This window comes from Hemiscyllium ocellatum, chromosome 19, assembly GCF_020745735.1.
Source record: "Hemiscyllium ocellatum isolate sHemOce1 chromosome 19, sHemOce1.pat.X.cur, whole genome shotgun sequence".
Taxonomy (NCBI): domain Eukaryota; kingdom Metazoa; phylum Chordata; class Chondrichthyes; order Orectolobiformes; family Hemiscylliidae; genus Hemiscyllium; species Hemiscyllium ocellatum.
Genome location: NC_083419.1, coordinates 45254797 through 45398975, shown reverse-complemented (window position 1 = coordinate 45398975; position 144179 = coordinate 45254797). Strand labels below are relative to the sequence as shown.

The 144179-nt window shown below is 39.8% G+C and overlaps 1 protein-coding gene across 4 annotated transcripts; it reads right to left on the bottom strand.

The window, feature by feature from the left end:
* Positions 1 to 27134: 27134 nt before the first annotated feature.
* Positions 27135 to 120216, bottom strand: LOC132824741 (mRNA-decapping enzyme 1B-like). 4 transcript variants are annotated; one of them, XM_060839422.1, is made up of 9 exons: positions 120079 to 120216; positions 93732 to 93772; positions 74956 to 75083; positions 47325 to 47391; positions 42732 to 42849; positions 40531 to 40671; positions 36875 to 37735; positions 28190 to 28453; positions 27135 to 27475 (listed from the first exon to the last, which is right to left on the bottom strand). In XM_060839422.1, the coding sequence occupies exons 1-9, from the start codon at positions 120214 to 120216 to the stop codon at positions 27395 to 27397; spliced, it is 1839 nt and encodes a 612-aa protein (XP_060695405.1). In that variant the 3' UTR covers positions 27135 to 27394. The 4 variants fall into 4 exon arrangements, with proteins under 4 accessions (XP_060695405.1, XP_060695406.1, XP_060695407.1 ...); XM_060839423.1 differs by lacking the exon at positions 93732 to 93772 and having other exon boundaries at positions 120079 to 120165; XM_060839424.1 differs by lacking the exon at positions 74956 to 75083 and having other exon boundaries at positions 120079 to 120162.
* Between the last annotated feature and the right edge of the window lie 23963 nt (positions 120217 to 144179).

Sequence of the window (144179 nt, the reverse complement as noted above, 5' to 3'; positions counted from 1 at the left end):
AAAACAGTGATTTACAAAACATTGGTGATATCCATGTGATTATCAAGATGCTGATCAACAAACCTATGACAAACTGTATCAGAAAGTATTTTGTGTGGTCAATTTTCAGATTCCATCTCCAGTTGGAAACTTGCCTACCTTTAAATATTCCTATACTACTGTGAACTATTTTAAAGTGCTGCAAAGAAAATGTCTTGTATGGTTTAGTTGCTAAATATATCATACAAGATCACAAAGGTTTAATTCACAAATCGATGTTGAAAGCTACAAGTGGCCTTACAGTCTCTTGGTTAGTTCCTGTCCCTAATTGCTTCTGAGTGTCAGCTAGAGAAAATGGTCTCTTGATGCAATGTTGAAAGTACAGATTGGATTACAAGCTGTTGCTGGCTGCCAAATACTTATCAAAATGGCTATTTGGAAATGGTCCCTAGCAAGGAGTTAAAGCCTTTAGGAGAAGATAAAACAAATATGTGGAGGCTGACAAACAGCATTTATTTTTCTGTTTCTCTTTTGTTAGGTCTGATTATAAGGGAGCAGTTGGGCTTGTTTAGGTTGGCTGCAGGATAGAGATGAAGGGCCCCAATTGGTGGAAAGGACTCTGAAGTGTGGGAGAGGGATCAGGTCTGGAATAGGAGAGTGAGGTTGGATATGGCAGCAAGGCATAGGTGTTGGACACAGTGTGGGGAAATGGGATTTGGGTTCAGACTGGGGGAGTCAGCGCCGGGTCATAGAGTGCAGGGGCATTCAGGTCAGGATTAGGAGAAGGGGTGATTGAGTCCAGTGGTGGGCAGGGATTGTCTGGTCTGGTAGCAGGTAGGGATTGTTTGGTTGAGAGCAGGGACGAGAAGGTCCTGTGGGATTTACAGGCCATGGGCATAGAGGAAGAATGCTGGATCTTGGGGTCTGTTTGGGTCTGGAGTGAGAGGGAGTGTTAGGAGATGTAAGACTTCGAATGCAGGAAGTTTTGGAGTGTTTCAGGTAAATTGGAGATGCAATTTTACGGTTACTGAGGGTTACACTAGGTATGTAATAACTTTCCTGAGAAACTATTTACTAATCTTCATCAGAAACGTCTGAATTCTCTAATTTAAATGGAGATATTCAGAGGGTTCCAGGCATAGAGAAACTGCCCAGTAGAATCTTCAATTCCTACAGAGTCTGCTACAACAGGAATTCTGCATGGTTGAGTAACGACTTTGCAGTACTGACTATGAAAGAATCTGGGCCATTCTGCATTGTTAGTTTATTTTAAATTTGTATAGTTGCTAAGTAATCATTTTCACCTTCTATTTTTAAAGTCAAAAGAAATTACAAAAGCACAAATACGTTTTATGGAGAATTTGAAGGAGCAATATTATTAAAATATCAAAATAGATATTATGCAATAAAAATTAATTTTATAAAATAATGTGTACACTTTTGTAGAAGATTATTTTTCTTTTCATAATTGAAAAATGAGTGCACATAAATCGAATATTGCAACCGACCTACTTACACGGTTTACTTACAATTCATTAGCACTCCCTTTACCATTTGCTGTGAGGTACCTTGACCATCTGTTCCAGCTGCTCCTGCTACTCACTTTTTCTACATCATAAAACCCATAAACTCATTTTTCCATTACACCCTGTCAGATCCAAAGAAGTGTCATATTGAGCTTGGAAGATTAACTCTGTATATCCATAGATGCTACCTGTCTGCTGAATTTCTTCAGTGCTTTCTGTTTACATTATAATGGATTCCTTATTTCTTCAGTAAAAAAGGCTAAATTTTAAAAAAAACCTGAACAAACAAAAAAATAAAAAATGAAATAAACCTGTCTCTTATAAATTATATAGTTGTCACTTAGGTTAAAGAGAAGACTTTCAAAAAGCACATTTGCAGATTCAAATATAAATAGTTCTTGTTATGGACAGCACAAAATTTCACTCCCCAGTCATTGGTACCAACAACTCCACTTCTCACAGAACATTTTCATGCAGGCACAGCAGATGCAAACTTACCCCTTGTATAGAATTACAAAACTATTACGTCACAGAAAGAGGCCATTTAGCCTATTCGTCTGCAACAGCTCTCCAAATGATCATTATGACTTGGTGCCATTCTCCTGCTTTTTCTCCATAACCATGCACATTGTTTCTTTTTACATAATCATAAAATGCCCCTTTCTATAACTTAACTGAACCTGCTTCCAGCAAACTTCCAGGCTGTACATTCCAGACCCGAACCATTCTTTGTGTAAAAAAATAACCCTTTTCACATCACTTTTGCTTCTTTTGAAAATCATTTAAAATGTGTGCCCTATCATTCTAAGTCTATTTATGAGTGGAAGTTTCTTCTTCTTTATTCTGCCAAGCGTTCTCTTAAAAACGTCCATCAGATTTCCTTCGAGCCATCTTTCCAAGAAGAAAATATCAATTTCTCCAATCTATTCTCATAACTAACATTTATTATCCCAGGAACTACTTTTGCAAATCTCTTCTGCATTCTCTCCAATGTATTTACAACCTTCTTATGGTGTGGCACTCAGAACAGTATATCGGCTGAGGTCTAGCAATTGTCTTATAGAAGTTCAGCATTATCTCCTCTATCCTAAATTCTTGCCCCTATTAATAAATCCCAGTATAATGTATGCTTTAGTAATTGCCATCATCAATCATGTACGTACATAAACCCTCAGGTCCCTCTGCTCCTGCACCTGCTTTAGGATTGTACGTCTTCTTATATGTTGTTGTTCAACATTCCCAGGCCATTTGGCCCATTGGGTTTGCTCCGCCATTTGATCATAGCTGATAGATTTCTCAACTCCATTCTCTTGCCTTTTCCCCTGAATCTGTGAACCCCTTGAGGATGGGTCGATTGCTTTTGTTTTTATTTTGTGTGGTCTCACTAGTGCAGAGATATGTCCAATTACAGAAGGACATCCTCAGCATCATTTATCAGTGTGAGAAAATTTTACCATTACTTACAAAGGTGGCACATTTCTGCTAACAAATTATTGTCCTTTCACATCAAACTTTGGCTTGTACACTAGGACTTCCCAACGGCAGCCAATTAGCTTCAGAGTGGGCTCTACTCCTCTTGTAGCACTCGCACAATAAAATATAAAATATAAATTACAGGCAATCAGAACAAAACACAAAAGCAAATGCATTGTCCAGGCTATACCTGCCTTCAAGTGCAAGGAAATCTAGTAGTGGCTTGAAGATTCTGATGATAGTGGCACAAATGAGGAATTATTTCAGAAAAGATCCTGTTTCAAGCCAAGTGATGGATGTGATCCGAAAAGGCAGGGTTTTGGATTAGATTCCTTACAGTGTGAAACTTCAGCCCAACAAGTCCACACTAACCCTCTGAAGAATAACCCACTTCGTTCTGACTAATGCACCTAACGCCATGGGTAATTTAGCGTGGCCAATTCACCTGACCTGCACATCTTTGTACTGTGGGAGGAAACTGGAGCAAACCCACGCCGACATGGGGAGAATGTGCAAACTCCACACAGTCACCCGAGGCTGGAATCGAACCCTGGTCCAGTGAGACTGCAGTGCTAACCACTGAGCCACTGTGCCGCCCAATTGGCATGAGCCACCAAGCACCCCTTCATGTCCTGTTGAGGGGAGCTGTCAGTTTAGAGCAGCTGTTTACTATAAGGAATGAGGCTGACCATCATCTGAACATATTAAAGAAGGTATGGAACAGTTGCTTCAGTGCCAGACAGGATGGTGAGGATAAAAAAGCTTGCAAGGGCTATTTTTGGCGGCCAAATTGAGAAAAAGCAACTAATGCCACTCATGTCAAAATTAGAAATGTGCAGCCATTGTTGTCATTAGATGCTGGAAATGACCCAAAATGCCATGGCAACATGCCCACATTTACTTTGCAGGTCCCTTTTGAGGGCCAAATACTGCTGGTGACAGTCGATGCTCATTTTAAGTGGTTGGAGGTGATGGTAATGAAGTTCACCTCTGCAAACTTGACCATCGAGAAACAGAACAAAATATAAACAAGGTTCTGTAATCCTGAGCAGGATTATAGATCTTTGAACAGGAATTCACTGACTACATGGAATGGAATGGAATTGGCACAGTAAGTTGGGCCCTTACTACCCCTCATCTAATGGTCTTGTGAAAATGTTCATGCACTCCTTGAAAACATGAAGTTGGAGGGGTCATTCGTTTGTCAAATCAAAGTTTTCTAGTATGTAATGAAACACACCTCACGCCATTTTCCAGAATATGCCAGCATACAGGGAGAAAGTGAGGACTGCAGATGCTGGAGATCAGAGTTGAAGAGTGTGGTGCTGGAAAAGCACAGCTGGTCAGAAAGCATCTGAGGAGCAGTAGAATCGATGTTTCCGGCATAAGCCCTTCATCACACATACTGTTTAAAAACAAGCTGCAAACAACGTTCAATCTGTTGCTGCCGGAAGAAACATATAAGATTGGTTGGAAGAATCAATTAGTGGGGTGCTGGAAAAACAAAGCAGGTCAGGCAGCATCCGAAGAGCAGGACAATTGGTGTTTTGGACAAAACCTCTTCATCAGGAATGAGGCTTGTGAACTGAGGGGAGTGGGGAGATAAATGAGAGTGGGGTTGGGCTGGGGGGAGGTAGCTGAGAGTGCTATAGGTGGAGGAAGGTGGGGATAGTGGTGATAGGTTGGAGAGGAGTGTGGAGCAGATAGGTGGGAAGGAAGATAAACAGGTAGGACAGGTCATGAGGGCAGTGCAGAGTTGGAAGTTTGGAACTGGGGTAAGGCGGGGGGGGGGGGGGAGGGAAAATGAGGAAATCCACATTGATGCCTTATGGTTGGGGGGGTCCCAAGGCAGATGATGACGCATTCCTCCTCCAGGCATTGGATGGTTAGAGTGTGGCGATGGAAGATGCCCAGCACCTGCATGTCTGTGGCAGAGTGGAAGAGGGAGTTAAGTGTTTGGCCATGGGGCAGTGGGGTTGGTTGGTGCAGGTGTTCCAGAGATGTTCTCGGAGGTGCTCTGCAAACAGGTGTCCTGTCTCCCCAATGTAGAGGAGACTACATCGGAAGCAACAGATACAATAAATGACATGTGTGGAAGTGTAGGTAAAATTCAGATGCATATGGAAGGCTCTTTTGGAGCCTTGGACAGAGGTCAGGGGGAGGTGTGGGCACAGGTTTTGCAATTCCTGCAGTGGCGAGGGAGGTGCCGGGAGGGGAGGCTGGGTTGTTGGGGGGGGGGGGGGGGGGGGGCGGCGTGGACCTGACTAGAGAGTCGCAAAAGGAATGGTCTTTATGGAAGGCGGATAGGGGAAGGGAGGGGAGGGAAATATATATCTGGTGGTGGTGTCCGTTTGTAGGTTGCAGAAATGATGGAAGATGATGCCATGTATATGGGGTTGATGGGGTGGAAGGTGAGGACCAGAGGGGTTCTGTCCTTGATAGAACTGGTTAGTCAGGGGTTCCCAAACTATGAGGTTGGAAACTATGTGTGGGAGATCCCTGAGGTGATGAGGTTGTGTACAGTATGGGAGATGATGGATTGGTGATGGGGGGGTGAGGTCATGGTCAAGGGGACGGTAGGAGGAGGTGTCTTCGGGTTGGCACCTGGCTTCAGCAGTATAGAGGTCGGTGCACCAAACTATCACTGCACCTCCCCCTTACACCCCACCAACCTCCATATTCATCGCATCATCCTTAGCCATTTCCACCACCCAGTTGGAATTGGCCCAGTGGGAATTTGACTCCAAGAGGTGCTCTTTCATCTGAGTGATCAAACGCAGGCTCAGAGCTTGTGACGATACTATGGCTTTAAGACGTTTATTTTGACCTTTTCTTTATAAAGAAAGCTTGAGATGGAGATGCAAAGTAATCTTCTCAAAGTCGATAAACAGCTTGTGAGGTCTTAGGTTTTTTTTAATTTGGAACAAAAGAGGTTGTCTGAATGGGTGGTGTCAAGCTCCCACAGAACCAGGATTTTAGTTTTAGCTTTCAGCACTTGTATAACCTTGAAGTTGGATGTGCAAGGTGTTATACTATTCTCTGTTACAGCTAAAAGCTGGGGTTCTCGTCCTGCGACTCAAATTGCATGCAAAAATAATCTATTTTTCTGAATATGGCTTTGCCAAGGGTGTGTTTATGGGATGTTACCATAATGGAACAGTTAATTAGTTGTAGTTAACATATATTATTTTGTTAAGCATTTTGACAGAGTTAGTTAACTCAATCCTTTTCTTTTTTATTTTATTTGTATTTTAACTGTAGTTTAAAAATTAAAGCGTATTTTGCTTAAGGTTAAGTACTTTGAGCAATTGAATTGAATCTGGAACACAATGCCTTGCTCTTACCTTTAAAATAAACGTTAGGATCAAGGCTATCTTCTTAACATATTTTGGGAGATTTTGTCTGGTCCATAATAAATTGAGTGCTCTTGTCGGCATCAACGTCTCAAATTCCAGGTTGGGTTTAGGATTATTGGACTCAAAGGCAATGAATAGTGTTGGTGTTTCTTTTATTTTAGTTGTTGGATTTGGTTCGTTTAAATGGGGTATGCCTTGTGTAATAATTGCTCTTTCAGTCACTAGGAGGTTGCTGGGGGTGGAAGAAGTCACTTCAAGCGTTTACAGCAAGTGAGGAAAAAGTGAGGAAAAAGTGAGGTCTGCAGATGCTGGAGATCAGAGCTGAAAATGTGTTGCTGGAAAAGCGCAGCAGGTCAGGCAGCATCCAAGGAACAGGAAATTCGACGTTTCGGGCATAAGCCCTTCATCAGGTCATTCCTGATGAAGAGCTTATGCCCAAAACGTCGAATTTCCTGTTCCTTGGATGCTGCCTAACCTGCTGCGCTTTTACAGCAAGTGAGCAAGGCAAAGTTTTTGGCAGACAAGCTGGAGTTAGGGTTGCCTTTGAAATTACAGCAATAGTTCGACATTTACAATTGCTAGAAATGTCACTGGAACCATTGGAAATGGCAAAAATTCAGTCGCAAATGAAGCAACTTGAACATGAAAAGGAAATGAAACAGTTTGAATTATAATCGAAAGCAGAGAATAGCTCCAGCAGAGGAAAAAGTAAAGGAAGGCCCTAGCAGAAGAAAGGAACATGGAACATAGAACATTTCAGCACAGTACAGGCCTTTCTGCCCTTGATGTTGCGCCAACCTGTGGAACCAATCTGAAGCCCATCTAATCTACACTATTTCATTTTCGTCCATCTGCCTTTCCAACGACTACTTAAGTGCCCTTAAAATTGGAGTTTGGATTAGTGGTGCTGGAAGAGCACAGCAGTTCAGGCAGTATCTGAGGAGCAGCAAAATCGACGTTTCGGGCAAAAGCCCTTCATCAGGAATAAAGGCTTTATTCCTGATGAAGGGCTTTTGCCTGAAATGTCGATTTTCCTGATCCTCAGATGCTGCCTGAACTGCTGTGCTCTTCCAGCACCACTAATCCAAAATCTGGTTTCCAGCATCTGCAGTCATTGTTTTTACCTAGTTGATTTTAACCCTACTGCGAATCCTCTTGCAAGGACACCTGCCTTGAAGAAATTTTCCTCCTCTCTCTACAAGAATCTCCGGGAGTCTCTCTCCCACTGCAACTCCCAGGTCATTTCCTCTGCCCTGAAGCTCTTCAACCATGTCCTGAAACAAACTCGCTACTACAGCCACATTTGCATCCTCAGTGCCTGCCTCCGTAACCAACTCATCCCACATGGACTCCGGACCACCTTTAAACCAGCAGAGTTCGGACCCGAACAGGACAAACAGTACAGACTACAGATTCAAAAACATCAGCAACAGTTCTCCTTCAAGATCCTCCGCTCCACACTTGCAGCAATGTGCCGGCACCTAACCTCTCTCCAGTCAGCCCTGCCTCAGCTGAAGGCCACACTCTCTCAGCAAAGGACCCAGCCTGTACTACATCCTCAGGAGAATTCATACTCTCAACAAACAGTATTTCAACTCCATCTCAAACAAAGTTTTATTCCTGATGAAGGGCTTTTGCCCGAAACGTCGATTTTGCTGCTCCTTGGATGCTGCCTGAACTGCTGTGATCTTCCAGCACCACTAATCCAAAATCTGGTTTCCAGCATCTGCAGTCATTGTTTTTACCTTAAAGGTGGAGTGTCTACTACTGTTGCAGGCAAAGCGCCCCACACCCCTGTTACTGTCTGAGTAAAGAAACTACTTCTGATATCTGTCCTATATCTATCACCCCTCAAGTTAAAGCTATGTCCCCTCGTGCTAGCCATCGTCATCTGAGGAAAAAGGCTCTTACTGGCTAAAATGTCTAACCCTCTGATTATCTTACATGTCTCAATTAAGTCACCTCTCAACCTCTTCTAACGAAAACAGCTTCAAGTCCCTCAGCCATTCTACATAAGACCTTCCCTCTATACCAGGCAACGTCCTAGTAAATCTCTTCTGAACCTGTTCCAAAGCTTCCACATTCTTCCTATAATGTGGTGACCAGAATAGAAGAAAGAGAGAGTTTTTGAACTTTGGTGGTTGGAACTGAAAACTCAAAGTTGACTTAAAATGACAGAGGTAGACGTGAAAGTTGGAGTAATGATAAGGACAGTGATGGCGAGCAACCTCATGTCGCCAAAGACTAGGTAGGGATCTGCTTAAATATGTCCAAGCATTTGAGAAAGTGGCCAAACAAATGAAATGGCCAGTGACCATATGGGTATTGTTGATTCAAACAAAATTGGTAGATGGAGCTAGTGAGATATTTGCATTATCAGAGGAGGCACCTGGGGAGTATGATGAGGTGAAAAAAACCATCCTACAAATGAACTAGAACCAGAAGCCTACAGTCGTTATAGGAATTTAAGGAGGGAACCTGGTCAAAAGTACATTGAGTTTGAAAGGATCAAACCAAATAATTTTGATAGGTGTGTAAGGGCAATGAAAATAGATAAAACATATGACACTCTTGGAGAGATAATTATTTTGGAGGAGTTCAAAAGTTCTGAAGTAGTGTGAACTCATGTGGAAGAGCAGAGAGTTAAAATGGCAAAACCAGCACCTGAAATGGCTGATGATTATGAATTGGTTCATAAATCAAAGATTGGCTTCAGAATCAATATCAACCTGTGAGGGATAGAAATTGGGGAAAAGAGAAATAGAATATCCTATATTGTCACGTGTGGTCCATTGTAGAAGTAGAGTGAATAGCTTTGACAATGTCTGTTTCTTATGGCACCAGCTTAGGGTACAAGTATCTAGGTACAAATATTGGATACAAAAGGGGAATAAAAAGTAGTTGCATTATTTTACAGAGTTTAAAAAATAAGTTAGAAATAAGACATCATTAAAGGACTGACATTACAGCCAGGTAAAAAAAAATTCAAATACACATTATATCACAGCAGCTCAGCGCAATGCCTCCACATATAGTCTGATCACCCGTGCCAGACCCCAGTCCAACGGCCATCCCCACTCCACTCCACGCCTCCAGTCTATTCCATGCTGGCTCTCAGCTGCTCTAATGTTAGCTCCAGGACTGTCTCCCCCATGCCAGTCTCTGCCCATGTTGCTCTGGGGATGCTCTCTCATGCACTGCTTCGGGTGCTCGCAGTCTGTGTGCTGCTCCAGAACTTGCTGCTGTGGGGCTGCTTCCTTACATGCTGCTCTCGGGGCTTACTCCCCTCGCATTGCTCCGGGACTCACTGCCCGCTATGCTTCAGGGCTGCTTCATCACACGCTGCCCGCACCTGCTACTGCTCCAGGATTCGCCTCTGGGCTAAGGGGAGAGAAAAAGAAAAAAGAAAAAGAGAAAAAATAAGAAAGAAAGAAAACGAACAGGTAGAGCAGAGGAGATCTCACTGGATTAATAAAGATTGCTTACCACAAGGTAAAAAGGAAATACATAAGGATGAAAGAAAAGTAAAAAACCTCAGGTGTTTTCACTGGAATAAAGTAGGCCACACAAAGTCGCAATGTTAGTGGTTTAGAAAATGCACTATAAAGACGTGGGAAACAGGATAAGTTCTGTTGAAATAGTAAAGGAAAGCGCAGTGGAAGCTAAAATGTTGTAAAATAATTTATAACTTAATCAGGGATTGGATGAGAAAGAAGTGCCAGATCTCTTTTTATTTAGAGTCATAGAGTCTTAGAAATATACAGCACAGAAACAGACTCTTTGGTCCAACTCAGCCATGCCGACCAGATATCCTAAATTAATCTTGTCCGATTTGCCAGCATTTGGCCCATATCCCTTCCTATTCATGTACCCATCCAGATTCCTTTTAAATGATGTAATTGTACCAGCCTCCATAGCTTCCTCTGCAGCTCATTCCATACACTCACAAACCTTTGCCCCTTAGGTCCCTTTTAAATCTTTCCTCTCACCTTAAACCTATGCCGTCTAGTTTTGGACCCCCTCACCCCGGGGAAAAGACCTTGGCTATTCATCCCATCCATGTCCTTCATGATTTTATAAACCTCTATAAGGTCACCCCTCAGCTTCCGATGATCTAGGGAAAATAGCCCTAGCCTATTCAGCCTCTCCCCTCTCCTTACAGCTCAAATCCTCTAACCTGGCAACATGCTTGTAAATCTTTTCTGAATCCTTTCAAATTTCACAATATCCTTGCTATAGCAGGGAGGCCAGAATTGCATCCAATATCCCAAAAGTGGCCCAACCAATGTTCTGCACACCTGCAACATGACCTTCCAACTCCTTTATTCAATGCACTGACCAATAAAGGCAACCACACCAAATGCATTCTTCACTATCCTGTCTACCTGGAACTCTAATTTCAAGTAACTATGAACCTGCACTCTTGCATGGGTAAAGTTTACTCATGTTTGCCAGGAGGAGTAAGTGAAGAAATTAAAATTTTACGAGATACCGGAGCAAATCAGTCTTTGATGGTGAGGGATGAGGAGATATTCTCTTCAGAAGGTGTATGCCAGAAGAAAATGTGGAATTCATGGTGAGAAGAGCAGTATTCCATTAAATAAAGTAAAGTTGGAGAGTCTGGTAAAAGTGGTGAGGTGGTAGGAAGTAACAGAGAAATTCTTGATCCTGGAAAGACAGTTTATCCTTGCTAATGACTTAGCTGGATCGCAAGTGGGAGTGATGACGACTGCAATTGAAAAGCCAGTGGAAAATCAAGCAACTGAGGTGTTACAGGAAGTATATTTTGGGATTTTTCCTGATGGTCTGGTCACAAAGCCACAGGTTGAAGCAAGGAGATAAATCAAGGAATAAAGATAAGGAAGTTGAAGTTCAATTATCAGAGACTATGTTGATCAAATTATTGAGAAAAAAACAAGACATGGAGAAGAAAGTGGATATTTTTAGTTCAGAGAAATGAATTGAATTACAACAGAAAGAGGAAAAAAATAAAGCAGTTGTATCAAAAAGCATACACAGAAGAAGAACCTGAATGGATACCATAATGTCACTACTTTAAATACAAAGTCTTGATGAAGAAATGGAGAACATCACATATTCAAGCAGATAAAAAATGGGCAGAAGTTCATCAAGTTGTGATACTGATGAGTTATGGAAAATAGATGTTGTGGGTAGCACATGAATTACCAATAGGAGGTCATACTGATCCAAGATGGCACCGGATATGGTTGACTCCTTGCAAGGTCCTGCGTGGAGACCTCAGTTTCCAATTTCCTACAATCATTCTACACTCTTTAAACTTTATAGCATACTTTTAAAAATTACTAATAGCTATGTTTTAAGTAAATTCACAGCTTTGAAGCTCCTCCAATCCTCAAAGCCAGATTACTGGATGAAGGCATCAGACCACGTGGTGCCATGACCCATCTGACCACCCCGGAAGAAGGCCAGGCCAGCCGGAGGCCCAGGCTTGGGGCCTGCCAGAAAATGGGAGATGCCTGAGAAACCTACCCCAGGAAGGAGAACCAACAGGAAATGCTCCCAGCTCCATAAGACGCCTGCCTGACATGAAATCTATCAGAACATACCTGGAGAGTAGCCCAAACTCTTCTGCAAAAAAACGTGGCTGGACCTGGAGCAGCAAATTGGCAGCAACTGAAACCAGGAACTTCTCCAATGGGTCCGAAGCAAACTCCCTCCAGTGAAAAAAAACACACAGTAAATTACTTGCTACACTGGGTCCTAAGTAGACCTTCTGTAAAAATACACTAAACTGCAACCTACCTACTCCACAGGGTCCTAGAAAAGATCATTTAACTGGAAGCAGTCATAATCCACTCCACCAGACCACCGACCACTCAAATGTAAAAAATCTGCGAGGCAGTGGGGTAAGCATGCCGGCCTGCTACGCGATTTCAAGACCTCCCTTCCTAGCTTACTCAAAGCAAATGTACAATCTCTGGAGAACAAGATGGATGAACTCAGATGGACGGCTCAGCTTCCAGCATGAACGGCGGGACTGCTGCCCACTCTGCTCCACAAAAACCTGGCTCAACCCATCCATTCCCAACTGCGCATTTCAGGCTGATGGTTTTTCGATCCGTCGTATAGACCTCAGGTAAGACAAAGGGTAGAGGGCCTTGCTTTTTAACCAACAACTTGTAGTGCACAGACATGGCAACCCTGGGCAGCCACTGCTCCCCAAATCTTGAATTCCTCACCATCAAATGCCGCCCCTTCTATCTACCATGGGAATTTACTGCTGCTATACTAACTGCTGTGTACATACTGCCTCAGGCAAAGGTTGAGGAAACTCTGGATGTGCTGTACTCCACCACTAACACCCTGGAGACAGAACACCCCGAGGCCCTGTTTACTGTAAGTGGCAACTTCAATCAAGCCAATCAAAGGCAGGTGTTGCCCAACTACCACCAGAACATGACCTGCCCCACCAGGGGCCCGAACATTCTGGTCTGGTTACATACATTAAATGAAAGACTTCAGATTCACAAAACAATTACGTTATTTGCACAGCTGATCTTTAGATAATGAAATGCTGTTGGGCAGAAAAGAAACTATAAAGATATCCCAGAATTCAACATTTAAACAAAAACATTACCATCAGCAGTTCTTTGCAGATGAGGATGACTCTCTTCCACATCTAGGGTGAATCTGTAGATGGCAGTACAGAATGATGCAGCTTCTGCAGGTTCTGTTACACTTGGGGCAGAAGGTGGTCATGGGAAAGAGTAGGTGGGGTGGCTAGTGTGGCAGCACTCTCCTTACGCTGATTTCCCCAACTTCCGCTTGCCCTGACAGCAAGTCTCGAGGTTCTCGACACCTTGCAACATGTTCCTCCTCCACTTTGGATGGTCTTGGGCTAGTGATTCCCAGGTGTCTGTGGGAATGCTGCACTTCGCCAATTAGGCCTTGAGGTTATCACTGAAGCACTTTTTCTGTCAGCCTCGGGCTTGCCTGCTGTTTCAGAGCTGGAAGTAGAGCATCTGGTGGGGGAGTATTGTGTCAGTCATGCGGTGATGTGCCAGCCAATCACAGTCAAACAAGGGTGGTCAGAGACTTGATGCTGGGAATGTTGGTCTGGTTGAGAATGCTGGAGTGGTGAGCCCTTCTTCCCAGCAGAATTGCAGGATCTTGCGGAGGCAGCATTGGTGATACTGCTCCAGTGTCTTGAGGTGTCTACAATCCACATCTCAGAGCCACATAGGAGAGCTGGAGCCACCACAGATCTATAAATCAGATGCTTGGTCTCAGATCTGATGTTGTTGTTCTTGTACACCATTTTACTCGGGTGACCGAAGGCTGCTCTAACATGCTTGTGACGGAACTGGATCTCTTCAGTATTAACTGCTTTGGCTGACAGGAAATTCCTGAGGTATTGGAAATCTGTAAGGTCTCCCCAAAGACATTGATAATCAGGGGCTCGCTCCACAATGCCAGGCCAGATTGGTGGCGGACCTTCATTTTACAGATGTTCAGGGTGAGACCCGTGCTGTGTAAACTGCTGACAATGGTTTGGAGTACATATTCAAGAGATTGCACATCTGCAAGCATCGTGTGTGTATTGCAGCTCAATGACAGTTTGGGATGACTTTAGTTTTGGCTTGAAGGTAGCAGAGGTTGAACAATTTCATGCTGGTTCTGTAAATTAGTCCCACTCCACAGGGAGCTTGTCAGTGGTGAGGTGAAGCATTGCAATAAGGTAGATCAATAACAGTGTCAGGGTGATGATGCAGTCCCGCTTGACACTTGTCCAAATAGGGAATGGTTTGGTGGTGGAGCCATTTGTTATTACCATGACTACCATGTCGTCATGGGGCAGGTCCTGAAGGATGGTGACAAGCTTCATGGTGCAGCCAAAGCCAAGAAGGATGTTTCCTGATTGATGTAATCAAAGGTCTTTGTAAGATCCAAGAGGGCCACATACAGATGTTGGTTCTTTTCTCTGCATTTTTCCAGCAGTTGTTGCGCAGTGAAAATCATGTCCATTGTGCCTCTCCATGGCTGGAAGCCACACTGTAATTCCAGGAAGAATTCCTTAATCCCAGGGAGGAGGCAGTTGAGGAGGACCTTGGCGATGACTTTTCCCAATGCTGAACAGCAGGGAGATTCCTCTGTAGTTACCACAGTTGATTTATTCTCTTTTTTGAAAATGCTCATGACTGCGGCATCTCCAAGGATGCTCTCCTCCTTCCAGATAAGACAGATGAAGGTGTGTGGCTGCAGCAGGAGCTCTTTGCCTCCCTACCTCAACGCCTCAGCAGGGATACCATCTGCTCTAAAAAGCCTCATTGTTTTTTAGCTGGTGGATGGCCTTCTTTACTTTGTGCAGGCCTGGGATGCTGCTGAGCTCATGGCACAGGGCATGCTGTGGGAACAAAAACAGTTTGGTACTGCCATCAGATAAAGAGATATGCTTTGAATTCTTTTCAATCATTCATAGGATGTGGGCAATGTTAGCTGTGACAAAGTTTGTTGTCTACCCATAATTATCCTTCAGAAGGTGGTGATGATGATCTGCCTTCTTGAACTGTTGCATTTCATTTGGTGTAGGATACACTACAATGCATTAGAGATCAAATTCTAGGTTTTTGACCCAGTAATACTGAAGTAATAGTGACACATTTCCAAGTCAGGGTGGTGAGTGGCAGCGGTGTATCTATTGCCTTTGTCCTATATAATAGTGGTCACATGTTTGGAAGGTACTGTCTGAGGAGCTTTGGTGAATTTCTAGATAGTACATAGTGCTGCTATTGAGCATTGGGTTTGGAGGGAGTGAATGTTCGTGGATGTAGTACCAACCAAGCTGGTTGCTTTGACCTGAATGGTGTCAGGCTTCATGAGTGCATTCACTGAGGCAAATGGGGAGCATTCCATCACACCAGATTGATGGCGGACAGATTTCAGTTAGCCAGGAGGTGAAAATCTTGCTGGATCCCTAACATGAGACCTGCCTTTGTAGTCCAGTATTGATATGGCAGTCCAGTTCAATTTCTGGTCAATGGTAACCCCTAGGATGTTGTTAGTAGGGGATTCAGTGATGATGGAGTTTTGAATGTCAAGGGGAAATGGTTAGATCTTTTCTTGTTAGACATGGTCACTGGTTAGCATTTGCGTTGTCAGCCTAAGCCTGGATATTGTCCAGGTCTTACTGATTTAGGACTGATTCAGCAGTTGAGGAGTTGTGAACATTGTGCAATCATCATTGAACATGCTTCTGATTTTATGATGGAAGGAAAGCTATTGATGAAATGGCAGGGGTTAGGAGACTGCATTGAGGAATCCCAAGGAGGTGTCACCATCCTGACTTGGAAATATATTGTTTTTCCTTCAGAGTCACGGAGTTAAACTTTTCAAAGTCCCTCCCAAAGAGCATGTAGGTCTACCTCCATGATATGGACTACAGTGGGTCAAGAAGGTAGCCCACCATCACATTCTCAAGGACAACTAAGGATTAGCAGGGCCTACATCTTATGAATAAAATGAAAATCTGGAGCTGAGATGACTAACCTCCAACAACTAAACCATCTTCCTTTGTGTTAGGTATGACTCTATACAATGAAGAGCTTTCCCTGGGATTCCCAATGACTAATTTTGCTTTGACTACTTGATTCCCCTTGCAGTCAAATGCAGCCTTCACATCAAGGGCAGTCATTCTCATTTAACCTTGAGAATTCAGGTCTTTTGTGTTGAGGTGGTGAAAAAACCTGACAGAAGTCAAACTGAGCATCAATGAGCAGATTATTGTAAAGTACTGCTTGAGAGAACTATTGATGGCACCTTCCAAACTGCATTGATAATCAAGTTGATTAATAGTGCATAAATTGGCTAGGTTATATTTGTTCTGTTTTAGGTGTACAGGGCATACCTGTGCAAGTTTGTAAACTGTCATGTAGGTGAGTGTTGTATTTATACTGTAATAGCCTGACAGGGGTATTGTACCTTCTGAAGCATCTGACTTCAGTACTGTTGCGAGAATTTTATCAAGTCCCAAAGCCTTTTCAGTATTTTGCAACTCCAATTTTATCTTGGTACCATGTGGAATTCTTCAAATTGTCTGAAAACGAACATCTATGATGTTGGGCACTTCTGGAGGAGGGAAAGAGAGAGAGAGAGAGAGAGAAAGATGGATTGTCCAAGCAGCACTTCTGCCTGAAGATTTCAAAAATGCTCCCACTTTTGCACTGATGGGTAGGGCTTCCCCCAGCATTGAGGATTGAGATATTGTAGAACCACTTCCTACTCCTGTGAATTGTTCAATTGTCCACCAGCATTCATGACTATACATGGCAGGACTGAAGAAATTAGGTCTGATCATTTGGTTTTGAATTTGCATAGCAGTATAGTTTGCTGTTTATGATATTTGATGTGCAATTAGCCTGGTTTTATGGCTTCATGACCATGACACTTCATTTTAAAGTATGTCCTTCTACACTCTGCATTGAACAAGAGTTAATCCTTTTTTTTAAATAATCTTTCACGGAATGAGGGCATTATTGGCTAGGCTAGCATTTACTGCCCATCCCTAATTGAATAAAGTTAAAAAATCACATAACACCAGGTTATAATCCAACAGGTTTAATTAGAGGCACTAGCTTTCAGAGCGTGCTCCTTCATCAGGTGGTTGTGGAGTACACAGTTCTAAGACAGAATTTATAGCAAAAGTTGACAGTATGATAGAACTGAAATTATACATTGAAAAATACTTTGATTGTTTGTTAAGTCTCATCTGTTAGAATAACCATGTTAGTTTCACTTCATATGTCAACCTCAATTTTATTTTATAAGTTACATTCTCAGGTCAACTTTATCTGGGCTGTCACCAATTGTTAATATGCTGAAGGTGTTAGCCCCTGTATGCTGCGGTCTGTGCCATTATGTTTAAACTGATTCTAATTTAAGAAATGAATTAACAGAATCTTACATGGATTCATGCAGTTTTTGAGCTAAGTACAATGTAACTCTGCAAGTACAAATTCACCCCACAAACGTATATGTGTGTGCGCACGCGCCGGTGTGTGGGTGGGGTAGGGGGTTGTGAGTGTCTGTGAGAGAAAGTGTATATGTGTTTGTGGGTGTATGAATGTAGAGGGGTCTGAGTGTGTGAGAAGGTGCGTGTGTGTGTATGTATATATGGGGTCACCTGTCGTGTAAGATGAACCCAAGGTCCTGGTTGAGGCCATCCCTATGTGTACCAAACTTAGCTATCAGCCACTGTTCGGCCACTTTTCGCTGCTGTCTGTCCCGAAGTCCGCCTTGAAGGATGGTCACCTGAAATTCCGAGGTCAAATATTCTGGACTGCTAAAGTGCTCTCCAACGGGGAAGGAACACTCCTGGCTGTTGATCGGTGAAACCAAGCAGAGGCTACAACAACGGATGAATGGGCACCACACAACAATATACCATGCCTTAGGGCATCCTTGCCTGCAGCTTATGAGATAGACAATGTTGGTTCAGTCGCATGAGTACCTGCCCCGTACATGGTGGGAGGTGTCCCCAAATATAATGGTGTTATCCACCTCCGCACTCTGACAAGTCTTGCAGCACCTATTGTGACAGGGTTATATGGAATTGTCTTGCAAGCCAGGCAGTTTGCTACGAACAATGATCTGTTTGAGGTTGGTGGTTGTTTAAAGGCGAGCAGTAGAGGTGTGGGGAAGGTCTTAGCGAGATGCTCATCCTCATTGCTGATGTGTTGCAGGCCGCAAAGAACATGGCGCAGTTTTTCAGCTCCTGGGAAGTACTGGACAACGAAGGGTAGCTTGTCGGTTGCAGCACCTGACAGGGTGTATGTGTGCAGCACACTCACAGACTTAGACCTCCTCTCCCTCACACACTCTCTCTCTCTCTCACACAGACACAACCACCACCGCCACCACCCCCCTGCTTCCCTTACCCCCCACCCCACCACCTGGACACACACACACACATACATTTGTGGGGTGAATTTGTACTTGCAGAGTTACACTGTACTGTGCTCAAAAACTGCACAAATCCATATAAGATTCTGTTAAATAATTTTTTGAAGATTCGAATCAGTCTAAATATTATGGCACAGACAGCAGCACATAGGAGCTAACACCTTTAACACATTAACAATTGGTGTCAGCTCAGATAAAGTTCATCTGAGAATATAACTTTTAAAAAATAGTTTTGCAATTTACATATGTAAAGAAGTGAAACTAACATGGTCATTCTATCAGATGAGAGACTTAACAAACAATCAAGATATTTTTCAATGTATAATTTCAGTTACATCACACTGAAAATTTTTGCTATAAATTCTGTGTCTTACAACTGTGTACTCCACAACCAACTGATGAAGGTGCAGCGCTCTGAAAGCTAATGCCTCCAATAAAACCTGTTGGTCTAGAACCTGATATTGAGAGATTTTTTTGAACTTTGTACACCTCAGTCTAACACTGGCAATTCCAAATCATGACTAACTGAATAAAGAACAAAAAGTCAACTATATTTCTGTGGGTCTGGAGTAGGCCAAACCAATAACTTCAATCAGGCCAACCCCAAGAGTATGCTACCAAGATACCACCAACATGTCTAAGTAAAAACAATGACTGCAGATGCTGGAAACCAGATTCTGGATTAGTGGTGCTGGAAGAGCACAGCAGTTCAGGCAGCATCCAAGGAGCAGTAAAATCAAAGTTTCGGGCAAAAGTCCTTCATCAGGAATAAAGGCAGAGAGCCTGAAGGATGGAGAGATAAGCTAGAGGAGAGTGGGGGTGGGGAGAAAGTAGCATAGAGTACCATAGGTGAGTGGGGGAGGGATGAAGGTGATAGGTCAGGGAGGAGGGTGGAGTGGATAGGTGGAAAAGAAGATAGGCAGGTAGGACAAGTCATGGGGACAGTGCTGAGCTGGAAGTTTGGAACTTGGGTGAGGTGGGGGAAGGGGAAATGAGGAAACTGTTGAAGTCCACATTGATGTCCTGGGGTTGAAGTGTTCCGAGGTGAAAGATGAGGCGTTCTTCCTCCAGGCGTCTGGTGGTGAGGGAGCGACGGTGAAGGACGCCCAGGACCTCCATGTTCTTGGCAGAGTGGGAGGGGGAGTTGAAATGTTGGGCCACAGGGCGCTATGGTTGATTGGTGTGGGTGTCCTGGTGCTCTGCTAGGAGGCGTCCAGTTTCCCCAGAGTAGACGAGACCGCATCAGGAGCAATGGATACAACAAATGATATTAGTGGATGTGCAGGTAAAGCTTTGATGGATGTGGAAGGCTCCTTTAGGCCCTTGGATGGAGGTGAGGGAGGAGGTGTGGGCGCAGGTTTTGCAGTTCCTGCGGTGGTAGGGGAAGGTCCAATATGTCTACTGAGCCACCAGAGGCCAAAATGCCATGGACCATTGCTACACAACCAAAGACACATACCGTTCCATCCCATGCCCGCATTATGCTCCTTGTCGTGGCTTAAAAGCAGGAGGTTCCAGTACAGAAAATTGTACAGTACTGGTCTGAGGTAACTGATGAACATCTACATGACTGCTTCGAATTGGTGGAATGGGCAAAATTCACGAATTCCACTTTCAAACTAAATGAGTATGCCACTACCATAACAGACTTCATTAGTAAGTAAGTATGTAGAGGACACACATGCCAAAGAAACTAATCCCAGTGTTCCCCAATCAGAAGCCATGGATGTACCATAAGATCCACTCCCCATTGAAGGTCAGTGAAATGATACCACCTGCCTTGACAGCCTCGGGTGCACCTGTATCCACAGTCACCACTGCAGATGTCAGATTAGTCTGGATGAGAGCAAACCCATGGAAAGCAACTGGCCCAGATGGAGTCCCAGCTGTGCACTCAGATCCTGCGTGGACCAGCTGATCAGAGTATTTGCAGACATCTTCAAGCTCTCCTTACTCTGATCGGAGGTTCTCACCTGCTTCAAAACGATCACCATCAGAACTGTGCCAAAGAAACAGCAGGCAACATGCCTAAATGACTACCACCTAATGGCTATGACTTGCATCATTATGAAGTGCTTTGAAAGGTCAGTAATAATACACATCTCTGGTCTCCTACATTGCTTTGATCCATTACTGGAGTCCCACAAGACTGTGTACTCTGCACCTTACTATCCTTCTTATATAGCCACGACTGTGTGGCCAAATCCAGCTCTAACTCCATTTATAAACTTGCTGATGACACCACCATAGGGTCAGATCTCAAACAACAGATTATAAGAAAGAGATAGAGAGCTCAGTTGCATGGTGTAAGACAATAATCTCTCCTTCAACATCAGCAAAACTAAGCAGCTGGTCACTGACTTCAGGAAGACAGCCTCCTGTCTGTATCCTTGGTGTTGTGGAAGTGGCGGTTGAGAGCTTCATGTTCCTATGAGTAAATATCACCAATAATCTTTCCTGGTGCATCCATGTCAGCACTACAATCAAAATCTCTACTTCTCAGAAAGCTAAAGGAAATTTGACATACCCACTTTTACAGATGCACAATAGGAAGCCTTCCATTCGGATGCATCACACCTTGGTCTGCCCAAGACTGTAATAATTGTGAACAAAGCCCAATCCATCAGAAAAACCAGCCTTCCTTCCATAGACTTCATTTACATTTCCTGCTGCTTCGAAAAACAGCCAACATAATCAAAGGCACCTCCCACCTTGGTTATACTCTCTTCCATCAGACAGAAGATACAAAGTTTGAAAAGCATTAAGAATTGCTGTTGTCAGACTTATAAATGGAACTCTCATATGTTAGAGTTGATCTTTCTCTGCATCTTCTCTGTAGCTGTAACACTATATTCTGAATTGTGTTCTATTTCCCTGATGTACTTATGTAAGGTACTATTTGTCTGGTTAGCATGCAAAATAATGTTTTTCACTGTATTTAGGTACATGATAATAACAAATCAGTTCAAAAGGCCATACAAGGATGGCAGATTCCTCCATAAAGGAAATTAGTGAACCATGCATTCATTGTCATCACTAGACTTTTAATTCAAGATTTTTGATGTAGTGGTGGAGTGGGGATATACCAGATTATGTAGTTGCAGATTGTAGTTGAGTACATCTCTGCAGCTGGGCATCTGGATGCTCAGTCTTTACTCACTAGATCTGTTCAAAGTCTATCCGTCTTAGCACATGGTAGTGGCACACAGCATGATGTAAGGTATTATCGATATGAAGTGGGACTTTGGCTCCACATGAACTGTGTGATGGTCACGCTTACTCATACTATCCTTGACAGATGCATCTGTGGCAGGCAGACTGGTGACAGTGAGGTTAAGTATGTTTTTCCCTCTTGGACATTCCCAGACTACCTACTGCAAACAGTCCAGCAGCTACACCTGTAGCAATCCATCAAACTGTCATGCTGCTTGGTGAGAGACATTCGTCAACAAGGGATTGACCATCAATTATCATTACCTATTTAATCTGATGCCATGAGACCTCATGGGGTCTGAAGTCAATGCTGAGGGCTTCAAGGGAAATCCCCTCCCAACTGAACACCACTGTGCTGCTGCTTCTGCTGGATCTGTCCTGCCAGAGTTCATATCCACAGATGGTGATTATTTTGTTGGAAAAGTGTATGTATGGAATAATTCTATAAATATGTCACTAGCAGGATTAGCAACATCCTGATTTTGACAGTAAACCCCAGGTATTGACAAAGAGGACTTTGTGGGGTGGACTAAACTGCATTTGCTATTGTTATTTCTAGTGCCTAGGTTGACGCCCAGTGATCCATTCAGTTCTATTCCTTTGATAAGAATTTGATTTCGCAATTTGATACAACAACATGGCTTTTGAGGCCATTTCAGAGAGTAGTTAAGAGTTAACCATGTTGCTACAGGCCAGACCAGGATAGGATGGTAACTTTTTATACTTCAAGAATATTAGTGAAATAAGTAAGCTAAGCAGAAAAACATAGACTGAGGAAAGCAAAAACATGCTTAGGGTTTTCGTGCTCTGTCTCTTTAGAATTGCTATGTGTGACCTAAAAGCTCAGCAAATTTTAAAATGTTTTCTTTTGCTAAGAACCTATTTTAATATGTTATGACACAGACAGCCAAATCAACATCCTCCTTATATCTATTTGCAATACAACAAAATTAAAATACTCATTAACTCTCAAAACTGTCCCAGGAGCTTCAACCCAGCTTTTAAATAACCAATACCAGACTTTGTGAAGAACTAGTACCAGTCACCAAGTTTATAGCATAAAAAGAAATTAACAATTTATTAATAATACAGTAGCTTTAGTAGAGCAAGTTAATTAATAAGGTAATTCAGTTAATGTCTATAATCACAATCTTCTTTGATTCTAGCCCCCACTTTTATGAAGACAGACACAGTTAAGAGATGGATTAAAAGAAAAATGAGAGACATGTAATCAGCCAGTTCACTTATGCAGACTCCGCAATCAGTAATATTTCAGGCACATAGGATCGTATCTTGCTTTGTTTTTGAAGACAGTGGTTAATGCAAACAGCTTCTTCCAGGAGGCTCCAAGGAATAGTCACTTCATTCTTATAACTGAGATTTTACTCTTCAAACATTAAGGTGATAGTAAGAGGCTAATGAGGGTGCAATTAAATTTCTGTTCTGTAGATTTGACAGTCACAATCCTTCTGACAAAAATAGACGGTTCAAAACTGCTGCAAAAATGGCTTTCTCTTCTTTTCCTCCCCAAACATTTCTTTGTTGGACTGATTGAGACCTCACAGGGTGTTACGGTGCTAGTTAACATCCAAGCATCTGCCACCTGTTTTTGTACAATGTATCTATGGATCAAAATTGCTTTGAACAACAAGCAAACTGTAAATTAACCATCAGTCCTGGCCTCAAACAATATCAAATTGCAAATTCTTTTCTCCTAAAAAAAACATTCATAGTCCAGAAGTCACCATTAGCTCTCAGTTCACAGGTCTAAACCAAAAATGATAAAAATAGAAAAAAAAAGGGTTCTAACAATAGTTTGATGGATTTATGGGGATTTCTGCAGAGGTGCAAGCTTCAATATGATCCCATGGCTAATAATGTTACATCATTATGGTTCATTTAAAATGTCACGTTAATTTGGCAGATGCGCAATTTGTTTTTGGTTACTGATGCAATGGTAGGGCTAAAGACTTGAGGGTGGTTTCGAATTCATTTTTGCGTAGGTGTATAAAGACGAATAACTTGTGAGGCCATCAATGACTTGGTGTACAAAATTCTGGCTTTAAAACATGTCTGCTTAATGCTTCTAAGTCACAATTTGGAGTTTGATCTCTCAGAACCTTATGTTTGTTATGCTTAGGGTGAATGATCTGTATCAACATGATTGTTTATGATAAACAACTGCTTTGTCCTTGAGAAACGATTTGGAAACATCACAAGGTTGGCTTCTGACTTATCCAGAATCTTGCTGAATTTGAAGTCCTTTTCAATTTTCTGCTAAATTTATGCCTACAGTGGGAGTTCTGATAATTGGACAGAAAACTTGGGGTCATCCCATCTCAGCCATTTGCCTTGGTTACATTCCACAGTAATCAGGCAAATAATTAATTGCTTTGGGTCTGCTGACCCTTCATCATGCTCAAAAAACATTAATCTATTTTTCCTAATCAACCCATTCAGAGATTAAAAAAATCACAACACCAGGTTGTAGTCCAACAGGTTTAATTGAAAGCACACTAGCTTTCAGAGCACCGCTCCTTCATCAGGTGGTTGAAGAAGCGGCGCTCCGAACGCTAGTGTGTTTCCAATTAAACCTGTTGGACTATAACCTGGTGTTATGTGATTTTTAACTTTGTACACCTGAGTCCAACACTGGCATCTCCAAATCATTCAGAGATATTATTACACACTTTTCAAGCAGCTGGGACATGAACCCAAGGCTCCCAGTCCAGAGGTAGGGACATACTGCCACTAAACCACAAGAGGTCCTCTGCTGTCCCTTGAAAGGATAGTTACTCATTCCCAGAAGCTGCTGGTCAATTAGAGTACTATTAACTTAGCAATTACATCAAGACCACTGGGAATGGGGCCTACTGTTAGGTCTGTACTAGGAAGATGATGCCGCCATTTCAGGATGCTAAACAGGATCTGAGAGATCTGGAATCAACTAGCAGGCCCTGGCAAGGTTGTGCTGGTAGCTAGTGCCTTCAGGCCATACGTGACTTGAAGTGGAGATCTTCCACCTAGAGAGACCACCATTGTTCAACAAGTAGTCTCCCATCTACTAACAACTATTGTGGAAAGAGACATTTAATTGGTCACTTAAGTGACATAATTGGTCTTTGGACAGTAGGACTGCCTCTACACTGACAAAATGGAATGGTGGTGGGAAAACTGAACTCTTCACCTTCCCTCAATTTACATAGTCTATAGAGACAGGGAAACAGAACTAATATTCAGAACACTGAATCAAGGTCCCAATTCTGAAACACTGTTTCACTCCAGTTACTATCACATCTGCTGAGTGTTTCCAGCATTTTCCTTTTCTATATTGGTATATATTATTGTCAAACTCTACAAATCCAATGGTCCTCAGCAGTGACTTTTTCCACCACATATGTGATGCAGAATATTGTATGATGACCAATTTGGAACAGCCAAATTAATGAGATCAGTAACACCTGATTTTGGAAAGACATCTTTTATGTCTCTCTATTTTCTTCTTGGTCACCTGGGATACACAGAACAGCTGCAGGCAAGTCTGGAAGCATGGTACAAAGGCAGCATGTAACAATAACAGGCTTTACCAATATGCGTTTTTAAAAAAAAATTGGTCGTGACCATCACAGACTGTGAATGGGCTTTTCTGTTTTGCAGAGTGCTGGAAGACAATTTGTTTGGATTGTCCTGAGAGCAGAAATAGAAATTGAATGATGGTGAAGGATCAAAAGGCCTACTCCTGCACATATTTTCTAAGTTACAATGGCTGCTGGGTTAAGGTACGGGTCCTTCATCTCAACCTACAAGGACCATTATGCCCCATGCAAAGGTATATCACCCCAAACATCCCCATGGTCTCTCGTGCCACCATGCCAATGAATTTCCCCAAACATTATCACCATCCCTAACAGTGACCTCTTACCAAGAGGTGACATTCTGTGCCAACTCACTCACTATAAACTGTTACATGAATGGTTGTGTTGAACATATTCGCAAAATCTTTTTAAAGGTATTACTTCGTAACTTCATTATTAAAAAAAGTTCTTTCCACTGCAAGGCAATATTTGTCAATTGTCCAATCCCTTTAAATTCTAACATCTGAAACTACAAAGCACTGAAAACAAACATTGTGAAATGGAGCAAACAGTCAAGGCTGTCAAATCAAATGGGGGTACAACTGTTTCAATAATCCAATTGTTGTCTTGACCGTTAGTGATGAATGAAAAATGAGGCTGGACTGAGAGCTGAGACAAATACTCTAGGTGTGAGTATCACACTTCTTCTTTCTTAATAAGTCAAGTTAGACTCCTTCTGAACCTTTCACAACCAACCCACACAAGCCTGCTGACTGGCAGAAAACAGGACAAGTCATGAGAACCTTTACATTCCTCCATTTTATCTTAAAATTGAAGGCAACGTCCCAAAATATAATCTGACAAATTTCATATTTGTAACAGCTAAAGTTATTGTAAACATAACATACAGAACAACGAGTGGGCACATGCAGGAAAGCAGCTTCCTGGCCAACCCACTTCACTAGCTCCTGCTGCCCATTCACCAGAGGCCAGTTGAGTCAGTTACAATAAGATGGATCAACTCAGTCCTACCCCACATTTAGTCGGATTGGTTAGAGAACCAGCATTTGCCTTCAGTCCTGTTCTCTTTTACTACTGATCTGGAGCTGCTGTCAATTAGCCAGGCCCTAATTTTGAGGTGAGTGGCAGGAGCAGCGTGTACAAATCTTGGGAGCAGCCAGAGCCTAATCGGAAACATTAGCGTTCTCCGCTCTCATTATCTGCCGTTTGTCATTCTTTCAACTGCTACAAACACCAAAGTCCCCAGGATACTCCATGCACACATCACAGATCTGGCTGCAGGTAGAATGGTTTCTTAGACATATAGGTTCTAATTGGTTAATATATCTCATCAATTTCAAAGAAATTCGATAGCTTCAACTTTAACAGTAATTTTCTCACAGATGAACATGGAACTATTTACTGAAACTGTTAGTGATTTACTCTCAAATTTATTCCTACAATTATGAAATGAAAATGCAATCCAGCGGCCATTTCAGAAACAGAGTTTCTGTCAATCCCTGTCTGAAAATGGGGAAGTGAGAGAGAGTTAACATTAGGATTTTTAAAAAGACAGACATTTTGCTAGACACTTGGGAGAAAAACTCTCTATCTACCATTCCTATACCTTCCACCATTCCTATACCTTCCCAGCCCTCTCATCAGCCTGATGACATGAGCACAGGTGTAAGCAGACACTTTATGACTATGACTTGTCACACAGCATCCTAGAAGCATTGCGCAGAGTCAATTTGGATAAGCAATCCTATTTGTTACAAAGTTTCCTTCCAGATCAAATCAAGTTAGGCTTCATTTTAAACAAAGTAAGCGATGCCCACATGAAGACCTATACAAAGAATTCATTTGGAACAATCTGAAGTAGTGGGATCGAAAACAAGGTAGTTATGTTTTTTTTGTCAGACAAATAAAAGTGAGTTTTGCTTTACCAATATTCCTTTTTGTACATGGGCAACAAGTTGTTGGTGATTCAAATAACAGACTGGAATTGAGTTTTTATTTTGCTGAATCAATGAAAAAATACAATACTAATATCTCATGAAACAGAAGTGGTCTTTAGATAAAATAATTTTTCAGATATTGCAATTCTTTTTTAAAATGATCATAATTTTAAAACAGCTTAAAAAGTAGCCTGAGCAGCAGTAAAAGTTATCCAGTGTGAAAGGTAGCCCTTTAAGCTGTTCTATTCAAAGCAAACATAATTTTCAAAGCAAAAATACTCTTACAAAATAAGAACAAAATAATTATTTTAGTAGTATGAACCATCGACTATTTTCACTAAATTAGATCTACTTATACATCTTGCATCAAACTTTCAAGTTTTCTTCTCTGCTGAGGTGTTTGATTGGCTTGTGAGATAAGCTTCATAAATGGCATTCACAAAGTTGGGATCATTCTGAAATTTAAAGTAACAAAAATTGAAAATTTAGAGAATATTCAGAAGCGAATGTTTAAACATAAGGAAAAAAAAACAAAATACTTCATTAGGACTACAACACAATCAGAAAATAATACCTAACCAAATAAACATTTTAAAAAAAGATCCTAATTGGTTAATATATCTTGTCAATTCCAAAGAAATTCTATTGCTTCAACTTTAACAGTAAGTTTCTAACAGATGAACTTGGAAATATTTACTGGAACTGTTACTGATTTACTGTCAAATCTATTCTTACAATTATGAAATGGAAACACAGTATTAATCTTCGCTTTTTAGCTTTCATAAGTTAAAATTACCACCAATGAATTTACTTGAAAACTGCACCTGTGACTAAATAATATATTAATACAAAAACACAAAGTTGAATTCTGTTTTCTTAATAAAGTAATTTGAATCTGAACACATAGATATGAATTTGAATTTTTTTTAAAATCCAAGTTACTGGACCAGTGTAGGCTCAGTTGATATTTTAATTACTTTTAGATTTAGAAAGGCTGTTTACTCGATACATTGATATTAAATTTGGACTTAAAAGCAACAGAGAAAAGAATTGTTACAAGCTCTCTGTACGGTGATAAAAGCAATATATATTTTCAACAATGCAATACATGCAGTGACCAGAACAATTCTTCTTATAGAAAGCCAGAAATTGACTGATAAAAATTATACCTGCAAAAGATACAAAAGAGTTTCCTGTAACTGAGTCTTGGTAAGCGTATGTGTTTTTTTAATAGTCAGCTCTGCCACCTGTGCAGATGAATGCAAACCACTGTGTAACTGTTTCGGAGCCATAATGGTATCTGTCTGTGGTAAAAGTATGGCACTTGCTTCTACTCTCGTCATTGGCTTTCCCACTGAAGACTGGGTGAACACTGTGGGCGACATCAACAGAGATGGTATAACTGTAGCTGGAATGCGCTGTGGGGAGATTGCCTGTCAAGAGAGAAAACAAGCGGTTAAGAAATATACCAATATAAAATTTTAAATGAAAACTACAATTTCAATTCAGCTTTTCTAATAATTTACCACTTTGTCTCATATAGTATTTTTTTGAAAATAACTTCATTTGTTGCCTTAAGGACTTCTTTTTATCTCATTGGTTAAAACAACAGAACATGTTTTCAATTTCAGGACTGGGGTACGAGTGAGGTTTGAGAAGATTTGTAGCTCAGGATGAGGTTCTGGTTGTAGGTTTGCTCACTGAGCTCAAAGGTTCATTTTCAGATGTTTCATCACGATACTAGATGACATCTTCAGTGAGCCTCCGGATGAAGCATTGCTGATGATTCCTGCTTTCTATTTATATGTTTGGATTTATTTAGGTTGGTGATGTCATTTCCTATACTTTTCTCAGGAGTGGTAAATGGGGTCCAAGCCAATGTGTTTGTTGATAGACTTCTGGTTGGAATGCCATACATCACCACAGGAAATGACATCACTAACCCAAAAAACCCAAACATATAAATAGAAAGCAGGAATCATCAGCAGTGCTTTGTCCAGAGGCTCACTAAAGAGATTACCTAGTATGGTGACAAAACGTCTGAAAATGAACCTTCCACCTCAGTAAGCAAACCTACATCTATTGGGAGATGAGATTACAAGATTAGGGCAGAAGGGTGATAACTGAAGAATTGCACGCAGTGATATTCAGAATAGAAATAGGGAGATAAAGGTGGTCCAATGCTTAGCTGAAGCTTGCACAGGAGTGAATGGATCAGATTGCCAGGATATCAGGATCAACCTTTTCTAGTTACGTTCACTACCCTTTTCAGTGTCATCAGCAAATTTTATGATTGTGCTCTCTATAACAAAATTCAGATCATCCATATATACAAGTGGCGAAAATTAACTTGTGTTCTTCAGAGAAAAATATCAATGAGAAAATTCAAAAGAAATGAAGATTTGTCTGCAATTAGGTAAGAACTAGGAGCAAGAGGAGGCAATTCAACCCCTTATCCTACTATTTGATACAATCATGGCTGATTTCAGCACCATTTTGCTGCCTGCTTTCTGTAACCTTTCAACCCATTACTAATTGAGTAAATGTAAGGAGGAAGCAAATTTTTAATGTGTCCACATTCACCACTCTTTGATAGTGAATTATGAAGATTCACAAACCTTTGAGAGAATTCATTTATGCTCATGTCGGTTTTAAATCGCTATCCATTATCTTAAAAGCATGACCTTCTGTTCTGGATTGCCCCACAAAACACCTTTCCTATATCTACTTTGTCAATCCCCTTTAAACATCTTACATACCTCAACTTCTCTCATTCTTCTCAACTCCAGAGAATACAGATCGAAACTGCTCAATTATTCTTTGTAAGACAATGCCCTCATTGTTGACATAAATCTAGTGAACCTCCTCTGAACTATCTCTAATGCAATTCCTCAAGGAAGGGGGCTAATACTCCAGACACTGTCTTGTGAATGCCTTGCACACAGGAATTGCATCGACGGTCACATTGGTTAAAGTACACCTTTGGGATCCCTATTGACTGCCTGAAATGAATGAGGAGTGCTAAAAATATTCAAATAGGGGCCTTGGATTTGCATGAAAAATACTTAAGAAACTGCTGCTTATTCCAAACACGCAGGGATCAAACATTTAAGAAATGAGCCTGATCATTATCTGGTTGCAGGTTCTTTCACTCAGAATCTTCACTCCGTCAGTTAGTTAAAGCTTATGCTTGGGGTCTTGCAGGACTTTGATGCATTCCTCATTGATACTGTCAGCCATATTGCACATGTTTTTTGTTGGATTGTGTTATATTATGGCCTCTGGCTATATTTTTGGAACTACATTTCTTGTACAGGCCTTTTTTGCCACATAACTTAGAAAAGGCTTGTAACGCAAGGCAGCTTTGAGACAGGTGTAGCACATACCTCACTTCCCACATGGCTTGCTTACTTTATTGTCCAGCAAACTGCACCAACACAGAACATGCTTATATATGTTGTTGCTGGCTACAATTACTTCATATTGTCTACCATCTTTAAAATGACATGTCAACGTCATGACCCTCCTATTATTTGAAAAGATCTTTCTTGAAAGCTTTGATAGGTGTTGAAGCTATAACCAGCTTCATTATCTGCTCAACATCTGAAAAATCAGTCCTCAGCCTTGTCATGGCACCGACTGATAAACTGATTAAATAGATTCTTGTGATGGTTGCCTATAACACATCATCTCTACAGGATCTCTCCATTTCTCCAAGATGAACCTTAAGTGTCGACTCAGTGCAATCCTTTGTTTTCTAATGGTTATCTTTATTTTCATCACTTCCTTGTCTGGGTCTGAAATGGATAAATCTAAAAAAACATAACTCCATCCTTTGTGTAATCAGCCTGAATTGAGAAGGGACATCTGGTCTTCCAATACATGCTAGTGAATTTGATACTCATCTTTCTGGTGCTCAGTCTTTAATAAATAATTGATTCTAGGATATATACAGTAGTCTTGCTGCTTTACGATTACAATTGTGTGTCGGTCCAGCAATGCAACTGATTTAAAAAACAATTCTACCATGTGCTGTTTTTGGCTGCAGCTTATCTTAACTATCTCAGACTACAAAATGTATTTACAGATAACTATTAATGCAACTTGCTTCTCGCATGCTTATGCTGGAATATACATGGCAGTTAGTCATGTGATTTTATCTGGTCCTTGCCTCATTAGCACATCCAGCTCTTAAAGCAATAATTCAAATCATGACCAGGTTGCCTGTACAGGCAGTTTCCGGTCATGACCATGTTAAATTCCAGAGTCTGTGCACAAGTCAATTTGTATGCGAGTTGGAACACAATGCAGAACAATATGAAGCAGCCATTCCTAAGTATAGAAAATGTTCATCGGTCAGATATTTAAATTACCCCCATGAATGGAACTGCGTACATAAGCATGAGCTTTTTTAAAATCATGATCCAGTGTATTGTTACAGTTGTCCAATGGATAAATATTGACCAAAACATAAAATAACTCATCTTCTCTCCTTTGAGAGAGTGCCTGAGATATTTAAACATCGACCAGTGCAGGAAAGCAGGGCCTTTGTTTAACATCTCATTCAAAAATCTAATGCTCCAACAGTGCAGCACTCCATCAGTGACTACATTACAATGTGTGCCTCAATTTTTCTGTTCAAATCCTAAAGTGGGATGTGAATGTGTAATCTTGTGACTCAGAACCACAGCTAGCACCTGAAGTAATGGCTAGGAAGAAGATGTTTTTATCATTTTCAAAACTGTGATATGTTCAAGCATCATATAAATGCAAGTCTTTCTTCCTTCTTTCATTTTAATGTTTAAATTGCTCCAACTTTTGAAAGTGTGCTAGTTTGCTCAAAATACAATAGCTGTCATGGACTTGTGTGAAAAAAAAATACACCTAATTGGGTTGTTTCAGATTTGGCCCCACTCATAGTATTATGAACAACTTTGATGTATCGTCATTTCTCTACATCAATGTGATCACTTGCACTAACATAAAATTCAGGAATCTACAACAATGCAGCACATTTCAAAGATATCACAGGTATTGCAGATGCACAAAATAAAGAATATAGAATAGTTACAAATTGAAACAGGTCAGAATATTTAGTATTTTCTACCTTTATTTCAGCTTCCTGCATTCACAGGAGTTTGCCCACCCTTTGAATCTTTAAGGCTTGTTAAATGCTATGTTCCAAGTTTAGGCTGTGACGAGGATAGTGATTAATGATTTAAAAATCACAACACCAGGTTATAGTCCAACAGTTTTAATTGGAAGCACACTCGCTTTCGGAGCGACGCTCCTTCATCAGGTGATTGTGGAGGGCTCGATTGTAACAATCGAGCCCTCCACAATCACCTGAAGGAGTGTCGCTCCGAAAGCGAGTGTGCTTCCAATTAAACCTGTTGGACTATAACCTGGTGTTGTGTGATTTTTTAACTCTGTACACCCCAGTCCAACACCGGCATCTCCAAATCATTAATAATTTAGACTGTGATGAGGTTCATGAATAACTGTTATCTTGTGACTTACCTTGTAATGTTATATATTCCACACATCTCTTCATGCCAGAATATAAGTTGTGAGCCACCCTGAACTGACAAGAGCTAGAAGAGATCTATGTATGCATTAAGTGATAGAGGGTGGAATTTAGTAAAATAATGAATATTGTGCTTGAGGGTCAACTGCAGCAGCAAAGTTTCTGAATTACAAAGGCAAATTATTATTAAAGTATATTTTAAACTTTAATGATCAAAGATTAATTTCACTGCACATTATTCAGCATTAGGAAAGCTCAACACGCATAGGTAGAGAGGAACCTACATTAGTGCTTTATTCTAACTGGTAGGCATTTGAGAAAGGAATCTTCAAATGCACATCAGGACCATCAGCTCATACTAAATCCACACTACAATGTTTGATGCAGTCTTTCCATTTGTTTATCTTTGAATCTCGTAATGCCTTTTACATTGGCGAGGTATTGTAGTGCCATCTATAGGTATAGCCCCTTAGCCACCACTAAAATTTATAGTGGCTACAATTAAACTGAAAATCAGGTGAACAGAGTTTGTTGACAGCTTCTCCATTACTTTTTGGATTCTTAAGGATATTTCAGCAAAAAACAAGATGCCTAGGCCTTTGTTTTAACCCTAGCAATTGCTTTGCTTGTGAGTACCATCAAGAGCTTTTATGAACTGTAAACCAGAATATTTTTCCATGGGTTGGACAAGATCACTTTCCACAGCTCCTGTTTAAATTTTTTAAATAAATTGGATTAGTTGTTTTAAATTGTCACTTTTCTGGTCTAAGCTCGATACGAGACTATTCCTAAATGCTTTCTTATGTATCACCAGGGCTGGGAAATTATTTAATAGAGTATTACTGGTACAGCTTTTATCCTAAGAACATGCTCATGAAAATGTGCCTGCAGAGATAAAGAAATGCTGAAGGATGAAAATCAAAAAGGACATGTGAAAGAGAACAGGGCCTCATTTAAACATTGTTGTTGAGGCCTTGAAAACTGCAACTTTAAGTGAAACAACTTGAAGCAAATCTGGTTTTCCCATCAAAATCAATGTAAAAGCTATAGTAAGGTTGTGCAAGGCCTTTCTCATTAGAAAAAAAACTAAAACATTATAGAAGCTGAAATATTTTACATTGTTAAATTCTACTACAGGCAAATGAAATAACTTTCCTAATTAAAATAATTAAGAAACATGGAGGATGTGATATTCATAAGTGATATAGATGAGGATATGATAAGTTTATGGATAACAAAAAGATTGGTTAGGTGGTTGACTGTAAGGAGGAAGGTGTTAGGTTACAGGAAGATATAAGCATTTTGGTCAGATGGGCAAATCAGTGACGGATGAAATTTAACCCTGATAAATGTGAGGTGACACACTTTGGAAGAAAGAACATGACAAGGTAGTACTTAATAAATGGCAAGACAGTAGGAAGCACAGAGGAACAAAGGGATCTTGGAGTTCACAGATCCTAGAAGGTGAAAGGATAAGTTAATAGGATAGTTAAGAATGCATTTGAGATCCTTCATCAGTCATGACTTAGATGATAAGAGCAGGGATTTCATGTTGGAACTGTACTTCGGTTCGGCTACAGCTGGAGTGCTGTGTGGAGTTCTGGTCACCACACTATAGGAAGGATCTCATTGCACTGCAGGGGTACAAAGGAGATTCACCAAGAAGTTGTCTGGGATGGACCATTTCAGCTATTAAGAGTGTTATGACAAGGAGGTGAACCGCTCTCTTAATTAAACTAAAACACCCAGAAAAGCTCACCTCGCCTCGTAATCTATTAAAATAGGAGTGACAGAGAACTCACGAATTTCACTATTTACAGAAAGTAACATCAATTTTTTTAAACTCTAAAAGTGAACATTAAAACAAACTATTCACAATTCTAAGCCACCCTTTCTCTGAACTGCTTATTATCGGCTTCCAACATTTTAACAATATGCTGTACCAATAAGACACTTATTAAAATTACATCAACTTTAATTTCAAAACCACACAGCTGCTGTAGTCTTGTGTGTCCTTCTTTTGGCTGAAGATCTCCCTGGATCGTCTTCTTTCTTTTCACTGAGTATGTTTCATATGAAAAGGTACCTTCGATAGAGAGCGTTTCCTAATTTCTTGGACAGCAAGATGTTAGTTCTCCTATGAGTTTCTGTCTCAATAGTAGCTGCTCTCTCTCCAACTTTCAAAATGTCTACATTTTATACGCCCAACATCAGACTGTTTCATTGAATTTATTGTTTTGCCAACATCGAACCAAACTCTACTGGGATTTTGTATCCTGGGGCATAATTTAAACTGATTGGTTAAATTCGAATTGTTGTCAAAACTGCAACCAAAACTCATGATAATCATTTCACAGCCAAATATTACATATTTTCAATTTTCCAGTACATTCTGGGACTGCCATCTAGTCATATACACAAATGCTTGTTATCTTAGTTCAGAATAGCATTCACTCACTCTTAAAAGGTACACTATATGCTTTCTACTTCATAACAAGAGAGGCTGTATAAGCGCCCTGGGTTTTCTTCTCTGGAGCTTAAAAGGATTGAGGGGACACTGATAATATTATGAGGGGCCTGGGTAGGGTGAAGAGAAAGCAACTGTTCCCTTTAGTCAAAGGATCAATAAAACAGAGGCATAAATTTAAAGTAAAAAGCATGATATTTAGAGGCGATTTGAGGAAAAATGTTTTCACACAGATTGTCATGGGGGTCTGTGAGGTACTGCTTGGGAAGGTAGTTGAGGCGGGAAACCTCAAATACTTTGCAAAGGATGTGAATGAGCATGAAGTGTAATAACATGCAAGGCTATGTGGGCATATTGTGGGAAAGTGGGTTAGCATAGGCGGTGGTATATTTTTGGTAATGTAGACTCAGTGGGCTGAAGGGTCTCTTCGGGACTCCGATTCCATTAGATGTGCTAACTTTTTGCTTACATTCTAATCACTGACAAAACCTGCTTGCAGAACATTCAACTTACAATACCCCACCTCCCTGAACAACACACTCACAGCCAATGCTCCAGCTCATGGTCTTTACTACTGTGACCCTCCCATTCATTGATGACCCTCTGGTTCATGGCCTCTTATTGATCAGCCTCTTTCCTTTGACTGTCCAGTTTGTAGCCTCTGCCACTCTCTAACTCCGTGCTCACTGCCAACTCTCCAGAGTCCCTTCCAATCCCACATCACCTGGTCACTGCAGACCTTTTTTCCTGTTGAACGTCTTGCTCATTGCTTCCTTCTCCAGTCCTCATCAGAGACAGGAAGAACAGCTATAACTTTCAGAATGTAAGGTGAGAGTTGCAGGGCGGCAAGAAAAACCAAAGGGTTACAGAACAGATCACATGAGTTCACATGGTTGAGGCAGCACCAAGGTAATCAGCATGGAGAAGAGCAAGACATTGGACAGATCAGTAGGAGAGTGAACAACAGAGATTTACAGGTTAGGAAACATTTCCCTCCTTCTTGGTTTTTTTCCATTATTCACAGGATTGCTAGATTGCCCATCATGGATTGTTCAGCTTCCAATTTAAGAGTGAACAACATTGCTGTAGATCTGGAGTCACATGTAGGCCAGACCAAGTAAGACAACGATTTATTTCCCTAAAGGCCATTTGTTGGAAAAACCAATCTGTTTCACAATCAACAATAATTACATGGTCATCATTAAATTCTTCATTACAGATTTTTATTGAATTCAAATCCCACCATTTGCAGTCCTCAGTGCTTTACCTGGGTCTCTGGATTGATGGCCAACATTAATACCACTGGACCATTGCCTTCCCTCTTGATTTACAAATCACCATGTAAAAGCATTTCATTTTATATATCTAGCCCTTTGTTAGTCCTTTACTGGATAGGTTTCCTGAGGCCTGGGAAAATCAACTAACATATTAGAAGTCAAAGGCTATTAATGGAGAAGTGCAACCTCCTGAAAGGTATTTCCTCACCCACCTGCTTCCCGAATTCCTAGTTGCCATTCTGACACATTTTAACTTCTGACTTGGTCCTACCAGGATCAAAAATCACTTCCACTATTCTGACAACTTACATTTGGAAAACAGTTTGTACCAATAGCTTTGCTGCAAGGAATTTTGCATAATGGAGCACAATACTTTTGAACATACAAAACCTCAATTTAACATTCCATGCTCGAAAACATAATTGTCCAACTATAAAGCAAACCTGTTACTCATTAATAAAGACTAGCTTAAAAAGCAATCTGGTTATTTAAAAATCATTTATGTACAAAGTTACTCTGGTAAAGGACTTGGTCAATTTTCCATAGCAAAATCTTAAAATTCCTTTCAGTTAGGTTTTCTTACCTGAATAAGTAGGTTTGGTTTTTCTGAACTGATAAATTTTTCAGTTTGAGAATCAAAATGTTTCATTGCAGAATCAGACTGATTGACTAATGGTGGCGGCTGAGCTGAAAACTTAGCTGCAAGAGTCATTTTTCCAGCATGATGTTGCTGATCCTGCTGAACTATCTGCAGCTTCTGAAACAATTCATGAGGGGGTATGATACTGGAGGCTTGTATTTGATTAGTACAACTATTTGAGGCAATAGTGCTCTTGGACTTGTCTATTGTTGGAACATGGTGCATTTCAGGTTGCACTTGTCGGGTGGAGCTAAGATAGGCAGAATGAGACTGTGAAACAGGCTGCATCTGGGAACCATTCGGAGTTCTGCTGAAGAGGTCAGAGTGTATAACAGTCGGACATGATGTGGAAATTGATGCCTGGGTACAATGTAGTTTCTGAAGCAACTTGTGAGTACCTTTAGGGAATAAGGAACTGGATTTATCCAAGCGAGTTTGCTGCAGAGAGATATTTCCTGTTGAGGATTGAGATTGGAACAGTCCTGCTAATGATTCTTCCACACTTCTTTCACTTTGGTTTTCACAAGAATGATTTTCTGGTAACTCAGATACTGGATGCAGGTCAACTCCACGACTCATTAGTTTCTGAATAGCAGGACAAAACTGCTTTTTGACATTTTGGGAAGTTTCAAGCTCGAGCAGTTTTCTGGGTTCCTCATAAGACAGAGAACGTACAACAGCTGGTCGACTGGAAGCTTTACTCTTGAATTCCTGTGTTTCATTTGGCACATTAGTTAAAGTAGATTTTTCTTGTGTTCCAAACAAGACCGCCAAATTCAAATGTTTTGTTCCCAATTCTGTGCTCTACAAAAAAAACTTTTATGAGTAGAATATAAACTTCACAAAACTCAAAGAAGTCAAAGAAACACGAGATTAAAAAAATCAGTAGAAGCGTGGTAAACTTATGAAGCACCAGATCATTTTAACAAACATATATCCAACACTGCAGGATTAAAAAAAGATTTCAACACAAAAAGAAGCTGGACAATTAGTGGGGACAGTGTTGATTAAATTTGCTCCCAAAAAATAAACCATAGGTAGTGCAAATTGTTTGCTCCGGGATGCAGGCACTATGTACGGTGCAAAGGTATAGTCTACAAAATGGTGGATTGTCCACCTGCAGCTGGACTATATTGAGAAAAAGTTAAAAGGTGCTGTAAGAATCAGAACAGGATCCTCTACATGTAACCCATCCATATCTTTGATACATTTAGGCTTGACAATTTCCACAGTCTTAGCCAGTCTTCTAATATGCACTTATGGTCATACAAGTTCTTGCATATATCCTAACTTGCACCAAGTTCCACTCACTAATTACCTCATGTTGCTGTTCTACACTTACCCTATTTTAGAATTCTTGGATTTGTCTATTGTTGGAACATGGTGCATTTCAGGTTGCACTTGTAGGGTGGAGCTAAGATAGGCAGACTGAGACTGTGAAACAGGCTGCATCTGGGAACCATTCGGAGTTCTGCTGAAGAGGAGGTCAGAGTGCATAACAGTAAGACATGATGCGGAAATTGATGCTTGGGTACAATAGTTTCTGAAGCAACTTGTGAGTACCTTTAGGGAATAAGGAACTGGATTTATCCAAGCAAGTTTGCTGCAGAGAGATATTTCCTGTTGAGGATTGAGATTGGAACAGTCCTGCTAACGATTCTTCCACACTTTTTTCACTTTGGTTTTCACATATTACTTGATACACATGCCCATTCTCCATCCACCCCAAAATCCCCCCATGAATGTCAGTAATCCCTTTCAGGCCTGTAACCCTTCAAATATTTGCACACTTAAGTTGGCTAATTACACAACCCTGATTCCAATACTGGAGGCTAAAGCCCCAAAGCTCTGAAATTTTCTCCTTAAATCCCTCCACCTCTCTTTCCTCCTTTAAGACACTCCTTTTTATCTCCCTTTAACCTCAGTATCTTAATAATACTCTGGTGAAGCATCATGGGACAATTTATATAATGGGGCATCTTTAATAATGTAAATTATTGTGGAGGCCTTAAAAGGAACATTGGCCAAATTTAGCTCTCTCTACCAAAGCCTTGCAACGCAACCAGTCAATGTAACAAAGTCTCAGCTTCCCTTTGAGTGCTTCTTATCCACTCCAATCCTCAAAGTTCTCCCAGACCTCTGATTGCAATCACATTTGAGGAAAAGTCTAATTACACTCTCACAAATGGGGAAAAGTGAAAGCAAATAAAGCTAGAGGTCCCTGTGTGACAAAAGAAAAACATGAGATGAAGCAAAATATAAAATGAGTAAATTTTTACAATTGTGAAAGGAGGTAAGAAAGGATATAAGAGGAGCAGTTTGCATACAGGAAAAGACTTGCATCTGGTATTTTAAAAATCCATAATCCACTAGAAAGACATATAAATAGCAAAAAGGTTATAAGAAAATTGGGTGGAAGGGGTGTGGTGGTATTGATGAAGCATCAAAAGTGGATCTAAACATGGAGGCAGAAGGCTGAATTACTAAATGGAGTACTTTGCATCTGGCCTTCTGAAGGAAGAAGTTACTATCAAAGTTATGAATCAGTTGAAATACTAAATTGGCTACAAGTTGGTAAAGGGGAGATTGTAAAATGGTTAACTGTACTTAAAAGTTGCGAGGTAACCAGAACCAGATGGGATACATTCAAGGATTATGAAGAAGTTAAGGGTGGAAAGGTTATGGTGAGAGGGCAGGTGTTATGGTGAGAGCGCGGGTAAGTGGAGCTGAGGCCATGAAAAGATCAGACATGATTTTATTGAATGCGGTGCGGGCTCGAAGAGCCAGATAGCCTACTCCTGCGGCTAGTTCTTATGAAATCAAAAGGACTGCTAGCTATAATTTTCATTACATATAGTGATATTACAACACGAAAGAAACCTTGTTCAAACCTTTGTTTGGAAAAAAAAAGACTTTCAAAATGGAAAATATTTGCATGCCTACTGGGAAAAGGTAAGGGGTAAAACTCACTCAACTGCTCTTCTAGAGTTAGCAGGGACTAAACTGGCAAAACAATCTCTTCCTGTGCTGTAACCATTCTATGATTGTATTTCCTAGGATCTCAATGCTCCAAATACCCAAAGTAGTAGGACCACTTTCATCTATTCACACCCCAGTTCAGGCAAAGTTTTGGCACCTCACCTCTCTGCCTTTGTTAAGTTAATCATTATGTTCATAATCCTTCTCAGATCACCTACATGCATAACTCCTAAGCTCCATTTTAATATTTCCTGCCTTTTATCTTCCCACATTACTCAAGTCTGAAGAAGCAACAGATCGATAATGACCAGAAAAGAAAGAGGAACAACCCACAAAAGGAGGGAGTTGAAGAAGACCAAAGCTAGAACAATGGTACAAAGCTGGATAGCATGATGCAGATAATCACATGGAGTGAAGTATGGCAGAAAAATGAAAAGTCAAAAGACAGGCTGTAGAAATAGAATAATTAAAATTACTGATAGAGATACCTAATATTTGCCCAGTACACGATTGTCATATGAGAACATACACATATTTATGTTGCTATAAAAATGTATCCTCAGACACATTAGAAAGAGAACAGTACAAATACTGTCATCAGTGAACTTTAAACCCAATACCTTGTTCTGTTGCTGTACTTGTTGGTAATGAGTGTCTGTTCCAAACTCAGTCAATTTAATTGGAATTGGCTTGATCAAATTTGAACTATTGCGAATCAGATTGGAACTAGTCATCTGTTTTGGCTCAGAAGACAGCTTAACCTGAAACAAAAAAATAAATACAGAGTAATGAATAATGATCAAGCAAATTCAGAGGCAAGTTTCATTTATTATTTTATCTTACTTGAGGACAATATGGAGAAATGGGAAGTCACCCACTTTGGTAGGAAAAAAAACCTAAATGGGAGCATTTCTTAAATAGATGCTGGGAAGTGCAGAGTTTCAAAAGGGACTTGGGAGCCCTTACCAGGAATCACTGAAAGTTAACATACATGTATTCTGGTCTCCTTACCAGTGGAGAGCTATATTTACCACAGTTGAGGTGCAATGAAGATTCACCAAAATAGTTTCTGTGATGGAAAATTTGTTTTTTGAGGAAAGATTAAATAGGCTGGACCTGTATTGTCTAGAGTTTAGAACAGTGAAAGTGACCTAATTGAAACATACAGAATTCTTATAGATGCAGTTTCCTTTAGACTGTAATATCTAGAGCTAGCAGTTCATTACAGAACAAAGAGCATGGCATTTAAGACAAGAGAAGGAAGATTTTTTTTTCACTCAGGAGGGTTGAGAACTTGTGGAATTCTCCACACCATATAGAGTTGTGGAGACTCACTTGTTGAATATATTCAAGACAAAGATCAACAGATTTCTACATATTAATAACATCAGAATTATGGAGATCGCGCAGGTAAATGGTGTTGAAGTGGAAGATCAGGAAGCTAGACAAGTGATTGCTGGGCCCCTTGCTGAGAAATTTGTATCATTGATAGCCACAGATGAGGCGCCAGACGACTGGAGGTTGACTAATGTGGTGTCACCATTTAAAAAAGGTGGTAAGGAAAAGCTGGTGAACAACAGACTGGTGAACCTGACATCAGTGGTGGGCAAGTTGTTGGGGGCGGGGGGAGAGATCCTGAGAGACAGGATTTACATGTATTTGGAAAGGCAAAGACTGATTAGGGATAGTCAACATGACTCTATGAGCCAATATTTAAATGAATAATGAAGGGCTGACTGGCTTACTCTTGCTCCTATTTCTTACATTTTTATGCCTTTGAGTGAAAAGAGGATGGTAAAGGATTATACCAATAAATTTTCAAACCAGATTATAGAGAACATAACAGTACATGATTAACCTCAAGTCACAGATGCTATATTAATGGATCAGAATTGATTACAGAAATAGTAAAGGATGAGACAGAACATAAGATTAAACTCAAGGCTAAGAATTTTAAATCTGAAGCTTTGTAGTGGCTATTGAGGATTCGAGGCTGTTCATAACAGCACCAAATAGGCAAGTCTGGAATAGATGGCATGAATGAGGACTTTTGAAACAAATGAGTTGGAGCAGGGGTGGGTGGAGATGTAGAGGTGAAAGTCATTACTAAGTACTAGCCTCATTAAATACATACAGTGTGAGAAGACTCCTGCAGGGAAGAGGAGGTGAAGAGTGCAAGTCAAACGATGAGCTTTGAAGGTGAAAAAAATAATTCAAATTTATACAAGAATTATATGACAAACTACAAAATTTTAAGCTAAAAGACATGGGTCAACTTTCACGAGATTTTCCTTTACAACGGGTATACACGGTTCATCACATATTACATAGAAGTTTATGAGCTGGACTTTATGATTGCATTATGTTAAAGTTTGAATTCTTGGAGATGAAATCTGAGAACAGGCAGTACTCCCACTCTTAATAATGACTGGAGAAGATGAACTTGTTTGTTCTTGTGTTATTATTGTAATTTGTTAAGCAGTAGTTGGTTGAGTTTAGCTGTCTGCATTAATCTTATTTTTGACATTTCAACTCCAGTTATACCAGGCCCATTAGATATTTGACCAAGGAAAACGCATGATATACAACCCACTGGAGTGACCTCATATACATTTCTAGAGCTTTCTGACATATTTATATTTTACTCAAAATTGCTCAATATCCCCAATGAAACATTAAATAGAAATTGAACAAGGTTGCAACAAGATTAAACTAGGTTTACAACATATTTTCCACTCTATTTACGTTTAACCATCAGAGACTGTCCAAATATTTCCTTCAATCTTTTGTTTGTATCTTGGTTAGTGTTCACCACACTCACCTTATTATATTCGTGTTCAGCCTTGAACAGCATCTGCACAATGTCCACTGCTTCATTTTGGTTAGAAATTGGTGATCCAACTTCTTGTTGTGCCTTCAACTGCTCCAGCTGAGTTAAACTCAAGAACAGAAAGGAAACAATACTAGAAGTAAAACTTAACAGTGTACAACATAGTTTTACAATTGCACTATATTCTTTTAATATCTGATCCAGGATATGTGCTATGACAGCCAGAAAATATTTTGAATAGTTCCCAGGAGACATCAGATTTCCAAGAATATGCCACATTAAACTAGCATCTCAGAAATGCATGCTGCAAGCATTAATTCAACTATACAATTCCTTTGCTTCTTGCTGGAGAACCTAATCCTGTTTTTAGATTTTAGATTTAGATTTCCGACAGTGTGGAAACTACTCATCCCTCAACATTTCCATTTCTCTTTGAAATTCTACAAATGTCTGTTTAGGTTTCTTTTTCAAACCCTCTTTCAGGTACAGGCTCACAGGTATTGAACTTTGCAACTTCAAGTCCAAGCATCTTTTGGTCACTTCAGGTTCATAACTAGCTTTTCAAATAGGTGAATTATCATTCAACTCTCCTCTGTAAATTCAGATACTAACCAAAGAATTTTAATTAAATTACTCAACAGAATCAAGATCATTCTCTGATCATCTCTCTCCTCTTCTTCCTTTACTCTGATTTCCTGTAGTCAAATCAAGTTTTGAGTTTCCTCTATCATTGCATTTCAAGTGTTTTTTTAAAAAATTCCATTCCCCTTTCCATCACTCATTCTTTATCTTTCTCCTCTATTGCCAATCTAAGATTTCCTTTTTTTCGCTCTTTTCCATCTTTTCATTTCTCCTTTTTCCCTGCAGTTCAAGGTCTTTCATTTTTCTCTTTCCTCAAATTAAACTTTTGTTTTTCTTTTGTAAAAGAATCTTAGCTAATTCTAGGTACGATACATCACTTTCAGGAGTCTCGCCTTCTAACTCTAAATTCTGAGTAACCACTATTATGTTACGCTCATGAGATCTTGTTTTTATTTCTTACTTCATTTTGTCCTCTAACTCTCTCAGGTTAGCCTTCGCAAAATGTTTCAACACTTTCACATTTACATCATCCACCTTGGAAGAGTCAAAATTTACTTATAATTTAAAGGAGTGTAATTTATTTTCTCTTGTTACTATGCAGTTATATCTTTAAGGATTCAGATTCATCTTGAATTCAATGAGCTTTGATCTCTCAAAAGCCCCTACTTTATTATGATATCAGTTAATGTTAATATTGGACAAATCAGTTCCCGAATGAAACCTGGCTTGTTAGATCTTAACTTTGACATGAGTTTTTAAATCATGGAGATCAGTTACTGAACATATTTACAGGGGACTGCCAGTGTATTTTTAAGACAAAGAACAAACCATTTATTAACAAGGAAAAGAAAACTAATTACAATAGATTAAAAGGTTGCAAAGTTTTCATTAATCATCAGAAAAGGACTCAAACTCAGTACTCTTTTATCCCCAGCAATATTCTAACAAACAGAAAAAACTCAGTTAAAAAAGTGTTACCACTGCTTCCACACTAAGGCTTCTTGCTCAGACTGGCACAGCTGCAATGAGCTTCCTTTGAGCAAATTTCTGTGCATTCATTAGATCGATTTTTGTTCCAGCTCATATATTCCTTAAGACACCTAAAGCAAAGTACAGACTACACTCATTGTTGCTTTATTTTAACAGGTCCTAGAACTCAGTTTCCAGTAATATTTCTTAGATTTCTTGGAGTTCAACATTCCTGTTTCCATTTGTCTAACCTAACTAGATAGAGAGTGACTGCTTTATAGACTACTCTGCCTTTCAGTGTGCCATTCTTGTCACTCAACAATAGCTCAGTTTATTTTCCTATACCTTTGGGAAAAACAAATCTGTTAACCGTTTCTCTATTACTGGGTAATAAAAAACCTTATTAAAATTCAGGTTGCTTGCTCACTGAGCTGTAGGTTGTTCTCAGATGTTATGTCTCCATGCTAGGTAACATCATCAGTGAGCCTCCAGCGAAGTGCTGGTGTTCTTGACTGCAACAAATACTACATCGGACAAACAGGAAGGAAACTAGCCATCAGGATACGTGAGCACCAACTAGCTATCAAAAGACATGACCCAGTCACTAATATCCTTACACATAGATGAAAAAGGACACCATTTCGACTGGGACCACATATCCATCCTAGGACAGGCTAAACAAAGACAGGCATGGGAGTTCCTAGAGACCTGACATTCAAACCAGAACTCCATCAGCAAACACATTGATTTGTACCCCATTTACCAACCTCTCAGAAAGAGAACAAGAAATGATATTGCCCACCACAACATACCAAGACATGTAAATAGAAAGCAGGACAGAACACCAGCACTTCACTGGAGGCTCACCTGATGATGTTACCTAGCATGGTGACGAAATGTCTGAGAACAAACCTACCAGCTCAGCGAGCAAACTTACAACCTGAACTACAAATCTTCAAAAAAAATCACAAATCTTATTAAAATGCACCTTGACAAAACCAATCTCCAGACTCCTAGAATGCTGAAGCAATATCTTCCCATTAACACAAAACCAAATTAAAACTATACATGGGTTGTCACAATTTTTATAATGTAGTAAGATCAGGACAACGTTTAAAACTGGGATGGATTAACATTCATATCACGCAAGTAGTAGGTAATGACTATTTGCAAAATGATGATGATCAGTGGTGAGGAATTCTGCCGTGATTATCTCACCAGCTAATTTCCCAAAGTTTGTCCTGCATCTTAATGTACAAGTCCACAATGGAATTCTTTCCACTTTATCAGAGCAGTGCAGCTTGAGCAATACGCATGGATCTTGATTTCATCCAAAATAAAACAGTATCTTTGATTGGCATCTCATTGCGTAGCTACATCACATGGACTGACAGTTCAAGATAGCTCACTACTACCTTCCCAGGGGCAATTTGGGGCAAATAATAAATGCTGATCAAACCAGCAAAGCCCTGATACTGCAAAAAATTTCTTAATGATTGCCAAAACACTTGATTCAAAAATTCAGCGTATCCATTGTTTGGGTCAGCGTCAGGTGCAGGATCAATGTTGAACAGTAAAGACGTGGTTCTGACTTTCATTGAGCTAGTGAGTTGTACAGACTAGAGGAAGGTCATCACTGTGATGTGACTGAAGATCTGACTGTACCTAGCATTGCACAGGACCTCAGATTCATGAGCAATTTAACATCCAGGCCAAAAGTGAGCTCAGAAGTGATACTAATGAGAAATAATTGGCTTGTGATCTTATGTTCAGAGCTTGCATTTATTTAGCATCTTTCGCAAAAAGGGTTCCTAAGGCACTTTAGAACTGATTAAATACTTTTGAGGTATACTCATTAAAGTGGAAAATGCAGAATTCAATTCACACATTGAAAGACTGAAGAAAAAGCATAGCAATGTCCATATGATCCGTTCCTGAATGTTGGTATGGACATTAAAAGTTGATTGCTATTCTAAGCAAAACTATTTTTAAAAATTTATTCTTGGAATTATGAATTGCTGCCTAGGTCAGCATTTATTACCCATCCCTAATGATCCTTGAGAAAGGTGGCAGTGAACTGCCTCTTGAACCATTGCTGTTCATTGTAAATACATCCACTTTGACTTTACAGAAGGGTTTCCAGTATTTTGACCAAGTGACAGAAGGAATGGTGATATCTTTTCAAGTCAGGATGGTAAGTGGCTTGGAGAGAAAATTGCAGGTGGTGGCATCCCCATGTATCTACTGCCTTTGTCCTTCTAGATGGAAGTAGATTTGGTAGGTGCTGTCTGAGGAGCCTTGGTGAATTACTAGAGATGGCACGCATTGCTGCTACTGAGCATTTGTGGCTCTTTTTCAAAATAAGCTCACAAAATCTTTTAAAGCCTCCGACAGCGCCGACAGGACCCCGCTTTAACTTACAAAATTAACTGGCCTAATCTCAGCACTACGGTCAGGACGATCCAAAAACAGTTGTTGGCTGATGTTAATTGAGGTCAATCCCATTTATAGACTGCCTGTTTGGTCACAACCTATATGGAAACTAAAATTGCTCTTCAGTAAAATTCTCAGAAAAGCCTTCAACACATACAGAAACATTAAAGAATAGTATGCATCTAGCAAAATGAAATGCAAGTTTTAGAATGACAGTGCAGACATGTTTATTTTCTCACTTTACTCCAAAACCATGAGTATCACTTTTAAAAAATAGCATCTCAATATTTTTTTATTTTTCAATGTCTCGACATTCAAGTGTTAATCAAGTTCCATAACGAATTATTTAAGTCACAGTTAACTTCACGTATAATTATCAAATTTTATAACAGTTACGAACTGTGAAGTTTAAATCTGCTTGTCATATTTGCTCTGCTCAGTCCTTGAACTGGGTAAATAAGAAAATGTGTAGATGTCAACAGAATTGGGCAAAAGAAACAGAAAGCGTAAATTTGAATGCTGGTCCTACCAATTGAGGATGTGGCAGAGGGCTCTATTTCCATTATATCGACACAGCAAGAGAGAGAAAGAAATACTTACTTCTTCATAAGTTCTGCAATTCTTTGACATTCCACCTCATCATAGAACCAGATGCCATAGATTGACACTGAAATTAATAATATAAAAACAGGTATATGACAGCATGCAAACTAAAATTTTCTCAATTTCAACACTTACATTATAAATGTTAAAAATATATTATCTTGGGCTCATGAAGAGGAGGCACTATCTACAATGAGGAAAAAAAAGGCAGGCATAGTACATGCTAAAAATTGCAACTGCTGCCTAATGAAAAGTAGTAAATAGACTGATAAGAATTTATCATCTTTTCTGGCTAGCAGTATGATATTAGTTTAAAATACATGACTCAAAATTGATACACAATTCAGATTGTAAATAAAATATAAATAGCTGCTCCACCAGTAACAGTACACTGGGTGAATATTTAAAAGCTACACAGGGATTTACTGGAGTAATGTATCAAAAAGCCCACACAAAAAAGTCGCTCCTCGTGCCACAGCCTCTTTGGTTTGTTGCTGAATTTGCTTGACAAAAACCAGCATGCTACCATTAATTTCAAGCAGAAATATTTTAAAGCAATAAAAGGCAAACAGTAAAATAGGACAGACTGTCCTGGATCTGCTCTAGGTTATTCAGTTTTTAACATACTCTAATGTATGTATCTTTGAATTATGGAGTATCCCTCACCAACAAAAGCATTAACAGGTTTACTCCAAAGTGGATTAAGCTACACCATTTGCAAAAATCTAGCTAACAAGGATCTGTCTGCCTTAACAGTGCCTCACAGTACCAGGGACCCAGGTTCAATTCCAGCCTCGGGTGACTGTCTGTGTGGAGTTTGTACGTTCTCCCAGTGTCTGTGTGGGTTTCCTCTGGGTGCTCCAGTTTTCTCCCACCGTCCAAAGATGTGCAGGTCAGGTGAATTGGTCATTCTAAATTGCCCGTAGTGTTAGGTGCATTAGTCAGAGGGAAATGGGTCTGGGTGGGTTACTCTCCGAAGGGTCGGTGTGGACTTGTTGGGCCAAAGGTCTTGTTTCCACACTGTAGGGAATCTAATCTAAAATGTTGCATTGGCGTGTCGAGACAATAACTGAAAGTAGATGCAGACCATTTCTTAATCACTACAGGAATGTAAAGATGGGTATGATATCTATTATCGATTAAATGGTATATTTAATAAAAAGGAGCTAATCCTGAAGAACATTGAACTTTGTAAACTAATTTGCTTGTTTTTAAAAATGGCTGCACAGAATTTAAACTATATTCACAGCTTCATGTGCCTGGCTCCTTATCATCACTAAAATCACTAACTCTAATTTGTACGTCGAAACATTTCCATTTCAAAATGGTTCCTACAAATTGGATTATTAACAGCATAATTGTTGGGAAGTATTGTGCAGCACAACTTGGATTTCAACCAGCAATGTTTTGTCTTTATTTTGAAGACACAGAAGTCACAATAAAGTCCATAATTATGATTTTAAAATTTTAATGTCAGAAGGAACACACCATCAGGTTACAGTCCATCACAGGTTTATTTGAAATCATAAGCTGAGCGCTGCTCCTTCACCAGTGTTTTCACAAGCTTTTGGGGCATTGCTCCTTTATCAGGTGAAGTTCCCTGTTGAAGTAGCAGCACTCAAAGCTTGTGATTTCAAATAATCCTGTTGGACTATAAATCTGGCGTCATGTCACTTCTGACCTTGCCCACCACAGTTCAACACTGGCACCAACACATCATAATTATTAATCAAAGTGATTAAAATTTTATGATTAAATTGTCAATATTACATAGCAATCATGAGCTGCAAAACTATATTTGGATCCTGCACTCCTGTTTCAACCTCACTTTACTATTTTAGGAATACTGCATTAAATTTGAACAAGATACTCAAGATGGAAAAGACTTTCATCCACTAAGCAGTGCATGGTTCACCAATACCACCACTGCACTACGTTTTGGTGCCAGTCACAGTAGTGTCACTTCCACCACGAATAAATGACAATTTTTGACAACTTTAGTCTTTTATGCAGCCCAAATCTCTCCGCAAGTAAAATTAAGTGCAGATTATTAACCGTATTATCTTCACATTCCATGACTGCAATTATAACTTGCAGGTGTTTTGCAACTAGTTTCAGAGAAAACTAAAAATTAACAACACAAATGAAGACTGTGCCTTTTGATTTGCCAAATTCTACTGTATGTTAGAATGCACAAGTATTACTCTAATTTCTATATAATTTACCATACCAAGCTACTGAATCCCAATTGTGTGATATAATCAAAAATTTCTACAAAAGATGGCATGATTAAGTGCAAACAGACTTGTTTGAGTAATACAGGGAGAGATCCAAGCATATTTTGACTGCTAGCCAATGAGCTACACTGGATGCATGAGTTCAAAAAGTTGTATAAACCAGAGGATTTTGAATGGTGGAGGAATGGGGAGAAAAGGTATTTTCAACTGTAGTAAAAATATTTTCTCCTCAGTGCAATTGTTCATAGTAGGCCTACAGAATCAAATTGAAGACTTAGTAAAATAACCTGAGACAAAAATCAACAAAATAATTTTAAAGTGCGGAAAGTATATTTTTAATTGATTCTATTAACAGCCATAAACAAATGGTTGAATTGAATAAGGAGAGCCTGACACCCACAGATGGCACTTCTGCTCGATCGATCTCAAGAGTGCCCTGATAGAATTAAAGCCTTATTTGGGAGAGGGAACAATGCTGCCCGGATATCTAATTACTGTCCTCCTCCAGTAGAGCAGACATTCCACTCCAGAAAACTTTCAACAAAGCAGTAACACACTTGGCCTTTCAGCAAAGTTTATCACTAGAGAACCTTAAAGTGACAGTGATTGCAGGATCAACAGGTTGCCAATTTAAGGGTAGGGAATGGTAGGGGGGTTGGGGTTGGGGGAGGAGGACGTGGAAGTGGGCTTGGATCTGGGAGCTGGGAAAGAGCAGAGGTCAGAGGAAAAAGGGAGGGGATTAACTTCTCGATTCACTGTCCCCAAATCAGGAACAAAATGCCCTTGAAAGACAGCCACCCGACACCCCATCTAAACACGAGCAAATCCAACAATTGGTCACCTGTCTGGCATTGGTGAAATGCAATTCTTTCTCTTAAGGGCCTCAACAGGCATCCAGAAAAGAAGACCGTCCACATGGCTTCTCACCCTGGATTAACACAAGTGAGGCAGAGAGACAGCATGATCACCATCCCACTCAAGGAAGACAAAATGTATTTGTCAACTGTGGTTCAGTTCATAATTACTTGCCCCTCTGAGTTTCAAGATCCCACTTCAGAAAATCGAGCGCACAAAAATTACCAAGGCTGTCACATAAGTGCAGTACTGAGGGAGGTGTACTATTGGAGTTGCCATCTTTGGAATGAAATGCTAAAAATGTAGGGTCCATCTGCTCTGAGGTAAAAGTACAAGATCATATGACACTATTTCAAAGAAGCAGGCAACTTATCCCTGAACAATATTTGTGTGACAATCAACATCAAAAAAATTACCTGCTCACTATCATACTGCAGTTTGTGGCAATTGGCTGTGCACAAATTGGCTGCCATGTTTCCTATATTACAACAGTGACTACATTTCAGAAAGTACTTTCTTTTCCACTTAAATTAAATTGCACATTCTAAGACTGTAGATCTAATTGCAAATACGATGGTAAATACCTAAAAGTTAGGAATGATGCATGAATTATTGACATGTTTCCATGCAGCTGACCGTATCTTCTGTATGAAGGTTGTAGGTTTGGGAGGTAACATAAGAATTTAAGAAACATGATGGAATGATCCATTCAGTCCCTAATGCCTGTCCTGCTCTACAACAAGGTCATGATTGATCTGTCCCAGACCTCAATGCCTGTTAAGGAAGGATCATTGATAAATTGATGCGGAAAATTGTGTAGGTAGTACACATTGCAGTCCTAGCGTTTTAGACATGGTAGAGCAATGGCTGAAGTGTTGGTAAACTGAACAAATGTGTTCTGACAGTTGAACCAATCCAAGCAAGCAAAGTATTCCATCACATTTGTCAGTAGTGGAGGTTGGAGGCATTGGGAAGCAAGCTATTCATCATAGAGCATCTAGCTTCTGATTTCCAGTAATTATAGTGCAGATGGCTGGTCTAAGTCAGTTTCTAATTAAGACGCTGATGCTGGTACTTCAGTGATGGCAATATCATTGCATGTTACTGAATGGGCTGAGATTCTTACTGGTGATTGATTACTATTGATCAGCTAAGACTTTTCAATCATGATCTTGTGATGGATAGCTGAATGTCAAACCCTGAATACCACAACTTTATGACTCAGATGGGAGAGCAATTAATGAGACTAGCTGCCATGACATTTAAAAAATTTTCAATTTCATCTGGCTTTTACAAATAAATGATTTATGGTATTAACACAAATAGAACACAAATAACTCTTCATAGTATTGTGTTATAATTAACACAGTTTAATGATATGGTCCATCAACAATACCAACATTACACACAATACTGACTTGATACCTAATTTCCATGTACTTCCCTTGCAATATGAAAAATACTTTACTGATATTCGTTCTAGGAGACTCCAGAAGAAATATTAATAATTACTTGCTTCAAATAATGTCCATTTTTCCCTCTTTTCTCTCTCCCTACCTCTCCCACACACAGCTGGGTTAAAAATGTAGAGAATGTTTTGAAAGTTCATCACAAGATCGTGACAAATTCTTGGGAGAATTTTATAATCTTAACGGACTTGTATTTCGAGCATGGCTGGAGCTTTTATCTTTGCTTCCTCTTAAAAGAGATGAAGGCCCCATATCAAAATGTCAGCACCGATGCATGCCACAATTTAACTCCTTAGAGTGGAGGACATCAACATATAAAGCCACGTCCTTCTCCACCTCTCACTTTTGGACATGATTCATTAGGAAGAATAAACATTCTAACCCCAGCTATGCCACAATGGATTGATCTTCAAAGAAATAACTTTGAGATTGATTTCAGCAAAAAGTAATAAGAATTTTCAATGAACACAGAATTATTGCCATGGAAGGTAAAAAGCTTCCATCAGTTCTTCATCAGAAAGCCACCATACAGTTGTCCAAACAACCAGCACAAGGAATGGATACCAAATACAAAGGCATTATTGTGACGGAGACACGGCTGAACTGCTTCTACACTTGTCCAGGAGGTAGGATTTTCTCATGTCTTTGCCCATGTCAACAATAACAACTTAAAACAATATTTTTAGAAAGTTGTTTTAAAAGCTGCATTTCAGATTTGGATCCAAAATTGGAAGATGACTTAACTGCATTTCTTTGGCCAATGATCAAATTTATATCACCAACCTTTACAAGTACCTAAATACTGATATTTCCTGGTCTTAAATTTCTGTTATCAATAACAAAAACATATCACAGATTACATTTATTTTTGCAAAAACGATTGTAATGTTTAAAATTATAAAATAAACTACATGCAATACAACTATATTTTCCAAAATATAACTGTGAAATTTACAGTAATCTTGGCAGTATGCATTTTTCCTCAATTAATGGAAAGATATAAATATAACAAATTTATCTTAATTTTCTGATAAAAACAAAGCAAGTCTTTCAAGGTCTAATATATTATTGCAATGCAATGTACAAATTTGTTTAGCAAACTGCTTTTCAACACTTTAATGCAAAACATTCATTTTGTAATGCACTGCAACAGAAATTCATCAGGTTATTTAAAATTTTAGTTCTAAAATTCTTCAGTCTCCTTTGTTTAATACATGTAGATAACATTTGTTGAAGAAATGATTAAACATTTGCAACTATGCATAGTAGCTTCATTTTATGCATGTATTAATTTTAAAGTAATTAGAATCAAAACTAAAACTTAGTACAATTAAAACACACGTTGGCAGCAAAACCTCAATGTTGCAAAACAACTTACACCCAATTTAGTTACCTTTGAAATGTAGTCACTACAATGCAAGAAATATGCAGCCATATAGCATAGAATTAAGTGATTAGGTTATCTGTATTTAGGTTCTCAATTAAATTTAAATACTGACAAAGACGTAAGAACTTTGATGCTCTAATTTGAATGGAACAATGACACATAGGGAGTTGAAGCCTCATTTTACTGTCTCATCCAAACTATAGCACACACAACACTTCCTCAAATTGTATTGAACTGCTAACTTGAATGCTCAAAACTCTATGTAGGACTTGAGCCACAACCTTTAACTCAGAAGCAAGGGAGCTACCACTAAACCACAACCATAAATGGTCATAAAAATTATCAAATTGGAGATCATTATGTAGATTTCCTAGGTAGGCTCTATAGATCAAATCTTTTCATCACCTTGCTCTGCTCTCCTATCTTATCTGGCAATATCCATTCCCTTTGCTAAAATCCAGTTTCAATATCTGTGACCACCCTCTGGAACCTTGTGCCCACCATCTAGACTTTGCCTAGTTGACTACGAATCAAAAATAAACACAAGAGGCATGTGGCAATATTCTAACAGCAGACAATTACAGTTCAGTTCACCTTATCTTTATTCCCATCCGAAAAAGTGTGTATTGCATCACACTCTCCATTACATTCCATCAGCCATTGTATTCTGGATTTCTATGAACAAGTGTGATATTTGCACAATAATGTTCCACGTGAGCATAATGCAGGAATCCAATTCATATACTGCAACACCATTCTCGCTAATGATCATTACTGTGGATGCCATTCACTTTAGTTGTTCTCACATCTTACTTTATACTGTCCAAAAGAACACAAATTGACCCAGTCTTAAAAAAAGACCAATTTTCCTTGATAACAATGCTCATTTAGATCCTGTGAAATTTCAACATAGTCTTTCTCGGTATGGGTTCAGCAACAAAAGGTAATTAAATGAGTGACTGCTGGTCAAAGGTCTGCTTAATTATTGGCTTCTTTATTCTATTACAACATAATGAGGTGTGGAATGAACAATTTGTGACTGCCTCCACCACTGTTATTTGAGTTGGATAAGCTAGACAAATAGGTCTGCACTTTGACAATTAGCAACCTCATCATGTTTACCAGTATCCAGGTTAGTTCAGTTATTAGAATATAAAACTTTTTGTGGGCTATTTGGGCTCAAATTGTTCAATTGCCTTAAAACAAAAAAAGATTCTGCTACAAGGAGAAAAAGAGTTAGAAAACCCAGTTCAATCTGCCACAGAAATATTTTGTAACATGCCCAAGCAAGTCGATTATCCGAATATCTAATCCATGGCATTGGTCCACCTATTCTAATGGGCAGAATCATTGCAGCAGAACCGGCTGGAATTGCACGTTGGGACTTATGTTGCAGGTGCAATTGCCTCTGGAGAAAATGCCATGGACACCTCAAAGATGATGACAGAAATAACAAGCATCTTTATCTGATGTATTTACAATACAGTAAGCTATCTCCATCTCATCCTCAGGGACAAAAAAAGGCAACAAATTGTAGAAGTGGGCTTGAATACAAAGCACCTTTAGTGTACAAACTAATTAAGGTGGTCCTGTATCCATGAAGGGGTCTCAACAGTGATCTTGGGTTCATGTCCCACTACATGTGACCCCCACCACGCTGTTCTGTACCTGTAAAATCTTCCTTACTCTTCTGTTTTGACATCATCACCTTGACAAATTGTTATGACCTCTCTACCTTTATTAGTTTGTACAGTTTTAGATTACTTATTACTTTGGTTAGACCCCCATCAGGTGACTCTTACACCCATCATGTTATTCCAGTCATTTGGTTTGTCTCCAGCACCACCTTAATTTTTTGTAATTATTGCTCTGCCTTATTTAATCAGATCATAGGTCATCCCTTTGCTTGTTACTCAGCTGTTGACACTTTACTCACATTGTCTGGCACTTATGATCACCTGCAGAGGCTTAATATTTGGCCTGTTGACACTGTACTCATACCATTTGTATGATTTTTTAAAAATCTCTCTGCCAGTAAATTCTGTGCCTATGTGCTTTTCTCTCCCTTCATCTGATGAAGGGGCTACACTCCAAAAGCTTGTGCTTTCAAATAAGTCTGTCGGACTATAACCTGGTGGTATTTAACTTCTGCGGTGTCCACCCCAGTCCAACACTGGCACTAATACACAACAAAATAACACATCCTGACTCCCCAAAGCCTACCCCCACGATGAAAAATCTCAATTCAGCAGTATATGGAAGATTCTCTTCATGCCTGAATGAGAGAGACACCAACACTGAAGAAACTCAAAACCATCCTAGAGAATTCAACTTGGTTGATCATTAATCACCTGCAAATATTCGCTGTGCTGCTCTAGCGTATACCATTTACCAGATTCTCTGCAGCAATTTGTCAAGGCTCCTTCAATAGCACCTTCCAAACACATAATATCTACCACCTAGAAAGACAATGGCAGCAGATGCATGGGAAATCCCACTAACAAATTCCCTCCCGAGACACACACATCCTGACTTGGAAACACATCCCTATTCATTCAAGGTTGGTGGGTCAAAATGTCAGAACTCCCTTCAACACACAGTAGGCACAACACTGCTTAGGTATCCTATCTGGACTGCAGTGGTTCACCACCACCTTCTCAAGGACAATTAGGAATGAGAAACAAATTATAGCCTTGTCAGCAATGTTCACATGTCAACAAAATATTAGAAGTATTTCTATTTCTGATGCATCTAGTTCTTAGCCTTGCCTTAGTACACAAATTATACTTCATTTAAAATGTAATGCCTTTCATGACTTCAGGATTTTACAAAGCATGACACAGCCAATTTATTACCTTTTAAAGATGTCGACACTGTTATCAGGTGGTAAATGAATGACCCCACTAAAGCAATCAAATGACAACCATTTGAGGAAGGACAAATGATATAATAAACATGCCAAAATATGGTAAGGGAAGTATATTTTTGATTGCATGATTACTATGATTGCATGATTATTTAGATACTGGACAGGTAATGGCACCCACTGCCATTATCCAAGAACAAAAAGAGCAAGGATCTGGAGACTAATTTTCACATTCTAGGAAGTTAAGCATGTTCAGGCTAAATTTTGAATGCCTTCAGGTCCATGCCTCCTTGTTTTGCAGTATCTTAAGAGTTGGCCCTAAATCTTGACATAGCTTTAAAAAGTTGAGACTACAAATAGCGCTAAGAAAACCCCAAGTCTTCCAACTGTCATTCATTTGAGAGTAGTTCTATTTTGAACTCTCCGTGTGGTATATACTTACCATAGAAATGTCAGGAATTAAAGTAAAATCATAGTATAAAAAGAATTCAGCCTTGTGGTATCTACAATTCACACAGCACAAACAAGGCATTTTGCTTCAATGCAGGCTTTTTCTTTGGCAACTTGATTGATTGCACTGATTGTAGCTATAGGAGGTAAATTTTTTAAACTTTAAATTAAAATTGACTCAACATGTATTTTATAGATTACAAGACAAGGTGAAAAACGCCAGAACAGGTAAGGGGTGATCTGTTTGTGGTTCACTCGGACAGAGGTAGACTGAGAGTAAACTAGAACAGGGAATACTTTATTGGATGCCTGATCGGCTCCACAGGCAGTTCTGGACTGCCCCTCTAACTCCCACCTCTGAGACACCACTCTCAAAGAGGCAACGACACCCAACTACACATATAATGGGGTGTCAGATATTCTGACTTCTTCATAAGTTTAAACTTATTAATTGACTCAATATATTTTACAAATTACTTAAATCAAATAAAAAATAAAGATCAACTTTTAATCCCTAAATTACTAAAATAGTTATGAGGGAGAGATTCTTTTCATTCAATGCGTTTAATCTGATTAAATCAACTACCCTCAAAACTAAATTATACTGTGGGCTTTACCTTACAACATTTTGATCAAATGTCAGTTTCACTGAGTTTCATGGAGTTTTCCTCCATAAAGACTCAGTTTTTTAAAACTACTGTCCAAACACACCTCATTCACTCCGATAAAAGGTTCCTATGGTGCTCCTCTCATCTGATGCTAACCTGAATCTCCCACTCACTATGGGCAGAAATACTGACCACTGCTGGGATATACGATCACCATATCGGAGAGACTGTTGGACACCAGGTCAAGTGTTGGCAATCTGGAGCTGCCCTACATGCTGCAGACATTTGCATGAGAAGGAGAAATTGGTGTTTTATTTTACCAACAAGAACCTGGAAGTTCTGGCAGAGGAGGTTCTGCAGGACAAAGCCACCCTATTTCCCCAGAACTGGCAATGAAGGCCATGACACCAGGCCTTGCCAATCTGGTTCAGAGGTTGCCACGGTTTGGAGGACTGTTCAGCCGTGTCAGAAGAAGAACTTTCTCCACTTGTGAAAAGTAAATACCACCATCTTCACTCTCTCTGCTACTGTACTCACCTTCTACCAAAAGTCATGCACTACCACTCTCACCATTACTTGCAATAGCCTCTCTAATTCACTCTTGCCCATCCCAAACTCATTCCGGACTTCTGACCCTGCACGTCTGTGCCATATTTCCCGACCTGTAGCAGAACTAACGGCTATGTTGCCAATATTCTATATCTCAGTATAGGAGAAAAAGGCCTAAGACAAGATGAAAAGCCAGGACAGGTCATGGGTGATCTGTTTGTGGTTCACTAGAAGCAGAAAAAGAACACAAGGTAGATTGAGAGTAAACTAAAACAGGGAATACTTCATTGGATGTCCTTCTGGCTCCATGGTCGGTTCTGGACTGCCCCTCTAGATCCCACCTCCGACACACCACTCTCTTAAAGGGGCAACAAACACCCAACTACATAATAATGGGGTATCAGATATTCTGACTTCCCATGTCCTATAAGGAGAGGGTCTTGATACTGGCTGGTGAAGACTTTGACATCTCCTGTGGGTTTCCATGTCCTGGAAATCAACTAAGAACCATTATTAATTGTTACGTTACTCCCAAATTATCACCACTGTGCATTTGATGTTAACATGCCACAGCTTCTACACCTTTTTCTAAGCCAGGAAGGCACCAGTGAGATGCCTATGCTATCTGCTGTCACAAGACTATGCATTATCCCCATGGTGTCAGCAATCCAGGACTTCACAAGCTGACACAGGACTGCAGGCAGGTTAATCGGGGGTACTGGACAACATAATACAAAGCCTGTAGGAATGCAATAACAGGGTTAGGACTTGCTGACTCAACCATGCAAGCATTTGGCTGCCTCCATGACAAGTTGATGCCTGCAGTGGACAGCTGGTCCAGCAGTCTCAGTCAACTGGATACGTGCACAGATCTTCACTGCATCGTTCTCGCTATTGCTGCTCAATGCCAACAGTAAGGTGACAGGGGATCAAGAAATACACAGAACAGGAATACAGGAGTACAGTGAAAAGTGTATAAAGTTGCCATGCTCTGGTGCCATCTTAGCCAAAATAAAATAAAACAAAACATTCAGGTCACTCTATGACTTCCTTGCCTCCACCATGAGCCCTTGCCACCAGAAAAACACAGTCTATCCTATACTCTGCAAACACTCAAGTGTCCTGAGTCCCCGCATGCCATTGTAGTTAGGCACCCAGGTCCAGAATGTTCTGGAGGCATGCTCACCAGATGTCTCCTTTCAGGAAACTCCAGAGGTGGCTGGGTATTCTACTACACTAACTGACACTCTCAGCTCTGTGGGAAGTCACACTAAGGAGCAAGCACACATACCATGCCAAGGCCCTCGAGACAAAAATGCACATAGGATCACCTGACCACACCTGCAAGATCAACAGGTTCTAGGACAGGGTCTCTTCACTCCAGCTACCGATCCAAGGAATGCACCGAGATGTAATAGACGGAAAGAAAGAAGACAAGCAGGTAGTATGGGAGACACATTGCTGTAAATTTGTTCTCTTGACACCATCATGTGTGCACAAGTCTCTCTTTAGCTACAACACTATAGATACAGAGCTCTGGGAGGCTGAACATTTCCTACACCATGTGTAGACAATGGGTAAAATGCATGTGACTGTAACTTTAAGAACTATGCTCTACCTTTCCTGAAAAGACAAAATTGCTACTCATTACAATCATTAGTGGAATTAATTTGTAACTTGAATGACGTGGTCAGGAATGTATGGTACAAGAACTTAGATAGCATGCAGTAAGCTCATGCCAAAGGTTCACAAAGCATTTAGTGCTTGTATGTATATTTCAGCTTCAGTGAAGAGATGTCTGCCTATTGCTGTTGAAGGGCCTCACATTGCTTGAACTTGAAGACTACTCATTCACAGAACAAAACACATCCTTCCCACTCCAGGTGTGGTTGCAGTCATTTTAAAATGAGTAATTAGACCCCTCACTGATATATGTACAGCTCCCAGATTGTGACACCTCAGACTGGTTGCCCTTGGGCTCACAGGTCTGACCATTGCTCACTGGACCTGAGAGGTATGAATATGACAGCCTTGACTAACCAACTGACCAAGACCAAGTCCTGCATGGATATTGGAGGCTGCCTGTGACTTACTGAGCTTAAACCCTTGACTGAAGACATCTCCCTGGACTAAGGGGACAAAAGTCTAAGACTTTGAAACATAGAGAGCACATTCTCATGACAGCACGAGACGCAATTGGCAGATACATGGCTGGCAGATGGTGTAGATATAAGACTGAGGTAGCATTGTGCCACTCAGCAACACATCCACCCCCCTGACTGATAACTGCTGACCAGCATGACAAGCAAGCCTGGCTTTGCTTGCACGAAACTGCAAGGCAAGACTGGTGAGTCATTAAGTGTGACTGGGCATCGTAAGCAAGACAAAGCAGGGATCTAATCTTGGATCCAGTCTTGAACATCCAAGTAGGTGCTATATAAATGTAAGCTAAGACACTTAGCATGCAGTCCAGAGATTTAACCTAGTCCAATCCACGAACTGGGTGCCTGTTCCTTCACACAAAGTGAACCTTACAGCACAGTCTCATGGAAGTTGGTGCACTGCAAAGTGCAGTATGGCAGGGCAAAAGCAAGTAGACTGGAGAAATAGCATGACGTGCAGAGGGTGGGCTGCAGGGGATACCACTGCTCATGTATGTGATGTGTATACAGCTGCTGGCAATGAAATGTACCCAAGGTGGGTACTTGACGGAAGAAGTGGTGAGCTGGAGCCGGAGCCATTTTACCTCCTGCTCTGACTTGCACGTTTGGAAATCTCATTGTCTAGTTTTTATCCATTAAGGGATACAATAAGAACATGCATATTGAGAAGGCAATTTAAGTCATAATTAGTGTGATAACAGCAATGACTTACGGTCAATAGGTCTCTTCCTGCTCACTAGCGAGAATGCCACCACAATATCTGGAACTTAATTGGAACATGTGGCTTGTGCTCAACACTGACAAAAGCCTTGCTTGACTTTGACAATTCTTCAAAGTGTCTTATGAGAGCCCATATCATTTGGGGCCCAAGAAAGATTCATCCCATTTATAATTCAGCTTCACAAAATAAAGCCACCTCAATGGTAAGTGAAACTAGATTACTTGAAAAGATACTGAACATTGTAGAATATAGGAGTTGAAAACTAGCTAGATGGGAGGAAAGTATGAAGAAAGTCTCTTTCACCAGAAATATTTTGAATATGTTCAATACATTAAAAAAGTGAATTTAAGTCTTTTGGCTTGCTTGATATTAGAGCTAAATAATAACGGAGTTAGAAAATAAAGATGTTGATAGAGACCTTCAGATTTTGATCCTGGTAAATCAGTAAAGTCCAAAGCTTTCCAGCAACTTGTTTTAATGCATGGAATTGCTTCACATCCACACGGAACTCTATCTTATCTTAAAGTTTGCTAGAACACAGAGTGTTGGCAGACCACTCTTCACAGTCAGTCACAAAGACAGATCTATATGCAACCCAGACACAGCCAAAGCTTCCTTTGACTATAAAAGGCCTGATTAGATAGCAGACAGGAGACACATATCTACTCTCATTCTTAACAGTATTTTTAAAATTCTATTTATAATCTGAAAGGGATGAAACCTCCAATTTGTAATTAGTATCTGCACTAGTCTGTATTATGTATAAGTCCAAAATAGGCTTTAAAAATACAGTTTTACAATCTGACATTTTACAGAAGTAGTCTGTCAATGCAGATAGACAACTTAGGAAATGAAATAAAGAATGACCACTATACAAAACAGCAATGTAATCACAGACAGGAAAAGCTATGTATAAACACATGGCTTTCATTTGGATTACCAGATTTGATCAGTTCCATTCCCAATTTCAATTATTAAGATGCTCATTTAATACAGTTAGCAATTTTAATATAGGGTTAAAACAATTGGTTGAAGGTCCTTGTTATGATAGTGTACTTGATAACAGATAAAGTGAATGATTTAAATGTCTGATTATACAACTAGTCATCACAGGGAGTGACAAAGTCATGTAATGTAGTCACCATCTTAGCCGATAAATTTACACATCAGGAGTGCTAAGAAGACACCTCCATTGAAGATCTGTCTTAAACCTCTAAACCAATCTCCAGTTCATTTACATTAATGTAGAAAAAGCTAAACTAGTAATTCTAAAATTCAGTTGCTTCGTTGCATTGTCAGAATTAGTGTTATTCAGTTTTGTGCTGGCTCTTAGCAGAGAAAATTTAAATCTAAACTGTTTTGGCTATTGTTCATAGTCATATACCTTCGCATGCTTTGATTTATGTAAATGTCCAAGCCCTTAGGTAAATATACTTCCCCTGACACTTCATAACAACTTTAAGTGGAAGTATTCCATCATTTGGAGCACGACAGTATGTTTCAAGCATAAGCTCTTTATTCCTGAAGAACTCATGCTCAAAACATCGACTCTCCTCCTCCTTGGATGCTGCCTGACTGGCTGTGCTTTCCCAGTGCCACACTTTTTGACTCTGATCTCCAGCATCTGCAGTCCTCACTTTCTCCTCTGTAGAGTCAGGAGCAAAGTTATGAGCTGCAAAATTCCCGGCCCTTAAACTGCTATGATAGCCAAAGTAATAATATTGACCAGGTTCTGATCAATGGAAACCCCAAGGATACTGATATTGAGGAGATCAGGTAAAATAATGCCATTTAATGCTGGACACTGATGGTTGGAATTTCTGCTTTTGGAGATGGTTCTTGTCCACTTATCAGCTCAATCCTGAATGTTGTCCATGTCGTGCTGCAGATGCATTTTGACTGTTTCAGTATTTGAACTGCCATGAATGGTACTGAAAACAATTAAAAAGTACTTTTTGCTTAATTACTTGTACATGAACATTCAGAACACACTTCAGCTATTAGATGTCATGGTTATTCAACCTGATCATAAATAACAAGAATTATCTTGGTATCAAGATACAAATAGATAATTATGCACCTGAACTGATAATTCTCAACTGAAATCTGGTCATTTCAGTATTACCATCAATTGTATCGTGAACAGTTTTTTAAAAAAGTGCAATACATGGAGTCAATACATTTGTTCCAATTGTTCTTATAAAAGTTTTGTTTATTTTTACTTTCTAAAATTTACTTGCTTGCCAAATAATTTTGTTGCCTGACAAGAGTTTTGCCACTGGAGGAAAGCATTAACAAAAAAAATTAAGTTTTCTGCTTCTATGAAGACAGCGCTTCTAGATTTATTCTAACCACATTAATATCTTAAAAAATTAGATGACATATGGAAAAATATTTCATGTTGAATGCACTCCCACATTTTTTGAATACTGAACATTTATAACATCAATGTGAAAATAACCTTACTCACCAAAATTTAACTTTGCAGAGAGAAATGCGTAAGGAAAAAAGAAGACTTTTTGCAAAGAGTCAGAAACAGAGCAAAATTGAATTCAGCTGATTGGAATTGGTTCCAGCTCTATTACAGGGAAAGGAGCTCACTGGTTAGAGAGTCTCTGAAGACTGATTAAATCTTGTATATTCTTATATTTTGACATGATAAATAAATTGATAAAATAGCTCCTTATCAATTTGGTCCCCAATTTGCCCTATTTCTTCTTTTACCACCCACTTACTATCTTTGTGCTTATCTAACACTTGTAAATTTCCCTTTATAGCTGCCACTGTTTTAACCCTTTGAAATGATTAGTATGATGTCTAACATACTTCTTCTACCATTTTTTTCATACCCAATCTGAATATTGTTCTTTGTTTTGTTGTAATTAAGTCAACTCCTGCAATACTACACTCTTTTCTCATATTTCTTCTTTGCTTCTCTAAAATGATTTTTCATATCCCTTCTGAACCTTCTGTTTTCTCCTTGGTTATCAAATGTATTTTCTATGACACTGGTCATAAGTACACTTTATATTAATTTCAAACGTTGATTTCTCCATCTCTTGATGCTGACCGGCTTGCTGTGTTCTTCCAGCCTCCTGCTTGTCTACCTTCTCATTCAGGGAGCTTTGGACCGATTTGTCCTACCTTTCCCTTTGAGGGATTATGCCTTGACTTTACCCAAAACATTTTCTCTTTGAAGGTAACTTCTTGCTTAGTTACAGTGTTTCCTACCTTTCATTCTAGTCCACCCAGCCAACTCCATTCTTGTTCTAATGTATTCGGATGTCTAAAAACTAATTTTCTTACTCTGGATTGCCCATTGTCATTCTCCACCATCTTCTTAAACCTAATAATCCAATTATCACAATCCCCTAAATGTTCCCTTGCAGTCACTTAACCACTTGACCCACCTCATTTCCAAGAATTAGGTACAAGTACAATCTTACTCAGAGTTAGTTCCAGTGTCCCATGAAAATCAAACCTTCTCTTCTGCATTACCTTTCTAGGCAAAAGTTCATCTATCTTATTGTTCTCTCTCTGTTCTCACATGCATGTGGCACTACAATGGATCTGGAGACTGGACATAGAAAACAAAGAAAACAGGACGAGGAATAGTTCAGTTCACCCTTTGAGCCGCCTCAGCTGTCCAAAACAAATCATTATTGGTCATCCAACTCAGTACCCTGCTCTAGGTATCATCCCGAAGGCCAGAATCATAGGAAAATAGAATTATACCTCAGCATGGCACAATGAAATAATCATGCTGGTATGAAATAAGCTTAGGAGAGCTACTTCTGCAGAAAGTAGGATGTTTCCTGACAAAAGTAGTAGAAACGCGTGCAATTTGGCCCAGTGCCAAGACAGAGGGAACGGTCAGTAATTCAAAACAACAGTAATTTGCAGCATAGGAGTTAGTCAGGTCAGCATACACACAGGAAGAAACAAAATCAAAAGACCAAACAGTCAGCTATGAGATCAACCTGGCCACTGTGATGTGATCATATCAAATGATTACTTCGAGAAGTCATGAGACCGCAAGAATTCTCTCAAACTAGATCACAATGCGGGCTTAGAACAATGTTGTTTGTTGTAGGGAAATAGTTGTTACTGTCTTTAATTTAAATAAACTATGATGAGATTAATATGGCATGTGGCTACTGTAATGCAAGAATGTATAAATACCGTTATAATGCACATTTCATTAATGCAAATTCACTGTAATGTGATTGACGAATTTGGGACACTTCCTAAAACGCAAATTTTTAAAACGTGTGTCAGTTGTAATAAAATCATAAGATATAGGACTGAAAGCAAGGCCATTCAGCCCATCAAGTCCACTCAGCCATTTAATCATGGCTGATGGGCATTTCAACTCCACTTACCCGCATTCTCCCCATAGTCCTTAATCCCTTGTGAAATCAAGAATTTATCAATCTCTGCCTTGAAAACATTTAATGTCCTGGCTTCCACTGCGCTCTGTGGCAATGAATTCCACCACCATTCTCTGGCTGAAGAAATCTCTCCTCATTTCCATTAAATTGACCCCCTCTAATCCTAGTTTCCTGCCTAACGGAAACAACTTCCCAGCGTCCACCCTTTCTAAGCCATGCATTATCCTAAGTTTCTATTAGATCTCCTCTCAACCTTCTAAACTCTAAATGAATGCAATCTCAGGATCCTTAGCCGATTATCATATGTTAGACCTACCAGGGAAAAACAAGGACTGCAGATGCTGGAAACCAGAGTCTAGATTAGAGTGGCACTGGAAAAGCACAGCAGGTCAGGTAGCATCTGAGGAGCTGGAAAATCGATGTTTCGGGCAAAAGCCCTTCATCAGGAATAAAGAGCCTACCATTCCAAGGATCATCCATCTGAATCTCAGCTGGACACACTCCAGTGTCAGTATGCCCTTCCTGAGGTGTGGGGCTCAAAATTGGACACAGTATTCTAAATATAGCCTAGAGCTTTATAAAGTCTCAGAAGTACATCGTTGCTTTTATATTCCAATCCTCTTGAGATAAATGACATCATTATATTTGCTGTCTTAATCACAGACTCAACCTGCAAATCAACTTTTAGAGAATCCTGGACTAGCACTCCCAGATCCCTTTGTACTTTGGCTTTATGAATTTTCTCACCGTTTAAAAAAATAGTCCATGCCTGTATTCTTTTTTCCAAAGTGCAAGACCTCACACTTGCTCATAGTGAAATCCATCAGCCATTTCCTGGACCACTTTCCTAAACCGTCTAAGTCTTTCTGCAGCCTCCCCAACTCCTCAGTACTACCTGCCTGTCCATCTAAATTCATATCATTGGCGAACTTGGCCAGAATGCCCCGTCCCTTCATTCAGATCATTAACATATAAAGGGAACAGCTGCGGCCACAACACTAAACCCTGTGGGACCCCACTTGTCACCTTCTATCCCAACTGTGTCTTCTGTCAGAAAGCCAATCTCCAATTCATGCAGTAGCTCACCTCAAATGCCATGGGCCCTCACCTTACTCAGCAGCCTCCCATGAGGTACCTTATCAAAGGCCTTTTGGAAGTCTACGTAGATAACATCCACTGGGTTTCCCTGGCCTAACCTACTTGTTACTTCTTCAAAGAATTCCAATAGGGTTGTCAGGCATGACTTCTCCTTACAAAATCTATGCTGACTTGTTCTAATCCGATCCTGCACTTACAAAACTTTAGTGATCTCATTCTTAACGATGGATTCTAGAATTTTACTTACAAGAGAGGTTAGGCTAATCGACCTATAATTTTCCATTTTTTGTCTTGATCCTTTCTTGAACAAGGGGGTTACAACAGTAATTTTCCAATCATCTGGGACTTTCCCTGACTCCAGTGATTTTTGAAAGATCACAGTCAGTACCTCCGCTACTTCCTCAGCCACCTCTCTTAGAACTCTAGGATATAGCCCATCTGGGCAAGGAGATTTAGCAAATTTTAAACCTTTTAACTTTTCTGGTAATTACTCTTTTGTAATGGCTACCATACTCAACTCTGCCCCCTGACTCTCCTTAACTGTTGGGATATTACTCATATCTTCCACTGTGAAGACTGATACAAAGTACTTATTAGGTTCTTCACCTGTTTCCTTATCTCCCAGCACTAGCCTTCCAGCATCAATTTGGAGCGGCCCAATTTCTACTTTTACCTCTTGTTTGTTTCTTAAGTATTGAAAGCAGCTTTTACTATCATTTCTAACATTATTGGCTAGGCCTATCTTCATATTTGATCCTCTCCTTCCTTATTTCTCTCTTTGTTATCCTCTGTTTGTTTTTGTAGTCTTCCCAATCTTCTGATTTCCCAGTGCTCGTGGCCATTTTATAGGCTCTCTGTTTTTCTTTGATACATTTCCCAACTTCCTTCGTCAGCCATTGCTGACTAACCCCTCCCCGGATAATCTTTCTTTTCTTTGGGATGAACCTCTGCACTGTACCCTTGATCAATTCCTCTCTCATGACTCTATAATTAACTGTAACACCATTACATCCAATTTTGCCTACTCACTTTCAAACTGCAGACTGAACTCTATCATATTATGATCACTGCCTCCTAAGTGTTCCCTTACTTTAAGATCTTTTATAAAGTCGACCTCATTACATAGAACTAAGTCCAGAATAGCATGCTCCCTTGTGGGCTCCATCACAAGCTTTCCAAAAAGCCACCCTGTAAGCATTCCGTGAATTCCCTTTCTTTGGATCCACCAGCAACATTATTCACCCAGTCCACCTGCATATTGAAGTCCGCCATGATCACTGTGACCTTGCCTTTCTGACATGCCCTATTTATTTCCTGCTTTGTCTTGCATTTCTGGTCCTGACCACTGCTGGGAGGTCTGTATGTGATTACATCACCAACACTTTCAGCGCTATTTCTGAAGCACGATTTTTCTATAATGTGGGTTGCACAAGAACACGACCATCACATTAGAGAAGAACTACCTGTATACTGAATTTAATTGGGACGGTCAGACTGCCTTAGGGACTACATCCAGAGACTTCTCCCATGTTGCATTGGTAAGAAGCTCCAAACAAAGATCAATTTGTGCTGTTGGACATGGGATTCAAGACTTCTCTTTAAAATCTTTCCCCAATAATACTCTTTCAAAAGATAACTCTCAAGTCCCAAGTTCAGCGACGCAATTCAATCTTTATTTGAGCTATTTACCAATACAACATGAGAGAGACACTCTGGAGGCAGTCTCCAAAATGCTACATTGGTAAAGAGTTAAAATTGTATCAATAAATTCAGGACTTGAAAGGCTTCTTTGAAAGAAACCCTCCTTCAGCCCCATACCCTTTAAATCTCTTTAGCCTGAATAACTATATCAAACACTTCCTGAAAACCTTAAATTGTTTTGACCTTAACAGCTTTCTCCCGCAGAGAATTCCACAGCTCCACCTCTGAGTGAAGATATTTCTCTTCAGCTCAGTCCTACATGACTTATGCCAAAACCTTAAACTCTGACCTCTGGTTCTGAACTCTCCAGTTATACTAAACATTTACATATAAAATGTTTCCTACATTTACCCAGTTTAGTCCTATTAAACATTTATAGGTTTCTATGACATCCACCCTCATTCTTCTAAACTCCAGCGAATATAGTCCTAACAAATTCAGTCTGCTTTCACAAGTCAGTCCTGACGTCACAAGAATCGGTTTGGTAAATCTTTGCTTTACTCCTTCCATAGCCAGAACATTCTTCCTCAGATAAGGAGACCAAAATTGCACACAATACTCGAGGTGTGGTGCCACCAAGGGGCTGTATAATAGTAGTAAAACATCCCTATTCTGGTACTTGAACTCAATCATCATTCAATATAATTTGCCTTCCAGTTTTTGCTACCAAAGTAGATAAACTCACATCTATCTGCATTATAGTTCACTTGTCATGCATTTGCCCAGCCACTCAAACTTGCCCAAATCACAGTGGAGCACCTCTGCATCTAATTCACAATTCACTCTCCCGCTTATTTGCGGTGTCTCATCTGCAAAACAGAACATATTATATTTAGTTCACACAGATGCAGCAGGTAATAAGGCGGCTACTGGAATATTGGTTTTATTTTTCGGAGGTTGGTGATTTAAAAAGAGTAGGGAAGCCTTATTGCAACTGTACAAGATGCTTATGAAACATCTGGAGTACTATGAGCAGTTTTGGTATCCATACTTTAGCAAATATATCATCACATTGTAGGCAGTCCACTACATTGGCTCCTGGTATGGAGGGACTGTCTTATGAGCAAAGGCTATATAGGTTGAGATACTACTCACTGGAGTTTAGAAGAATGAAAGATGATTTCAATGAAACATAAGGGATTCTTAAGGGACTTGACATGGCAAATGCTGAGAGGATGTTTCCCCCCATGAGTGAGTCTAGGACCACAGGGATTAGTCTTAGAAAAATGGGTGCCAATTTAAGACTGAGATGAGGAGGAATTTCTTCTCAGAAGACTGAGTCTTTGGAACTCTTTACCACAGAGAACTGTGAGGGCAGAGTCCTTATGCATATTTAAGGCCGAGATAGATTGATTCTTCTACTGATCAAAAATCTAAGATTATGAGGAAAGGGCAGAAAAGTGGACGTAATGAATTTCAGATCAGCATTGAATTGCAGAGCAGGCTGGGGATACTGAACAGTCTAACCCTATTCCTTACAGTTTTATGGTTCCCTTATCGAAAATCATCAACAGATATTGTAAATAGCTGGGGTCCACTACTGATTCCTGTGGTACCCTATGTATCACTGCCTGCCATGTAGAAAAAAATCCATTTATTCAGACTCTGTTTCCTGTCAGCCAACCAGTGATTTATTCATGTCATTACAAAGCCCTCAATTCCATATGCTTTAGTTTTACATTTTTATCTCTTACGTGGGATCTTAGGAAAGGTGTTTACAAAATCCAAATAAATGATATCCACTGGCTTACTCCTCATCAACCTTACTGGTTACATTTTGGAAACAGTCTAGTCAATTGTCAAGCATGATTTTCCTTTTGTAAATCCATGCTGACTCTGTTGGATTCTTTCACTATTTTCTGAGTTATTAAATCTTTAGAATGGATTCTAGCATTTTCCCTACTACTGATGTCAGGCTAGCTGGTCAGATTTCTCTTTAACCATAAGAACTGTTCCAGATTATACATTGGCAGTCATATTTTAAGATTCTGTATCTTTTATTTCTAGGGCTAATTCTTTCAGTATTTTGGGAGCGATTTCATCAACTCCATTTCCTCAGTAATACGGGTTTCCTTCAGTTCCTTACTCTCATTAGATTATGCTCTCCAACAATTTTTGGGATGTTATTTGTGTCCTTCTTTGTGAAGACAGAACCAAATATATACTTAATGGTCTCTTTGTTCTCATTATAACTTCCTCTGTTTCAGCTGTGGCTATGGTGTAATATTCTAACTAGTTCCCTAAATTCTGATTGCAGAACCACATTTCCCTTCCTACCAGTCATTGGTACTAAAGTGGATCACAATCTCTGGCTGTTCACCTTCTCCCAGAAGAATGCCCTGCAGTTGCTCTATGACATCACTGACCCTCGGGCCAAGTCTACAGCCACAGAAACATTTGTGTGTTTCCTCAGCACATTACTCTTCCTTTCTTTCTCCTCCCTATCACTTGGTCTAACATTCCCTTATTCCGGATGTGTCTTAGTTAAATTCAAGTATCAGTAGTTCTTTAAAAATGAAATGTTCTTCTAATTGACAGCAATTTAAAGATAGTCCCAAATAGCAGTTTCTTACCAATGAATGAACTTATTGAAACAGAAGAAGAAAAAAGTGCCTCCTCATTACTGTTTGCCAAACTCCCACTCCGTAAACTTTCATTCTTGCAGTATACAGTTTTTTGACTCTGCTAGAATTTCCACTTTGAATCAAATTCCCAAACGCACTCACTGCAGTCTCTGTTTCACTCAAGGCAAGTCTATTTCATATTGACCAGAGAGTCAGAGATGTACAGCACGGCAACAGACCCTTCGGTCCAACTCGGCCATGTGACCAGATAACCCAACCTAATCCAGTCCCATTTGCCAGCAATTGGCCGACATCCCTCTAAACCCTTCCTATTCATATACCCATCCAGATGCCTTTTAAATGTTGTAATTGTACTAGCCTCTACTACTTCCTTTGGTGGTTCATTCCATACATACAACACTCTCTGCATGAACAGGTTGCCCCCTAGGCCCCTTTTGTATCTTTTCCCTCTCACCATAAACCTATGCCCTCTAGTTCTGGCCTCCCCTACCCAGAGAAAAGACTTTGTCTATTTATTCTATCCATGCCCTCATTATTTCATAAACCTCTATGAGGTCACCCCTCAGCCTTTGACGCTCCAGGGAAAACAGCCCCAGCCTATTCAGCCTTTCTCTACAGTTCAAATCCTCCAACCCTGGCAACATCCTTGTAAATCTTCTTTGAACCCTTTCAAGTTTCACAACATTCTTCTTCTAGGAAGCAGACCAGAACCGCATGCAATATTCCAAAAGTGGCCTAATTAACATTCTGTACAGCTGCAATATGACCTCCCAACTCCTATACTCAATACTGGCCAATAAAAGAAAGCATACCAAACATCTTCTTCACTATCGTATCTACCTGTGATTCTACTTTCAAGGAGCTATGAACCTGCACTCCAAGGTCTCTTTGTTCAGCAACACTCCTAGGACCTTACCATTAAGTGTATAAGTCCTGCTAAGATTTGCTTTCCCAAAACTCAACACCTCGCATTTATCTAAATTAAACTCCATCTGCCACTCCTCAGTCTATTGGCCCATCTGATCAAGATCCGGTTGTAATTTCCAGTATCCTTCTTCGCTGCCCACTGCACCTCCAACTTTGGTGTCATCTGCAAACTTACTAACTAACTATACCTCCTGTGTTCACGTCCAAATCATTTATATAAATGACGAAAAGTAGTGGACCCAGCACCGATCCTTGTGGCACACCACTACTCACATGCATCCCTTCTGGAAGAAGACTCAAGTTTGGGCCGAGATGAGGAACAGTAGGGAAAATAAAAGTCACTCATGAGTATGGTTTAGGGCCCCTAAAATGTAACCAAAAAGTTGGACGCTGTATCCAAAATGATATATTAGGTGCTTGTGATAAAGCACAGTAATAATCATGGGTGAGTCTAATCCATCTATAAACTGGAAAAAGTAGATTGCCTGCAGTAGCCTGGTTGAGGAAATTATAGAACGTTTGAGACAGTTTCCTTGAACAGCTCATTTTTGGAACCAATCAGACAGTCGGTTCTCAAAGTATAGCCCATCAACACCTGAAAACTGTGTGGCAAGTCAGGAAATCATCAGTTTGTTACAGTATTTAAAGATGCAGCTGCATACTTGAAGGATTGATTCAGATGACCTTTCAAAGCACATAGATAGAGCTTTGATAGAAAAAGTAATAACATTACTCTGAAGTTCTCCATTCAATATACTGAAGAATTACCTAGTTTCTGGTTGTATACTTAGAATGTTTTATTTCCATTTTTTTTCCACATATAGATAGAGCTTTGATAGAAAAAGTAATAACATTACTCTGAAGTTCTCCATTCAATATACTGAAGAATTACCTAGTTTCTGGTTGTATACTTAGAATGTTTTATTTCCATTTTTTTTCCACATATAAAAAGGTGTTCTTGGGAGCAGAAACTACGTAGCTTGTGGAACATTCAAAGGCCATCAGCGACCTTGATCACGACATCACCTAATATCCAATTTAATAATCCTGAAACAAGTGTAAGAAGCTCCCTCTAAAAAACACCCACTCTCATTACAGAACAAACAATTTTGCATTCAGACTAAAAAAGTTTTTTTTAATAACGTAGCTCATTACAACTTTAACCCTAATATCTCAGGGATCAAAAAACATGTTGATTACGATTTAATTAACGAGTAAAAAATGAGGTCTGCAGATGCTGGAGATCACAGCTGCAAATGTGTTGCTGGTCAAAGCACAGCAGGTTAGGCAGCATCTCAGGAATAGAGAATTCAACGTTTCGAGCATAAGCCCTTCCTGATGAAGGGCTTATGCTCGAAACGTTGAATTCTCTATTCCTGAGATGCTGCCTAACCTGCTGTGCTTTGACCAGCAACACATTTGCAGCTACGATTTAATTAAATATAGTAATTAATAAAGAATCTTTAGAGTTTCTCTCTGCCTATACCAGCAGCAATCCCACAGCCAATCTGCAAGGCTAACCAGTGTCCTCCTGATCCACCACAATGCATTTAAGAACAACAAGAATACAGCTCAATTCAAAATAAAAATTGTGGCATTTACCATGAAGACTAATAGGTGTATAGCAACTGGAAAATGTAATGTTTGCAAGAAAATAATTTGAGGTGAAAAAAAGATATCCAGTAAACTAGAAACTAGACAAAAAGACTTAGCAAGTGACATCGTCTGAATATGTATCAATGAGTATCAGCAAAATGGTCATGTTACCTATAGAATTTTCAACTCAAAATCCTTAGTGAAGCGAGAAACCTCGAATTCTGAGTTAGCAAAGTAATGTAGATGCTTCATAAGATTCATGAAGAGGCACACTTTTGTAATTAATCAGAAAAGAAAACATTCACAACATCTTCACAATGTCAATAAACTTTACCATATCAACAAACAACAGCTAACAGGATTCAACAATGTCCACACAACGAGTCACAAGACGTAGATCACAATGTTTTCATCTTGCACAGCAAGATGGCAAAATTAAAGCCAATGATGATAATCAAGTACAAAACTCTCAAGGAGTTTTGGAAAGACATTGTCACTCACATTCATGCAAAGGCTGGATGCATTAAAGCTATTGTGAAAAAAAGAGACTAGAGAAGATTGGAACTTGAAATCATGAGCACTGTACAACGAAAAACATAACCCACTTTGCCAACGAACCAGCTTGTGATGAGATTTACCAACTCCAATTTGATATTTATTCTCACTGGGTCTATTTAATGCGTTCATGAAACTTCACCACTGCACAAATAATCAACCTTTGTACTATTAATGATGATTTCATTTATACTGTGTCAAATTAAATGTATATCATTTGTAATATTGAAAGTTAAATAAATGTTAGAGAATTAATGCAATTTCATTAGTATTATTGGTTTTTATGCATGATAATTCCTGAAGAACATTATCCATTTCAAAGTCAAAGTCAATCTCATGAGTTTGGCTTTAAAATGTCGAACTTTGACTTTCACATGAATCAATCCTGTGATTCCAGTATAGGCAGAGATAAGGACTGAAAGACTTTCTGTCCCAGTTGTCGGGTCTGATGTCAGCCCTTGTCTCAGGGCCCTGAGTATGGACACTACTACTTTGCATTCTACAGAAGCACAAAGTACTCCAAATATTTATATTTTTAATGACTCAACACACTGAATGTCAGTCAGTCCTGTTATTCATCTTTCATTTGTTAACCTCTTCAAAAGTAGTATTCTTTAACCATGGTTATTAGATCACTATATTGATATAGATAAATTAGCAGTAACAAGTATTTAAAAATTAGTAATTAGGACACAAGGTCTAAAATGCTCTGATTCAAATAAAATATTAATTATTTCTGTATTCTAATATGATGGTATATGACCAAGTCAAATTTCAAAATGAAATGTGGCTTAATAGATCATTTCTTTTTGTTTAGTTGGTTAACATGGTGGTTAGTCACTGAGGCATATTCACATGAAACTGCAAATTTCCTTTAATAAACAGAATAGTTTCAAGGCGGCAGCTCAACACCACCACCTTCAAGGACAATTAGGAATGGGCTACAAAATTTGGTCTAGCTCTCATCCCATGAGTGATTAAAAAACAAATTGAGAATGCCATAGATGCCATGATTAAAACTGGTGTGCTTTTACTAATTGTCCAAGACTATGACAAGTGTTATTAATACCATAGCTCTAATTAGTAGACCAGGAGGAAAAGAAATAGCAACAAAAATAAAAGCTGGAGAAATTCAGCAGGTCTGGCAGTAACTCTGAACAGAAAACAGAGTTCGTGTTTCTAGTCCAGTGACCCTTCTTCAGGAAGTACATCTGACCCCCCTTCTCCACAGATGCTACATCACCTGCTGAGTTTCTTCAGCAATTTCCATTTTTGTGCAAGACTTTCAGCATCCAGAGTCTTTTGCTTTATAAAAGAAACAGCTACTTTTGTTCAATTCAAGTCAGTTTTGTTAGTTCAGGAACATGAACAGGCAAGCTAAACTGTATCGAAAAGTTTAAACAGTGTCCGACATATCAAATACAATTTTAACAGATATGCACAATTATAAAAAAAACCCTCTCAATCTTACATTGTGCATTTCTATAGAGTAGAAAAGGGTCTTGTAACTGAAAGTCCAAATCCTTGGTAATTGGTTCAGTCCTGTTCTCCACATTAAGTCTGTTCATGATGGTAAAACCATGCCTTGGAGAAGCAGATCTGGAACCAAAAGCAGAGTCAGAACAGCATTAACAAATAATTGTAAAAATGACCACCTCATACTTAAATTCCACTCCTATTAGTTAATTCAAGTACACAGATTATGAAAAAATATCTACAAATAGAAATATTATATGTGTAGATTGCTTTTTCCCAAACAACCTGTTGTTATGAGACACCTCTGAAGCAGGTGGGACTTGAAACTGAGCGGTACACTTGTTAAAAAACACAATCTGCAGTCATGCTAAAATATGCCTGCTTCTATGCTGTATGACTCGTGTGACTGTCAGTCCAGGGGTACGGACACTATTACTTTGCATTCTACAGAATCACTCCACTGCTTTGTTGATTGTTAAACCAGTTTATGCCTATGCAATCTTGCTTTAACCTTTTTTAGGACTAGTTTTGCCACCACTGGAATGGAAAATTAATAATCTCTAGATGTCAATGTTGTTGAGTTTTAGCAAGTCAGAACATTTAAATCTCGTGATTGTAAAACCTCATTAATTTAGAAGGCACGTAAATTCTGTACTTCAGATTAAGTTTCAAAATTGCATTGAAATCTGACCCTGGTGCAAAAACAAGCAATCCAGAATATTTCAACAAATGGATGACCAAAACACTCTTCTCAATATTATGCCAAATAGTTCTACAACACTGATGATTTTTTTTTAGAAACAAGTGATATTCGACTGCAATCTACAAACCACAGTGGCACAGTGGTTAGCACTGCTGCCTCACAGCGCCAGAGACCCAGGTTCAATTCCCACCTCAGGCGACTGTCTGTGTGGAGTTTGCACATTCTCCCAGTGTCTGCATGGGTTTCCTCCGGGTGCTCCGATTTCTTCCCACAGGCCAAATATGTGCAGGGTTAGGTGAATTGGCCATGCTAAATTGCCCATAGTGTTAGATGAAGGGGTAAATCTAGGGTAATGGGTCTGGGTGGGTGTGGACTTGTTGGGCCAAAGGGCCTGTTTCCACACTGAAATTAATCGAATCTAATCTAATGTTTGAGTTCAAAATGGTCAAGTAAAGGCAAGGAAAAGCTAACAATTTCCATAATTTGTAACAGGACTAGGGAAATAAAACAATTCTCCACTCCATCACAGCATCCAGTAGTTTTGTGGCGTTGGAAGTCTGCCTGTAACCTACAGAAAGAAATCAATGGCATTACTGCTACTTCAACCATAAGACACAAAAGGTTTCTTCAAAAACTGAAGAATGAAAAAACTACTTACGTGAAGTACTAAACCCAAGTACAAAAAAGCCAATATGCTCATACTAAATGTGGCATATCAAGGCAAGTTTGGATGATGTACCATGAAGTTACACAACAAGAATTGCTTACTGTGAAAAACAATTTCTGAAAAAAGAATTGCTGTATTATTCATGCTATACATTGGCCAACAGTCACAATCCATTCAGCAAGGGAGGAAAGTAGAATCCAATGTCAACTGTCTTTGTCATTGTAACTTCATGCTCTTCACAACTGAAATAGACACATTAGGCACGCACACCGTCAACTCTGCAGCAGCAGGTAATTCTGATTACACATTCCCTCAGCTGACAATCCATCGATGGAGTTGATAAAAGGAAGCATGTGAAAATTATTGATGCCTTGTGAAAGGATACTGTTGTTCAGGAAAGTAAGAATGAGGAAGAAGCCTGAGCAACTGGGTCCAAATGAACAAGTGAAGATGACCAACTCCATTATGGGCTCTAATTTTTTTGTGATTTCACAATACAACTGACAATATTGTGATCGCATATGCGGTAAGCAATAAGAAAATCTCATTAATGAGATACTTAATGAAAAATAACAGAATTTGCATTGCATAGCTTGTGTAGTGTTCATGCTTCAAAAAGTCTGACTTGAAACATATTAATATTTGTTTTGCAACAAAACCTTCACGCTGATAGAGTATCTCGCCGTGAGTAAAAGTGAAAATTTTTTTAAAAATCAAGATGTTTGATGGAACTTTAGTAATTTATTCACTTTACAAACTAAGCAAAACATACTCAAGTATAAAAGTGTAAAGTGAAAATGTTTAAAGGTTTATATTTTATTCCTTCATAGCAAGCTCAGATATCAATTCTTTGACAGGGTATTATTCTTTAACATAGATGTTAAATTTCTTTATGTGCCTATTACAAAAGTCAACTGCAGTAAGAATGGATATGACACCTAATCTCTATTAAATCTTTGAATTTCTACATTGAGTATTGGGGGGGAAAACAAACAACAGAGTTGTTGCGTTTCAGTATATATGATGGCGGCATGGTTAGCACTGCTGCCTCACAGAGCCAGGGATCCGGGTTCAATTCCCACCTCGGGCAACTGCCTGTGTGGATTTCCTCCCACAATCCAAAGATGTGCTGGTCAGGTGAATTGGCCACGCTAAATTGCCAAATCAGGAGTAAATATAGGGTAGGGGAATGGGTCTGGGTGGGTTACTCTTTGGAGGGTCAGTGTGGACTTACTGCGCCGAAAGGCACGTTTCCATACTATAAGGAATCTAATCTAATATAAAACGATGTTTCACACTAGAAAAATTTTATCTCTGGGTGATATATATGTAAAAGTCAATTATTGCAGAAACATCTTTGTTCAGTTTACAAATATTATAACTGAGAATTCTAACTTAAAAATCCTGGATACTGTATTGTTATATCCAGATGTGAGATCAAAATATAATTGAGATGACAATTTTAAAGACATATTTATTGTAAAAATCAGTTCTAAGTTGTAGTATGATATTGAATACTGTATTATAAAATCTCTTCAATATTTCAAGTCATTTCTGCGATGAAAGTGCTGTTGGCTGGGCCAGCAATAATCCCTAGTTGCCCTGGGAAGGTGGTGGTGAGCTATTTCCTTGAACTGATGCAGTACATTTGGTGTAGGTGCAGTTGAATCCACAATGCTGTTTGGAAGGGATTCTGGAGCTTTGAACCAACAAGACCGGGCCGGGGGGGGGGGGGGGGGGGGGGGGGGGCGGGGGGAAACCATTATATATGGTGAGTGCTCAGGAGAGAAGCTTGCTGGGAGAGGTGTTCTCATGTACCTTTCCCTTTTGTTCTTCCATATGGTAATTGTAGTGGGTTTGGAAAGTACAGCTTAGGGCAACTTGGTGAATTTCTGCCACGCACCTTTAACTGGGACAATGCTGTTATTGTGCTGTTACATAGTCAGTAGTAGAGAAAGTCAGTGTTTGGGGAAATGGTGCCAGTCAAGCAAGTTGCTATGTCCTCGGTGGTGTCAAACTTCATGACAGTTGCTGGAGTTGCAGCAATCCAGGCAGGTGGAGAGTTTTCTATCACTCTCACTCTCGAGTCGTGCCTTGTGAACAAGCTCTGGGGGAGTCAGAAGGCGAGTAACTTGCTGTAACATTCTTAGCCTCTAACCAACTCTTATGACCACAGTTAGTTCATTTCAAGTTTAAGGTCAATGGTAATGCCAGGGTGTTGATTATGGGGATTCTGTGATGGAAATGGCATTAAATATCTTGGGGCAATGGTTAGATACTTGCTTGTTGGGGGTGGTTATTACCAGGCACCTTGGTGTAACTTTTTCTTTCCATTTTTCAGCCCAATCCTAGATATTGTCCAGGTCCTGTATTTGCAAATTAATCTGACAAGTTTCAGTATCTGATGAGTTACGAATGGTACTGAACACAGCGTAATTATCAATGCACATCCTCACTTCTGGTCTTGAGATGGAGAGAAGGTCATTGATGAAGCTGCTGCAGGTGGTTAGACCTAAGAAACTACCCTGAGCAATTCCTGCAGAGATGTCCTGGAGCTGAGATGACTGATGGTCAACAACCACAATCTAACCAACAGAGTTTTCCCCTTGATTTCCATTGATACTCATTTTGCTAGGCTTCCTTGATGGCACATTGTATCATTGATTTCAAGGCCATTCATTCACATATGCCTCTGGAGTTCACCTGGTTTTATCTTTGTGATTCAAGACGGTCATGAAATCACAAACGAAGTGGCTCTGGTGGAACCCAGACTGAACAGAAGCAATAACCTGCTCACTTAGTAAGTGTTCTTGATAGTGCTGTTGATGACACCTTGTACCACTTCACTGATTTACTGAGAGTATACTGAATGGTAATCAACCTAGTTAGATTTGTTCTACTTTTTGTGTACGTGACATACTTGGGCAATTTCCATTTTGTTGTGTTGATGCTGGTATTATAGCTGCCATAGAATAGCTTTGCAAAGGTGTAATAATTTCTGGAACACAAGTCTAAGTACTTTTGACATAATGTTGTCAGGAGTCAATCCTTTGCAGTATTGGTACCTTTTTATACATTTCTGGATATCATGTGAAGTGAATCAAATTGGTTGAAGACTGGCATCTGTGATTCTAATGCATCAAGCACTTTTGGCTGAAGATTGTTACAAATGCTCAAGCCTTCTCCTTTTTGAACTGTTGTGCTAGGCTCCTCCACCCTTGAGAATGGGGGCATTTATGAAGCCAGTACATTGTTTAGTTGTCTACCCCATTAATAATCTGAATGTGGCAGGGTTTCAGAGCTTAGATTTGATCTGTTGGTTATGGAATCACTTCACCCTATCACTTGTCTGCTTATGCTACTTGGCACACAAGTAACACCTCATTCTTAGGTCAGCCTGGTGCTGTTCCAGGTATGTTGTCCTGCACGCTTAGAGTCATAGAGATATACAGCACAGAAACAGACTCTCGGTCCAACTCGTCCATACCGACCAGCTATCCCAACCCAATCTAGTCCCGCCTGCCAGCAACCGGCCCATATCCCTCCAAACTCTTCCTATTCATGTACCCATCCAGATGCCTTTTAAATGCTGAAACACTTTTGTTTTCCTGAGGGCTCTCAAGATTTGTTTGGATTATTGTGGCTACTATTTCATTGTCACGAACTCCTTTATTTGTGAGATGCAGTCATCGTGTCTGTATGCCTATAGGTCTTTGCAATCATAGCAGCAGAATTAGAAAAATTCATCAAATCAACTCTCCATTAAACTTAATGCCACGTCACGCAAGGGAAGCTTAAAGTTCAAAAGTAACACAGTATTTAAATTGGCCCAAGACAACAGCCCTAACTAAATTGTCATATTTCATTAATATTCAAAACAAAATCCCAGTAAAATCTACTCATGCAGAATTTTGTATTTTGGCTTAAGCATAAGAAAATACAAGAAAACACTTCTTATTTCCTTCTCTGGATGTATCTTTGGGCCCCTAGGTGGCACAAAAAAGAAGCCGCGTCTGCTTTAGCAAATTCACTTTTAGTTAGATTTTTGATCAAATTGGCTCCTTTTAACTAATCAGTTTGGTGAATGAGCACAAACACCCTTGCCAGTTTTAGCCAAATCCAACCAAATCATCTACACTGTTCCATAATCCTTCATCAACTTTATTGATTAATTGTTAAATGTTGCTGGTGCACATTTCATTTCAAGCAGCATTACAAAAAATATTTGGCTTTAGCAGTTAATGGAATTTGCCAATATCTTTAAGTATTCCACATGCGTGACAAATCTTGCTTGCCAACTACTCTTAATTTAACCTTCCAATCATGGAACGAGATATTAATTAGTTCTTGTTATTGTATTGAATTGGCAATTATCCATTCCTTTTGAAACATGCAGTCTCAGCATCATCACAATAGGTGAGCTCAAGCTATTATGTTCAGTAACAATAGTGTCCATCATGAACTTAATCTCTTCCATTGGAGGAGGGTATCCCAATTGAGTCTGACAGGGCATTGTTTTATGGGTAACACGTTAACACCACTTTTAACCAAAAATGATTTTGCTGGTGTAATCACACCAATCAACTTGAGAGTCTTTTATAACTTTTTAAGTCAGTTTCATTGTTTCAGAGGAGATAGCATAATATTCTAAAATTTTAATAAACTTTATTATGAAAGCCGATTACTGGAGGGTTATCGTTTAAATTTTTTATTTGATTCTCTCTTCAACTGTTTTGATACTTTCAGTTCAACTATGCAACTATGAATACATTTCTATCAGACTATCATAGTATCTCTTGAACATATGAAAAAAAAGCTTATTTATCCACCTGTCTAAAGTTTACTACATAATTCACGGAACCACATCCATGCTGGGGTAAAAGTTCTGTTCTGAATTCGTGATTCTTCTGAACTGAAGTCAAATCTGAACTATAGCCCCTAATATACATTTTTCCTGTCATATGGCAATATCTGTAGTATAAAATTCATTCATTTGGATCAAAGTTCTGTGAGGCACTTGACAGGAACACATACAATTTTGGAAATTACTTCTTTAGGTTATTATTCCAAAATGGCTTCCTAGCAAAATAGTTATCTTCTCAGAACTGAAGCCACAAACTGCCTATTTTAAAATTCCAAATTCCCAAAAGCAACATACAAGTCATTCTTCTGTAATGTGATGGTTGTGTTCTTGTGCAACTATACGTTATAGAAAAATCACACCTTAGAAACAACACTGAAAGTGTTGGCAATGTAATTATGTTACAGCCAACACACATTTTAACAGTTCACGCTTTAGAAACAGTGTCCCCAATTAGTCAATCGCATTATAGTGAATTAATTTAACAAAACATTATAGCAGAATGACCTGTACAATACATCTTTTCTCACACAGTATCAGGTTCAAAATTATTTTCCTGGCAATAAACAACATTCTATTTCACTCTTGACTGTGCTTCTGTAGAGATGTATGCATGCATTTGTTTGTACAGGCACAGTGTTTAAAAATTTGCTATCGTATAGATCACAATTTAAATACTGAAAAATATATATTTTTCTAAACTTGCATAAGATGATTTAACAAATTGGCCCATTATGCCTACAGCAGTGTTTCTCACAGCTCTTCAATGCTTTTTTTATCCCTGTATCCTCCAGCTGACAAACGTGTTGCATCATCGTTTGCTGAAAGTGCAAACTAGTAACAGTATAACTGGACATCAAGGATGTCAGTGAAATCAAGATTGCAGCTGTTTGCCAAATAAATCTAAGGAACAAGAAAGAAACAGAATGTGCGAGGAGAATAGAAATATGACATTTATAGAAAAAAAGTCAAATTTTAACTGACATTTTGTAAAATCTTAACCAATCTGCCAACTGAATAAGTGAGATTCTACAGGATTAACTGATTACTTGCCAGCCACAGCTCAGCTGCCACAATATTTATTTTAAGCAATATGATAATTATGTTTTTTCTAATTTATTAGTGGGTCATGGGCGCCACTAGCTGGCCAGCATTTATTGCATTTCCCATGGTGTCCATGAACCGAGTGCCTGACTGGCCATTTCAAAGGATAGTTGTGAGTCAACCACAAGGTGGTGGGTCTGGAATCACATGTAGGCAAGTCCAGATAAGAATGGCAGATTTCCTTCCCTGAAGGGCATTAGTGAGGCAGATTTTTTTTCTGATAATCGGCAATAGTTTCATGGACATTAGCAGATTCTTAATTTTTAAAAAATTAAATTCAAACTCCATCATTTGCCATGGTGGGATTCAAACCTTATCTTCAGGACATGAGCTGAATTTCTAGATTAAATAGTCTACTAATAATACCACGAGGCCATCAACTCCCCTTATTACTAGGCTTAACATTCTATGGCAAATTTAATGTGAAATTTGCAGCAAGTTAAAATTATCATAAAAAATAAAAACAAAAAAGAGGCTAAAACCAGGAAACTAGTTGGCTAAAATGACGAGCAGAGGCTGAAAGGTATGCAATGTATGGCAGATTCTTGAAGATCCACACGTTCAGCCATGCAGCTTGGAGGATACATGTGCAGTAGACAATTTGGTCTATCCAGGCTACTTCTGCAATTGAAAAAGGAAGTGGCCAATCACTTTTCAGTTTTAATTCCTGCCTACCCTCCATAACTTTTGATTTTCTTGTAGTCCAATAGTCTATCTAGTTGTGTTTAAATGTCTCCAGCAGTAGACATTAAGTCACTAGTGATCTGAATTCTTATAAATAGGCTCTGCATGCAACAGTGTTTAAGAGACTGGTGGTGTTCACTTATTAATTGAGCTCTATGAGTAACTATAAAATGGCATAAAAGATTAGTTTCAGTTCTGTCATTTGCTAACTGATCTTTGAGAATGTAAGAAGTTCAGCAAATTGATGGATGATTCTCTACTTCAAATCCTCCTTCCCATGTTATCCAAATATCCCTTAATTTTGTTTTTTCCCTAAAGATCCATTGAACATAATTGAAGATAAAACATCCGCAATTCTCTAGGTAGAAAATTCCAAAAACTTTGTTTCATAATATAGCATTAACATTGGGAAATTATGTTCGAAAGTAGAATAAATGCCTTTTTGGATTTAGTTCTTTGAAGGTGAAAGGTCAGAAACTACTTTGTCAGTATTAGACAAAACAACATTTCTAACAAAATAGGTCACTTGCGTTACAATAAGTGATATCCTAGCTACCCAAATGAGGTTAATGCTGAAGTGTTAATTCAGCTCGGCTTTTATAACCTAGGAAAGAGAAGTTAGACGAATGGATAGTTCAGAAGATCCATACCAGCTATCACTCTGATCTAGTATGAAAAATAGTATGTAAATATGGAAAAACCTTTAAATCAGAACAAAGAATTTAATCTGAAACATTAAATCTGTTTCTCTCTACAGATGCTGCCTGACCTGCTGAGTGTTTTCAGCATTTTCTGTTTCAGTGTTAAATTTCCAGTGTTTGCAGAATTTTCCTTTTGTATGAAGGTCAATTTTTTAAAAAAATGTCATTATAACTTTGTCTGGTATTTTAATGAAGAATTCTGAAATGTCAAACCTGTGCAGAATCAGGAAAATGGAAAGGTTAAAAATGGAAGTGATAATGAGAGGTTGACTACTGAACAACCTGGATCATTTCCCATAGATATGTTTTAAACCTGTTGGAATATAGTGGTGTCCTGATGTCTTAATGAGGTTGAAGATCACAAGACAGCCAATAAACATCTCTGCTCTGCAAGTGAACCAAGGGAAAAAAAATATCCTCTCACTGAGACACTCACCAACCACTGTCAAAAGGAACAAGGACAAAATAAATTGCAATCAACCTGCGAAGCCAAGAATCTCAAAACTGACAGTTCAACCACTAACATCAAACCTACCAGCAATATCCACTGTAACAGCTGTAATGTTCTATCATCTACACTTCACAAACTACTCAGGGATTGATCAATTTTTTTTAACATTTGTACATTTTTCTTGGGCTCACATTTTATTCCTAATCTGCGTGCGCATGTGCTACAACAAAGCATTTGACGGTGTTCACAGCTCTAATATGAAGTTCACATGATGGTAGAACTTGTGTTTCACAAGTTAACCTCAACCTTTATTACAACTTCTAACATTCCTATGCATTCATTAATTATACGCAGAATTTTAATTGTAATTAAAAGTTGACCTGGAATTCTACACAGCCACTGTATCACTTCCGCTTTGATTATTCTACCAATTTATACCTCAATCGCAGATAACAGAGTTTGCTCTCCACTGCCTACCTGTAGTTCCATCAGAGACATAACCATGCTTTTTCTAAAATTTAGAAAAACCTCCCATGGTTCATTTATTATGGTGTTCTTAACATTTTACAGATAAAAATCTGAAATAAGAACCAAAACTGACTGTGATGTAGCACAATGAGATGTCCTGATCCAGGTACTTTGATAAGGTTCAAATTCTGGACCAAGATTTAAACAGCAAAACGTTAATTTGAGCATGAAACTAACTGACATTGCTACTGTAGAGTAAATACACCTCTCATCATAAATTCATGCAAGATTTTCTGGTTGTGAATTTTATGGAATGTTGACAAAGTTAAGGTGCAAGACAGGACTGGCTTGTTTTACCCCCATATCCCTTCACACCCTGAAGAGATAATAATCTCATTTCCTTCTTCAGGTGCTATTGCACATTTTTTTTAAAAAAATACATTTTTCACAACTTCAATAGATACAGAGAAGGCCAGGATTTTGCAGTCAGCATTGGGATAGTGCTCACTGCTGACTTCAAAAGAATGCTTCCTACAAAGACCAAGAAATCTCTGTGCCATGGATTTCACCTTTCTTTGACATTCATTTGAAATCAGTGACACATCCAGGTGGTTTCCAGGCATTCAGCAACAATGATGTTTTGAAGCAGGACAAGCAAGCCAGTCTCGACGTATGGACAGCAAACCTGAAGTAAAACTCACTGATTATTCCTCGTTTAGAAATTTTGATGTACCAAGAAAATGGACAGACATATCTGAAGTTGAAATATTAAAAAAGATTTTTGATATTAGAAATCTTGGAGTTATCTATTTGACATGAGATAAAATAAAATAGAAGCTTCTAAGGTCAGAGAAGTCCTTGAGGATTAGCACATAGTTAAAATTTGCTACTGGACTTGAACCCCAATACCCCACAAAGGACTCTCACCTCTGCCTGCCAGCACGCTTGTGAAACTGTCTCTCAACTGCACTAATTACCATTCAAGGAGTCCATACAACAGAGAGAGAGGGGACCGTTTCTGGCACACAGGGATATCAAGAGGGACCAAGATCTAAAATCTTACCTTGTGGGCCCATCCTTCTCGAGACACCGATGTTCCGAGCGGGTGCTGATATCGTCCAATTGTAACTATCCATTTGGATCCAGCTGACTACACCAAAATTGTCGTCCCGCTCCCCCCAGCTCAGAAACACAGGATAGTTTTACCTCCATCATCTTTATCCCAGGCCCTGGAGGGAGAGAGAGAGAACAATCGCCCATGTGTTCAGGGACACGGGTTCCCAGTCTTCTCTCTCAACAGCAGTTTCTTAATGATTTACATCATCATTTTACAGGAAGGAGCATCCAGATAAGGCAACATACATATTGATTGGGTGACTGTTACATTCAGCGAGTGTCAATAGTGGAGTTTAAGCCAGCTACTGTTTTACAATGCATGTTCTTAAACTTAACTGGCTTCATATATAATGTATACTTTTCACTTTTTTAAACTGACTTTACATACTGAATACTTCCAATGTTGCAAAACCACCCTAGACCTATGCCCTCTGATTCTGTACTCGCCCAACCAGGGAAAAGACAGTGTCTATTTTCCTAGTCCATGCCCCTCATGATTTTATAAATCCCTGTGAAGATCACCTCTCAGCCTCTGATGGTCCAGAGGAAAACAGCCCAGTATATTCTGCCTCTCCCTATAGCTTAAATCCTCCAACCCTGGCAAAATCCTTGTAATTCTTTTCTAAACCCTTTCAAGAATAGGAAGGACGCCAGAATTGCACGCAATATTCCAAAAGTGGCCTAACCAATGTCCTGTACAGATGTAACATAACCTCCCAACTCCTATACTCAATCTCATACCAACAAAGGAAAGCACACCAAACACCTTCTTCACTATCCTATTTACCTGCAGCTCCCACTTTGAAGGAGCTATGAACCTGCACTCCAAGGTCTCTTTGTTCAGCAACACTTGCTGGGACTTTACCATGAAGTGTACAAGTCCTGCCCTGATTTGTCTTTTCAAAATGCAGCACCTCACATTTACCTAAATTAAACTCCCTCTCGCACTCCTCACTCCATTGGCCCATCTGATCAAGATCCTGTTGTACTCTGAGGTAATCTTCTTCGGGGTACACTACACCTCCAATTTGCGTGTCATCTGTAAACTTACTAATGATACCTCCTATGTGCACATCCAAATAATTTATATAAATGACGAAAGGCATCGGTCCTTGTGGCATGCCTCTGTTGACCAGTCTGAAACTCAACCCTCCACCACTACCCTCTGTCCTCTACCTTGGAGTCAATTCTGTACCAAAATGACTAGCTCTCCCTGTATCCAATGTGATTTAACCTTGCTAACCAATTCCCTGTGAGGAATCTTGTCAATCACCATACAGGTCACATCCATCTCTCTGCCCTCAATTGTCTTCATTACTTCTTCAAAAGATTCAAATCAAGTTAGTGAGACATAATTTCTCACACATAAAACCATGCTGACTATTCCGAATCAGTTCTCGCCTATCCAAGAACATGTAAATCCAGTCCCTCAGGATTCCCACCAACAATGTGCTGACCACTGATGTCAGTCTCATTGGTCTATAGCTCCCTGGTTCTTCCTTACCACCTTTCTTAAATAGTGACACCACACTGGCCAACCTCTAGTCTTCCGGGACCTCACCTGTGACTATCGATGATCCAAATATCTCAGCAAGAGGCCCAGCAATCACTTCCCTAACTTCCCACAGAGTCCCGGGGTACACCTGATCAGGTCCTGGGGATTTATCCTACTTGGTCAACATTTCCTGCATTTTCAGCAGCTCTTAATAATATTAGTGTAAATGAGAATGCTTTGACAGTTTGGTTCTTCCTAATTAATTGTAGTCTGTGAGACTTCAGCCACTCAACATATGGAGAAACACTACCACCAAGAGCAACTTCTAGATTTGTACAACTAGTTGTGCAGGTGCAGATGCAGAAAGTCCCATAAATTCAGAGGTATAACAATGGCCAATATTTATGGTTCCTCAGTTGCTACTACTGAAAAGTGTAGGGTACCACTTTGTGAAACTTACTGGTATCACATTACAACCTAACTGAAAGCAATAATTCTTCTCAACAATAAGAATACTGTACAAGAGTATAGATGTATCTTGAATTTAGTTACTTTTATCACAATATTCAATCAAACAAAAATGATTCATTGCATACAATTCATTAAGTTTTAGGGTAAATCTTTGAGAATTGGATAGCATGCTCCAATAGGGAAGTATACTTTTACATCAGAGTTCTGGGTTGAAATCTAACCCAAACAGATATCATTATGGTATAAAGAAAGTCTGAAGTTCTGAAGAAGGGTACCAGACCCAAAACAATAACTCTGCTTTCTCTTTATAGATGCTACCAGACCTGCTGAATTTCTTCAGCAATTTCTGCTTTTGTAGTATGAAGTTCCCGATTCTACAGATGGTTATAGTACAATGTGAAAGAAATTTGAGCGTAATCCACTTGAGAACAAGTCAAAAAATGCAGCACAGAACTGTGCAAAGTCAGCACAAATTTGCAATCTCAAATGCTTTACTTTGCACCTGGGTGTGCAATTTTATCTGTGGACATTGAAATGGGTAGAATTTCATTTGTAGGACCAACATTTTTATTTGTCTTTCTAGGATCATATTTGGTACTCCTAACATAAGCAAAATTATTTCACTTAATCTTGCTATACCATGAATTTGAACATGTCTAACCCTTAGTATTTCAGCTTCTTATCCATTATATAATATACATAATAATCTTAGTTTATGTAAACCATTGTCTTCTCTAAAGCTCTCAAACTCCCATTAGGCAATCAGATTTCAGGACATGTTGCTCATTATGTTGTTCTATATAATTTTTCAGCCACCTTTATAAATGAGTCTTGCTGAATTAAAAAGATAATGCTCTGTAGTGTTTGGTATTTAAATAGCAGCATCTTGTTCAGTATACTGAGATGCAAACAGTATTTTCCACCATTGTTACAATGACTTAGCAAGCTTTTATGTACGTGAAAAACTGATAAGAAAATTAAAACTGTATCATCTCAGATGTACAGAGAATGTTCAAAACATCTTTATTAAGTGTGGTCATATGTTGTTCCAGAAGAGGTTTAATTCATGATGCCAATCCCTAGGTGCCCTTGAGAAAGTGATGGTGAGATATGATCTTGAACAACTGCAGTTTGTGTGCAGTATGTAAACCGACAATGCTGAGAGGGAGGAAATTCTAGAATTTTGACCCAGTTACAGTGAAGAAACAGCAATGTATTTCCAAGTCAAGATGATGAGTGGCTTGGAGGGGAACTTGCAATTATTGGTGCTTCATATATCTGCTGCCTTCAAGACTGAAGCTATCATGGATTTGAAAGATGCTATCTAACAGCCTTTGGTGAATTCTCAAGTGCATCTTGTAGATAGTACACGGTTGCTACTGAGCATCACTGGGGGAAAGAGTGGATGTTTGTGGATGCAGCACCAATCAAGTGGGCTGTTTTGTCTGAATGGTGTCAAACTTCAAACTGTTGTTGGAGTCACACTCATTCAAACAATATTCCATCACATTCCTGACTTATGCTTTGTAGATGGTGGACAGGCATTGAGAAGTCAGGTTATAAGTTACTCACTGCAGGATTCCTAACCTTTGACCTGCTTTAATTGTCACAGTATTTACATGAGTAGTTTTGGCCAATGGCAACATCAAAGATGTTGATGTGGGGATTCTGTTATGGCAACGTCATCCTTCCTGAGATATGGGGTCCAAAACTGCATACAATACTCCAAATGTGGCCTGACCAGAGCTTATTGAGCCTCAGAAGTACATCCCTGCTTTTACATTAAAGTTCTCTCAATAAACACTAATTATTGCATTTGTCTTCCTAAATATTGACTCAACCTATGAATTTACCTTGAGAGAATCCTAGATTAGAAGTCCCAAGTCTCTTTGCACTTCAGAATTCTGAATTTTCTCCCCATTTAGAAAATAGTCCATGTCTCTATTCTTCCTACTAAACTGCATGACCTCACACTTTCTCACATTGTACTCCATCTGCCACTTCTTTGCCCACTCTCCTAGCCTGTCCAAATTCTTTTGCAGCCTGCTCAATGCTACCTGTCCCTCTACCTTGGGTGGCATGGTGGCTCAATGGTTAGCACTACTGCCTCACAGCACCAAGGACCCAGGTTCAATTCCCAATGCTGGCGTCTGTCTGTGTGGAGTTTGCACATTCTCTCAGTGTCTGCGTGGGTTTCCTCCGGGTGCTCAGATTTCCTCCCACAGTCCAAAGATGTGCAGGCCAGGTGAATTGGCCATGCTAAATTTCCAATAGCATTAGGTGCATTATTCAGGGGGAAATGGGTCTGGGTGGGTTACTCTTCGGAGGGTCAGTGTGGACCTGTTGAGCCAAAGGGCCTGTTTCCACGGTATAGGGAATCTAATCTAATCTACCTGCATCATCTGCAAACTTAGCCAGCATGCCCTCAGTTCCTTCATTTTAGATTGTTAATGTATAAAGTGAAAAGTTATGGTCCCAATACTGAGTTTTGCAGAACACCACTTTTCAGTGGCTGCCATCCTGAGAAGGGCCCTTTTACCTCCACTGCCTGCTTTCTGCCAGACAGCCAAGCTTCTATCCATGCTAGTCCCTTGCCTCTGATACCATGAGCCCTTATCTTACTCAGAAGCATCCTGTGTGGCACCTTGTCAAAGTCCAAGTCCAGGTAGCAAACATTCATTGGCTACCCTTGGTCAAACCTGCTCATTACTTCCTCAAAAGAATTCTAGCAGATTTGTCAGGCATGACCTCCCCTCAATGAAACTATTCTGATTTTGCCCTATTTTACCATACATTTCAAGTATTCAGAAATCTCATCTTTCACAAAGGATTCCAAGATCTTAGCCACAACCAAGGTTATGCTAACTCATCTATAATTTTCAATCTTTTGCCTTACTCCCTTTTTAAAGGGAAGTGTCATGTTAGCGATTTTCCAGTCCTCTGGGAACATCCTTGAATCTAGAGATTCTTGAAAGATCACCACTCATGCCTCCACTATATCTTCAGCTGGAGTGTAGTCCACCTAGTCAAGACGATTTATCCACTTTCAGGCTATTCGGTTTTTCTAGCATCTTCTCCTGTGTGATGGCCACCATACTTAGCTCTGTGCTTTCTCTCTCTCTAATTTTTGGGAAATTATGCCAGTCTTCACAGTGGAAGACACAAGTACTTATTCAGTTCCTCAGGCATTTACTTGTTCCCTACACCTATCTCTCCAGCACCATTTTCCAATGGCCCAATATCCATTTTTGCCTCTTTATTTCTGCCCTTTATATCTAAAGAAACCCTCAGGTCTTCCTTTATATTACTGGCTAGCTTGCCCTCATATTTAACATTCTCCCTCCTTATTTCTTTTTCTGTTGCCATCTATTGATCTTTGTAAACTTCTCACTGCCCTTCACCACATTATATGCTTTCTCTTTTGCTTTTTATGCTATCCCTGACCTCCCTGGCCAGCCAATTGAGAGAGAAACTTAGTGAAATTAAGATTAAGAGGGAAGTAATATAAAACAAATTGAAAGAATTGCAGGTTGACCAGTGTCTGGGTCCTAATGAATTTTATTCTAAAGGTCTTAAGAGAATTGGCTCAGGTTGCATCAGCTTTAGATATTAATTTTCCAAAATTCTTCAGATTCAAGAAAGATTGCATTGGTTCAAGCAGTAGCAAATGTAACCCCTCTATTCAAGAAAGGGATTTGTAGAAAACAGGGAACCATAGGCCAGTTAGCTTGACATCTGTTGTGGAGAAAGTATTGAAATAAGTCATTTAAAAAAATTGTAGCTGCACACCTGGAAAGGTTCGAGGTTATCAGGAACAGTCAGCAAAGAATTTACCAAGGAAAATCTTATTTCATTTATTTAAAGGAATTGTTAATAAAAGGGAGTCTATTTAAATGTCTGAAAGACAAAAAAAAAATCGGTGAGATGCCACAAGAAAAACAAAAGTTCACAATGTAGATGATAATATATTAGCATTAACACAGCATTGGTGTGTGACAGAAATGAGAAATATGCACAAATGGAACTTTTGTCAGATTGACATGATATGCTGAGTGAAATCCTGCAGGGATCTATGCTGGTACCACAATTTTCCTTGTACAATTTACATCAATGACAAAGGCTTGGTAGCCAAATTCACAGATGATACTAAGATAGTTGGAAAATATGTTGTGAAGACAACAAAGAAGTTAAAGATAGACAAAGAGAGGTGGAACGAGTAGAAGAAAACCTGGCAGACAAATACAATGTGGGGAAAACGTAAAGTTGTTTTTTATTCTTCAAGCCAAAGTGCACAGAGTATTCTTTAATGGAAAATGACTGCAGAATTCCAAGGTTCAGAGAGAGATTTATGTCTTCTGGTGCATGGGCCACTAAACATTAATACGTAGGTACAGTTTATAATCAAGATGACAAATGGGATGCTATCCTTACTGCAAGAGAAATTGAACAGAAAAGTAAAGATATCAGCAAAGTGTGGTAGATGCTGCCTCAGAGGTAGGTCATTGAATATTTTTTAAGACAAGGTGGATAGGCAGGGAAAAAAAAGTCAAAGATTATTGGGTATAGATTGATGATCACATTGGATAGTAGAGCAGGCTTAAGGGGTTGAATAGTCCACTTCTTGTCCTACTTTGTATATTTGTATGACATTGAAAGGCCAATTCTCTAAAGTGGATACCTAGGTAACATATATTCCAGGGACATCTGGTAAAGAGAGAATTGCAACCTTTGTAGAATATGCATGAATAGCTACTGGTAAGTTGAAATATTGGTTCATAATGATGACCCAAAAATGAGGTCCATGGACTGGCAGAGTGGGTTCATAAGAAAGCACAGTGCAAGTATTGATATTGTGTCTAGATAATACTGTCAGAAAGAGAACATATACCAGAGAAAAAAGGTGCTACAACTGTAAATAGAGTTATCTATTAATAGCTGCCATGACAGACATCAAACAGAGGCCATAACTTAAATGGATTATGCAATGAAATAAAGTTCTCAATAATATCTCACAATATACTCAGACGTCCTTAAGATCTTGGCATTTTGGTAGCCGGAAATAAACTTGAAGATAAACTAATGAAATGTAATTAGATAGTCAGTGATGACTAGAAAAGTTTGTTGTTTCATAGAATTAAAAGGTGTAAAGAAAAATTGTGCCACAGTTTAGCACATTACATTGAAAGTGCATAATTCAAAATCTCCTGATTTTCTACTTTTATACAACCTTGTTTTAAATGTAGTCTAGCCATGAAATTTCCTTCGTGAGCACAGCCAGAAGTATGTAAATGTAACCATTCTGGGTGCCACACAGAGCTCAAATTTATTGCTATTCTGATAAGTATAAAACTAAATATTCAATGGAGACAACAACTGCAAACAATTGGTTTCCACCATCTCTTTGTCATATCATCTGGACGACAAATTTAGGTCGACAATTAAGTGCAATACTTATTGTATACTACATCACAGTCAGGGATAACCACTGTTGACAAAAATGCTAAACCAAAGCTCCATCTGCACTCTCAAGTGGACATCAAAAGGTTCCTGGAAACATTAGTAAAGAGCATAGGAATGATGTCTAGTGACTTAACTAACATTTATCCCTCAAACAATATCAGTTAAAACAACATTCTTGTCATTGTCGCATGTAAGGGCCTTAGAGTATGAAAAGTACCCAGCATGTTTCCTATAGTAAAGCAGTGTCTATAATTCACTATATTTCATTGAATCTAAAAAGTTTAGGACAATGAGATCATTCAAAGCAGTACAGAAATGCAAGTCTCGCAAATTTATTACCAAGGTAGAGTGGCAACTTTCAGACAGGGAAAATATAATCTAATAGATGGCTGAAACACATCAAGAAATTTGGGGATATTGTACTTGCACACAAAATTTTGTAATCTTAAAGCAACTGGTGCATGACCAGATTACACAAGTTTCTTGTCACAAACACAAGGGACATTCAAGGTCAAGTAATTTAGTTATTTAGTGCATTTAACAAAATGAACCATCACAGGTAAATAGAATTATTTCCTAATTGTTCATACCTTGCATAAACAAATAAGGTCCCTTCGACGTCAGTCTTCTCCTGTGATTAAAAGGGAAAATTCATATAGCCTTTAATATTTAAGAAAGTCATGCATCATATGGTACAGGAAATTAGCAGAAACTCAGTGTAAACAAAATTGTGAAAAATCACAATTTAAAACTAAGACGTTGCATAATATTTTGATAAGCCATCTGAAAGCTTCTGTATTAGTGTGCTAAATTTCTCTCACATGAGATACCTGGACCAAAATCAGGCTCTGTAGGGAATAAGCCAAACCAACTGAATTCCAAAAGAAAGCTAAACCCCATTTCATATTGTCAACGTAAGTATTAACAGAGAATTATACAAGTACAAAAGACAGTATGTTTTGAACAAAGTTGACTCAAGGTTTAAGATCAGCAAAGTTAAGGCTTGGGAATAAGTCATCATTCTTTCTTTTTCAATAAATGTGGCTCACTTTATGCTTTGGCTTAAAACTGAAAAAAAGAAGTTTGAAAGCTTGCAACTGAGTTAGGTTTTCAAAAATGGCTTTTATATGTATTTTGAGCATGTGCAATGTCAATTAAATTGCGAAACAAAAGCAGACGTTGCTGGAGAAACTCAGCAGGTCTGGCAGCATCTAAGAAGAGAAAGCAGAATTAACATTGAATCCATGATTGTTCTTTACACAGGTTTTGCCAGCGCTGCTGCATTTCTCCAGCAATTTGTTATTTTAGATCTTCAGCATCTTCAATCTTTGCTTTATTTAAGCCAACTGAATTACCTCTTGCAAAGTGTAGATTATGCTTGAAAATAATACACAAAAGGTTCTCAGTAGTTGTACTATCAGTTCCATTAATGCAGCCATATAAGACATAACAGCAGGTTATAATGAAGATGGCCATTTTATTTTTCATAAGCTTGTGGTTGAATAAGGTGCTATCAAATATGAGCAATTACTGAAGAAACAATAATTTATTAAAAGCTGCAGTTGCAGGAAGTCTGGGAACAATATTTGCGAAGAGAACAGACAAATTGATTTTTCAGGCACGGAACCTTCAGAGTAGTATAAGTGTGCACATCTGGCAAAAAGCAAATTCATTGCCAAAATTCTTCTTAAAATTTTGATGAACTCCACACTAATCCTTTGAGAATGAAACATACTTAATGATCATTAACTGAATCAGATATACTGAATGGGAAGATGACAGTGAGAGGTTATAGTAATTCTTCAACAACTGGAGGTTTATGTATGAGCATACATGCAAGGCAATTAATGTGCAGAAATTTGGAAAATATTCGCTATTGCCAAGATGAAATTGGATGCTTTCTGTTAGCTGGGTAAACCTACAAATTAATAGCAAATAAGAAGTCTACCAAACGGTTATTGCAAAGAATAGAGATCTTGGTCAAGGGATATCATTTTATCCTTTATGCACTGTTCTGCAGTTTTGAAGAATGAAATGCAATTGCCACTAATGATTCTGTTATTGCCAAGTCCAGCCGTTTTTTAAAAAATTCTTTCATGGGCAAGGTCAACATTTGTTGTCTATCGCTAATTGCCTTTGAATTGAGTGACTTGTTTGGCCATTTCAGAAAGCAGTCAAGAGTCAACTCCATTTCTGTAGCTCTGGAGTCACATGTGGACAAGATCAGATACGAATAGGATGACTTCCTTCCCCAAAAGGACATGAGTGAACCAGGGGAGTTTCTACAACAAAAGACAATGGTTTCACGATTGATTATGACTAAGATTAGCTGAATTCCTGTTATTATTGAAATTTTTAACAAATGAATTTAAATTCTAACAGTTGCTATGATGAGATTTAAAGCCACATTGCTTTTGCAAATAGCCAGGACCTCAGGATCATTAGCCCAGTGGCATTACCAACAGATCACCATCTCAGTCATCTCCACTGGATCCATCTTCTGTTTCTTTACTTTACTCATTAGCAAACCTTTTATATTATTCTTCTTTCATCCTCTGTGTTTGATTCAGCAAGTTATGTACACCAAGAAATTAGGACTGAGGGACAATCTACTTGTGTCTAAAAAAATTATTGCTGAAGGTCATGGGCAGCTTGGTGGCACAGTGGTTAGCACTGTTGCCACACAGCACCAGAGACCTGGGTTCAATTCCCGCCTCAGGCGAATGACTGCGTGGAGTTTGCACATTCTCTCTGTGTCTGCGTAGGTTTCCTCTGGGTGTCCGGTTTCCTCCCACAATCCAAAAATGTGCAAGTTAAGTGAATTGGCCATGCTAAATTGCCCGTAGTGTTAGGTGAAGGGGTAAATGTAGGGGAATGGGTCTGGGTGGGTTGCGCTTTGGTGGGTCAGTGTGGACTTGTTGGGCCGAAGGGCCTGTTTCCACACTGTAAGTAATCTAATCATTATTTTTGAAACATAAGTTCTTCAAGCTTAACCAAAAAAAATGAATTTTTAAAAAAAAAAGTTCAGAGATTGGGAGAATATCATTAGCAATATTTAGTAATTAAACAAATACACCTACATTTTCATGAGAACAATACATAAAAGGGACAGTGCAGGCATCTCAGTGAGAGTGGAGCAGAGAATTAAATTACCAAGTAACTGGAGGCTCAGGAGCATGCTCACCAATTAAAAGGTCGAGTCATCTCCCAATTTGCGTTTGGTCAAGGCTACAGAAACAGCACTGCAAGCTGTGAATGCACTATACTAAATTTAATGTACAAATAAATGGCTCTTTCACTTGGACAGAGACTCACAGTTGTGAAAAAGAAAGGAACTAAAAGGGCTGGTGTTGTCTTGTGCAGCGAACAAGTCTTCAGAATGCTCAAAGGAAAGGGATTGTATGCTTGGTTATGGCATTGTGGCTTAAAGTGGCAGAAATAATAAGGATAAATATTCAAGAGGGAAGGCTAATAGGATTCCCCATGTCCTTAACTTTGATACAATTGTTGTTTTAAGTGGGAGGTGAAGTAGTGAGATCAGAAATCTGGGAAATAAGATATGCAAGATTGAGGAGCAATGGAGGAGTATCCACAGAAAGACATATAGGAAGTACTAGTGTGAAAGTTAGGATCATCAGAACAGGTGCAACGGACACCAAAAAACTAAGAATAGAATAAAGACCTTAGGGGTATCAGAGTGGGATGCTCAAGAGCAGATAGGAGGCCAAAGTTAAGAAAAAACTGGTTCAGGCATTTTATGGAGCGGGGAAGCCAGCAGCACAAATAGGTGATGGAGTGAAAAATAGATTTTCTGAATATTGGGAAGACTATAAAGTTCATTTAAATTGAAATCCTCTCTCAAAACTCCTCTCAAACTTTTTCTTTTCCAGTATATCTTGTTATGGGAAGTTCTTATCCCTTTAACCATTTTTTCAACCTTTCCAGTATTTTCTTGAAAGCATTCGCATTCTGCCTGAAGAGTGGTGCTCTGGATTGGACACTTTAGTTGAGGTCAAGCCAATGTTTCAAGAGTTTCATTACAGGAATGTTGTCAGGGCTTAAAAATTATAGCCGTGAGAAAAGATGAATACGCTAGGGTCATTCACCTGAGAACAGAAGAGACTAAGAGGTGAATTAATTGAGGTGGTCAAAATATTATGGAAATTAAACAGAGTGCTGTAACTTTTCCATGGTTCTAACATCTTTGAATTGTTTTGTCCTGTATGCCTCAGTATATATTGCCCCGGATCCCTTATGCCCTTTTAAGCAACTCTTCAATCTGCCATTCCATCTTCAATGGTTCATGCATATGTACCTTCTTCTATGGGGTCTCATGGCATAGTGCTCATAACTCTAAGCCAGAAGATCCAAGTTCAATTTCTACCAGCCTTGGAGAGTTTTGATCTAAATTAGTTTGAAGGAATGTCTGAAACCTAATGGAATGAGGAAACTAATGGAAATATTAATTCAGACTTAAATTAAATGTGAATTAGTGTGCAAATTTGAGGGGCTCGTAATCAGTGGGCGTAAAAGGTCTGAAAGTTGAAATGCTTCCCCGGTTCTAGGTTTAAGGGCAACTCCTTGGGACTGGGAAAATAAAAAAAGTGGAAGAATGAAGCTGTCTTGGTTTATGTACCAATGACATAGACAGGACTTAAAAAAAAGGAAGTTCTGCCAAGGGAGTAGGAGTAGCTAGGAACTAATGTTTGAAATACTATGGCAAGCCAGGAACAAATTAGTACAAAACAAATAAGATGGCTGCATTTATGGGCAACACCATAGCAAGGTGGAGCATTGCGGTGGCAAGTTGTCTAACAATTAATCAGCTTTTGTTGAAATCAGGGACCTGCTGTAAGAATTGAAAAACAACATTTTTTCCCCCCCCTTTACATCTCAAAGATACACTAGATGTGAGATTTTGGCTTTTTCTTCTCTGCCTTCCATAAGGGAGAAGAGATCCCTTCAGTTCATACTTTTTTGAATTTTCACAGGCCCAGAAAACCAAAAATGTGCCTCAGAAGCTTTTGCTTTCAAATAATGTAAGCTTATAAAATCTCAGTTCAGATAAACTGACGGACAAATTTGTAACTCAGACTATGATTGGTTCTTATGTGCTGGCTTGACAAGACACATGCAAATGCACATGGACAGTGATCAGATTTTCGTTAGGAGCAATAAACTCTCCAATCTCATTTCAGAGAGAATGTTCATGAAAGATCAGCATGGGCAAATGGGTTTGATTCGTGGACAATGGCACCAATACGGAGGAAAGAAGATGCTGTGCCACTGGGATTGCCTTCACCTTGAACTGTGCAGGAACCAGTGACTAGCAAAACACATAACATGGCCTCTAGGGAGTGTTTTACATTAACTTATACTAAATAGTGAGGCGGGTGTAGAGGGCAAAGGCCAGTCTAAATTGCGCTGTTGCATGTGTGTAGCCACTATGTGGTTCCATGCATGGACCTCAGAGGCTCGCACAGCAGGAAGAAAAATTGGAGGGACTGCATGTTTTTTCAGAAGGGTGGTTTATATATGAAATAGAAGGAATAGGCCGATTTGTAGGCTCTCATGCTTGCTCCAAATCGCAACTCCTCTTTCATACAAGCTCCTTATATCCCTGAATTCTTTGATATTTCAAAAATCTACCCATCTCCTTTTTAAATATTTTCAGTGATCTAACATCTGCAACTCTCTGGGACAGAATTTCAGACACCTCTACCCTCCAGGAGAAATCATTCTTTTTCATCTCAGTTTTAAATGAGTACCCCCTCATTCTGTAATAATGTCTCCTAATTTGAGATTATCCACATGTAGAAACAAATGTTTCACCATTTACCCTGTCAAGCGCTCTCAGAATCTTGAATATTTCAATAAGATCATCCCCTAACTCTGATATTCTAAACTTTAATTATTAAAGGCCTAACCTGTTTAGTCATTCTTGATAAGCCAACTCATTCACCCCAGGAATCAACCGAGTGAATTTCTTTTGAATAGCCTCCAGTGTCACTGCTTGTTTTTAAAGATAAGGGGACCGAAACTGTACACAGTACTTTAGGTGCAGCCTCACCAACAGCCTGCACAGTTGTAATAGGACTTACCCGTTTTTAAAACTCCAAACCCCGAGCAATAAAGGACAACATTTCATTTGCTGCCCTAATTACTTACAGCACCTGCATGCTACCTTGTTGTGATTTATGCACACTACCACTCAGATTTGTCTGCACTGCACTTTTTTCCAAGTCTCCATTTAAATTTTGATTTTTCTATCAGAGTGCATGACCTCACATTTTCCAGCATTAAAATCCATGCACTCACCCATACCCATATCCCCTTATGTCCTCATCATGACATACCTTCCCACTTATATTTGTGTAATCAGAAAATGTGGATATATTACACTCTGCCCTCCTCCAAGTCATTAATATAGATAATAAATAGCTGAAGCCCGAGAACTGATCCATGTGGCATTCTACTAGTTACATCTTTCCAATCTGAAAAAGAACCATTAATTCTGACTCTGTCTTCTGCATGCTAACCAATACTGTCAGCTCCAACTTGGGTAGTAATCTTATGTGGCATCTTATATAGTGCCATCATAAATACACTGCACCATCAGTTCACGTTTACCAAATGTTTGTTATATCCTCAAAGTAATTCGAGTAATTTTTTCCAACATGATTTCCCCTTCACAAAGCCATGCTGACTCTGCTTCATTGTGTTATGCTTTTCTAAATATTTTTCTATTTCTATTTTATTCCTTAATAATGGACTCAAGCCTTCCCAAAGGTTTGGCTAACTGGTCTATAATTTTCCTACTTTATGTCTCTGTTCCTGATTAGGGGAGTCACATTAGCAATTTTCCAATCTTCTGGAACGCCCCAAGGATACATTGAGTTTTGGAATATTTTGAAGAAGATTGTCTCCACAATCTCTGTTGCCACCCCCAGTAAAATCCTTGGATGACCCTGTAGACTGTTCTGTCTTGAGATCAATTATTTTATCAAATACTTCTTTCCTCATGTTAGAGACTGTTAGAATATAAATTCCCCCCATTAGCATCTTATTTAACTGTTATCATAGAATCCCCAACAGTGTGGAAACAGGCCATTAAGTCCAAGTCTACACCGACCCACTAATGAGTAACCGTCCCAAACCCATTCCCCTATCCTACTAATCCACATGTACTCCTGACTAATGCACTGAACCTACACATCCCTGAACACAATGGACAATTTAGCATGGCCAATTCACCTAACGTTCACATCTTTGGATTGAACGAGGAAACCAGAGCACCCAGAGGAAACCCACGCAGACACGGGGAGAATGTGCAAACTCCACACGGAGAGTTACCAGAGGCTAGAATCAAACCCGGGTCCCTGGCGCTGTGAGGCATTGGGATGTTTATTGCATATTCCACCATGAACAACAATGCAAAATGCTGGCTTCAATTAGTTGTCATTTCCCTGTTCTCTGTCATTAATGCCCCCATTGAATTCTCCAAGGGGCCTATACTTGCTTCAGCTACTCTCTTTTTATATGCTCAGGGGTTCTTGCCATCTGTTTTCACACTTCTTGCCAATTTACTTTTACATCCAATTTTCTCTATTTATATGCTTTTTAGTCATCTGCTGCTGGCTCCCCCCCCCCCCCCAAAAAAAAATCCAATTGTTTGGCCTACCACTACTTTGTGTCACTTTGTATGCCTTTGTTTTTTGATTGAATACTTTTTAAAAATCTGCTATTTTAACTATGGGTAGTTCACCCTTACTGACAGAAATAAACATTTGCTGAGTGTTATGAAACATCTGATTAAGTCTTTACAATGACTCATCCACTGACTTGCCCTTCAGACTATTTTCCCAATCTGTACCTCCTTCTTCATACTTCTCTAACTGCTTGAGTCTATTGGTTTGAACCAGAGCTGTTCTTCAACAAAAAAGATTTTGAAGTTTGACCAAGTTGTGATTGATATCCTTAAACAGGAGATCTCTTCTTAAATCCTACGTCATTATATATAACCAGGTCTAAAATAGCCTATTCTGGGGGTTGCTTCTGCATCTTACTACAGAACACATCACAGAATATATTCAACAAGTTTGCCTTCCATGTTACCCATGTTCATTTGGAAGATTTTGAATGCTCAAGAGAAAGTACAAGCAGTGGTGCAAGGTAGTAATAACCCGTGTGATTGAAAGAGCTAAAAACAAAAAAAAAAATTCAGCAGGTCAGATGAAATGTTATCAGCCCGAAAGGTCAACCTTGCCTCCCTCCACAAATGCTGTTTCACCCTCCTGAGCTTTTCAGTATCATTACTTTTAAGACTTACAGTATTCACAATATTTTACTTTTGTACTGTGACAGGAAGTGACAAAGAAGCATACAAATGCACCAACATATAAAGTCAGAGTAGACAAAAGCCATAAAAAGACAGAAATAAGAGCTTTCTATTTGAATATACAGAGCCATACAATGGAGGAGTCAAATGGAAATAACTAAAATGCTATGACAGCCTCTCTGGAGAAATACTGCAAAATGGCTACAGCTGGACACCTGAATATTAAAAAAGGAAGACAGGAAAATCAAGAGGATGGGTAGCTCTGTTAATCAAGGGTCAATCACCTGGAATGCATGGATGATGGACTATACCCCAGGGTTCTGAAGGAAACAGACGGGAATACATTGGTGGTGATCTTTCAGGAATTACTGGAGTCAAGAAGAATCTGGAAAATGGCTAATTTTAAAGGGTTTAAAGGGGGAAGGAGACAGAAGATGGGAAATTATAGGCCTATTAGTCTAACCTCTGATGCTGACAAGATTTTAGAGTCTATTATTAAGGATGAGTTTGCAGAATACTTGGAAGTTCATGGTAAAATAGGTTGAGTCATCATGGTTTCATCAAGGGGAGGTCATGCCAGAGAAATCTGTAAGAATTCATGGAGGCAATGAGCAAGTTAGACAAGAGAAGAATTAATGGACATGATCGATTTGGATTTCCAGAAGGCCATTGACAAAGTGCCACTCAGTAGGCTGCTAAATAAGAGAGTGTCCATGGTGTTAGAGACAAGGTACTGGCATGATTAAGAGAATTGGTTGACTTGCAGAAGGCAGAGAGTGGGAATAAACGGGTCTTTTTCAGGATGGCATCTGGAAACTAGTGGAGTTCCACAGAGTCTGTTTTGGGACCACAGCCAGTCACCTTCTATATTTAAGATATGGAGTCAAAAAATGTGGTACTGGAAAAGCACAGCCAGTCAGGCAGCATCCGAGGAGGAGAGTTGACGTTTTGAGCTTAAGCTGTTTTCATGTGCTCAAAATGTCGACTCTCCTGCTCCGCAGATGCTGCCTAACCAGCTGTGCTTTTCCAACACTACACTTTTTAACTCTGATCTCCAGCATCTTTCTCCTACATTAAAAGATAAAGATGAAGGAACAGAGGGCATTATTGCTAAGTTTTCAGAGGACAGAGATAGGTGGAGTGACAGGCAGGAGCAGGAAGGCTGAAGGTTTTAGACAGGCTAGGAGAGTGGGCAAAGAAGCGGCAGATGGAATGTAATATGGGAAAGTGAGAGGTTATGTACTTTGGTAGGAAGAATAGAGGTCCAGACTTTTCTAAATGAGGAAAAGGCTTCAGAAATCTGAAACATAAAAAAGGATTTGGGAAACCTATTTCTGATTCTCTTAAGATTAACATGCAGGCTGAAGTGACAATTAGGAAGTTAGCATTCGTTTCAAAAGAGCTGGAATACAAGAGTAGGGATGTACTGCTGAGGCTGTCTTAGGCTCTGGTCTGACTACATTTTGACTACTGTGATCAGTTTTGGCTCCATATCTATGGAAAGATGAGCTGGCCTTGGAGAGGGTCCAGAGAAGGTTTACAAGAATGGCCCTGGGGACGAAGGGTTTGTTATACGAGGGGCGGTTGAGGGCTCTGTCTGTACTGGATGGAGTTTAGAGGGATGAGGGAGATCTCATCGAAACTTACAGAATGGACATGGAGAAGTTGAGTAGGAGAGATTCAGACTCGAGTGCACAAGCTTCAGAGGGAAGTGACAACTCTTTAGAACGGAGATGAGAAAAAATTTCTTCAGTCACAAAGTGGTGAATCTATGGAAGCCGTTGCTGCAGAAGGCTGTGAAGATCATGTCATTGAGTATACCTAAGTCAGAGAAAGATATGTTCTTGAACAGTAAAGGGATGACAGGTGATGGGGAGAAGGCAGGAGAATGGTACACACTTTTTGGACTGGATGGCTTAAATCTGCTACTTTATCTAACCTTGTACTCATATTGTCCTTAGATTATATCAGTGAGAAATGAGAAATCAAAATGAATAATGAGGTTGGATGGTAATACGAAATAGTAACAACAAAGAGAGAAGCTACTGATGTTCAGCTACATCATAAGACAGGGTATAAATAATAAAAATAATCAGTTCTTGTAAGAAAGGGACTGCAATAAAATTGTGGGAAATTTTACTCTTCCAATAAAGTGAATGAATCAAGGACAAAGATAGCCTGACAAATTGAGTTCACAGAAGGTATGTAGGCCAGTTTCTTAAAACTGGAGATTCTGAAACCAGCCAGGGAACAAGCCATTGTTAATTATCAGATTTAAAGGTTGTACATTTGCTTGCTGAACAGGCAGGTTTGTTTTCAGACATTTCATCATCAGTGAGTCTCCAATGAAGTGCTGGTATTCTATCCCGCTTGCTATGGGTGTCTTGGTCTGTTATGGTGGGTGATATCATTTCCGGTTCTTTTTCCTCAGAGGTTGGTAAATGGGGTCCAAATCGATGTGTTTCTTGGTGGAGTCCATTTGGACCCCATTTACCAATCGCTGAGAAAAAGAACCGGAAATGATATCACCCACCTTAACAGACCAAGCCCCATAAATAGAAAGCAGGACAGAACACCAAAGCTTCACTGGATGCTCACTGATGATGTTACCTAGCATGGTGATGAAACTTCTGAAAACAAACCTCCAGCTCAGCAAGCAAACTCACAATCTGAACCTCAACCTGAGCTAAAAATCTTCTCAAAAATTGCAAACACCAGATTAAAAATTAAACAAGATTAATAAGTGAAGGATTATTACCTATAAATGTTTACATATAATAGAACTTTAATTTGAAATTTGGAAACTAGAGTCCCTCACTGGATTCTTAAAAGCAATATAAACAGTATAAAGACAGTGCAAGCTAAAGTGGACTGGGAAACTAAGCTACATAACTTAAAAACATAAAAAAACACAGTGGTAGACATTTAAGGAGACCTTTGATAGCTCTTAAAACCATTTTCCACTGAAAAAGACACAAGAAGAATGGACCATCTGTGGCTAATTAAGTGAAGAATGACATGAATTTGAAAGAAAAGATGTACAATGCTATAAATATTAGTGATCATTAAGTTTTATAACAAAATTCAAACTCTGAATTATACGAAAATAAATCATTCCATATTTTACATGAAACTTTATACAGATATGAATGAAACAAAGCATCTACCATTAACTTAAAAGCGTATTTTGTAAACCCATATTATTTAACACAACTGCAGGAGATGCACTCATCCCATATGCAGTTGCAGTGACTGTGATATCACTGTCTTTTAACATAAGTTTTGCAAATGATCACTCTCAAATATTGCACTGCTAACACTGCAATAGCCATACCCACCATATTCTCAACTTTTTAAAATATATAGGTGTATTGTTTAAAGTGTGGGAATTACTGTGATTAGGTGCAGGAACTGGTGTATATTTTGTATAAAGCAAGGCCAGCAAACAAATCACCAGGGAGGATGGAGAAGCAGGGTAGTGAGAAATGCAATGAAGAAAAATGAATGAAGCACCATGTGGGGCAGCAAGAGGAAAGCTGTGAACAGCATGGAATGTGGACAGAAAATGGGGCAGCAATGAAAAGATAGCAACAACAGGCAAATTACTTTTGGCTCCAATGCAGTGTTAGTGCAGAAATAACGTAAACAGCACTAACTTCCTGTACAGGTGCATTGGCAGGAAATCCACCAACGTTTGAGCTCAGAAGTCCAAACAGACCTTTTATTTGTTCTGAATTTGATCCAACAGCTTTCTATACATTAGAAATCTTGAGGGTTCTCTCAGTTCTTCATGAACCAATTAAGATGTGCCACAGCTCTTAAGAAATCATTTTTACACTTCTCAGTTTCCCAGTTTGGCAAGTTGACTTCCAGAGTATTGTCTCTCTCTGTAAGGAATCCACTACTGATCTCTGACTGACCTATGCAGGCAGATCTGACACTTTTCCTTCCTCATTCAATCAAACTTTTATATTAAGTGTACAGGCTACACTATTAAATCCTACTTAATGACCCAGAACAGGAACATCACCAGTCTTAAAGGATCTTTATGTTCCTTGACATGACTTCTGGCATATACATAATTGTCTTTGCACAGACTTCCAAGCTGACTGTGCTTGTTTCTGTGAAAACAAATACAGATAAGCGCCATAAAAAGGGTAGTTCCCTGCAATCTAATCCATGGCAATATCACAAGTCAAAATCCTGGAACACTCTTCTTAACAGCACAGTGGTCTTGCAGCACTTCCAGAAAGTAGCACTTCACCCTTTTAGGTTCAATAAGGAACGTCCAAATCCTAAAAACAAATTTAGCGATTTAAACAAAAGTATCGTTCACTTTCAAAACAGCTGTTTGGTTCTAGGAACTGCATGAATAATTTTTATTCCTCAAAGGGTTGGAGGGTTTAAACTATGGGAAGAGGCTGATTACGCTGGGGCTATTTTCCCTAGAGCGTCAGAGGCTGAGGGGTGACCTTATGGAGGTTTATAAAATCATGAGGGGCATGGGTATGGTATGTAGACAAGGTTTTTTCCCTGGGGTGGGGGACCCCAAAACTAATGGACATAGGTTTAAGGTAAAAGGGGAAAAATTTTAAGAGGCAATATTTTCACGCAGAGGATGGTGCATATGTAGAATGAGCTGCCAGAGGAAGAAGTGAAGGCTGGTACAATTACATTTAAAAGGCATCTGGACGTGCGTATGAATAGAATGGGTTTAGAGGGATATGGGCCAAATGCTGGCAGTGGGCCACGATTTAGCGCGGATATCTGCTCGACATAGAAAGGTTGGGCTGAAGGGTTTGTTTTCATGCTGTATATCTTTGCCTCGATGACTAAATAAGTCAAGTAAGACAACCATTATTTTCACTGTAAAACCAATGTTTGAAGAGGGAACCAACTATGTAATTGAAATTACACAGGTTTTTAATACAACTTCAACAGCATTTTCTGACAGTCTGAATTTATGAGAAATGCCACTGTTAGATGAAGAAAAATAGATTTAGCCAACATATATGTACAGAAATCCAACGTCTAAATGCTGGACATCTCTGAAAACAAGTGCAAATGTCCAAAAAGCTGCCTTTGAGGCAAATCTCTAAACTAAACTATTGTGCTTGATGCACACAGTGGAAGCTTGCAATTTTGTCACCAACAACTTGGAACTCTGACAGTGGTAGAAAAGGCCAATTCATGTGACTGAGTTATTCAGTAAATAACATTTATATTAGGATAATTGAAGTGCACTGCTGTTACCACTCTATTATTCCTGCACCTCTAACAGCTCAGAAAACTTGCTTCACTATCTTTGCATCTAATTAGTGACCTCTTGAACGCAACAGTGAATGTATTGACAACTTTATTGTTTCTTATCTCTAAATAAATTCTGTATTTGATTCTTTTAGAATATCTTTCTATAACACCGTTGTTTCGTTCAAAGTAAACACAGTGACCAACTCCATTTTTGTCTTTCCCCATCCTTCCTGTGTACCAAGTAACCAAGGCATAATTAGTATGCAGTCCTTCCTCTTTTTCAGCCAGGTCACTATTGTCATCAAAACAACCTCCACTTGTAGCTCATAACCACCTTCATTATACTATGAATTTTCATACAAGGAGAGTCAAGGAGCCAAATGGCCTACTCATGGTGATCATGTAAACCTGAATTAGATTTTATTGCATTTCCTCTTGGCCTGACCCCATGCAATACCTTAATATTTTTACAGTGCAATTTATTTCTCCAACCAATTATGCACCTTGTTTTTCTTTTTGCTACATCCTTGTTCCAATTTCCCAGCAGACACTCTGCAGTACAAACTGTTTCAGGAGAACAATAACTTTAGGACCAAAGTACAGCTCATCTAATCCGCAGTTTCACCTTTCCCTAACTAGTCACAAACTATTTCATTGAATCCCTACAGTGGGGAAACAGGCCCTTTGGCCCAACAAGTCCACACCAAACCTCCAAAGAGTAAGCCACTCAGACCTATTCCCCTACTCTATGATTCTACATTTATCCTTTCCTGATCCTGAGGAAGGGCTTTTGCCCCAAATGTCAATTCTCCTGCACCCTGGATGCTGCCTGACCTGCGGTGCTTTTCCAGCACCATATTCTAGAGTCTGATCTCTGGCATCTGCAGTCCTCACTTTCTCCTACCGCATATTTACCCCCGACTAATGCATCAAACCTACACATTCCTGAACACAGTGAGCAATTTAGCATGGCCAATTCACCTATCCTGCGCATCTTTGGACTGTGGAAGGAAACCAGAGCACCCAGAGAAAACCCACACAGGCACTATGAGAATGTGCAAACTCCACACAGACAGTCACCAGAGGCTGGAACGGAACCAGAGTCTCTGGCTGTATGAGGTAGCAATGCTAACCACTGAGCCACCGTGCCACCCACAGTGCACATCTGCAGTCATAGAGTAATCTGCTTTATGCTCCTATTTCTCTCCTTAGTAGAGATATTAACTGTTTACTAGTCTCCTTCCTGGCTCATGAAGTCTTCCTACTGGGTCTTGATTAGATTTCCTACAGTGTGGAAACAGGCCCTACGTCCCAGCAAGTCCACGCTGACCCTCCGAAGAGTAACCCACCCAGACACATTTCCCTCTGGCTAATGCACCTAACACCACAGGTAATTTAGCATGGCCAATTCACCTAACCTGCATATCTTTGAACTGTGGGAGGAAACCGGAGCACCTGGAGAAAACCCACACAGACATGGGGAGAATGTGCAACCTCCACACAGACAGTTGCCCGAGGCTGGAATTGAACCTGGGGCCCTGGTGCTGAGAGGCAACAGTGTGAACCACTGAGCCACCATGCCACCCCTCTAAATATAAAATTGATTAGCTAGCATACACTTTCCCCTCCTCTACCATTATTCCTCTTTTTACCTATGTTATTGGTACCACTGTCAACCATGGCCACACTTAAACTTAATCACTGCAGACACCAAACAACTTTTTTTTTATTTTAACTGCTTCTTTTTCTTCTCCTTTAACATTTACCCAACCCTTATCCCACTATTCCTATAGGAGGCCTGGTCACCTGTTGCTCAATTTAAACTCAATTCTCTTTGTCCCATCCAAGGTAGTCTCATTGAGACCCATATCTAATGCAACAGAACCTATTCTTACCAACTTTCTGGTCACCAACTAGTCAACTTGTCCAAATGGCAGCTGACATAAATGGTACCCTCCAGTACTTCCAGACTTAGTAATACACTCAGGTTTTATTCATTATCTCACATTCTTCCAACTCCATTTTTTAATTCTAGTTCACTCACTTTGCTCTATTAATTAGCTGATCATAAACAATGCATCTATAGCTATAGTTTCCATGCCAATGCTGATATATCACTTCCAAACGCCAACAAAATTCCATTTATGATAGTTTTCTCTTCATTATTCATATGCTGTTTGGCGAGATTACATGCAGACATTACAATTTAAGGCCAATGACACTAGTTCTACTTGCCATCACCACCTTTAATATCTCAATTACTTTAATTGTCCCTGATTATACAGTAAATGGCAGAACCCACAGACATGAACAGAGGGAGGTGCGGGGGAAAAATAAGCACGACCGCAGTTAGGCGGTAGTGGGAGGGTAATATGAAAACAAAAGAGAAAGATCAGGAGTGTCAGACGTTCTGTTCAGTCGGGGAGCTGCATAAAAAAAGTTAAAAAAAATAAAAAAGATAAAAAGAACAAAGGGATTTAGGCATACAGTTCCCTGAAAATAGTAACAAAAGTGGATAAGATGATCAAGAAGGTATATGACACGCTTGCCTTCATCGGTCAGGGCACAGAATATAAAAATTGACAAGTCATATTGCTGTGGTATAGAACTTTAGTTAGGCCACATTTGCAATATTTTGTTCAGTTCTGGTCGCCAACACTACCAGAGGAGGTAGAGACCTGGCGAGGGTACAGAAAAGACTACCAGGATGTTGCTTGATTGGGAGAGTATTAGCTAGAAGGACAGATTGGACAAATTCAGCTCGTTTTCACTTGAACATCAGAGGTTGCCTGTTAGTAGTTTACAAATTTATGAAAGGCATGGATAGAATGGATAGTCTGAGTCCTTTCACCTAGGTTAGAAATATAATTTCTAGGGGTCATTGTTACGACATGGGGTAAACCCCTCTGCTAATTTAAACCAGCCACACAGGAAAGATTTTTACATGTGCTGTAATCTGTTAAAATTCAAGAGGAAAAGAACTATCTCTCCATCACCTCCGATACATTATCTAAGTGTGAGATCTCAGACTTTGGTCCTGACAATTTCTTTTTAATTAATTTCAAAGGGTCTCTCTCTTCATGCCTGAATATTAACTCGAAGGGAGTGAACTGAGTAAATTTGTCTGGGGCATCTCCCATGGCAAACAAAACGAATGGGATACCTTCATCCCAGTCATTTGGTAATCCTGACAGTATGCTCTTAACATGGTCTTCAAGGTCTGATGACAACTTTCTTAAGCTCCCTGGGATTCAGGATGATATGCACTGGATTTAAAAGTGTTGTATCCATAACCCCCTTAAACAGTCTAGCAGTAAAATTTGAATCTTGGTCTGACTGAGTCTCTCTGGGTAGCCCACATGGTGTGAAAACAGCTACTAACTCCTCTACCACCTTCTACGCCTTGATAACCCGTAATGGAATTACCTCCAGAAATATGGTAAACACATCCATTATGGTTAACAAATACTGGTTCCCACTTTCAGTTCTTGGGAGGGGACCTACATAATCACTTATAACCCACGTAAAAGGTTCTTCAAAATGTGGGAATTGGCAACAAAGATACTGGTTTTATTCGCCGGAGTTGGCATGTATGATATATATGACAAAAGTTAACCACATCCTTGTTCATTCCAGGCCAATAAACATGTTTTTGCACCTTGGGCGAGTCTTTTGTACCCCTAGGTGACCTCCTACAGGTAGTTCATATGCAACCTGTAACACCTCCTGTTTCTATTCTACTGGCAACACAATATGGTGCACTGCAGCCCATTCCTCCTCTGCACTAATCTGCCCTGGTCTCCATTTCCATCTTAGAATTCTAATCTTTCAGATAATAACCCTCAGAAATATATCTGGTACCGTCTTGTCTCTTAGCCTTTCAGGACTAAACACTTCTGTCTGACCCTCTACCTGTTCAGGTTTTTCCTGCATCATTACATCAAACAGGGTGATCATTAACTGAACCTTAACTCCATCTTTCTTTTTAGCTTTTGCTTCGTGCTGGGACTTGTGATAGTGGGATCTGGTTATTACACAGTCTGAGAAAATAGCAGGACATTTCTGTTTTAATTCCTCAGTTTCTTGGTCTTCCTTGGGCTTCTTCACAACAAGGGATGTCACTCCCACCTTGGATCCTGCCAGACCATTCTTAACAACAAACTGTATTCCTGGAACTGACACTCTCAATCATTCTTACTGTAACTTCCCCAGTCTTGAGTTAGCACTCCAACCTGATCTTACATACAGAAATGCTACATTTCTGTCCATCTACCCCACAAATTACCACACTCTCAGGTAACAGATCAGAAATAGTGCAAACTCGTCCAGCTCTAAAATCTGATTGAAGATTTGTAGCTCGGGTATCCATTGTTGTGGTTCTGCTCGCCGAGCTGGAAGTTTTTGCTGCAAACGTTTCGTTCCCTGGCTAGGGAACATCATCAGTGCGGTGGGAGCCTCGTGTGAAGCGCTGCTTTGATGTTTCTTCCGGTATTTATATTGGTTTGTTCTTGCCGCTTCCGGGTGTCAGTTTCAGCTGCAGTGATTTGTATCTGGGGTCCAGGTCGATGTGTCTGTTGATGGATGTTCTTGCCTCATAACAGGCTGTTAGGACTCATAACAGCACACAAGCCAACATCCACGCTCAGACAACAACTCACTAGAACAAAGGACCCAATACCCAGCATGAGCCAAACTAACGTAGTTTACAAAATACCATGCAAGGACTGCACAAAACACTATATAGGACAAACAGGAAGACAGCTAACAATCCGCATCCACGAACATCAGCTAGCCACAAAACGACACGACCAGCTATCTCTAGTAGCCATACACTCAGACAACCAGCAACATGAATTTGACTGGGAAAACACCACTATCATAGGACAAGCCAGACAGAGAACAGCCAGAGAATTCCTAGAAGCATGGCATTCATCCCCAAACTCCATCAATAGACACATTGACCTGGACCCCATATACAAACCACTACAGCTGAAACTGACACCCGGAAACGGCAAGAACATCCATCAACAGACACATCGACCTGGACCCCATATACAAACCACTACAGCTGAAACTGACACCCGGAAACGGCAAGAACATCCATCAACAGACACATCGACCTGGACCCCAGATACAAATCACTGCAGCTGAAACTGACACCCGGAAGCGGCAAGAACAAACCAATATAAATACCGGAAGAAACATCAAAGCAGCGCTTCACACGAGGCTCCCACCGCACTGATGATGTTCCCTAGCCAGGGAACGAAACGTTTGCAGCAAAAACTTCCAGCTCGGCAAGCAGAACCACAACATCGTCCAGCTCTTACTATCAGTGACTAGTTAGATATTGTAGCTCTCAGAATTCTAACTTCTTGCCCTTCTCCCCCTATTCTTCTGAGAAAACTTTACTCAGAGTTGAATTCTTTGTAGAGATCAGGTACTAACTCCATACCCAGTCCCTGCCCAGGCTGTGCACTCTCTTGCAGCTCCTTGGCTCTTCTTGGGGTTTCCTTTCCTACCTTCTCTAATGCCACTGGCTTAGCTTTTTTTTAAAAACCACATCTTCTGCCACAATGCCATTCTTAAAATGACCAGCAATGTGACTTTACGTGTCCCACTTTACCACAGTGGAAACACCCGAGGCCCTTTACCTCTTTCCACCCTCTTGGAATTCTTTTTTATCCTGTGGTAAATTCTTACCAGTGCTCCCCCTCTCCCAACTTCTATCACTCACAGGACAAAATTCTGGCTGGAAGCTTGTCTAATGCACCAACATGTAATCATCTGCTAATTCTGCTGCCCTTCTCACTTGCTGTACTTTCTGTTACTCCACGTGAATTCTTACCACCTCTGGAGGTGAGTTTTCAAAATGACTATGTTTAACTTTTTCGAACTCAACTTAAGTGTGACCTGAATCCTTCTTTATGTTTCAGAACTGCTGTCTGTATGCTTCTGGTAGCAATTCAGAAGCACTTAAAATAGCCTGTTTAACCACTTCATTATCTCTTGACCCCTCATCTGACAGTGCTGCAAATACCTCACTAGCTCTGCCTACCAGTTTAGTCTGAACTAGCATTACCTACAAATCCTCAGGCTACTCCATCTGTCGAGCCAATTTTTCAAATGAAATAAAGAAGGCTTCAACATCTTTCTCATCAAAACATGGCAGAGTTTTGACATATTTTTATACATCACTACCTTCTCTTTTAATCTCCATCCTGCTGTTAACTCAACTTTGCTGACTAAGTTGCAATTTCAAGTTCAAGTTCTCTCTTTTTGTCTCTCTTTCTTCTCTCTCTTTGCTCAAACTTCATCCATGTGGTATTGCAGCTACCATTTGGCTTCTGGATAGGATTAAAAACATTTTTTTAAAGACTTGCCATCCTCCTCCTATTACTTTATTATTAATTTCTTTGTTTGTTTATTTATTTATCTATCATCATCATCATCCTTCTGCCATCCCATTCCACATCAAATCCTAATTAGCTATCAACTTCACATTTACCAATCTGTCTGGCTTCCCAATACACCAACATATCAAATTTAAACTTCTAATCCTTGTCTTCAAATCTCTTGAACCATCTTGCTGTTTCTAACCTTGTCAACATCTTAAATCATAAATATATTTTTTGTTCTTTGATTCCAGCCTCTCTGCAGCTTCCAGCCTTCATTTCAGCCATTCCAGCCAAATCCCATGAAAAAATAAATTAAATTAGATAATGGCTGCACTTAGTTGTCCAGAAATCCCACTAATGAATTTCCTTAAGCTCCCCATCTTTCGTTCACCCTGATACCTCTTTAGCATAGCATTAGTTTATTTAATTACATTTTTTACCACACCTCAGGAAAACAGCTAGAGTGATTTTCTATATTTTAAAAAGATATTATTTAGAGGTAAGTTATGTATCGCTATCATTAAAATCTTCTTTCGGACATCTTCAGTTGTCAAATTAGCACGAGAACAGAAAAACTGAATAAGCTGCCAATTAAATAGGTTATTAATTTCTTAGTCGTGTGATTTAATAATTGAGGAGCATATAATACATTTTGACAGCTCTAACTCATTGTATAGTTAAATCTCCAAACAAATAAAACACTATTGTATTACTAATACTACTCTGTACTTTCATGACTGTGGGACAAGCTAGTAGTTACTTTAATGCATATCAACATGGTAATCTATTTCATATATCTAAATTATGCTTTGTGCAAATGGACTGATGGGCTTGACTACATGATTGTGAAGCACTTTGCAACATCTCATCGCTACACAAATACAAAACCTGTTCTTTCAATGTTGGCACCAATAAATTGTGTCTGAATTGGTCACAAGCTTTAAACTACCATGAATAAATGCGATTTAAAATTATTTCCTTCAAGAAACTACAATATCAATGGTTGATGGACTCAATAGGGAACTGGTTAGATTCAAAGGATGGAATGAAAGATTTTTGACTTTTTGACTACAAGGAGCTGACATAGAAATGCTACAGTAAATTGGATAAGAATGGCTTTTCAGTATAAAATTGCCTTAAACTTCTCAACAATTAATAGCTGGTCTGAGAAATTTTCCAACTCCCAAAGCTGGCACTCCAGGGAGGTTTAACACCATCAATTTAAAATGATGCAGTACAGATGCTGATTTGCATGCTAGATTTGTTTTGTATTACTGTTTGACTTTATGTATAAATCACACATCTAAAGGAATTAAAACTGTGCAGAGTGGCAATCACACCCCAGCATAAATATAGGCTGAAAATAAAAAATCAAAATTGTACTCTAGCCTACACATCAACACAGTAAATAATATGATTACGTTTGGTTTTAGACATTTAGTTCTATCAGTTGCACATGCTGTCAGAACACAATTAACTATCAGAATTTCAGCCCATTGTTTTAAAAACCCTGATTGACTTAAAATGAGCAAAAGCAAACATCCCATGGTTACAACTGACATTCAATGGCATTACCATCATTGAATCTCCCACTATCAATATCTTGGGGTTACCATTAACCAGAAATTGAACTGGTCTATCCATATAAATACTGCGGCTACAACAACAGGTCAGAGGCGAGGAATCCTGCAACTAGTAACTCAACTCCACTCTCCACAAAGTGTGACCACTATCAACACGGCAAAAGTCAGGAGTGCAATAGAATATTTCTCACTTGTTTGGATGAGCGCAGCACAAACAACTCAAGATCTTCTCACCATCCAGAAAAAAGGAGCCACTTGATTGGCACCAGATCTATAAACATTCATGCCCTCCACTATAAAGAAGAGCCTCAATTATCCAAATATCAATTATCTGAAGATGATTTCAAGGCCCTGTAAAAACATTACATCAATGAGGTAAGTGTTTTCGATTTACCTGTACTGAAGATGAGAAAATGCGAGCAAAACTAAACGCAAGCAGCTCAAGCATCAATGACTGGATGTTTTTTCAGTTAAGGGTTGTTACACAGCCCATTGCAAAAGTAAATGTTTAAGTGCATACAAGACAATTTTCTGTTTCAGTATGTGGATGTACCTACTAGAGAAGGTGCAAAACTTGACCTGCTCTTGGAAAATAAGGCAGGGAAGGTGACTGAACACTGAGTCAGTGGAGAGCACTTTGGGGCCAGCGACCATAATTCTGTTAGATTTAAAGTAATGATGGAAAAGGATAGACCAGATCTAAAAGTTGAAGTTCTAAATTAGAGAAAGGCCAATTTTGATGGTATTAAGCAAGTACTTTCGAAAGCTGATTGGAGGCAGATATTCGCAGGTAAAGGGATGGCTGGAAAATGGGAAGCCTTCAGAAATGAGATAATGAGTGTCCAGAAAAAGGATCTTCCTGTTAGGGTGAAAGGAAAGGCTGGTAGGTACAGAGAATGCTGGATGACTAAAGAAATTGAGGGTTTGGTTAAGAAAAAGAAGGAAGCATATGTAATGTATAGACAGGATAGATCGAGTGAATCCTTAGAAGAGTATGAAGGAAGTAGGAGTATACTTAAGAGGAAAATCATGAGGGCAAAAAGGGGACATGAGATAGCTTTGGCAAATAGAATTAAGGAAAATCCAAAGGGTTTTTACAAATACATTAAGGACAAAAGGGTAACTAGGGAGAGAACAGGGCCCCTCAAAGATCAGCAAGGCGGCCTTTGTGGGAAGCCCCTGAAAATGGGGGAAGACACTAAATGAGTATTTTGTATCAGGATTTACTGTGGAAAAGGATATGGAAGGTTAGATTGTAAGGAAATAGATGGTGACATCTTGCAAAACGTCCAGATTACAGTGAAGGAAGTGCTGGATGTCTTGAAACAGGTAAAGGTGGATAAATCCCCAGGACCTGGTTATGTGTACCCTAGTACTCTGTGGGAAGCTAGAGAAGTGAATGCTGGGCCTCTTGCTGAGATATTTGTATCATTGATAGTCATAGGTGAGGTGCCGGAAGACTGGAGGTTGGCTAACGTGATGTCACTCTTTAAGAAGGGTGGTAAGGACAAGCCAGAGAACTTAGATAAATCTTAGATAAATCAGACTACATCAATAAAGCACAACAACTACTCGCAGACACCAACACCTACCAAATGAAGGATTCCGACCCCACACCACAACTCACCAATAGAATAATCAACACACTAAGGAATCTACAAAAAAACGGACAGATAACCAAAGCGGACCAGCAAAGAATGAAACCTGAAAGCAACAACACCCCCAGATTCTACGGACTACCCAAAGTACACAAACCAGACATCCCACTCAGACCCATAGTATCACTACCAGGGACACCAGCATACAAACTGGCCAAAGAACCACAACAAAAACTGAAACACCTAGTCAGCGGATCCAAACACTCCATACAATCAACACAGGAATTCTTGGACGTCATCAGGAATACACACATAGACAAAGAAGAAACCATGGTATCATTCGACGTGACGGCACTGTTCACATCAATTGACAAAACCCTAGCCAGAGAAACAATAGCCAACCTACTGGACATACATAACAGAACACAGGAGGCCGAACCTATCAACAAGGATGGCATACTTAAACTACTAGACCTCTGCCTCACCACACACTTTACATTCAACAATCAGATATACGAACAAATCAACGGAACACCCATGGGATCACCAATCTCGGGACTCATAGCAGAGGCAGTTATGCAAAGGTTAGAACATACAGCCCTACCACAAATCCAACCCAAACTCTGGATCAGATACGTCGATGACACCTTTGTAATCATCAAAAACACAAATAGAAAAAACACACCGAATCATCAACGCCACACTCACAGGAATACGATGACAAAAAAAAGCCAGAGAACTATCGAGCAGTGAGCCTGACGTTGGGGGTGGGCAAGTTGTTGGAGGGAATCCTGAGGGACAGGATGTACATGTATTTGGAAAGGCAAAGACTGATTAGGGATGATCAACATGGCTTTGTGCGTGGGAAATCATGTCTCACATATTTGATTGAGTTTTTTGAGGAAGTAACAAAGAAGATTGATGAGGGCAGAGCGGTAGATGTGATGAAGGTTAGAACTCACAGAATACAGGGAAAACTAGCTATTTGGATACAGAACTGGCTCAAAGTTAGAAGACAGAGGGTGGTGGTGGAGGGTTGTTTTTCAGACTGGAGGCCTGTGACCAGTGGAGTGCGACAAGGATTGGTGCTGGATCCTCTACTTTTTGTCATTTACATAAATGATTTGGATGCGAGCACAAGAGGTACAGTTAGTAAGTTTGCCAATGACACCAAAATTGGGGGTGTAGTTGCCAGCGAAGAGAGTTACCTCAGATTACAACAGGATCTTGACCAAATGGGCCAATGGGCTGAGAAGTGGCAGATGAAGTTTAATTCAGATAAATGCGAGATGCTGCATTTTGGGAAAGCAAATCTTAGCAGGACTTATACACTTAATAGTAAGGTCCTAGGGAGTGTGCTGAACAAAGAGACCTTGGAGTGCAGGTTCATAGCTCCTTGAAAGTGGAGTCGCAGGTAGATAGGATAGTGAAGAAGGTGTTTGGTATGCTTTCCTTTATTGGTTAGAGTATGGAAGACAGGAGTTGAGAGGTCATGTTGCTGCTGTACAGTTCATTGGTCAGGCCACTGTTGGAATATTGAGTACAATTCTGGTCTCCTTCCTATTGGAAAGATGTTGTGAAACTTGAAAGGATTCAGAAAAGATTTGCAAGAATGTTGCAGGGTTGGAGGATTTGAGCTATAGGGAGGGGCTGAACAGGCTGGGGCTGTTTTCCCTGGAGCGTCAGAGGTTGAGGGGCGATCTTACAGAGGTTAATAAAATTATGAGGGGCACGGATAGGGTAATTAGGCAAAGTCTTTTCCCTGGCGTCGGGGAGTCCAGAACTAGAGGGCATAGGTTTGGGGTGAGAGGAGAAAGATACAAAAGAGACCTACGGGGCAACCTTGTCACACAGAGGGTGGTACGTGTATGGAATGAGTTGGCTGAGGGAGTAATGGAGGCTGGTACAATTGCATCATTTAAGAGGCATTTGGATGGGTATATGAATAAGAATGGTTTGGAGGGATATGGGCCGGGTGCTGACAGGTGGGACTAGATTGGGTTGGGATGTCTGGTTGGCATGGACGTGTTAGACCAAATGGTTTGTTTCCATGCTGTATATCTCTATGACTCTACAGTATTCCTGACACTTTACTGGGCCATTCGTTTTAAAAAAACATAGGCAATGAACATAAACACGTGCGCAAGGCGGGGCTTCCGTTTTTCTATCTCGAGACTGAATTCCTGGAAACTGATACTGTAAATGGTCTTGCGATCACCGATGTTGTTTGGGACCTTGTTTAATTCTGGGTTTCATGCAAGGGTTTAGCTCTTCTCATTTTAACCTGTAATTTGTAGACTGCAAAGATTAGTTTGTTTAAATGGCAGACTCATTACAATTATTAATTTAAACAAATTCTCTGGTACAGTAAAGCGTTAGGTCACTGTGGCTTACCCTGTTTAACCTAAAATTGATTATCTAATCATCTGAACGAAATAGCACCTGCCCATCTCATTCAGATAATTGAGGTTCCTTTGTATACACTAAGTAGCAGTGCTGTGTACCACCTGCAAGATGCACTGCACTAATCCATCAAACCTCCTTAGACAGTATTCTCCAAACCCACAAGCACTACCATCAAGATAGAGAAGGGCAGCAGATACATGGGAACATTGCCACCAGCAAGTTTCTCTTCAACCACTTACTATTCTGACTTGGAATTCCTTCAGTATTGCTGGGTCAAAATTCTGGAACTTCCTGCCCAATGGCATTGTGGATATACCTACACCAAATGCATAGCAGTAGTTCAAGAACACAGCTCACAACCACCTTGTCAAGGGCAAGTATGGAAGGGCAATAAAAACTGGTCCAAACAGTACAACCCATATCCCATGAGTGATAATAAAAATAAAGTGACACTTGGCAATGACAGAATTGTTTCGATAGGTGAATACTGATCCTGAATACCGTTGGGGGAAGGGCAATTATGTGGCAAGTTATTGAAAGAGAAGCTTGCATTCTTTCTTGAAAAGATTGTTTTTTTAACTGTAAAGGCAAGTTTCAATCACTATATTAATGGAGAATTGCATCCATGTCAGCATTTGGAGATTTATCAAAATACTACACTCTAACATTTGTACGTGTGTCCCTGCTCTTTCAAAGAATAACATAAATGTTATTCCAATCACAAATGAACTGTTCAATTTTTAGAAGTTGGAAGTCACAGACAACGTAATATTTTACTAAACTGCGCTATAAATTGCACGTTATATTACTGCACGCCGGTTAAGTTCCATCTAATGAGTAAAACAATTCTGGAAGTAGTCAAAACAAAAATTGAACAAAAGGGCAAACGTACGAGATCAATGATATTTGAAATCTTTAGTCCTAAATTCTCAAATTGGCCAATGTTTTAACATCCATTTTCTTACATAACTTTTTTTAAAAAAAAACCCTTTAACATTCCAGGCACCAGTTCCAGCTGCATTGAATATTTCGGGAGTCGTTTACACACAATGATTTTTAGCCCAATGTTATCGCATCACTCAACATTTTTATATTCATTTCATTTTGAGCCGTTAGAAAATCAGAGAATCACCTACAAAGATCTCACATCTCTCAATACGTATCTTTTCAAGCGCAACCTGAACGTGCGCTATTAAGTTGAACAGGAAAGCACAACGCACAGATTGATGTACAAAGTTCATCAATGGTTTTCGAAATACAGTAACGCCAAATTCAGCACCAGTCACTCATCGTTTTGTCTTCCTGCAGCAACAGTAGCAATTTCACTGGAGGACGTTACAGAAAGTCTCCATACAGATCAAACTCACCCATTCATTGTCTCTCTGACTGAAGGTGTATAGCGCTACCTGACTAGCCACGTCCACAATCCGAAAAATATACGGATCCTGCCTTTGTAAGGCTGCGAGGCTAATATCCAATCCTCTGCTCCCCGATACCGCCGCCATCTTACCACAACAAACAGGCAAGAGAACAGCTCGGCGACATCGAGGCAGCCAGCACAGTCGCCTACAGAGCCATCGAACACTGAAATAAAAGATGAGCTCTGTTAGCAGCATGGAAATTACTGCAGTGGATAGGGGTTAATGTACATTCGAGCCTACATGTGGTGTTAGTATCAAAGCAGGTTTGAAGGCATGGTCAAATTGTTTTAAGATCGTTTCGATGTTATTTAAGTTGAAGGATTGTTTTCTTCTTGCTTATCATTCAGAAAGAAAGAAACATAAGCAGAAATTGCTTAAACTCAGGTCTGGTGGCGTCTTTGGAGACAAAGCAGAATTAACATTTCGGATTCGGTGACCCTTCTTCAGAAAAGCAAGTTTTGCCTCTGACTGATTCTGACTTATGAGGAAGCATTAAGTTGTGCAACCACGTTGTAATTTTTAATGAGCTGTACAGAGGCAAAGCAACACTTGGAAAAATAGTTATCCATTAAGATTTGTAGCAGGGATAAAGGCAATAACTTTGGTCTTCCCAATATTTAATCATAGGCAATTTCTAGTCATTCAGTAATACCTGTTAGACAAGTAGAGTTACAGTTCAGAGGAAATGGAGGAATCTAGAGAAGTGGTGGCGAGGTAGAACCAGGTGCCATCAACTTATATTTGGAAACTGGTGTCATTGAAGGGTGGAACGCAGATAAGATATAGAAGGGGGTGCAAGAGTCGATCCATGGGGCATCAGTGATAAATTTACAGGAGTAGGAAATTAAGCTGTTGTAAGTGATTCTCTGGCCATAATTAGATGGATAAGATGATATCAGACGAGTCCACTCCCATCGAGCTGCATGACAGTGGACAAATACTAGAGATGGCTGATAGAACTGTGGATGCTGGAAATCAAAAACAAAAGCAAAAATTGCTGGAAAAACTCAGCAGGTCTGGCAGCATCTGTTCAGAGAAATCGGAGTTAACTTTTCAAGTTGAGTGACTCTTCCTCAAAACATTTAACTCAGATTTCTGTCCACAGATGCTGCCAGACCTGCTGAGCTTTTCCAACAATTTCTGTTTTTGTAGTCGAGAAGGCTGCTTTGATCAACTATGTTTGAGACTATAGACAGGTCAAGAGAAGATGATAGACACCTTCATCAGAGGTGTATTGGATGTCAGTTGGGACTTTGATTAAGAACTGTTTTAGTAATATGACAGGGAAAGAAACTGATTTAAGGGATTCAAATGAATGAGATTTGGAAATCAGACACAATTTTGGGAGGCTATAGCACAAGCAAGAACTCAGAATAAAGAGTTTTGACCTAAGAAAGTACTTTACAATGTTTGAATGGTTGAGGATTGTTTGATTAAGGAGAGGAATTATGACAGCAGCTTTGAAAGACTGAGAAACAGAACCTAAGGAGAGGGAGAACCTTTAACAATAGCAGCTCGACTGGGAGCCAGAAAGGGAAGTCAGGAGGTTTCTAACGTCCCTTAAAGCTATATGGCCATCCAACCATTTGAAATGCACTGCACAGAGACCAAACAGCCCATAGATAAATACTGATTCCCTTACTTGTGGCACATGGCATTCCTAAAGGGGGCTTATATTTCAAGACTGGACCAATCACAGTGAATGAAAATTGGAATAGTGGTGATCAATCATTTAATACGAGAATAGGATTGAGAGAGCCAGATGTTGTGTGAATGGATAAAAGAGTACACTAGGAGAGGATGCAAAGAAACTGGAGAAAGAATCAAATCCAAAGCAGGAGTGGAGTCAATCTTAGATTGAGGTTGGCCCAATGGGCTAATTGGAGTGAAAGGTAGCAGATAGAGAGAGAATGGTTTAAAAGGATACATGGTAATTGAAAAAATAAGCCACGTTTACTTTTGCATTCCAAGATGATCCTGGAACAGTGAGTCACGTTCATAAGCAGGCTCCATTCGTGCTTTTAGTACACAAATCTTCGGTGAATAGCAAAACCAGTTTATAGCATATCTGTTCAAATCCATTTTGTTTGAATTTAAGAAAATGTAGATGAGGAACATACAAGGGGGGTGGCTAAGGTGAGAGAGAACAATGGTTTGAATGAGAATAAGATTATCAAAAATGGAGGTGAGGTCATGATGGATGAAGTCTGTAACTACAGAAACAAGAATCAAGTAGAGGAGCTGAATATTATTTAAATGAAGACTCCAGATTGAACCCATCTCACAAAAAAAGCAGAGAGACACAGTTAAGAGGTAAATCAAAAGCAAAGCTGATGTAACTGACCAGTTTACATAAGCAGTTTTCATGATTGGTTGAATCATAGGCACATAAAATTGTACTTCGCTTAGTTTCTGAAGACATCAATCAATGTAAATAGCTTCCAGTAGGCTCCAATAACTAATCATTTGATTCTTATAACTGAGATTCTATTCTTCATACTTTAAATAAACTGGTAATAGGAGAATAGTTGGAGAGCAAGCAAACCTCTGTCCTGTAATATTGGCAGCCACAATCCTTTGACAAAAACATACAGATCAAAATCAGTCCAAACTGTAGTTTCTCTTTGATTTTTCAATATTTTCTTTTTGAGACTGATTGGCACCATGAGTCTCTGTGAGGCCCCAGTTAACATTCAAATATCTGCCATCTGCCATGTTTGAGCATAACACCTGTCCAGTGTGGAAATGTCAGCAGCATTCTTTGGACAAGAAACAAACCTACAATTTACTTTCAGGCCTGGCCTTCTCAACAAATATCAGTTTGTTTGCTTTCTTTTTTAAAAACAAGCTGCTACTCAAAAGTTCATAAGTCACCTTTAGCTATCAGCTCACAGTTCCAAACCAAAACTGATAAAATAAAAATAATGACAGTCTTAACACTTGTTTGAGATTTTTATGAGTTCCTCTCTCACTTCTAGTTCCTAATTTATCACTGCTTCTTGTCAATCTGCATTTCCCTTTGTAGAACAGTGTTGACTTTTTCTATCATACGATGCATTCCAATAGCATTGCTAAGACTTCTTTGTCACAACTCACTTTGGTCATTTGCTGGAAATCAAGCCCCGCTATCTCCAGAGTCATCATAAAAGTTAAAGCTTTTAAAAGAGATACATAAAATCCCCAAATTACCTGATTTTCAGACCCAGATTGATAGAAAGCACAACCCAGATTCATTTACTTAACAATAATCACTTTCTTTTACAGATTCTAACCATAGGTAAACAATTAAACTAAACTCAACAAATTAAAGCTTATAAATGTCTTCTTGTACACACACACAAACAGCCCAACACTAAACAGGGAAAACAAAAATGCATGGGTGGAGGAAAAATTGGAGAATTCCTTAGTCTTTACTCAGTCTCTCCTGGGTTTGTTCTTGCTGATCTGGACGTTTGTCCCCAACTTCCCTGGGGATTTTTTATTTCAAAAATATACTTTATTCATTAAAAAAGCTTTGTGTGTGTGTGTATATATATAGTCACAGACGCAGATCAGTTCTATACAGCAGCATATCAAGAAGGAAACCTGCAGTTTGACTTTATCCAAACAAACCAAAGACAGCTCTTATACATACAAAACTATATTTACATGCATTGAGGCATCAAGTTCTGATAACTGAACAGATCCCCCCACCCATTCACTTTCAGCAGGTAGACCTGAGACAGTGATCTTTTTCCATTGCACCTTGGCGGCAGCTGCCCAAGCTTTAGTGCATCCCTTAACGTGTAGTCCTGGACCTTGGAATGTGCCAGTCTGCAGATCGAGGTCAACTCCTTGTTCTGAAAGACCAACAGGTTTCGGGCAGACCAAAGAGCATCTTTCACTGAGTTGATGGTTCTCCAGATGCAGTCAATGTTTGTCTTGGTATGCATCCCGGGGAACAGACTGTACAGTACAGAGTCCCGCATCACAGAACTGCTTGGGATGAACCTTGACACAAACCACTGCATCCTTGTCTAGACTTCCTTTACAAAGGCACATTCTGGAAGGAGATGAGTGACAGTCTCAACCTTTCTGAAGGTGCATACAGTGGAACAGACCTAAACTAGGCTTACATGAAGGATTTCACAAGTAGTGCCCTTCCCACCACCAGCCAAGAGATATCTTGTTGCTTGTTGGAAGGTGCTTGTTTGAAGGTTCTGCTGGTGTTGCCGTTATTGTTGATTGAGAAAGGACCAGTTCCTGTCCCCTTCCCATGGCTCCCATGACACTGTGCTTGAATAGCACAGAATATTTCTTTTTCTCATCTTACCCTCTCAGTATCGCACACAAAGCAGAACTCAGGTAGACACAATAACTGAAATAGTTTGGGATTCAGCAGAAACAAATGTTGTGCATTGTATATTCGTTTTTTAAAAATTTAACAGACAGGATGGGTGGCTCTGGGTCCTCGTGCATGAAAGTGACAGGAGTTTCTTTAGACACCACCACAGGGTTAGAGGTCAGCACCATGAGGTCATATTATTGCAGGAGTTTCATTAGGCAGCACTACAGGTCACAACCAGGTGGTCGGGGGTCAGCTTTTGCGGGTTACAGGTCAGCACCAAACAGCAACTGGGGTCAGGAGTCAGCACCGGAAAGTAAGATTTGCAGGGATTTCATCAGGCAACATCTGGAGCTCAGGGATCAACACCAAGAGGATCAGGGGTGAGTACTAGGCTGCATCTGGGGTTTGGAGTATTGTAGTGAGATTCATCAGGCAGCATCAGTGTCTCAAGGATTGGCAGAAGCTGGGGGTAGGTCAACGGTCAGTGCCAATTTGCTAGTGCATACAAATGCATTTATGTTCCCTCCATGGCTGAAAACACCCAAAATGTGTTGCGAAACTTGAAAGGATTCAGAAAAGCCAGGGTCTTTTCCCTAGGATAGGGGAGTCCAAAACTAGACTAGTTCAAGGCATAGGTTTAAGGTGAGAGGGGAAGATTTAAAATGGACCTAAGGAGCAAATGTTCCATGTGGAAGATGGTGTATGTATGGAATGAGCTGTGAGAGGAAGCGATGGAAGCTGGTACAGTTGCAACATTTAAAAGACATCTGGATGGGCATATGAATAGGAAGGATTCAGAGGATATGGGCCAAATGCTGATAGATAGATGGCTCAGTGATTAGCATTGCTGCAACACAGTGCCATGGACCTGGGTTCGATTCCAGCCTCGGGCAACTGTCCATGTGGAGTTTGCACATTCTCCCCCCGTGTCTGTGTGGGTTTCCTCCAGATGCTCTAGTTTCCTCCCATAGTCCAAAGATGCGCAGGTTAGATGAATTCACCATGCTAAATTATCCATAGTATTCAGAGCTGTATAGGTTAGCTGCATTAGTCAGGGGAAGGATAATGGGTCTGGGTAGGATACTGTTTGAAGGGGCAGTGTGAACCTGTTGGGCCAAAGAGCCTGTTTCCGCACTGTAGAATTCTAATTCTAATGAGGCATTCTGCAAAATGACATTGACAGTCTGCTCAAGGGACCACATGACAGGATCCACCCTCTTCTTTTCCCTCAGGGTCTCAAGGATGCTACTTGCTGACTACTTCCTGATGGACCTGTGGTCAAGGGTGGTTTTCTTTGCAAGTTTCTCCAAAAAGGACAGATGAAGCAGAACAGTTTAACTATTTGCAGTCTTCCACAGCAACAAGGCCAGTCCAATCCTTCACAACACCGGGGACAGGCAGAACCTCAGTACATGGTAGACACTTGGTGTTTGCTTCCTGAGGGTCTTCGCACAGCTTGTTGCAGCCGAACACAAAGGCAACAATCAGGACGAGAACAACATTGGGTACATTCTTCCTCCCCTTATCCAGAGTTTTGTACTTGGAGACACAGTCCATCTTTGACCTCAGATGACTACAACAGCACTGTTTTGGGAAATGGGCCAGAGGTGCGCCAAGTACAACAACAGAGAATGCTTTATATCTGATTATCAGGTTTCTACCCACAAAGGAGGGGTTTCTGCTTCACCTTGGCGATGTGCACCTTTCAAGATTTTGTGCACACCCCACCTCCCCTGAACTATATTTCCAGCACCTTCTGGTAGTCTGTGCTGACGGTTAAGGGGATCAAAGATCCCTCAGCACAGTTTCCAAAGAACATGACTTCGCTCTTGCCTCAATTTACCTTTGAACTGGTCACAGATGCTCATGAGTTTGTGCACTGACAGCAGATCTGAGCAGAAAATGGCAATGTTGTCCATGCACTGGGAGGCTTTGACCAGCAAGCCTTCACTGCCTGGAATAGTCACTCCTCTCAGGCTTGGATCCTTCCTGATGGACTCAGCAAAAGGCTCCATATACCACACAAAAAAGGCAGGAGTGAGTGGGCAGTCCTACCTGACTCCAGATCTGATCAGGAAGCTTTCTGATTCCCACCCATTGACTGAAACTGCACTAATGATGTTGATGTGGAGATTGCAGATTCCTTCCCAAAGCCCATTTTGGAGAGTGCCGGGTGCTGGCAAGTGGGGCTAGATTGGGTTGGGATATCTGGTCGGCATGGACGGGTTGGACCGAAGGGTCTGTTTCCATTCTGTACATCTCCATGACTCTATGTACAGGTGTGATATCTTCCTGGTCCAAGCTGATGAGGCAGGTGTCCACCTCACTGTCCTATACATCAGTGATCATATCTCTGAGGAGCACAGGGCTCTCAAAGGTTATCCTGCTCAGTAAAGCACTAGTTTGGTTGATCCCAGAGCAGACCTGAGCTGGTTAGCTATGACCCTTAGAGAGGCTTTTGTAGTCTGCATTCAGCAGTGAAATTGGTTGTCAATTTCTAATTTCCTTCTCCTTCCGCTTGTAGCTGAGGGTGATGGTATCTTTCAGCATGGATTCACATATGTTGTCTGACAGAAGGATACTGTTGTACATCATCAGCAAGTCATGGCCAGTGAAGTCTCAAAGAGCCGAATACAACTTGGCCAGTAAGCTGTTGCTTCTGGAAGTTTTATTGTTTTCTAAGGACTCGAGCCTTTCTCAGCTCACCTAGAGATAACGGCTGGTCCCACCTCTCCCATGTGCTGTTATCTGAGACCTCCGTGATGGAGGTTAGGAAATAGCATTGTCTGTGGGCTTTGTGTCATGCAGACTGCCATAAAATGATTCTCTGTCAGACTGAGATGAATTACCGAGCCACATACTTCCTTTAGGCTGCCGAGCACAGAGCTTTGTTTGTGACCTTCTGGATAAAGAAACATGAGCATGTCTCATCCTGCACCACGGTGTGGATCATGGACTGGAAGATTATCTTGAGGCAAGACTGAGGCTTGCTGGTTCTTTATTTCCTGGTGATCCTCCATGAGATTGACCCCCATCATCTGCAGCAGGAGTAGGTTCTGCATGCTTTTCTGGAGTTTGGATAATTTTCCCCTCCTCTTTCTCACCTTCTGAATACCTTTGAGGATAAAGAACCCTTTGATGTTCCCCTTGACTGTTTCCCACCAGTCTGCTCGAGACTCAAACAGGGGCTTCATGGTTTTCAAACCTGTGAAATCCCTTTTGAGCTTCTCATTGTTTTTGAGGGTCAACGCTTTCACATTGCCGGCCTGCTGGTCATCCTATAGTTGACAGTTGTCCAGCAGGAGGCAGTGGTCAGAGAAGAACATCGGCTTGATGTTGATGAATCTGACTGAGAACGTGTAGGATACAAACAGGAAATCTATGCTGTGTTCCAACTGCAGGTGCACTGATGACATCATGCAGCTTGAGGACTTTAACTGTTTCCATTAGAAATCTGGATGCGGAGGCTGGGTTTGCTTCCAGCCCCTCCAGATCGTCCATGTGCATCGATGAAGCAATTGAAGTCTCCGGCCAAAATGACCTCCTGGACATCACCAGCAGCACTGGGAACTGCTGCAGGTTGGCCAGCTGCTCACTCTCTACCACCAGGGTGTACACATTAATTAGTCTGAGGGAAGTGTTTCTGTACATAATGTCTGCTACGAGAAGGCACCCACCCACCACCTCCTTAACTCCAGATATGGTGAAGTTGCTTCCTTGCAGCAGAATATCCAGGCTGGAGGAACAGCTATTGTTTCCCCCTGACCAAAAGGCCCGTGAGTCCATAAGCTCGAACATTTCCTGTAGCTGCTGTGATGTGGTATCCCGCAGTCCTGCAGAAACAGGAGATCTGCTTTGACGTGGCCAGGTAAGCCAACATGCAAGCACATCACACAATAGATATAATGCTATGCATGTTAATACTGATGATTTTAAAACTCATTTTAGGAGTTCATTCACCCACAGTCTTGTCACTGAGTGCCTTTTGCACCCCTTTGGTGTGGGTGAACTGTTGGTACTCTCTTGAGGTAGCTGAGCTGTTCCTCCTTGGGGTGGTGGTTGCTCTGCTCCAGTGTCATCTGATGAGAATAAAACCAGGAACATCCAGCGGGCTGTAATTGCACAGCTCCTGATTCGGAGCATTGTTGCTCCCAATTGCCCGGAGCTGCGGTGCGGTGGGTATCCTGTGGTTCTCAGTGACTGGAGGTTTGCCTTCATAGGGCCTCTCGGGTCGTCTGACATTTCCTGGTCAGGGTGGATGCCCTTCTCCTTCTCCGTCATGCTGCTCTATCTCTTTGTTTTGTTGGTGACTATCCTGCTTCATGTCTTTGTCGTCAAAGGAGTTGATGGTGTATCATTCATGTAGCTGTTTCTTTCCATTTTGCTGTGGGGCTTTGGGGGCCTGATGTTTTTTTTTCCAGTTGTTTCTGACTGTCATCCATTTCCCCGCCTCCCCTTGATTTCCTCCTCTTCATTTCCTTCTCTTCATTGACTCCGTCTGTTTAGGTGCATGCTGGGTCAGTTGTTGTGCCACTGCAATGGCTATCCTTTCGTCCTGTATGGCCTGCTCCTTTTTCTGGGTGCCCCTCGTGTCAGGTTTCTTGCTGTGGGGTGGCACCTTCCTGTCCTTTGGGGGTCCACAGCCATCTAAGCAAATGTGCCACCCCTCCCGTCTTATCCAGTCTTGGGTAGACCTTATATGGGTGGCCTGCTTCCCCACATAGACTGCAGCTCTTGGAATCCTTGCAGTCTTTAGTCAGGTGTCCCTCCCATTTGCAGTTCCTGCACAGGTCACTTTGCAGTGAGCCGCCATGTGTTTTTACCTCATGCAGTTTCAGTACACTCTGGGCTGTGTCGCATATGTCCAGTAGCCTCAGCTACCTCCGATCATAAAGCTGGTGGGTGGGTTGAGGATGTTCCATTGGTCACCTTGGCCTTCCACTTGCTGGTTCAAATTCTGAAGGGGTCCACTATGTCAGTGATGTCGCCTTCAAGCTGTAATTACCTTCGTAGGAAGGTCAGAATGTCTGCTGCTAGGAGGTGGGGGTTGTACATAAGGATTGTAACAGCCTGGTTCCTCAGTGCAGGGAGAATGAACAATGGTGCTGCAGATGGAGAGGGGACCCTCATCTCCTTTGTCCTTCACGAGCCACTCACATTGCTTCACGCTTCCGAAGGTCATGTTGAAGTAGCCCCTGCTGGGGAAATGCTGCAGGCACAAAATATCTGCTGCTTGGAAACTACAGCAATCCAGGAGGAGTCTCTTCACAAAGAAGGTCCAGTTGACTGGTAATCTATCCTCCATCTTCTTCACGGTCACCCTGACTCTACTGTGGAACCCCTGGCCTGGGGTGCGGACACTAGCAGAGGCCATAACTCTGGTTGGCTGGTCAGTCACAGAATCGGCATTTGGCCAAAACCAGCATTAAGATTGCTCTCCATTGTGGGTAAAAATCTGGTTGTCAGGTGTGAGGCACTGTCAGTGCTGTTATATGTGGCACAGGTCTGGCCTATTCCCAGAACCTGTGCCATTGCAGTCACCCGAGCCAGCTGCCCTTTTATATGGAGATCAAAGATGGACCGGGTCCGAAGGGATTTGATGTAAAATGATCTGGGAAATGGGGGAAAAAGACACCCAATGCCACCCTCACCCCGATGGCCACCTTTGTGTGTGGCTGCATCAAGTTGTGCGTGTCACTACGTACTGAGGCTCGACTTGATCCCGGTGTTGCGAAGGATGGGCCTGGCCTCGCTGTCACAGAATGCTGCAAGTAGTTAGACCATTCCGTATCACCTGTCCTTCGTGGAGAAATTTATGAGGAAAAACACCTTTGGTCACAAGTCCATCAGGAAGTGGTCAGCACGTAGTGTCCTTGAGACCCTTCGGGAAAAGGAGAGGTCGGATCCTGTTGAGCGGTTCCCTGGGCAGACTGTCAAATCATTTGGCAGAATGCTTCATCGCCAGAACTTTCCAACAAGCACCAAGACATGGCTTGGCTGGTGGTGAGAAGGGCTCTGCCTGTGAGATCCTTTATGCATGCCTGGACTCTCTGCCGCATCGCACGCTGCCCTCGAAGCGGCTGTGGAGGGGACGAGATTGTCACATATCTCCTTCTGGAATGTGCCTACGCAAAAGAAGTCTAGAGAAGAATGCAGTGGTGTTTGTCCCGAGCAGCTCCATGATGCGGGACTCCGTGCTCTACGGTCTGTCCCCTGGGATGCACAACGAGACGAACATCAACTGTGCCTGGAGGATCATCAACTCGGTCAAAGATGCTCTTTGGTCTGTCTGAAACCTGTTGATCTTCCAGCTGAAGGAGCTGACCCCGACTGAATGTTGCGGACTAGCACATTACAAGGTCCAGGACTATGTATTGAGGGACATGCTGAAGCTTGGGGCAGCTGCCGCCAAGGCGTGGTAGGGAAAGACCACCGTGTAACGTCTGCCTGCCAAAGAAGAACAGGGGGCCCACGCAGTAAGTGGGCTCCACTGAAGCCTCAGCTAAATATGCGGATGGTAAACGTACAGACCTGTATATATGAATGATTAATTCCGATCATTTCTGTATCACAGAAATGTAAGGTGCACCTATGAATGGCACCACCAATTGTACAGGTCATCAAGATATTTTATGAATAAATCATATTTTTGAAATAAAAAAAACAGCATTAAGACCACCAAATTCAACTCAGCTCAACTGATGATCTTCCAGATTTTCCTCACAATCTAGCAATGATTTCATGATCTTCCAGTGATGAAGGTTCTCAGCTCAGACTCTGGGTCAAGGTGTCTTCCCCGCCAGCTAAATATTATGCTCTGAAGATATGTCAGATTTTAATCCATTAGGTTTCGCCAATACTTCTTTTCTGCTAGTGTTAACTTCCTTAATCTTGTCACTATTTTTATGCGTGTAAAAAGTGAGGTCTGCAGATGCTGGAGATCAGAGCTGAAAATGTGTTGCTGGTTAAAGCACAGCAGGTCAGGCAGCATCCAAGGAACAGGAAATTCGACGTTTCGGGCCAGAGCCCTTCATCAGGAATCAGCCCTCATTCCTGATGAAGGCCTCTGGCCCGAAACGTCGAATTTCCTGTTCCTTGGATGCTGCCTAACCTGCTGTGCTTTAACCAGCAACACATTTTCAGCACTATTTTTATGTCCCAGATTACTATCTACTTCCGGCCTGAAATTAGCATAGTGGCTGAAATTACACTTTGACAGAAAGAATAGAAAAGCAACACTTCTTTTTAAATAGAGATTGCAGAACTTTGAGGTACAGAGGGATCTAAGCTTTGAGGTATGTGAATCACAAAAAAAAATGCAAATAGAGCAAGTTATTAGGAAGGTTGATGGAAATGTTCTTTTGTTGCAGGGGAAATAAAATATTCCAGCAAAGATGTTTTGCTGCAGGTGTTGTACAGGGCATTGGTGAGACCACATCTGGAATACATGTACAGTTTTAGACTCCTTTTTTAAGAAAGAACATAAATGCATTCAAAGTGATTCAGAGAAGATTCACTCAACTGATCCCTGTGAATGTATTTGGCACAATTCAAGTCCGCACTGACAAAATATTTATTTATTCATTTGAGACTGTAACTAACTCAGCTAACTCGAGACAGTCCAGTGATGTAAGTCAGAAAATATTGAATAACATAGGTATTGCTTAACAAAACTACGCAATAATCTTTCTGGCTCAACACAGTTCTTGCTTCTCGAACTAGTTGAGAGCGCATGACATATGGAATTCTTTCTTTCTCCAATACTTGTATGGTCATCTGATGCCTGACTGTACAGTAATCTCCTGTCTTCATTTTCAAATTCAGTGATGACTTTGGCCACTGAAAACTGGTGTTGCTTAAATTTTTCCAAACCATAACCCATGTATATGATCATTAATATTTGCAAATTCTGATTCATCTGAGTTGTGCTTGATTTGTTTCTAATTATTTTCTTCAGGGTGATGGTCATCTATATGTCACTTTCCATTATCATTCGCTCAACTGGGTTGTTAACTCCTCAATCCTTTCTGGGGTTGCCCCCCATCATTATAACTTTCCTCTGTCATCATTACACTTGATGACTTTCCACTCACATAATGGGGTATAGTCTGTTTGTTTGATTTTACTCAGGCACTTCTTAAACACTTAAGTGATTTTATTGCTGATTTGTAAAATAATAATGACCAAGCCTTAAATTTACTAACAACTTAAATAATGCATACCAATTAATGTGTACTGTTTGATGGACAAATTTGTCAGAACACTTGTTCAGATATTGATTTATTTCTTTGCACTATCCAAACCAGAGAATGCACTCTTATATTTTTTATATGTATTAATAAGCTTAAGCACACAAGGATGCAATTTATTTGTTATTCTATGGTTGTACTTAAAACAATATTGTATCCCTTAATGGATCTGACTAAACCCTATGTGGACAATCAAAGTAAATCTTATTGAGCTGCTGAATCATTGATGTTGACAGGGTTATTAATTTAAGATCAGCATGGCAAACAATTAGACTATTCTAGCATTTGATGAATTTATCACAGCAGTGATGTATCACTTACTTGAAAATCATGAGTAATTAAGTTGCTTAAAATGTATCATGCTGGAAGACATGCTGAGGGAAGCATTTCAATGATTGATTTCATTGCATAGCTCTTAGTTAAACCGCATCTGCGGTTAATAGTGACTGTGGTTAATAGCACATCTATTTCTTGATATCCAGTCTGAGGTAAGTTAGGAGTATGAAAGTAACACAGAAAATACTGAAGAAACACAACACATTTGACAGCATATGTGGAGAGAGAAGTAGAGGTGACATTTTCAATCCAGTATGACTCTTCAGAACTGAAAGATTCACTTCAGTGTCAGACCATTTCAAAGGTTCAATAAGTGCAATTAGAAACCAGCAATTTTTCAAATATGTTTGAATACCTTAGAAAGGTTCTTTCAATTCTGAAGAAGTCACACCGGACAGAAATATTAACTGTTCTTTTCTACATGATGTTGCCAGAACTGAATGTTTCCAACAAAATTCTATATTTTTGTTTCAATTTATAGTATCTACAGTATTTTGATTTAAATTAGAGAGTACACTGTTTTGTCAATAACTAGTTCATGTTTTAGAATATAATTTAGAGATGAAGTAATAAAGTGTTAAGTGTAAGATAACTAAAAACACTTGGTTATGAAACTGGCATGCATCTAATACATATATAAAACACACGTTGATTTCATTTAAAACATAACTTGTGTTTACTTTACAATGTTTGAGGTGAAAAATATAAATAATTAATTAAAAACTGAAAAAAATTGCAGATGCTAGAAATTATAAACAAAAACAGAAATTGCTAGAAAAGCTCAGCAGGTCTGGAAGCATTTGTGGAGAGAAATCAGCGTTAATGTTCTGAGTCCAGTGACTTTTCCACAGAACTGAATTACAGTTCAAGCAATGAATATTTTATTTCTGGACTCATAATGGACCCAGGTGTATCCTTGTCTCAAAAGAAAGCTCTATTTGTGTACATCCCAGATGAAAAGAATCTATAAATTGTAGTTTAACAAGGAAGAAAAAGTCTGGAAAGAAGCAAATAATACCCATCAGAAATATAAATGACTCATATGGTTAAACGAATCAAAGAGTTGTACTGGATCTTTAAAAAAGTATACATTTCTTTGTAGGAATATGCTTTTCATATGTTTAGATGATTTGTTTAGATTTTCTATGTATGTTTTTGCTCACAAAAGCAACAGCCAGCAGAGTCTCACGGAGAGAATGCATCTGCTTGAAACTAGGTATCAGATGTTGGATCAGTTACTAGCAACATTAAAGGCATAGAGGACCATTAGGCACCAACATTTTTCTTTGTATGAGTAGCTAAGCAGGAAGGCAGTGAAGTTAATTCTTGAACTGAATGGTCTAAAGTCAAAAAAAGTATTTGAAGAAAAATAGCAAATCACTTAGCCAACCCAAGAGCCATGGCATACCTTTGTTTTTACCCCAGCAACGGTGAATGAACATTATTATGATCTTAGCTGATGGTAATATTGGACAAATCAGATTTCAAAGTGAAACCAGCTTGATAGACCATAAGTCTTATTTTTGCAATTTTGTTACCAAGGTGGAAGTATTTCTCCAGTCTTCATTCTTTAATTTCTTACTTCACTGCCAATTTTGCAAGCATCTTCTTTTCGTGTATTTCTGACCAGATGATTCTCTTCATTATTGTCTTTCCCTGAAACACACAGATTTTAGTCTAATCACTGGCTTCTGTCACTGAACTCTACAAAAAATACTCTACTTTTAGGGTGCTAAACAATATACCTGCTGGTGTGGATCTTTTCTTCTGAATTTGACTCATTTGTGGCCTATCTCCACCTGTCTCTCTCTCTCTCTCTCTCTCTGCTTCATTAAAAAAAAGACCTCTGCTAAAAAAAGGATTCTGACCCTAAAATAATAAATCTTCACAAAATTGAATATCAAAACCCAATTACTTCTACAATATGACCCTAATAATATATTACAAACCTTAGACAAAACATTCAAGATTCTTGCAACATTTAACAAAACTATGATTGAGTGGGGGGCATAACAAGTAAAGTTGGATTTATAGCATAAATCTTTTAAAATTATAGTGTTTGATTAGTGGTTTTTGCTTTGTATTTTGCGTGTATAATAAAATTTGTTTTTATTTAAAACTGTGAAATCTTGTAGCATACGATCGCCACTTAATTACTGATTAACAGTGCCTAACAAGATCAAAACAATTATGTAAGGAAACAAATATGTATATGGCATAATTTTAAATATATTATTTATAATAGAACATAGAACAGTACAGCACAGGAACAGGCCCTTCAGCCCATGATACTCTGCCCACCATGACACAAAATTAAACTAATGCCTTCTGCCTGCCCTTGGTCCATATCCCTCCGTTCCTTGCATATTCATGCACCTACCTAAAAGTCCCTTAAATGCCCCTATCAGATCTGCTTCCACCACCACCCCAGCAGCACATTCCAGACTCCCACCACTTTCTGTTTAAAAAAACAACAGCAGTAAGGCCTGTGGCCTTACACCTCCTTTGAACTTTTCCCCTCTCATGCATGGTCAAATGCATGTCCCCTGTATTGGACATTTGCCCCCAGTTTGGATATGTCAACTCTGAGAAAACGATTCTGACCTATCAGAGCATTTCATAAATTTACAGACTTCCATCAAGTTTCTTCCAACCTTCGCCACTCCAGAGAAAATAATCCAAATTTTTTCTAGCCTCTCTTGATATTTCATACCCTCGAATCCAGGCAGCATCCTGGTAAGCCCCTTCTGCATTCTCTCTCAAGCCTCCAAATCCTAGCGAGCTTGGAGAAGATTTGTAGCTCAGGTTGAGGTTCTGGATGTAAGTTTGCTCACTGAGCTAGAAGGTTCATTTTCAGATGTTTCGTCACCATACTTGTTATCATCATTAGTGAGCCTCCGGTGAAGCACTGGTAGTTATGACCTGCTTTCTATTTATGTGTTTATGTTTCCTTGGGTTGGTGATGGCATTTCTGTGGTGATGTCATTTCCTGTTCTTATTCTCAGAGGGTGGTAAATGGGATCCAAGTTGATGTGTTTGTTGATAGAGATCCAGTTGGAATGCCATGTCTCACTGTCCCCCTGAAGAATTTCATGCAACTGCTCAGAGACTTCCTTGACCCTGGCACCAGGGAGACAACATACCATACTGGAGTCTTGAATGTGCCACAAAAATAATGTCTGTACCCATAACGAGCACGTCTCCTACCATCATCACTCACTTTGCCGACAGTGCTCAAGAATAGAGCCAGTTGTGGTGCCACAGGCTTTCCTACTGTCACTATACTCCCATGAGAGGCTATCCCCCTAACAGTATCTAAAACAGTATACCTGTTAGGGAAAGGAATTGCCACAGAAGACTCCTGCAGTATCTGCCTGTGATCCTATGGTATGACCACCTCCCCGTAACTATTGTGTACCACACTTTTTGCACCTCTGTGTCCCTCAGTGTATCCAACTGCTGCTCCAACTAAATGATGCAGACCGTGAGGAGCTGCAGCTGGTCACATTTCCTGCAGATATAGTAATCAGGAATGCAAGACTGCTCCCTCATCTCCCACGTCTGGCAGGAGGAGCACACCTGTGCCCTAACTGCCATCTCTGCCCCTTTACACTAAAAATGATAAAAGAATCTTACCTTGCCTTTACCTTGCTTGCCTTACTCACTGAAGCCCATTATTTACCTCAGCCAGCAGTTACACCAACCAGCACTTTCACCTTTCACCCATCTTAGGTAAATAACTCTAATGCAGCAGCCCCTGTCAAACTATTTTGTTGGTAATTTCAATTAGCTGGTTACTTATATTGCAATGCAATCTTTACAAAAGACCAAGTTCCTCCACACTATAACAAACTTTCTAACAGCCTCTTTGAATATTTTTGTCCTTCTTTTGTTTTGAGGAGGTACGGATGGAAACACTGCAGTAATGTAATGTTTAGGAATTACTATTCCTTGACACCGGGTTCTTCCTCATTTTGTGTTCAGTCATGGTGACTAAGCTGACTTCTCCCAGAATGCACTGCTTTACCTATTTATTAATTGTACTTTCTTGGAGCCTCTTTATTTATTCTGACAATTCCACAGGTTACTTGATGCTACTGAAATATATGGTTCATTAAAACTGTTAATTCACACATTTATTTAAAAATAAATCACGTGAAAATGATCTAGTGCTGTTGTTTCTGGATAGAAGAAACTGTTTTGATGTAAAACCATAAGAAAGCAAAGAATGAAATGCTTTTCAGCAGTCTCAATTCATATCATGAAGCAGAGCCAAATTAGGTGTCTATGAAAAAGTGTAAGATTCAGTATGTGAAATTATACCTGCATTTCTCTTTCACAGTTGTTAAATTATCAAAGGAAGTGAGTTTTGAAAAGATTTGTAGCTCAGGTTGAGGTTCCGGATGTAGGTTTGCTCGCTGACCTGGAAGGTTCATTTCCAGGTGTTTCATCACCCTACTAGGTAACATCTTCAGTAGTCCTCATGCGAAGCACTGCTGAAAATTCCTGCTTTCTATTTATATGTTTGGATTTCTTTGGGTTGGTGAGTTCCTGTGGTGATGTTATTTCCTCTGGTGAAGTCACTTCCTGTTCTTTTTCTCAGGGGGTGGTAGATGGGGTCTAATTCATTGTGTTTGTTGATAGAGTTCCGGTTGGAATGCTATGCTTTGAGGAATTCTCGTGTGGTGTAGGAAATGCAACAGTCAATTTGTGTACATGAATCACTTACATATAGCAGATATTGATTAAAGAATAAATATTGGCCAGGATACCTGGTATAACTCCCCAACTGTTCTTTGGAAGAGTGCCTTGAGATTTTTTTAATGTCCATGTGAGAGCACTAAAAGGATTTCAGATTAACATCACAGCTGAACAACAGCACTTCTGAAAATGCAGCACTCACTCAGAATTGAAATGAGTTGAAATTGAAATTAAAATCAAACACAGGAAAAGGAATTGAAACTGGAATAAAAACAGAGAGCACTGGATAAATTCAGTCAGCCTGGTAGCATTTGTAGAGAGACAAACAAAGTTAACACTTAAAATCCAAATTGAGTCTTCTTCAGAACTGAAGGAAGCTAAAATGCAATAATATTTATGCTTTTGAAAAATAAAGGCAGGAACAGAAGCAAAGGTTAGTAAAGTTTAGAGGGTGAGGGAAATTAGGGACTGAATTTTCTGAGGAATATTCAGTCTCATGCAGATTGCTCTATTTATGAAGGGAGCAGTGTCTGCAATTCTGACAGGAGAGTTTGATCAGGACACTTTCAGCAATATGTAGCTATACTTCCAGTCCTTTTCAGTAGAAAGACAGGCTTGAGGTCTGGGACAATGAGGTAAAGAAACAAGTGTTACATAACTTTGAACTTGGAACTTCCAAGCTGACAGTACTATCCAACTGCATGAACTACTACAGCTGATACCATCAGGATAATTAATTTATTATAATACTGTTACCAAATGAATACATAAAATTAAATTCTACATTTTTTCCCTCAAGAGTACATACTTTCCTTTTTATAACTTTATACGAAAGTAAAAATTCCTAGATTCAGGAGCACACTAAGGGTAATCGACTTTCGTGTCGTTAAAAATTTGAATTGATCAAAAAAATCTTTTAAACATCTTACTCCAGATATCCCCTGACATAAATTCCTTTGAGTTTCAGAGCAGTTGAAGAATTGCTTATCCTCCAAAGGCAGTACAGAGATTGTATGATATTACATTACCTTTCTAAGTTCAATTATTTGCACCTTCCTATCTACCCATGCACCTGAAGGCTTGGTCCAAGGAGCTGCCCTCTGAAGTCACACAGGATGGAGACTTCAATGGTATGAATGCTGGTAATGGATGAGGCCAAGTACTGAACATTACAAGCTGAGAACATACCAAGAACATTATTGAGCAGTTTTGCAGGGCAAACATCAGAGTGACATTATTTGCATCCAGAAACTGCCTTCACAGATCTCCTGAAACTGATAGCATGATGGCAAAGATCAATCTCACTGTTCTTCTGATTATCTTCAGCTGAGGACAACAGCACAGGATACATGAGTAGAAGCAGCAACCTCAGGCTGTGGTCCAGACTGCAAAGGCACAACACGAACAAGGGAAGCAAGACCATGTGAATGATAAGCATTGGCTAGAAGCAAAATTTAGAGCCATTCTAGCAGCTATCTCCAAATGACAAGTGTCACAAGGTATCCTGAAATGTTGTTTCCCACATCTGCCAGCTGGTAGATGAGGAGCTGCAGCCACAAGAACTGGGAAGCAATCCCATACCATTCACCTAAATGCAACAGCAGCCATCAAATTTTATGCAGTGGATAGTTTGAGGGAGCCTCTGCAGAATTTCACTGTCAGTTACTCATAGATATATACAGGAAATGACAGAGGTTTTCCTTGCTAAAACACACACAACTGTGCCCTTCTTCTTAGATGCAGGGAGTCAGGCAGTCAAAGCTTTGCTGCCATAAACAGGTGGAAGGTACAATCAATTGTACACACATTGCTATCAGAGCAGCAGAAAAACAAATTGTGCACGTCAATATTCCATTCCATTATGTGCACATCAGCTGTGACCACACCAACAAAATATTCCAGATGTGTCCCTAATACTTAGGGGGATCTCTTGATTCTTACATTCTGGAGCATGCATAATGACTGAAATACAATGCTTCTTGTCACATACAGGGCTGGCTACTGGGAGATAGCAGCAATACCTCAAGACCTGCTTGATGACAGTCATTAGGAATCCTCAGACCAAAACTGAGTAGACATACCAGACTATACATGAAGGCCAACAAGGACCATTTTTGAGCAGGCCGTAGAAATGAGGAAGCAAACTGGTCCATCGCGACTTCATAACAAAATAATTTCAGAATATTCAGCTAGCTGTACATGTATACGGCTATGATATGCCTTTTGGAAACCAGCTGTCTTAGGGTCCATGACTTGTTGTTTGGGACAGGGATCACTTGATTGAGAACCATTTCACTTTTCATGATTGAAACTGAATTATATTATTTGAAACAATATGCTGTTACTTATGATCACATAGAGTCACAGAGTCATAGAGATGTACAGCATGGAAACAGACCCTTCGGTCCAACCCGTCCATGCCGACCAGATATCCCAACCCAATCTAGTCTCACCTGCCAGTACCTGGCCCATATCCCTCCAAACCCTTCCTATTCATATACCCACACTGCCTCTTCTGGCAGCTCGTTCCATACACATACCATCCTCTGCGTGAAAAGCTGGCCCCTTAGGTCTCTTTTATATCTTTTCCCTCTCACCCTAAACCTATGCCCTCTAGTTCTGGACCCCCCCCCCCGACGCCAGGGAAAAGACTTTGTCTATTTACCCTATCCATGCCCCTCATAATTTCGTAAACCTCTATAAGGTCACCCCCCAGCCTCCGACGCTCCAGGGAAAACAACCCCAGCCTGTTCAGCCTCTCCCTATAGCTCAAATCCTCCAACCCTGGCAACATCCTTGTAAATCTTTTCTGAACCCTTTCAAGTTTCACAACATCTTTCCGATAGGAAGACCAGAATTGCATGCAATATTCCAACAGTGGTCTAACCAATGTCCTGTACAGCCACAACATGACCTCCCAACTCCTGTACTCAATACTTTGACCAATAAAGGAAAGCATACCAAACACCTTCTTCATTATCCTATCTACCTGCGACTCCACTTTCAAGGAGCTATGAACCTGCACTCCAAGGTCTCTTTGCTCAGCAACACTCCCTAGGACCTTACCAGTAAGTGTATAAGTCCTGCTAAGACTTGCTTTCCCAAAATGCAGCACCTCGCATTTATGTGCATTAAACTCCATCTGCCATTTCACATGTAAGTGATTTTTAGAAGCATCAAACTGTTAAGACCAACACAACCTTTTCTCTAATTGAATGCAGCTGTTTTACAATGTATACTAATGTAACTAAGCTCCAGGAGGGAAACATGATAATGGGCCTTGATTCAAGCAATGAAGAGGGTGGTTAGGGTACATATAGCCTTAATTAAGTACCCCAGTTGTCCTACATCATAGATAAGGATTCTCAAGGAGGTAGTTATCACAACATAGTGGAGTTTCAAATTCAGTTTGAGGGAGAGCAATTTGAGTTTCAAGCCAGTGTCCTCAACTTAAAGAGCAATTACACAGGTATGAAGATAACAGTTTTCTAAGGCATGCTAAGAAAATAGATGAAGGGGAAAATTGCTACTTTTAAAGAAATTCACAGACAATTAAATATTGGAAAAAATGATTTGAACTTTATTGTATGTAAGACTCTTCAAGTAAGCAAGGTAAGCTTCATAACCCAACTTGGCTTTTAACTGATTAATGGTGGAATCTGGCCAGGATTTCAGCTAACCAGGCTTTGTCTCTGGATGTGTCCAGGATTCGAACCTTATGCAAAGTTGTTCTCTGGAATTCTGCTAAAGGGGGCTTCTGGTATTCAATCCTTATACAAATTTTCATCCTTCATCTCTGAGGTGATATATTGATGATTTCTTGAGAGTCATCTGAGTTACTGCAAGACTGTAGCTTGCCTTTTTATCAAAAATAGTTTCTTTGTTTCTTGTTACATCTGGTATTGACTATCTGTTCAAAGTGGAGACAGTGAGGTCTGCAGATGCTGAAGATCAGCATCTGAGGAGCAGGAAAATCAACATTTCAGGCTAGAGCCCTTCCTGCTGCTCGGATGTTGCCTGACCTGCTGTGTTTTTCTAGCAACACAGTCTGAACCCATATCTGTTCAAAGGCACAGCTTTCCTGTGATTAACTCTTAATTCTTCTGCAGGGCAATCCTTCTCCTTTGTGGCCATAAAGATAGATGTCAAAACAGTTTTGTTTATGTAATCTTGTCAAGACATGGCTGATTTCTTGAGTCTCTGTGCTCGTTTGTCTTTGTTCCTTAACTATTTATTCCAGCCAAAGTTATTGCTGTGTTAATTGTTTATCTTTCATTTATTCATTCAATCCATGAACAGTTATCAAAGTTCTGAGGTCTATAATATCATAATAAATAACAAGTGATTTATTCCTGTCAAAAAGAAGGACTCGGTATGAAGGATGAACTACCCAAGTATAACAAAGGTGCTCAAAGAGAGTCTCCAATAAAATAAACAAAGCAGGAAAATGCTAGTGGTGGATGTGAGGCTTTGGGTTTTTTTTAGGAACCAGCAGTGGATAACTCAAAAGCCAATAAAGTGGGAAAAAATTGATGATGAAAGTAAATTATCAAGAAATTTAAAAACAAGTAACAAGAGCTTCTGTAGAGAACATAGCTGAAGTGAGTGCGGGATCCTTGTGATATGGAATTGGAGAATTAATAATGTGAAACAGGGAAACAGCAGCTAATTTAAATCAATATTTTGGATCGGTCTTTACGGTGGATGAAACTATGAATATCCTAAAAAATAACAGATCAGCAAGGTTCTCGAGGGAAGAGAGATCTTGAAACCGTCACAAGGGATAAAGTATTTAACAAACTAATAGGACCAAAGGCAGATAAATTGCCAGAACCTGATGGCTAGCGTCCAAAGGTTTTAAAGGAAGTGGCTGCAGAGATAGTACAGGCAGTGATCAAGATATTTCAAAGCACACTAGATTCAGGAGAGTTCCAGAAGACTGAAAAATTGTTAATGTGATTTCCCTGATCAAGAATAGAGGAAGACAAAAAGTAGGAAGCTATAAGCAAGTTAGCCTAACATCTGTCATTGAGAAAATTTCTGACTCCATTAGTAAGGAAGTTTAAGACAATGGAACAGAGTCAACATCGTTTTGAAAAAGGGAAATCATGTCTGATAAATTTTGAGACATCTTTGAGAATATTACAAGCAGGGGATACAGAGAATTTAGTAGATGTAGTGTATTTGGATTTCCAGAAGGCATTCAAAAAGGTGCCACGTAAAAGTTTATTACATAAAATAGGAGACATGTGTTGTGGATAATGTATTAGTCTGGATTGAAGATTGGTTAACACAAAGCAAAGAATCAGAATTAATTTTTCAGATTGAAAACTATTGGAGTGCCAGAAGGTTTAGTCTTTGGGCCTCAATTATTTCCAATCTATATTAATGCATTGGAGGAGCAGGCAGAGTGTAATGCATCCAAATTTGATGATGATAAGTAGCACTTTGTAAATAAGAAAATGTTTCAATGAAAACGTAAGGATGAAAGGATATAGATAAGTTGAATCAGTGGGCAAAATCTTGGTATTCGGGTTTAATGCTAGTAAATGTGAGATCATGCACTTTGGTAGGCAGAATCAAAAGGCAGACTATTATTTAAATGGAGAGGGATTTCCGGAAAAGCATAGCCAGAGGAATCTAGATGTTTTTGTACGTGAAACACACAATTTTAGCATGCAACTGCACAAAGTAACTAGGAAGGCAAATGAAATTTCGGCTTTTATTGCTAAGGGATTTGAGTTTAAAAATAAGCTAAGCTGAAAATGTATTGCTGGTTAAAGCACAGCAGGTCAGGCAGCATCCAAGGAACAGGAAATTCGACGTTTTGGGCCAGAGTCCTTCATCAGGAATAAAAATAAGCTAGTCTTGTTAAAACTGTACAGGATGTTGTTGAGGCTGCATCTGGAGTACTGCATACCATTTGGTCTCTGTTGTTAAGAAAAGAAGTACTGGAATTGGAGGCAGTTCAAAAGAGATTCACTGGGCTAATTCCTGGGATAAATGGATAGATTTATTTAAGGACAGCTAAACATGATATGTCTTTATTCATTGAGAAGAATAAGGAGTGATCGTATTGAAACATACATGATACTGAGGGGACTTGAGAGGGTAGATGTTGATTCCAATAGTGGGGGAATCTCAAACTAAGGAATATAGTTACAGAATGTGTATTGAAAATTGAGATATAAAAGTATGTCTTCTCTCAGAAGGCAGTGAATGCTTAGAATTCTATTCCAGAGAATTGCGCAAGCTAGATTACTGAAAGTACTGAAAGAGGAGGAAGTTGAGTGCTACGATGAGTTGGCACAAAAGATGAGTTGAGACCAGGGGCAGTTCGGTCATCTTGTTGAATGGCAGGGCAGACTTGGTGGACCAAGTGGCTCCTGTTTCTTATGTTCTTATATACATCTTGCCTTATTTGAGTAGTTGCC

Coding starts and splice junctions, on each gene's coding strand:
- LOC132824741 (XM_060839422.1), bottom strand. CDS start 120,216: ATGGCGGCGGTATCGGGGAGCAGAGGATTGGATATTAGCCTCGCAGCC. Junction 93,773..120,078: donor GTCAGAGAGACAATGAATGG/GTGAGTTTGATC, acceptor TTTTAATCACAG/GAGAAGACTGACGTCGAAGG. Junction 37,736..40,530: donor AAGTACAGCAACAGAACAAG/GTATTGGGTTTA, acceptor TTTTTTTTGTAG/AGCACAGAATTGGGAACAAA.